The 144,179-nt window shown below is 41.7% G+C and overlaps 4 protein-coding genes across 6 annotated transcripts in view; all 4 read left to right on the forward strand.

Moving 5' to 3' along the window:
• The first annotated feature begins 280 nt into the window (after positions 1–280).
• On the forward strand, positions 281–44,066 carry LOC110983843 (uncharacterized). Of its 3 annotated transcripts, none has more exons than XM_087143028.1 (28): positions 281–301; positions 4,814–4,921; positions 5,412–5,580; positions 12,528–12,600; positions 14,172–14,255; positions 15,087–15,288; positions 15,794–15,929; positions 20,222–20,368; positions 20,508–20,642; positions 22,524–22,688; positions 24,036–24,168; positions 24,971–25,038; positions 25,758–25,878; positions 26,140–26,208; positions 27,450–27,554; positions 27,723–27,860; positions 28,250–28,374; positions 28,842–29,052; positions 29,497–29,676; positions 31,281–31,506; positions 32,847–32,938; positions 33,416–33,513; positions 33,845–33,956; positions 34,699–34,832; positions 35,282–35,474; positions 35,852–36,888; positions 39,841–39,931; positions 40,356–44,066. In XM_087143028.1, the coding sequence occupies exons 2-28, from the start codon at positions 4,867–4,869 to the stop codon at positions 40,395–40,397; spliced, it is 4,341 nt and encodes a 1,446-aa protein (XP_086999154.1). In that variant the 5' UTR covers positions 281–301; positions 4,814–4,866; the 3' UTR covers positions 40,398–44,066. The 3 variants fall into 3 exon arrangements, with proteins under 3 accessions (XP_086999154.1, XP_022099135.2, XP_086999156.1); XM_022243443.2 differs by lacking the exon at positions 281–301 and adding an exon at positions 2,303–2,455; XM_087143030.1 differs by lacking the exons at positions 281–301; positions 4,814–4,921; positions 5,412–5,580 and adding an exon at positions 9,658–9,968.
• Positions 44,067–47,472: 3,406 nt separating this feature from the next.
• Positions 47,473–79,306, forward strand: LOC110983860 (adhesion G protein-coupled receptor L4-like). The gene is made up of 22 exons (XM_087143031.1): positions 47,473–47,663; positions 49,111–49,144; positions 51,501–51,606; positions 52,128–52,371; positions 54,116–54,280; positions 54,880–55,101; positions 55,611–55,679; positions 56,490–56,601; positions 57,838–57,963; positions 58,950–59,128; positions 59,969–60,027; positions 61,152–61,317; positions 65,688–65,708; positions 66,330–66,427; positions 67,044–67,152; positions 67,754–67,907; positions 68,721–68,790; positions 69,613–69,679; positions 71,298–71,383; positions 72,269–72,389; positions 74,123–74,248; positions 75,713–79,306. Exons 1-22 carry the CDS (start codon positions 47,481–47,483, stop codon positions 75,770–75,772), a joined length of 2,577 nt encoding a protein of 858 aa, XP_086999157.1. The 5' UTR covers positions 47,473–47,480; the 3' UTR covers positions 75,773–79,306.
• A 1,167-nt stretch (positions 79,307–80,473) lies between these two features.
• Positions 80,474–86,893, forward strand: LOC110983871 (putative palmitoyltransferase ZDHHC24). Its single transcript, XM_022243500.2, has 2 exons — positions 80,474–80,557; positions 83,714–86,893. Exons 1-2 carry the CDS (start codon positions 80,549–80,551, stop codon positions 84,614–84,616), a joined length of 912 nt encoding a protein of 303 aa, XP_022099192.2. The 5' UTR covers positions 80,474–80,548; the 3' UTR covers positions 84,617–86,893.
• Positions 86,894–93,910: 7,017 nt separating this feature from the next.
• Positions 93,911–144,179, forward strand: part of LOC110983840 (uncharacterized) — a 57,043-nt gene continuing 6,774 nt past the window's right edge. Inside the window, 43 exon segments of the mRNA XM_087143134.1 lie at positions 93,911–94,095; positions 102,724–109,917; positions 110,293–110,556; positions 112,114–112,368; positions 113,101–113,364; positions 114,702–114,956; positions 115,484–115,747; positions 116,781–116,848; positions 117,074–117,163; positions 117,902–118,081; positions 119,627–119,767; positions 120,672–121,122; positions 121,906–122,079; positions 123,333–123,443; positions 124,575–124,795; positions 125,088–125,166; positions 125,273–125,437; positions 126,104–126,220; positions 126,699–126,959; positions 127,357–127,512; positions 127,909–128,090; positions 128,607–128,787; positions 129,367–129,513; positions 130,122–130,253; positions 130,639–130,758; positions 131,570–131,815; positions 132,293–132,412; positions 133,099–133,224; positions 134,411–134,539; positions 135,011–135,148; positions 135,610–135,858; positions 136,231–136,371; positions 137,623–137,748; positions 138,340–138,465; positions 138,990–139,108; positions 139,295–139,532; positions 140,207–140,320; positions 141,109–141,228; positions 141,402–141,496; positions 141,498–141,522; positions 142,182–142,277; positions 143,078–143,173; positions 143,989–144,090. Coding sequence (XP_086999260.1) covers positions 94,005–94,095; positions 102,724–109,917; positions 110,293–110,556; positions 112,114–112,368; positions 113,101–113,364; positions 114,702–114,956; positions 115,484–115,747; positions 116,781–116,848; positions 117,074–117,163; positions 117,902–118,081; positions 119,627–119,767; positions 120,672–121,122; positions 121,906–122,079; positions 123,333–123,443; positions 124,575–124,795; positions 125,088–125,166; positions 125,273–125,437; positions 126,104–126,220; positions 126,699–126,959; positions 127,357–127,512; positions 127,909–128,090; positions 128,607–128,787; positions 129,367–129,513; positions 130,122–130,253; positions 130,639–130,758; positions 131,570–131,815; positions 132,293–132,412; positions 133,099–133,224; positions 134,411–134,539; positions 135,011–135,148; positions 135,610–135,858; positions 136,231–136,371; positions 137,623–137,748; positions 138,340–138,465; positions 138,990–139,108; positions 139,295–139,532; positions 140,207–140,320; positions 141,109–141,228; positions 141,402–141,496; positions 141,498–141,522; positions 142,182–142,277; positions 143,078–143,173; positions 143,989–144,090 — 13,969 coding nt within the window. The 5' untranslated portion in view covers positions 93,911–94,004.

A 144,179-nucleotide genomic window follows, 5' to 3' on the forward strand; every position in this document is an offset into this window, starting at 1 on the left:
TAGTGTGAAAGAAGCTAAGAAATGACCTTTTGTATTGTTGAAGGTTCGCCACTTTGTAGCTGAAGGGTCTTCCTTTTGGGGGATGAGCTCGCCCCCCTTAAATTTCTGATGACACCCACAGAAAACCAGGAAGCTCCAGCTTATTTTGGGCCGTATACGAAGGAACTTCCTTTCCAGTAAATCGGGAATACAATATCTGAGGCTGAAAGAAGACATAATTGCATTGTGGCTTGTTTGAACCCCCTTCCTGAAATATCGTGCATAAAGTTAACTGTGGAGGAATGTGCGGAGAGGAGTAAAGGTAAGAGTTCGTGAAGACTTGATTAATAGACGTCATTCAGTTGAGTTCTTACTGCTGAAGTCTGCTTTCCCAGTCGCCTTAGCCCTTGTTTACTTTTGAAGAAACATCAGCCAATCAGCCGTCGTTTTCTTCCAGCATTCTGATAATTTCATACCCATATCATGCATGAATCGTTGATCATATATTCAAATTTGATCCGATTTGAAATCTGCCTAAAAACCTTATCCAGGACGTTTTTTGTAGGGAAACCCCCGGTGGTCAAGCGCCGAAAACCAGGAAATCCTTAAACTTAAGTGCAAACATGTTTCCTTATTACTGTTTTACTTAGGGTTGGGGTATAAAGAATGATAGGCTTGTTTGAATGCCATCTTTTAAATTTCAGCCAAATCCATGAGATTATTTTGGAGATTAGTGTTTACAAAGATTGCAAGTGGTTTGGATGTGCTGAGAGGGCGCTGTTTGAAGACAACGGTGCACAGATTTTATTCGCCCATACTTGAAATTGTCTCTTTTCGAAGTTTCGTCTAATTTTTAATCCCATGACGTTTAAGTTGCTTGTGCAATAATTAATCCTAAAGTGCCATCGGGACATCGAACTATGTGCAATGGAGCCAAATATTGAAGAATATCGGTTTGATCTGGACACTTAGGTCTACATTTGGGGACTGATCTTGAGGCAAATCTCAGACGGGGACGACACCTCATGTTGGTAAACTCGAGTCCTAGCTCGGCTGCAGCCTGAGCGGGCAGGGGCGCTGTTTAAATTGCCTTAATTGCGCAGCTGTGCACCAATTTTTGTCCGTATGTTGAATCATGGTTGAATGCCGTCCAAAACTTTATTGCAGAAGAGAGACCTTTGCCACATTGTCACAATTTTCCATGTCAAAACGCTGATAAGCCAGGTGGTGCACGTGGTGGTGATAACCCAGACTCATAGCAGTGTATTCGAGTCCATCACAAGTCCTTTCAAAGTCCAGTCACAAGCCTTGAGCCCCTAATTCACAAGACCAGTCATAAGTAACAGGGCGAACAATGACGAAAGAATGTTTTTGTCACAGTTCATTTGAGTAGCTTGTGACGGACTCGAATTCAACACTGCCTCACATGTACTAAGTTAGAATATATGCACCCACCTCCAATAAAACAACGCATTAATTTGTTCCTCCAAAGTACGTAATCCCACACCTCTTCTAGGCCTACTTAACTGATGAAACACGAATTTCATGTCGAAGTAACGTCACGGGTGGAAGAACAGGAGAAAGTTATAATATGCTGGTAGGACTAAATTTTGTTCAACTCCTCAGATGAGGACCATCATCAACGCGTCGCAAGATCACCTCAGACTGATTTTTTTCTATTTCATTTTTTTAAAAAACTAACCTTACCGCTTTTCCCCCAACAAAACTTAACGCTTCCGCTAGATTCACTATCAGTGAAAGAGAAACTTTCGGACTGCAGGAAACTTTGAGGTCATGATAGCTGCCCGAAGTTGCTGTGTAGAGGGGATTTCAACAGACACGAAGTGGTTCAGAAGGGAATTTCCAAATACATATATCTTGCAAGTCATCAGCTTGGAATAAAATATGCGATTAAAAATTGAGAATTCTCCAATTCCGCCTTATGTTCGTTGAAACACAAGGCTGACCAATTTCTTTTTGGGGGGCCCGATGGTTTTTTAATTTCAGTCCAACGATTGACCAAAATTAACATCATTCAGTGTATACCTACATTTATTTCCGTATTTTGATTTGTGAAAAGCACAGAACATGATGAAATTAATTCTCAATCAAATAACAGGAAACGATACTATGTCGCGAACTTACTAGCAGAACTTTCAGAACGAAAGGGAGGGGTCAGATGGAGAAGTGTCAAGTTACTTTTTGGCTCACCAGCAATCAGAAACAGCGCCACCAATTGACTTAAAAGAACAGGATGAAGCAGGTTGCCACGATGACCAATCCGTTTACCAGACTATCCCATGGTGGGCCGGCCCCGTCTAACGTTTCTTGCGTCACATTTCCGCCTCGGATACTAAACTGACCAAAGCAGAGGACTTCCTAGTCTAGAGTGTTATTGTTGTTTATCCGACGAAATCACAGTTACCTGTCTCGTTGGCTTTTGCACTTCCCTGCGTGGTCATCCTGAAATGCCAAGGTAATTACATATTCCGAGGCTCATTGTGCGATAAAAATAGTGTATATTAGTTACTGGAAGTGACACAGTTCTTGCACTTGAAAGTTTGGCTGTTTGTCATGAACACTGCCACTGCGGTCATGCTGGTCATGCGAAGTTTTTGAACAATTAATTGGAACGACCAAATTCCATTTTGTCCGCTTTCTTCACACTGACAAATTAACTCTGGCATGTAAAGTTGCAGAATTTAGGTCAGTGACTGCATTGTCAAGGAACAGCCCTCGTTAAATCCCTGACCTTCCTCATCATGATCTAACACGTTTTTTCTTTAATAAAATTAAAACATTGCATGGCTCATTCATGTCATTAGCTTTTTTGGGGTGAACTCAACCGTTCCTACAATTGCGCAGCTACATGTAGGCCTGCCGGTAGGGGTTCGGGGGTAGCCTACATGCTTTAACATGTTTAAATTTGTGGAAAAAGCATGTTAAGCTGTACCAAGTTTAGAAAACTTGGTTGCTTGATACTCAACCTTGCTGCTCCTTGTCATTGCTGTTCCTTAATTTTTGTGTTCTTAAGGAGCTCATGCATGTATGAACTTTGAAGGCCCTATGCACTTCGAAAATCAATCATTGTCCGTTGCACTAATTTCCACTTAAAAGCAGACTCTGGGTGGGCCATGGGCTGTTGCAAGCCAACTCACTATTTAAGAAAAGATCTCTTTGAATTATGCCAAGGAGTGCAATATGTGCCTGTCACTTCTCAGTAAAAGATGAAAACTCCCTCTCCATTCCAAGCTAAATTGAAACTGATCAGCTGATAGGCCTAACATGATGCTACATGTAACATGGCCGTACATGTACATGTAGATGTATTTTCGCTGTACCAAATATACCGGTATGTATTTTTGAATAAACACTTTAAGATTTTATTGACCATTATAAAAGATTTATGGGGTTTTTAAAATGTTTTAATTCATCGAAAAATTCCTGGCCAAAAGGTTTTTCCTGTCCTTCAGACAGTTTGTGCCAGATAAAACACTTCATGGTAATTGTCTCAGCATTTCCTAGTTGAGGAATCAGTTTGCATGGCTCAGAATGACAAATGAGTTATCCAGAGTTTCAACCGCGCATCTAATTATTGATCCATTTTTTTGTCAGGTCCCAAAATGTAAAAATGAATTTTTAATCTGCCTACAGCAGAAGCAACCCATCATCGGTTTAGAAGAGCCACGCTGGTGGGGAGTTTCTCAGTCTGTCGGTCGCGTTTTGACTGTTACGTGTGCGTTTCATTGTCATTTGTGAACCAGTGAAGTGCACTTTTCACCAAAGGAGCCTCTGTTGCTGGGAAAATTGCGCCCTCTCTTGGTCCCGCTCGGGGCAGATAAGGTCATCCTTGAGCCATTTTTCATCTCGAGCTACTCGTGCACTGGCTTGCGGTGGACTTGACTAAAGCAACTGTAGTGTGGGCAGTAAATAAACTGACATTCTTTACATATATTTCCTATGTGCTTCTGCCTTTTAAGTCTTGATCAGATCTGTTCTTTTCGCATTTATTGTTCACATGGGAGTAGACAACAAACTAAGACTTGTTGCTCACCAAAGAGTCGATCCCGAAGTGTGGGATGCTCACTGAATTCAGCTGGATCAGAGTTCTCTTAAACTACTGTTCATAACTACCTAAGACAGTACGGCCATTCCTATTGGTCAAGAGCGTGTAACGTGGCTGGTTCTAAACAGTTGGTAAAGTACCAGCTGGCTGTGCGCTACGTCACGCAGTGCCCGTCTCACACTCACTGGTCTCCACTTAAAGAGATTGTTTATGATTACTCTTGAGGGGAACCTAGCATAACGTGGTTAGAGGATTTTGGAAGAAAATGAAGTAAAGTTTTTGAATAAAATCGTTAGAAATTTGTAGCTTTTGAAACTTGCGTCACTTGAAAGGGAAAAAATATGTGCTTTGCTGGTCTCAGACTTAATGGCTAAAGGCATTATGAGCATGCAGTCTCTTGATCTAGTCTGAAAAGAATAAGCGCATATCTTTATTCCATTTTAATCATGGCAATCTGGATCGTATCAAATGTTCTCAATAGTCTTGGATGACCATCAGCTCCATGTATCTCTAAGACTCCATCTGGCTTTGGTGAATATTAGGGCAAAATATCAATTTGATACTCTAAAAAAAACATCTTGCGGATAGATGCAAAGATTCCTGAATCGTTCCATAATTGCATGCGCGGCCTCGCTTGCAAACATTAACACATCGAGAAGATCTTTGAAACCACATAAAAAATGGCACTGACCCAGACATCTCTAACAGTTGGAGAGTTCAATATCTCTGAGGGTTCCTGATGCTAATTTTGAATTTTTTTTGGCACAGGTTTCTTTGTTTGTGATCCTGCCGTGTAGGTGATGGTTCGATAAATAGAAGCCATGGCGGAAGAGAAGGTAGTCCACTCTGGCTACCTGCTACATCGCCCTGGAGGAGGTAGGTTTGATGGCAGCAGACTGTTCATGTGCTTCCCTCAACCACCTGTGGATGGTATAATTTTTAGCTGAAAACCTTTTTTTTGGGGGGGAAAGGCGAGATACGTTGGCCATCTTTTCGAATACAGTCAAGCTCATCAAATACAGTCTCTTGACAGTCATGTAGGATCACTTTTGTGTGTTGTTCTTGATTGCGACCTCAAAATTTGCGGAGGCCTCATCTGTATACTTTCTCGGATGTGAAGTTGACTTTTAAAGCTGTTTACATGCTTTGGGAAGGGAGGGGAGTGAATCCGTCCTAATAATAGTCCTTGTGCCCTCAAGTTGTACCCCAGGGATCCTTCCCTCATGGGGGAGGGGGGAAAAATGGCCCTGTTTGCCTACCAGAGTGAAATATCTTGATATTTTGAGCTCACTCTCAGAGGAATGGAAATGTGTCGATTTGAATGACAGGAGAATGATATGAATAGTTTTTTTCCTTTTCTCCGAAGCTCTGGGTCGGTGGAAGAAAAAAAGATACTGGTTCCAACTGGATGAGGTGTCATGTCAGTTGCGGCAATACAAATCGCAGGCCGAGCTGTGCCACACTGTGGGCATGGTGGACATACGGGATGCCTGCATATCCATCCTGCCAGATCACCAGAACCATATTCTTGTTGCGTGAGTACACATAGATAATGCAGGGGCCAGGTGTCGTTACAGTTGGGGAGCGCATTTTTGGGCAATACAGAAACTTGATATCTTATTAGAAAACATTAAACAAGGGCACTCAGGTATCAGTCACAGGAACCCATTCCAAAATTTAAACTCAAGAGATAAAGGCAGTGAGAAAATAGGCAACGTGATAGATGCATTCAAATTCATCTTTTCTCTAAATCAATCTGTGAAAAAATGATCACCAAATTTCTACTGTCTGTACCTGAATGCTCGGGTTTATAATGATGGTTTGGATTGCATGAGCTACCATTGTTAATAAGTGAAATGCAAAATTGCTTTTTTTGGTGAAATATTATTTATAGGGCTGAGTCAATTCGAGTAATTCCTTTTTCGAATATTTAACCGTCAATTTGATCCAATATCCGAATATATCTCCGCTACGATTTAGCAAGCTTTAAGAGATGAACAAGACTTCTTGCCCCGTTGAAAATTTCTGCTCCTTTTAAATTGTTTAATGAATAATTTACTTTTTAAATCATTGTAAGATTTCTGTCACTTTTTATTTGAAACTGCTTGAAACAAGCCTCCATAGTGCAATTTGTCTCATTTAATTCAATTCACAATTTTCCCTTTTCGTGAATTTTGCATCAGAATATTCAAATTTGAAAAGAATTATATTTGAATATTCGACAATCAATCTACAGTCACAAGGTAATTTTTGAAAAATGGCTACGAGTAGCTGAGCTGAACCAACATTGATGGCCTGGTTCTTATATTTCGTACCAGGTTCCAGTATCTGAAATTCAGGGCATTATGTTTACAAAAATGGAGAATTCCGATGTGCAAATTCAAAGGGAGCCTAACCCCTCGTGATTTTCACTGAGAAATTCTCCAATCCTTTTCTCAAAAAGTGTCCCTTGAAACCTTGCTTTCACTTCAGAGCATTGGAGAGTCTGACATCAAAAGAAAAGAGATTGTCTCTGGTGATCTACTGGAGCAAAAAGGTTTCCTGAAGTGAAAGAATAATTGACAACCCAAGAAATCTAAACTTTTGAAGCTTGAGGTTTAACGCAGTAACACTTCCAATATTTATTAAAAAAAAAAGGAGGTCACACTGTATTGTTATCAGAAAGTTCGCTTACCCAAATGCACTTGCTCTTCTCACAAATGCATTGATTTTCGTTCATAAAATTTTACTTTCAATATGTATTTGTACTTCTGTCTCCTGGAAATGACACGTGAAGAGTACCCAACAGTTTGGCTCCAGTTTCATTTCTCTGTCTTACTTCCTGTGTGTACCAACAGGATCTTTGTGCTTGAGTAGGGAAACGACTGGAAACAAAATAAAGGGAAGCAGCCGATCAATCATGTCACTGCATTACGTACATGTATGTATACATACATGCATATGTATAGCATGTACGTGTGTGCTCTGGACTGATGTGGAATGTGCTGATGTGTGTCATGTTTATTTTCCAAACAGTGCTGCCGTGTTTTTGTTTTAGTGTGTTTGAGGCTTGGGTTCGGCAATGTGGTCATGGTTATTTTAATTAGGGAATCCATTCAAACCGTAAACCTTGTCGGCCTTTGAGGGAAATGGAATTAAATATAAAGTTTGTTTGTAATTACGAAATGGTGAGGAAAGATACATGTTCACATGTAATTACTGGTTGCCCCCTCCCCTCCTCCTCCCTCCTCCCCCCTCCTCCCCCTTCTTCCCCCCTCCTCCCCCTTCTTCCCCACTCCTCCCCCTTCTTCCTCCCTCCTCCCCCCTCCTCCCCCTCCTCCCCCCTCCTCCCCCTTCTTCCTCCCTCCTCCTCCCTCCTCCCTCCTCCCCCCTCCTCCCCCCTCCTCCCCCCTTCTCCCCCCTCCTCCCCCTTCTTCCTCCCTCCTCCTCCCTCCTCCCTCCTCCTCCTCCCTCCTCCTCCCCCCTTCTCCCCCCTCCTCCCCCTTCTTCCTCCCTCCTCCCCCCTCCTTCCCCTATCCCTACTTCCCTCCCAAAGTTTTATGTCCAAGCTTGATACAATGTACCGATGAATGTGTAGGATACACGTCTACTTGTACTGTGCAGGTGTAGTCTTCAAACTGAATTCAGGGTACCGGCTACAACGTTATTTTACATTACCCCTGCATGGTGAATACCTGTACTTTCGAGATAAACCAGAAAGAAATGGTGAGAATGTACACGTACATTGTAAATTGTACAAACTTGTACCGGTAGCATTGCACCCAACCAAAAGTGCACATGTATACAATACGTGTACAAATGTACAGGCAGCACAAGTTTTGTAAACTTCAAATCCGTACTCTGTGGAAATGGCCGTGAGCAGGTGATAGCCAATTGGGGACATGGTCCCACAATCCAAACTAAACACGAGCTGACGTGATTAGCAATGCATCGAGTTGAAAGATCTCGCTTTCCCCTCTTTCATATTCACGTCACGTTTGGACCAAAAACGTCCACGGACATTTTCCATTCCCTAATGTGGAGCTTTTGTCAAAGCACGTCAACATTACTTATGAAGTGTAAATTGCTTTGTGTGTTCCTCCACTTTATTGTAAAAAATGCTGGCATCGGAAGCCGTCATTTTGTCTGCGATTTGAATCAGGCGAGTCAGCCTTGAGCAGAAGCACCCCCTCATTGCTTGAAAAGAGCCATGTTTGTTAGGAGCGTTCCTTTTGTCGGTAGTGACGTGACCGTGTCGCATGTATTATTTCATAGTCGTTCGTGAACCAGTGAAGTGCTTTTCCCACCAAAGGAGCCTCTGCTGTGAGGAAATTGCGCCCTCTTTTGGTCCCACTTGGAGCCCCCAGTCAAAGTGAAAATTACTACTCTACATGTAGTTGGGAATTTGGAGAACTATCTTGCAGTTGCATTGGGGAAAGAGTTCCATATACTGTACGGACATCACTCTTTTTTCCTCTGCAGTTGTTTATTAGTCATCAGAAAGAGATAACATGTACGGAAAAGTCAAAATTAGCCAGGGAACACAGCATTAACTTCGAAAACACTAAGAAATTTCCAGACCAGTCTTATAGGGTTTGTGCACAGGCCAAGGTGTTAAGTGATGTGCAGGCATGGCATACGTAGTGTGGACCTCTGCACAAAAGAAGTCCACGTAATGTAGGGTATGATGGCGTTGAGTGTGTAAACGCCTTCAATCGTGGACTCCCTATTGTTCCTCTTTTGCTCATACTTTTTTTGGAAGACCTCCCATATGTTTTGTTGACGTTTTCCAACCGTGGACCCTTCGGCAACTGTGGACCCTATTGTCCCCTATTGTTATAGATCCACGATTTGAATGTGTATACAAACTCGTGTATACATGTAATAGGCACATGTAACTGTTGCACATTTCTGTACGCGATTTCAGGGAATTTCGCCACTTGCACATGTACATGTACATTTGTACATGCACCTGTTGAGATACATGTACATGTGCCTTGTACATGTTGCTCAGCTGTTTCCAAGAAATGCTGAGATGAGGTGTTCATTTCTGCTCTGTTATGGTGACTTTCTTTGAGCAGAAAAGGTTATGTACTGGTACATGTAGCTTAAGCCTCCACTGGGGTCAGTGTTTTGGCATTTTAGGAAGCGCACGTTGCCGTGAATGATTAATGTCTATTGGTTGCATCCATACTGTACCCGTACTTCCATTGTTCCATTCCAGTGTAGGTGCTACAGCACTCATAAACGTACATGCACAATGTACGTACCGCTATATGTGTGCTGTAGCACCTACATGTACCGTATCTCGAAGCAGGTCATGAGTCATCCATAGGTCAAGTCATTGTCTGGGTTCAAGTTATGTCATAGCTTGCCCTAGTAAGGATTAAGAAAGATTTTCTCAACCCGCTGAGAAAAAAAACATGTAGACAAAGGCGATGCGATTCATTGAGTCACCAAGAGCATCGGTGCCAAAATCTTCGACTCGTCTCGATTGGTGAGTCAAGCGAAGTTGTCTCGTGAACCAGTGTCTGGCCGAATTTGTCTTGTAATAATCATAAAGGGAATCTGCACTGTTGATAAAAACTCCTCAGACATATACATACATGTACATATGTGTATTCCTGTGTATAACGGTTATCTCTGGCTTAGCCAGCACTGTTGGAGGAAATCAAACTGTGTCAAATCCTGGGGAGATTGAAATGTCAGAACCCATGGGGGATCGGGGGAGAGTAGGCCCCAACCGTACACACGTGTGCACAATGCCAGTGCTGTATGATTTGTTACGTGAAGACAGTTCCAAGTAGTTTTGTAGAGTGGGTCGGCACTGCATGTACTCTTTGGCATCTTCCCGAACAAAGTTGGACCGAGCTGTGCCTTGGAAGGACAAAGTGGCATCATGTGAACTCTCTCCTCGAAGACATCGGTCTCAACTCTCCCAGAGGTTAGTCTATTCCACTCCTTCATGTTGCGGCCTGCTGTCATCCCTCCGTGTCGGAAATTTCGATCCACCCAGTATTTCCTGAAGGTCTTCTTGTCAGCTCCATTCAAGAGCAAACGTTGCATTGAATGATCTTGAATCATTTCACCGTTACACGTAACCGGTGTGTAAGCTGAACTGGCACTGTTTGCTGAATTTGCAATGTACAGACATGTACAGTGCTTACAGACATGTAAGCAAAACGAGCTGTGCCTGTTAGAAATATGCCTGTTTTTTTGGGGAGGGATGGAGTTAGTGTCAGGTGTTTGGGAGACATGACTGTGTATGGGTAGTCAGTGTGTGCTCATTGTGCCGCTGAGTGAATAGAATTGATTCCTAGTACTGAACGAGAATCACAACTCCGTTTGGAGGCGTGAGGAAGGAAGGGGCCGTGATTCTACACGCAGTTCGTAAGGGCACTGAGAACTGCTTGTCAGAGTTGGAGTGCGTCTGAAGCCGTTTTGGCTCGGCCAGGAAATGCCTTTAAGTGGCCTAATGTACATGTATAACGTTATGAGGTGCAGTAACATGGTCGCAGGTGTGCATGTACATGTAGGTCAGTGTGTTGCTGGTGAGTGCGTAGGAAAAGGTTGGTGATTTCAACACACAGGTTCAGAGGTTGACATGAAAACGATTTGGGTGGTTTTTAATTACACTTCCTGGATGAATCAGGCAGATGATGTTGACATGGCGCTGAGAGGAAATACCAGTGCCTCATTACACACATACATGTTCATGTATCAGGCGGTGAATGCCTACCCATGGGAACACACATGTACATGTACATGAACGTAGATTAGTACCAGTATGAATGCATGCACTCGCCAACATACAAAGTATGGACATTCCTTTGTTCTCCTCTGGTTAAGGAAACTTGAGGAAAATGCTCCTTTTTCTCTTACTAGGATAACTCCTTCCAGCTGGATTTTTGATGATGATTTCCTGGACTGCTCCTCTTCATTTTCCCACGGATAACCTTGACCCCAAAATGCCTCTGAAACTGTTTTTCAGAGAGGGGGAAACGTGTGGATGTTCGCGAGTTCACACAACGCCATCGCACCCTACGGGTACATTATGTGGACTTCTTTTGTGCAGAGGTCAATACTACATGTACATGTATGGATGCCACGCCTGCACAAAATGTGCTTGTGTAGGGACTTCACAGACGTTATATAATAGTACATGTATGTATGTGTACTTTTGGAGACTCAGAACATTGCGATAACACACCAAACTCCCCACAATCTGGTCCAAAGTGTCCTTATGAGACATCTTCCCCGCAACACAGTGAGCACTGGCTAAGGTACATACATGTACATGTACATGTACTTTGCATGCACTGGTACCGTGTGCAGTGCACGATGTCATTTTGCCCACCTGCTCTTGCTGAAGGTCAAGTGATTGATTGAGTAGATAGTTTTGGTAGTGATTTGGTTGACAATATCGGCATATTCAAGGATTACTTCTACATTAGACATGTCAGAAGCTACATGTATCCACTTCAAAATTCTCAATTGACATCTGCCAACCTATATTTGTTCCAACATTCATCAACAGAAGTCCAAGTGCTTACATGTACATCAGGCCTCACGGTTCTCCTAAATTCGAAATGAAATTCCCCATGGATATCTCACCTGCCGTCCATGTTGGAAAGTATATCGTGTGAATTCACCGAGCAACATTTCCTAGAGTTGATGACTAAATGCAGTCGCATATTTACAAAGAAAAAAACAACAACATGTACATGTATACTCACAGATACATGTACGTGTATGTGCCTTTAAAACTTTTGTACATGTACTATTAGGCTGAATGATTTAGGAAGTAAGCTGTGATCTGCATGTACCATGTAAGTGCACCTGTACCTCGTTAGAACCATTCCATCTTACAGCGCACCGACAAATGTACATGTACATGAACGAGTTCAGTAGCAACAGACCTGTACAAATACATTTATCTTTGCATCTTTGCTGTCACAGAGCTACAGTGTACGTGTAGATCCTAACAATGGACTTGTGCTTCTATAAAAATGACATGAAGATCTTGCTAGGTTTTTCTTACAAATAACGAGGTATGCCCAGGTCACTCTTTTCTGTTTCTGTTGGTTTCTGTTTCTGTTTTTTTATCTCACATTTGAGGTGTGGTGTTTCGTTTCCATCGTGTGTTTTTGTGTTGATTTGTAGGTGCACATTGTTGGCACAGGTCTTGCACTGCCACCTTGATTTTTGGAATTTCCTGTGAGGGTGTGGGCAAAGCAGTAGTGGAGAGAAAAAAATCTACATGTACATGTACCTATCGGAAAAGTCCTGATGATTCCGAATCTGTCATGGCTATAAAAAGTAGATTTGTGAATTGCTCTGTTGCAACACGACTCATACAGTAATGTGGTTGCTCAGTGGCGGCCGTGAAAGTGAAACGAGCTGGCCGACTGTCTATTCCGTGAAGGCACTCTGAAACAAAAACCCCTCTAAAAAAATCTGCCAGTCATCTGAAGCTCAAGCTCCTGTTTCATTCTGTGCACAGGTGCCGAGGAAAAGAGCATATTCTGATAGCAGAGAACCACCGGTCCATGATGCAGTGGCTACAGAATCTACAGGTACGGTAGGGTCGCCCTGGTGATTTGCCTCTTGACATTGGTACATGTAGTCCTGGGGCTGTACATAGATTCTCCAGTGACACATTTACATGTGGTTCCCTAATTCTGTTTGTTGTTTGTTTTTGTTTTTTTTGGTGTGAAGAAAACAGAATATGTTGAGGAACGTTCAGAACCCTGTGTGAATAACAAATGAAAGAGCCTTTGTACAGATTTGTCCAGATTTGAATCCAGTTTCTCAAGTACCGTTCTCCACCTGAAAAGCCTGAATGTCTGAATGGGTTCATACGTGTACGTGCAGTCTGGTCCATTAGGCTTTCAGCACAAATCGCCAAATCCACTTTAACTTCCTTCCTTGAAGGCTAGTTTGGAAACTTTCCAATTTCTTTGTAACAAGTCTGTATACATGTATTCAAATGTACTCAGTATGTAGGTATTTGTCATGTGCACATCTGAGCATACATGTACACGTACATGTACATGTAATGTACTAAATTTGAAACATAATCATATCACTAATGTGTGGGTAATTCCAGAAATTATGGGTCCAAAAGTGTGACGTTTTTGTGTTGCTGTTACATCTGACCTTTGTTATTTGACATTGAATTATCACTGGAATTGATTTTAAACTATTACTATTTGTTTGGCAGGTCATTTGCTATAATTCATCACTCTTGGAAATTAAAAAATGTGTTCTGAACTTACAAAATCATATGTCAGATGTGACAGGGACACACACAAAAAAAGACCCCGAATTTCTGGAATGACACATGCACATGCAGGGTTGTATTTTGGACATTTTACCAAACCCCTAAACTTTGTCAACACATGATGGCACTTTCTTTGTAAACTCGGCCTGGGTAGCAGTAACTGTCCTCTTGGACAATTGAAAGATGAGTCTTTTTTTGAGTCATCTTTCCTGCAAAGAAGCATTTGTATTGTTGACACACCAGGTATTCGAAAGGGGTGAGTGTGAGTTTGTTTCTGCATTCAATTGGGGACCCTGAACAATAGCGTGTGTGTATACTTGTGTGTATTTGCCTGCAACTGGGGACCCCTTATTGTTCCTCTATTGTTCGTATTTTAACTTTTTTAGAAGACCACCCATATGTTTTGTACACAGTTGTCAATCGGGGACCCTCTGTCAGTCGGGGACCTTATTGTCCACTATTGTTCAGGGTCCCCAATTGAATGCAGAAACAAATTCACACTTACATGTGTGTGTGTGTGTGGAGCATACAAACTTCTTCCATGGTTGCGGGGACAAGCACCTGTTATTTCACCTATTGTGTGAGGACCGAAAATGCCATGGGGACAGAGAAACGTCCCCACAACTTGGTCCTAATTGGCTTAAAAGAATCTGTCCCCACAAAGTGGTGAAGGCTTGCCCGGAAGTGCTCACCTCACACCCGAGGCGGTAAATGACGCCCACCGATGATAACCCCATCAGTCTGCAGTTCAAATATTTCCAACACGCAAGATAACCGTGTCCCCACTCTGACAACAGTTGTCCCCCGTGGGTAGAAGACCTTGGCAACAGCTGCTTCATATTTAATATAAATTCTCATCTGTAGGAGGTGCGGGATCTCTTTTCCTGCGTGAAGAGCAACCGGAACCAAGTGAAATTGTCTCGGACGTTAACCTACAAACCGACGACTGTGAGTGTTTCTCTATGAGTCTGATAGTCAGTCACGAATCTACAGCTGTTAACCCCATAAAAAGACCATTTTTTGCTACCTTCTCGCTGCACTAGAGAAGTTAATTTCTACCCCTGTGGAATTTACGTGAGCTTGTGAAATTTGGCATGTGCTTAGACAGAAGTTAGCTAGGGTTGAATGCAGTATATTCTGTGAGGAACCTTCCCACTTTCGGTGAAAGTTGCTTGACATGCTGAGCTAAAGGAAACCTGCCGTAGATATTCAGCTGCATTTCTTTTTATGCATATTACTATGTGTTACAACCGTACAAATGAGATCTAAACCCTTTTTTTCATTGAAAGTGAAAAGGAAGTACAGGAGTGTAAGAACGTAATAGTGTAATCCTTCAAAGTCACCCATCAGCAATGTTTTAAAAAAATATTGGCCACTGCTGTGTTCAAACAAGTTAACATGAAAATCAAGTATAAAGCGGAACGTACACCAAGACAATGTACATGTAGAGACATGTGATACATACATGTACATGCACAGCATGTTGTACACAGGTCTATGGAGATACTCCTGTCCTGCCTTGAATGGCAACATGCTTTGACTCACGAGTATAGAAATCTTCGCAAGCATGAAATTTGAAATGTGGACGTTTTTCCTTTTTCCTGCTACAAAGGAGGTGGAAAGCCATCATAACATGCAAATAAAGCCGTTGTCCATGTATTTGAGTCATAAAAATCCTATTAAATGTACACGGTTATTTGAAGAAATACTAATGTTGTATTGTGATGCCAAACAGAGCTTGCATTGAGAAGCATTCATTCCCACTTTTCTCGGCTTCAGGCATCACCGTCGAAAGGCCTGGCCAGCAGCCCCGCCTCGTCTCTCAGGCGACAGCACTCTGCTCGTGGCAAGAGCAAAAACCTTGGGGATCTTCCCGCGTCGTTCTCGGCCTCGGTAGAAACGAACGACAGCTATGCGGCCTTCAAGAAAAACTTGGTGGGGTCCCTGTCGATACCCAGCAACAAGAACAGCTTCATCTACGGTAATCTTCCTCTTCAGCTTTGAGCCGTAGTGGGCTTTGTGGGTTATATTCTGCGTCATTGGCTGAGATCATCAGGGCCCATTTCAGTCGCTGCCTTTGACGTTTCATCTGGAAAATGAAATTCTGTGGCAGAAGAGGCAGAGAAAAGAGATTGATTTTTCAGTTTTTCTAGATTTGAGGATGGTTGACCTGAAAATTCTGAATGTTCAGAGGTTTAATTCTTTGAGTTTTGTTACCGGTGCTTTTGTAGCGCATAAGATAAGTTTGGTGTAATCATAGACATTTATGATATAACAGTATTTCACTGTAATTATTACAACCCCACTGCTGGATTTGTCATGGATTTTGATTGATTCTGCAGTCTCGTCCCGTGACCCTTGGATTTGTTTTCACTGAATCAAAGTTCCCTAAAGTGGGAAGTCACTGGCCCTTTTTCTGAAAGGTGGTTGTGAAAATGACACGTATCTTCGGAAATGTTCACAGAATTTTTCTTTCCTTGGGTCAGATTCCTTGGAGACCTCGCCGACCTCCATGCGGAGCTGCAACAGCATAGCGTCCCACAGTTCCACCGAGGAGCTGCCGACGTCATCAGGCTGGACCAGTCCATCAGGAGGGCAGGCCCCGACAGATGCCAGCGACCAGTAAGTCCCTACTGCAACCCCGGCACTCATCCATAATCCTAAGCCCCATCCGAAGCTTGTGCCTAAAGATTAAAAAAACCGAGGTGGGAAGGATTAATGTTTTGGTTGGGTTGGATGCTCGGAATAAAAGTATTTGGCAGTAGGGCAGGGAAATGGAAAAAAAAACACACATGGTCGAGATTTTGATGGAAAAGAAATGCTGAGATGGGAAGGATTAATATTTTTGGTGGGTTTGGTTGGTCGGACTAAAAATAATATTTACATGGTGGGGCAGGGAAAGTAATTCTCAGAGGATCCAGGTCGGGATAAAGAAATACTGAAGTGGGCAGGTTTAATATTTCGGTGGGTTGGATGCTCGAAATGAAAGGAATATTTGGAGGTGGGGCGGGTGAAAAAACCTCAGGAAAATTTACTTTGTTTACACATGACAGTCGGTCGGCTATAAGTTTTTCGTTTACTATGAAAGCTCGTCAGAGAATTTCATTAGAAATATGCTCCTGATTTTATTCCCCTGCTAAGTTCATTTCTCTCCTGTCTGAACCGTAATTAGTGGCCTATCAATTATTCCTAAGAAAATGGGTATAAAATCTTTTGGGGGGAATTTACTTGTTCTCTGGAAGTACATGTAGTAGAATAGGTCATGATATTGTATTCAAGAACCATCCCCGACCAGTACATTCCGTACATTACTCATCAATATTTGATTAAGTAGTTTTCACACAAGTGGAACGTAAAGGGTACCAGGACTGCAAACCAGTCAAGAACAAACGTAAATCAACGGCCGTTCATATAGATGTAGGAATGCTATATTAAATTTTGGGTTAAAAAAGTGGTCAAAAGAATTTTTGTCAGTGAAGTCATCACACATCAATTACCATCCAAAGGATGTAGAAACCAAAATAAATGTAGTTTGCAAGAACATGTAAATTACTGACATGCACGCGGTGCATACATTTACATGTACATTAGAGTCGAGGTATGTTTGATGTGCAGGGGCGGGGGATCAATTATTTACGCTCTTGAAGTAAAATCTTGGCAAGGGCCTTGGTAAGTTAACATTCCATCCCGCACCAATCCGCAAGGCCAGGGTTTTGCATTGCTATTGTTTCGCATTAGGGAGTGAAAAATCAAGAGGGTTTCTTCTGGGATGGATAACGTGTCAACACTTGCACACAATAGTGCTCCGTATGGAAGAGCCTATGATCAACCAGTGGACCAGTCTTCCAGTCCGGGAGCTGGTCTGGTAGGAAAAAGGTTTTTGCTACCAGACGAGCTTACGGGGGGGGGGGCCCTTTTCATACCGGATCTAAATGGTCACTGTCCCTAAAGTTAGCTGTGAAAGCCAGTTTTAGCAGCCCTACAGAATCCAACAAGATTGTCCAACAGGCTCCATTGGAAGGTGACAGTCTAATTAGCGCTGTCATACACATCCTGTGCGATTGTGTCAAATATAGGAACACTTACATGTACATGTACATGTATGCCCTGGGAATATTGTCTAGCAACCTTCCTGAATCTTCCCAAATCTGTCACACTGCAGATTCTTTGTATCACAGCTTTTATTGAACATCAGGCTACATGCAGAATAACTGGCATTGGACTAGAATTTCCTCCACATTGTTACACGACTGACACCGTGACAGAAGTGAACGAATCAACTGTTTTGTTGAACACATTACTGTCTGAAACGTTACGTCCAAGACAATTAAGCGGAACGGGTGCCGAAAAAAAACGGAAAGAGGGCAGATGTTTATGTGAACTAGTTTCTTTTATTTCACAAATATTTTGGGAAAATGCCTCGATAAATGTGCCAGAAAAAGCACTAGATAGCTGGGCTTGTGCTGGTATTTATGCTGCAAGTTCGGCCTTGAAATCTCTGGGCTTGATCCTCCGTTCTAGTAGGTATTTCAAAGACTGAATCAAGTGCTGCCTTACATTTGACTGGATCCCTCAAAATGAGTCTCAAGGATATTTTGTCCCCCAGTAATGTTGATGTAGTTTGCATTGAAAAGAGCAACCAAGCTTTTGTTTTGATGTCTCGCTCAGTTCTGGATAGATTTGGAAATGATGTGGTGGAAAAAATGTTTCAAATGCTCCAGTTAATTTACATTGCGTAAGACTCTTTTAACCCTAACTACCCCAAACCTGCCATACTCCAACAGCAGGTTTTGTGAGGTTTCGGCAGGTTTGGTACCATACCTGAGGAACTTGTTGAATTTTGTGAGACTTGGGATGAAAGGCCCAGGGAGATGGTGTTGGATTCTGTGTGAGTTGGGACACACAGGGTTCGTTGTCTGCAGTGTCTGGCTTGCTGTTGAACTATGCTTGATTTTGCCAGGCTTGGTACTGTTCAGTGCAAGTCATCCTATACTGCATAGACCAATCCATACCGTATCACTCAAACTCCAACGGGCTTATTCTGTTGGATTTTATCAGGTTTGGTACAGTGACCTGCATGTACAAGTACATAGACAGGTACGAGTACCTGTTGGATGGTATGAGGTTCAATGTGCCTTCTAGTGCAGGAGCCTAGGGGGTTAAGGTTGTGCTTTCTAGTGCAGGAGCCTAGGGGGTTAGGGTTGTGCTTCTAGTGCAGGAGCCTAGGGGGTTAGGGTTGTGCTTTCTAGTGCAGGAGCCTAGGGGGTTAGGGTTGTGCTTCTAGTGCAGGAGCCTAGGGGGTTAGGGTTGTGCTTCTAGTGCAGGAGCCTAGGGGGTTGGGGTGGTGCTTTGTAGTGCGGGGGGGTGGGGGGTTAGGGTTGTGCTTCTAGTGCAGGAGCCTAGGGGGTTAGGGTTGTGCTTCTAGTGCAGGAGCCTAGGGGGTTAGGGTTGTGCTTCTAGTGCAGGAGCCTAGGGGGTTAGGGTTGTGCTTTCTAGTGCAGGAGCTTAGGGGGTTAGGGTTGTGCTTCTAGTGCAGGAGCCTAGGGGGTTAGGGTTGTGCTTCTAGTGCAGGAGCCTAGGGGGTTAGGGTTAAAGGCAATCAACAAATGGCTCTGGTGATTTGAGAAGCTTTTTGTTGAAGTTGGGTCACATGTTGCTATTGCAGTATTTCTCACATTTCTGGCTGTTAGGCTATATAGCGGGCCGAGGACTGTGTTCAATCTGCGTTCCCCCCACAGATTTAGTTTCAGTATCCATTTCTACTGTGCAGAAGGTCGTTTCTGGTTTTGTTCAAGTGATTGTGCGTATTGCACTCATGGTATCTATTGTACCGCATGTCGATGAAAAATGAAGCTTCATATGATGATACATGCATGGACTAAATGTTTGGTATGTTCATGTGCTCTCATGGAACTCTGGGAACTTCAGGCCATATTCCATTGTCATGAACTTGAAATTGTACAGGTAGATAGAGATTTTCCTCCCAGAATGTGATATGTCCATTTGAAATGTAAAGAAGTTTTCTGCAATTTATATAATGTTAACCCTAACCCTCCTCAATCCTCCAAAATCCTTTGGGCGGTTTTGGAGGATTTTGGAGGATTGAGGGTGAATGGCAAAAGTGCATGGCTGATTATGAAGGATGCCATGCGTGAAGGCCGTGGATTAGACCTTGTATTGTTTTTGCTTAGTCAAGCACAAATTCAGCCCGATATTTCCTTTGAATCAACCGCACTGCTCAAGAATGCCCTTCGCACTGCCTCAACATAATGACAGGAAAATTGCTGGAAGATTTTGAAGGATTGAGGCAGCAGGCAGACCTCCAAAAAACATTTTCAAGAAATTTTGGAGGACTTTGGAGGATTGAGGATGGTTCCTGGTTAAAAAGGCCTAGGGGGTTAGGGTTAAAGAATAAACTCAGTATACTGGTGATACGTAATCCTAATTTTTGGTGTGGGCAGCCGCGAGATTGCAGGATTCTGAAAGGTACCATAGTGGCTCTTGTCGCATAAGCCCCTCATGTTGTCAGTGCCAAAAATGACAAAGACATCAAAGTTGTTTGGTTGGCATCATGTTTGGTTGGCAGTCAGTCTTTGTATGTTGTGCCAGAACGAAAGTGAGGCTGCCCTGGCGAATCTGACACACTTTCCAGTCGTTTCTGTGATGATTACCATTGAAGTTGGCAAAGTTGTTAAAAGCTGTGTTTCTTAGAATCCATTTCAGTAGTCCAAGCATGCAAGTCCAGCCTCACTTTCAATATACATGTATGTGTACCTGTTACTCGTTGAATATTTGTTTTATTGAAAGATGTCAGTAATTCAAGTCTTGAAGTTCTCACACCCACCTCCATTTTTTTTTTAACTCTCGACTGGCACATCCTGAAACCTTTTCGTTTTCTGTCTTTCAATATTGAGGTCGGAGCGTGGGGCCACCGAAGGGGAGTGTCCTGAGCCCAAGTTGGATGGGGCGGCACTTGAAGACAGTGGCAGCATCAAGACATGGAGGCAGCTGGACAAAGAAGCACTGATTGAGCAGCTGCAACAAATGAAACAACTCATGGAGTAAGAGCCATTCGCTCAAGACAAAGATAACGGACCTGCTGCGTTATTACTCACTCTCAGTCATACAGCCCCGCACTAGCATTAAGAAACAAATGGAAACCCTTTACCCACATGTTGGCCAATTTGTGTCCGCTTGCAGACAAAGCAAGAAGAACTTCAAGAGCCTGGAGAACCGAGAGCAGGCCTACAAGCAGATGCTGAAGAAACGGGAGCAGGACATCATGCACCTGGACGATAAGCTGGGCATCATGGAGCAGGCTCATCACTTGAGAAGGTATGGCCATCTTGGTCTAGCCCCTAGACTGCATGCTGTAGATTTCTCTACAGTACAAGTCAGACTCTTTGCTGACACGCTAACACAATAAGTGAACCTGACACGCTGTTCATTACACGCTTTGCGGTTTTTACCATGCACTGCTAGTCTAATGCATGATAAGCCTGACCTCGGACCTCATTATCTCGACAGGGCTTGTGACCACAGACCGCAAAGGTGCCCGACAACGTGTAGTGAACCACTGCACACGCAGGGCTGTCGCTCCAGCTTCCTGTATGCGTGTACATGGACTGTACATGCGTACATAAATCGAAACAAGTGTATTGTATATTCGTTTTGATACAGTGCCAACAAATGCAAAGCTACAGCCCTTTCACATCACAGACATGCATATTTATGAAGTTCACATGGGCGCTACTTTGTCCGTTGTGTGCAGCCAGTGCATGTAGTTGCTAGTGCAGACCCGACTTCCTTTAATTTCAGTGCGATCTTTGCCGTTCAGTTTGGTCCTAATTTTGTCACAATCAGAGCGATTTTTTTAGGTAGGTTGGGCAAAATCCCCACCTCGCATTGAATTTACATTCATGCGATTTTGAACGCACTGAGCTTGAGTGTGTATGCTAGGATCGCTGCTGTGGAGGCCGTCTCGGCTAAAATTTGGCTAACAGCTTGGCGAGGTCAAACCCCGTTTATATTTTGTGGATTTCTTACAAAATAGTTTTCCTCTAATTTAGGAAATGTTTTGTCATTAAAAATTGCTAGTTATGATTGTCTCGGTCAAAAAATTGATTTCACGCTTGAATATTTTCTGTGCCTGATTCAACAGTTTGGGGAACAATTCAGGCATAGACTAAAAAGTGTTGCCTGCATGTATGGACAAACAAAACGCCTTGTCTTCATCAATGATTTTGTGATGCCTGCTACATACAAGGTAAACTACTGACAACATTTCCGTGGAATTTTAAGATAACTTGAGCTGCAGTCAAACTGAATACTTTTCAGGAAACCAGGAAAATGACTGCTCTGGTCAACAAAGGCCTGGCTGTTCTGGGGTCTGCGTGTAGCGTGTGCATGTTTATACTCAGCAGATCGGATTCCAGGGTCGGCATTCTCTGTTACGCAGGGCTCAGCGTGTTTCGTGTTTGCGGTTAACTCCTTTCGTTTCTGTTTGACTTGATACACGCTGACACGCTAAGCGTGTTTGTGTGTCGGCTAAAATTCTGACTTGTACCATACTTAAAAAGCACATACATGTACCACAATCGCGATCGGGTGATTCGTGAAAAACAGAAGTAATGAAAGATACCTAGATCTAGACATGTTGCTTTTTGGTCTGGTTTCCTCGAATAAGCCACTTGCGAGTTAAATTTGAATAAAATCTGGTACACTGTGTTATCTGATTGCATAGGAACGTAACAATTTGAATTCCCCAGACTAAAGACACTGTTGCTATACCTCGTGATTCGAGGCAAGCTTTTGCATAGCGACCACCATCTCTGGAATGGACTTGTTCCTTTGTGCTGTTCTTATCCATTGAGAACAGTGTATTGTTGCAAGGCGTCTCTTATGTAACTAAGCAATCAAATCACGAGGTATAGCAACAGTGGTTTTAGAATGGAGAATTCAAGTTGTTATGTTCACGTGAATGCAAAGAACTCAGTGTACCAGATTTTATTCAAATTTAACTCGCAAATGGTTTATTGAGAACAGTTATTTAGCTTTTATCCCAAGATACATACTTCACCAGTTTGAGCTGTATGTATTTTTGCAGGCCCATTTATAGGGTTAATTAATTGTTGTGATTTGCTGGTGTTCTGTCAGTGATAAAGCATTGAACAAAACTCTTAATTAATGTCTCGAATTTCCTGGGCAAAATGACAGAGATCTGCTGTCGCCAGAGGATATGGACGCAGCCCAGCAGCGAATCTTGGATCTCCAGGACACATGCAAGGTGTACCAGGAGCAGAACGGCTTCCTGAACACGGAGGTCCGGCGCCAGGCCAGCCTGAGACGGCGCGAGCAGGTCAAGCTGGACATCCAGAATAGGTCAGTCGTTGGGCGTGTTTTTCTTTTCTCTGCATTGGGACTCTCTCCCCATCTCTGGTTTTGTCTCAGTCTCCAATGACTTCTGTGTGAACCAAAGGACAGTTCTTTGACATGTAGGCCTTGTGTTAGACAGATGGTTGCTTGTGTATCAGAAAAAACGTGCTCTGCTGAGCTGAAAGGTCTTACATGTACCTCGGTATGACAATTCACAAAATGTGATCAGATCTCGCAAAAACAAGTCTTAAGGTCATACTCTCTGTATCAGTGTTTAATTTGAGGAAAATTAGCTCTTTGATTTGATGTGACGTTTCTTTTGGAATCCTTGTGAAAATTGACACTCTGGGAGTGAAATGTGTTGAAGGTTCCTGTCGATTTAATTCTTTGCAAGGTTCTTTTGAAGGTCTTTTCCTTGAAAGAAGCTAGCTCTTGCAACTCGCTCACTTCAGTTGGGTCACAAATTTCAAGGCCAAAAGTTGCAGGTGAAGTGAACACCTGAAACCTTACCTATCAGAATTATAGTAGAGTCCACTACAGGTCCATCATGAGTCGGTACACAAGTCAATCCAACGTTAAACATAAGCCACAGGTAAGTCAAGTGCAAGTACAAGACATAATTTCAGCCCTTCAGAGTTGTGGTCTAATCCATCACAAGGTCTATCATGAGTCAGGAGTTAGCTCTGTGTTTCACTCTGTTTGGTCCCCTGGAACCCTGCCTCAACACTCTGTATTGCACGTTGAATGTGGCCTTTCACATTCCTTTTGGCATTTTAAGGGTGAAATTGGCCCTGTTGAAACTTGGTTCGGGTGTCACAGCTTCCACAAAAGTGTCCCCCGTTGCAGTGTAATTCCAAAACCAGAATTTGAATCATTACTGCGGTGGTACAACGCTCGTGGACAGGTGGCACAACGCTCGTGGACAGGTGGCACGCACTCATTACATGCCTCTTCGTCCAATAGGGTGTTGCAATTTGCTTAATGCACACACGCGTCAAGCTGAAGATTGTGCATGTGAGTGCAATGCCACCACAGCTATGGTGTCTAATCGGATTATATAGTCTATGTGCGGCCAATATCAAAGATGCATTCAGTAAATAAAGGCAGTTTATTAACCCTTCACGTTGGGATTCTTTTGGCCGTGACTGCTGGTCTGCGGTATGCCCAGTATGCAAAGCCATGTCCACCAGCTGGCCCACATTGAAACCGCAGGTGCATGGTGAATAGAATGTACGTGTGGTATGCACTTATCCTCACTCAAAGCCGCGGCTGTTGACGTCTCCCGGAGTGAAGGGCTCAAAGTAATATCTTGTTTACACAATTGCTTTATCAAGCTGTTGTTTGCAATTTCAGGTTAATAGATGGCCTGGAGGGCCGCATACTGCAGAGTCAACAAGACTACTTTCAGCTGCTGGGCCAAGTGATCAAAGTCACCTCCTTGGATCCGAAAGATGATATCCCGCTGCCGTTGAGCTGGGAGGATAAGGTGGAAAAAGCTGCTTCTCATTTTGTCTGTCATTCCCTGCAGATCGTCAAAGGGTCTTTACAGAAGTTGGTCTTTAGTTGCATTTTTCCTCATGGACAGGACTACCTTCCTGTCCCATTTGCTTTGTCTGATAGAAAAAAAACAAAGGTCCTTTCCTTGCGGGAAGCAGTAAGTGTAGCCAGGTAGTGGAGAACTGTGTTTTTTATTTTGCCTGCCATCTCTGTGTCCTGGGTTCGAATCCTACCAGGGCCGGCTTGTAGATTGATTTTTCAGTTTCTGCCAGGTTATCTTGAATGTGAATTGGAAAAAATCATGCCAAGGTTACCCAGTTTTCTCCACCATTGACTATTTCTTATATTTCTCCACTGGTTTGTTTTAGGGTTCTAAGCCTCTGGCCATTTCAGGGAATCTTTGTTTTTGTGACATGAAAGAGTTAAAATAACGGAACTCGTGTATGCAACCAGAAGAGGGCTGCCGACTGCATTTTTCTAGTTGGTCTCTATTCTGCATGCAGCATTACACCCTCACCTGAGAGTACACGAGCTGGAATACCCTCGTGCTCTGAATAGCTTACAGATTATCTCCATGTGTACTCTAAAACTGTACACAATACGGGCGATTCACAATAGTGCGCCTCCAAGAGTTTGCAACGTGTTGGCCAATCACAACGCGCGAAATTTGTCAACCCTTTCCAAACGTGCATTGGGTCGACAAATTTCGTGCATTGTGATTGGCCAATGCGTTGTAAACTCTTGGAAGGTGCACGATTGTGAGACGCCCGTATTTGAAATGATCTCTGTAGAGGCTCAAGAGGTTCCTGGAGCTGTTCCATGAGGCTCGACAGCAGGATCCGTGTCTCCCGGACCCCAGGTGAGATTAACGTTTACTTTGGCGGATGGGTCAAGGGGGGGCCAATCAATCTGCTGGTCACAGTTTGCTGCTCCGGGCAAATCATCTCTCCCCCGCTCGCCTTGGCCAGCAGAGGAGTATTGCATGGGAACTGACATTGGCTGAGAACAGCGGGCCCACGGTCCTGGAAAAATCCTGGAAAAAATGTCCAGGAGAAGTCATGGAAGATTGGGAAAACACAGGGTGTCTTGGAATCTCGTTGTTGAAGGAGACAAGAAGTCAAGGAAATCAAGATCGTGCAAGGGTTATTTCTGATGGGCCACTTTTGATGTGGTAACGGAATAATGATAAATTTACAGGCCAGTTTGTTGGTCCATCGTAGTGGCTGAGGCAGTCTCCCAGTTCATAATATCAATCAACTTTTCTCTTCAAAATGATGTTAAATGTCACAGAAATTGTTCATATTTTAGTCCTGGAAAGTTAAAGAATTTTTATTTCAGAATAATGTTGGAATCCCGTTAGGAGTATTGGACCTGTGATGGACTGTCGCCTGGTGTATTGTCAGTCATTTCTTGCTGCAGTTGGAAATAATTAATTGTGTCTAGTTTGGACTCAACTTGACTTCAGTTTACCCTGTTTAGTTTGGTCAGAATAACTTCCCCAGGTCAGTGTAAAATTTCATTCCACAGGGGTAATTTTAATGTATTTACTCAAAATGTGGTTGACGTCTTCATTTTCAGAGTGGTGATGGTGGAGGGATACACCGACATCTACGGCTTCCAGCACCCAACCAAGAACCAGCCATTGCTGCTCCACTATCTCTGCCAGATCTTGCAGGATCACCTCCTGGCTGCCTCAAGGGTAGTTTGAGCTTGACGTCCCTTGTTCTCTTCATAACCACTTGCTGCGGGGTTCAATTAAAATGGCTGGGCACAATTACGGGCGTTTATCAGGATTTTCCATTTTCAAAATTCTTCGACAATTCATTACTTCATTCACTGGATGATCTGGCAAACACACTACCGTTCAGGTTGGAATTAAAAGGGTTTGCGTTTATGAACGTGCTCTGCTGACTGAAGACCATTGCCTTGAGTAATTTTTTTGTTGTCGTCGTACATACAGAGATCGACAGAGCTGAACAAAAAGTGGGAAGAATGCGCGAGCAATGGGAACATCTCTACCCTTAAACAGGTAACAAGGTCTCTAAATGCTCCGTTTGGCTTTGCTGTGCGCTTGCCGGTGTAGACGCAGTCGGCATTATAACACCTCACCAGATTATACACATATACAGATCCTGTGTTTTGATTGGTTAAGAGCTAGACACACAGCATCCGCTGTTTTTGCTACATATATGTTGCTTTTCACAGCCAAAGGACCTATACCCATAGCAACCAAAGTATGCTTAGCATATTAGTAGCTGTGTGCTTAGCAAGTATAGAACTGTGCGCATGACCACTGGCATTCTACTGTACTTGCTTTGCACATTTGTGTGCATTCTGGGGTGCTAGCGCTTTTCACGAAGATGTTATTTGGTAAAGTCTTAAAGAATTTTTCAACAAATTTCTTATTCAAATAGATGTACCTTGTGTATGCATGTAGATCAGATTAATCAGTTATTGCATAAATTAAGCAGAATCTGTAGAAAAAGGTGTTATGAAACAAATATTGAGTAGTTCATCTCGTAGTGTAGTCCAACTCGGCCTCGGGAAAATAGCATGCCTTCATGGATTCACCTCAGGAAGCTACTGTAGTTTTACTACCCCGCTCAAATTAATCAGTATTTGTATACTATTGTATTGTAATGTTATGGCTATGGACTTTTATCATGGTCCTGATATATATGTGTTGTTCCCTGGAGATTACTTGGCTATAGTAATATAAGTTCACATACTAATTAAAGGGAACAGGCTATTTTTCCTTCCAGCCTTAGTTTGGTTACATTGGCTTGAATGGTAGAAATGCAAGATGGCTGCTCCATGATAGAGGTCTATGACCTGGAACAACATGTGCATCCATGGGTTCTACTGCCTTGTGGCTGGTGCCACTTCCCATGGATGAGTGTTTGGTATTTCTGGCCCCGGCCAATTGATGCAGACCCTGCTACCGTGTACACATGTAATCTTTGCCGGTGGCCTGATAGCATGACACTACGACTACTGTATCTCACACCTTTCAGAAATGATTTGCATGATTTTCATGCCGAATCTTCAATGTCAGAGCTGATACTGTGGCAGAAAAGACTGATCCCTGTGCAGTGTGGTCCATGGAGTTTTGTACACCACATAGGGAAAATGGCTATTTGTATCCCCCCTTGGGGTGTGTAAAATAAAGTGGGCCTCAGCACCAAAGGCCGCTGTGGGATGTGCTGGTGAAGTCATGTATTCAGTTTCTGTGAATTGAGATTTGTTTTTTTTTTTTGTGGTTGTAAACAGGAGGAGTTGAGGGAGCTGGTGTACGAGGGGATACCGACAGACTACCGCAGCGAGATCTGGTCACACCTCGTCTTACAGCGTGTCAAGCAGCTGAAAGCGGAGAAGGTCAGTTATCCCAATGTGTATAATTATGACCGAATACTTTGAATTTGTAAGTCATTCCTGGTAAGTTAAGCATATGGATGACTATCTTGATGGATTCTTCACTGAGTCCACTTGCTGTGTGTTGATTGCCCCTAGCATTAATATTCTGATTTTGTTTGTGGCCCTCAGAGTGAGGATTACTTCCAGTGGCTGTGTAATCGTACTGGCACGTCGTCCTCAGTTGACAAGTACCGGCGGCAGATAGAGCTGGATCTCTTGCGCACCATGCCGCACAACATCCACTTCAATAACAAGGATGCTGAGGGGGTAAGAAGGCTTTTACGGTGCCTAAATGTTGAGCTAGGCGCAGGATGTGTTATGTCTTCGCGTGTCCTCAGAAGTTTTCCACAGTTCCTCACAAATCAATTTCAAGTCCTCAAAAAGTCTGTCACAGGTCCTCACATATCAATCTCAAGCCCTCAAAAATCCATGACATGTCCTCACAAATCGATATGAAGCCCTCGAAAATCAATCAAATCAATTCCCAGCCATGAAGCCTGTCAACCGCAGCTCCTCATAAGGCCCTCATAAGTCCATCACATGTCCTCACAAATCAATCACAAGTCCTCAGTGTTCTGTCACAACTCCTCACTAATCAATCTCAAGTGCTATCCGTGGGTGTCCAGATCTTGACCTGTGCCCCCTTTGATCGGCAGGTGAAGCAGTTGCGGCAGATCCTGGAGGCGTTCTGTGTCCACAACCCAACAGTGGGCTACTGTCAAGGGATGAACTTCATCGCTGGAACGTGCCTGCTTTTCATGGATGTAGAAATGGCCTTTTGGTAAAAAAACAATGCTTCCTTTTTACAAGTGTTGTCATACATGCTCATGACTTCATTCGACAAAATACTTCTGAAGGGACGTTGTCATATATACATATCAGGAGCATTCTCAGCTCTTTGTTATGGGTATATGACTCAGTTTGACATCCTGTTGAATATGGACACCATGTAGGTAAGAGAACTAATTGTTCAGACAAATTTCCCTTCGTGTGATTTGCTTCAAGGTTGATAATGCTAAAGTGGTTGAGGGAAGTTCAAAGTCATCTCATTGGATCAGGACACATACAGGAATATAGTAATTCCATCTGGTGCCTGAGAGAGAGCTTCATAGATATCTTCATAGACAACACTTTTAATGGTCTTCAGCCAAAAGGGGTGTCAGGATGCCATACCATCTTATGAAAAATCAATGATGTTAAGTGAAAACGAAGCAAAATAAAATTTTGGATTTTTGCTTTCTTACAAAGGTGCATGGTGGCCGTGGTTGAGTCTTACTTTCCAGCCAACTACTTTGACAGCAGCCTGATTGGCGCCCAGGCCGACCAGAACATCCTGAAGGACATCCTGGAATTGAGACTACCCCGGCTCCATGCCCACCTGGACGATGTGGGCATTGAGATGTGTTCCTTCACGCTCAACTGGTTTCTGGCCATCTTCTTCGATGTGGTCCCCTTCACGGTATGCACAATCACATCTCCATCTTTCTGAATTTGAAAACATGCATACAAAAAGTGTGTAACATACAAATGCCAGTGCATTTTGACTCGTTGATCGGAGGGAAATCTGATGTGTCAAATCAAGAATTTTTGTAACTTTGTTATAGTTTTTTTTACAACATAAGAAAACACCGAGACAGTCTCTGGACATCTGCGTTTTTAAAATACGACAAATTCTTTCCATGAGATAACAAGTTGTCTGTGTAATTTTGTGCCACATTTTCCCGTAGTACATTTGAAGTTTATCGACATGTAACTTCTGTAACAATTGTACAACCAAGTGCCATTGAAGAGTTCAAAGGTCACAAGTTTTGGCAGCCCCCCCGGTGTGGTATTGTGGTAAGCATAGGTTGCAAAAGAATTCTGTTACCAGGTAAACTTAAAGTGTTCACTTTTCACCTTGAAGATGCTGCTGCGCATCTGGGACTGTTTCCTGTTCGACGGCCTGCGAGTTCTGTTCCAGTTCTCCATCGCTTTGCTTCAGTATCACGAAACCTCATTGCTGGAGAAGAAGGACATCTTAGCTATACTGAAAGACACCAAGTCTATGGCCAAGCTAACGCAGGACGTTCAAGCCATAGTCAATGTGAGTGTAGGCCTTCACAAAATGTCAGTGGACTTCAGTCCTCAAGCCACCAGAACCTTTCACTGTTACCCCAACTCACTGGTACACTTTGAACCACTTGCTGCCGGGTGCCTTTTGAAAATGCATTGTCGCTTGCTTGGCCATTTTTCAATATTTTCGGTTTTCAAAAATCTTCAAAAATTCGTATCTTTTTTCCTGAAAGCTTAAACCCCATTGAGTGACTGTCTGGTTGCTTCTCTTATCTGACAGACAACATCTGTTGACACGCGAGTATTTCAGCCAGGCCTGCCGCCTTGTAAAAAGAGCCCAGATTGTGCAGTGTTATGTAATTTTCTTTTGTTTCAGTAACTGGCACAGTGTGCTGCTGTTGTCTTTCAATAGGGTAAGATTAGCATGCAGCGGTATTGTATTGCTCATCACTGGAACGCTGGAGTGCTTTTGTCCCCGGTGGTAATCCGCTCGCGCTGAATGCCACAAACAGTGGTATAATCTTTCAAAACAATGACGGATTTCCTCCGCTATTGACTATTGAAAAAATGTGGGCAATTCCCAGCAGCTCAGTTGTTTGTTCCGAATACGGTCTTTTGTTACAAGGCCCAGCCCTTACGGCCGATTTTGGGCTCCCCAGCTTTCTGTATAAAGCCTATGTGCCTGAAACTGGGTACCTCGGACGAAGTGGTTAACAAACATTTGGGGCCTCTTCGTTTCACAAGGAGCTATATCTTGATCAGTGATCCCTATTAAAGCTGGTTCCCTCCATCTATTAAGAGGGATCTGGTGTCAGTGAACCAGGTCCTTCTTGTCCCTCTGAAGTTACAATCTTCTGAGTACATGTACAGAGGAAAGAAAGTGGATGAAACAAACCTGATTGGAAAAAAACTTTCCAGAAAAAGTGAGATTATCAGTGTGTTGTCTATTGTCACGCCCCTACTATAATTTTGTCTTGTGCCGGCAAAAGGTCGTAAGGGCACTTACAACCTCTTGCCGGGAAGCATGATGACAGCGGAAAAAATGTTCTCGGCAAAAGGGCAAAACACACTCTTTATTTAGTAAAACCGGGTGAAATTTACGACAAATCAACGTAGGCTGTTCAAAAAGCAACCTTTGAACAACTTATTAAAGGATTTAGGATTTTATTTGTTTACTTTTTGTAAAGAAATCTTTATATTTTATTAAAATAAAACAGTTGCGTACATACGTCATTTTGCCGGGAAAAGTTTTTTTTTAGTGATCATGCTTCCTGGCAAAAGGGCGTAAGCGCTTACATCCTTCTTTCAGGCACCCGACGATTTCTGCTTGATTTGGCAGTGATTGTGGCAGAGTGGATAGCTAAGTTGGTAGACTGTGTTTAGAGGTTTGGATTGTAAATTAATAACTGAAATAATGACCATCCCATAAAAATTGGTATCTGTGCTGTTACTTGCGAGTGTTGTACTCACGCATTGCATTTAGAGTAGAGAATTCAGAATTTATTCAATCTCTATGTCCTGGAGATGTAAGCACTCAGAAGGTGTCGAAGCTTCATGCAGGAAATGACGAGTTGACACTCTAGTCGTTTAAAACCGCTCTGTGGTTCAAACATTTAGTTTACGTTCTGCCGTCAGCTTGTCAGGGAGAGCAACGACAGTTTCCCGTCCTCGGCCTGGATCCAGCAGAAGCAGCAGCACTACATGAGCGTCCTGCGCGCCGTCTACGAGCAGCAGGAGAAGGCCAGGGAGGAGTTTGAGAAGCAGGAGGGCCTGGCGCCCGCCATGCCCGTGTTCCAGCGCGAAGGGGAGGACGCCCTGGTGAACGACCTGAAGATGGACTGCGCGGTGGAGTGCTATTCAGGTAGGACGCCGGCCCTGCTCCTGCTGAAGGCGGCCCCTGCTAGTGCTGTAGTGGAGAGCACTTGAGACCCTCACAAGACCTCCACTCTGAATAGAAGACTTCAAGACATTTGATGGCAGCTGACAAACTGGTCCTTTTCGCCAGTCGTTGGCATGCATGTGCAGTTCTGGGCATGCTCAGTAGTTGTGAGCATGGGCACAACTGTTGAGATGGAGCGGTTTTTCTGCAGCCACCAAGTGTCTCAAAGTCTGTCATTCAAGTCAAAAGCAAAAGCATTTCTTTGTCAATGTTCACCGTGTTTCTCGTGATTGGCCTTGTTACTAGTCTGGTGTGTGGTCCCGCATCTTGTCTTTGACTGGTCTTATGATGGTCTGGACTGTACTACTGGCCCCAACCCTGAGCGGGAAGCGAAGAGAAAATTCCTAGACTTTTCTTCCCCTTCAAATAATGTCAATATTTCCAAATAAAAAAATTTCTTCAACTGTTTGGTAGTAATCAAAAGGACACTTTATGTTCAATAGTTCCTCTTTATAGCTCCTCTTAATAACTATTTCTTGCTGCAAAACTTGGTAAATTCAAATGTCGATGTACACGTATAGTCCAGTAACTGACAGTTCTCAGTTTAACCTTCTGAAACAATAATACTGACAACTTCTTAAATCAATCCACTTTTGTTGAGCCCATAAAATCAGTTTTCAAACTCTTAAAACATCAGATAAGTTCAAAATTTACACTTACGGTTGTCTGGTTGACCAAACTGCGGAATTTCTTTCTTCATTGTGTTTCACAGAGCCAAAATGCTCACAAAAATCTTGATAAATCAAGCACTTATTTTGAAGTGCAGTCTTTCGATAGATCGCTGATAACAAAAGCCCGCTGTAGCTTGCTACGCCTGGTGGCTGAAATTCATGCGATCATACAGCAAACACACACGTCTCTCTTCTGTCGAGATCTGATCTGGTCTGCCCTACCTCGATTCATCCAACACCCTCACACATCCAAAGCACACATTTTACCTTCCAGTTGGCAAAACAACTCCCAATAGCAACTTTTGTACAGCACCTGAATGGCAATTCTACTCAGTGTCATCACCCTTAATTTACACAACCGCGGCTGCTGTTGGAGACAAAACAAACCACAAGGCTACCGAAAAGCAACTGACTACCAAAAGGCTGCTGGCTGCAAGGACTATTACATAATGCTCATCCCTAGTAACAAAAGACTAGTTCCAAAGCGAGGCAGGTAGTACTATTGGTGGAAACTTCTGGGCTTAACCATTTCCACAAAAGGGGATCACTGTCACACACTGCTCTTGGTTTTTTCTGTGTGCTGGCTTGCAGGTCATTTACTTGTTTGCAGAGGGGAGTTGAGGCAAGGCTGGGTCGGGCGAGTGAACATCAGCAAGTGCATCAAACAGAACTACGGAATAAGGGTACATGTACAAGTCATTGATCTTGTCCAGTTTGGAAGCATGTAGGCTTCACAAATATGCTGATCATAACTTGTGGATTAAGCAGAAAGTGCGATGTTTGTTATGTGGGTTGAAGATGAGTGTGTGGATATCAGAAAATGCATTTTGTGGATTTTCAAGATAAAGCTAATCTGAGTGTATTATGAGATCTGTAAGTACATGTACGTGTGTTGATTTGTTGAACATACCAAGCAGATTTGTGGAACTGGGCTGAGAGTAGTTGTAGGACTTGCTTATAGCTCAGTGTGTCAATGTCACTTGGTAATGAACTAGTAATAGGCTAGTGTGCCTTGTGGATATATGTTGATTGATGATAGTGTGCTTTATCAGTCCTACCGGTAACTGCCAAGTAATAATTAGTTGACCAGAATCAGTGGAGTTAGTGGATATCAGCCAATTCTAATTTTGTTGTTGATTCGTTCTTTCTTCGTCTTTCAGCTGGACAACCGCATTGTATGCCTGACAATGGCTGGCATAGACATGGCACTTTTAGGGACTGTCTCCAATTTCTTGTACGCATTCAGTATTGGGACACAGTAAGTACACCGTGTCATTGCTGCCTGTTAATTTTATTCAGGGTCCCTGTGATCATGGGCTAATGTTGGTCGGGGTAGGAGAATTTTTTTTTTGACTGAAATTTGCCGGCTGCCGAAGTTGGAAAAGTATGTAATCACCAGTTATCAGGGGATGCTGTCCAAGGTGGGCGGAATTGGACACTATCTGTTGCTAGGTAGCACTATTCTTGAGGGCCTGTTTTGCCAACAGTTGTATGATGTTGCTGATAAGGGCCAGTTTTGGGAACAGAAAATACAAGTGCTTTCATCGGCTTTCTGGTAGTAGTTGTTTTTCCATTGTTTTTGTCTTCAGGGAGGAGCTGTGGTTCGAGAGGTTAAGAGATACTCCGCTGAGTATTGTCCACGATCAGCAAACAAGGAATGTTTACATTGGATTAGCGGATGGAACAATGGCCGTCATAGAGGTTAGACCTGCATTTATTTGAATTGAACAGCCTCTGATATGCCAATGGTTTGGGCTATTAAACCCTGGCTTTGTCTACTACATTTTTGGGGCAAACAAGTTCTCCCAAGATTTTGTTTCTTGGCCAGATGTGGTCATTTTGTCTGCAGTTTCAAAAGGAATCCTCAAATTTTCGAACATTCTCTCTAAGGTACTCGAAATGTCTTGTTCTTTAAGATAAGTCCCAAATCATGGAGCCTTGGGGCGTAAAGGGCATCGTCCCTAATTCAAGGCCATAATCGTGGTTGAAAAATCTCACATTGCACTGATGAAAAATATTGTCTAATGTTGAAAAAGATAATGTTGCACTCTTGAAAAATGTGTTGCACTGTTGGTAAATGTCATGTTGCTGTGTTGAAAAAATCATGTTGCAGTGTTGAAAAATGTTGCACTGCTGAACAATATCATATTGCACTATTGAAAAAAATCATGTTGCACTGTTGAAAAATATATTGTTTTGTTGAAGAATATCATGTTGCACTGTTGAAAAAATATCATGTTGCACTGTTAAAAATATATTTCAATCAGAAACGTTGAGCAAATACTATTCAAATGACTCTTACAAATCGGCACTCATAGCATTTGACTGTGTATTAAGTGATGGCTGGGATATCCTGCCTCTGTTGAAGTTACCAGAAAAATGCGGTAAAGCTTATCCACATTTCCTTGACATTTGCCACGGTGGTGATTTTGTTGCCTTGCAGGGTGTCAGTCACGCCAGCCCTCGCGACATCTTCTATCACGGCATCGGCGCCGGCCCAGTACGCAGTGTGCTGTACCTCCCCGAGCTGGACCAGATCTGGTGCGCTTGCGGCAACGCTGTGAACATCCTCGACAAGTCAGTACACGATCGGCCTGCGAGTTTATGATGATTGGTTTGTTTAAAACCTTAACCCTCCCCTAAGCAGTACATCGCAACAGGTGTAAAGTTTTATGCAGTTTTTCTTGCAGTGGACAGTCAACAGCTGCCGAATAGACTGTAACTGCATCTGGGTGGTCTTGGGGGGTGGATCCCTGGGTAGGGTTAAATGGTGTCCTTGAGTACTACAAGGGGTTCAACAAGCACATTGAAATCAAAGTCTGTGGATGTGAATTGATACCTTAGCACATGAGTTGCTGTCCTGTGAACAATCTTATTATATCGGTCTAATTCAAAGAAAAACTTGTTATTTTTTAGAATGAGTCAGGCTTAGACCCAAGTGGTAGCCTGACTACCGCCAGTGGATTGAGTGATCAATATGTTTGTGCTGTGTCAAGTTGTGAGGATTTGCGATGGGTTGATTGCAGTTCCTTGAATGTCACTGACGGGTTTGAGATCTCCAAGTGCCCGGACATCCACATCTCGGGGCTGTACCGCAGCGACCACGGCGTGTGGGTCACAGTCCGGGGCTCGGCAATCGTCATGCTGTGGGACCCCAGACAGCTGCAGTGTCTTCTGCTTCATGACACATCCATGGACCAAACCCCAATCCATACAAAGGTACGTGCGCCGCGAAGCACAGGCTCGCTCCAACTCACATCTCAGTAGAGCTTTCAAAATCCTTTGGAGGTTGTCTCAGGATTGTGCTGGCTGAAAGGAAAGTCGAGCCTGGCCACCGTCACCTTAGGTAGGTCTTGATGGCAGTCTCAAAGTTGACCCTGCTCAGGGCAAGAAGGTGAAACACAGCTGTACAGATGAGTGGGAAGTTGCCAGACTTTATGACCCAATATGGTCTTATTTTGTGAAGGCTTCCGAGTGTAGTTTACTGACACTTTTGATATTTTTATAAGCTTTTAATAATCATTTAGCCTAGCCTCTAATCATTTTACCTATTTACATGGAAATATAGAAGCTTTTCTATACTTCTTTGTGCTCAGCCTCATGAGAACCACGCCAGGTCCAAGATCACCTCACTTCTCCCATATGAAAACACCTTATGGGTGGGCACTGCTGATGGACACTTGACCATCTACAAGATTGACAAAGCATCTATGCCTAAATCTGGTATGACTCTTGAAAATGGAGACCACAACAGTGCTGGCGAATCGGAAGGATCGGACAAAGGTTTGAAGGAAAAGAGTGAGAAGGAACAACCAGAGGCTGAGACGTTAGAGGCTGCCAGAGGAGAGGTGGACGGTGGTGGTGATGGGGATGAGGATGATGAAGAGATGAAACCCCAAGACACCTCCTCGCAGACGCTGAAAGAGTTTGTCATCGTGGAAAGTTCCGAGGGGTTGCCCGAGTCGCAGCCGGGCAGCGACACTGACACAAAGTCCAAAAATCACCTGCCTCATCTTGCCAAACTGCAGGACACAGTTGGAACAGTCACAAGCAGTGATGACGAGCACAGGTCCAAGCCCAAGCCGGGCCCCAGCAAGGCAGTCCGCAAACACCGCAAAGGGAGTCGCAAGGGGGGTTACAAGGGGGGACCCAGAGACAGCCCCCGGGCACTGCGCAAGGTGTGGCAGACCCGGCAGAAGTCGTCGGCGTCGTCCGCTGAGCGGCCGGAACCGGAGCTCCTGTCTCCCCGCACCTCCAAGACCATGGAGAAGGTCCAGTCCGTCTTCGGGAAGTTCAGCCTGGGCACCACCCCGAAGTCCAAGCAGTACCGCTACAGCCGGGAGCTGCGGGACGAGACGAGACGTGGGTCGCGGATCTGCGTGACCGATGCCACTGAGCCCAGCACCTCCGCCATGTCCCTGATGTCGCTGGTGGATGCCGAGTCCACAGTGCTGCGACCACCGTCAGTCTTGTCCAGAGACTCGCTCAGTGAAGTCTACGCGCAGTACGCATCCCGACCCAGACCGCCACTGTTCGATGCGTCCGAGATAGAGGTCCGTCCTGGATATGAACTGAATATTGAAGCCAAGAGAAAGATTTCAGATCATCAGGTCCGCTGTCTGGTACTGACAAGGTGAGTACCCAGTCCACTCAACTTAACACTCAACTTAAACAACTTAATGCTTAAGTCAGTGGTATAGTCAAGTACGATGCTTGACAAGTACTTTACCTAAATAATCACCGATAGTTCTTGTCACAGTTTAGCATGAGCTGCATCATTTGTTGAGCAGTGTCTGAGTCCAAGGCAAGTCCTTGCTCTGGTCCCTTTGCAAGTCCAGTCACAAGTCCTTTCATGAGACCAGTCATAAGTAACAGTATGGCACGGGGCTGCTTTTGTCAGAGTTCATTTGAGTAACTTGTGACTTGGTTTCAGACTGGAGGACTGGGCATCAACCGCAACCGTAAAGGCCGTGTCCGAAACGGGCTTTCAGAGCTACTGCTAGGTCTATTGTCTGGGCATCTCCATGCATTTCCAATGGAGTGAATACCAAGACCTAGCTCTAGACAAGAGATTCGGATGCAGCCTAAATCAGGCACGAATGATGCGCCCTCAAGCACTTTGTACATGTATCACGTGACCCAGCACGGAAACCCTGACTGACTGGCCCGCGCGCCGCGTCATACGGTAACAGCCCGATCACGCAAAGCAAATGAAAGAATTCTCAAGAAGTAGACAAAGGTACCGGTACATAACTTCATTGGTTTATTGTTTATTAATGTACCACATAAAAACATGTTTAATGATGATGTTTGAGGAAAACTTGCACAGTAGGGATAGCCTAAAATCCACTTCGTGTTCGACTCAGCATACAGGCCAACTGCTGTAAGCCGGTAAGGTTGCATGTGCACTGAAGCATGTAACTTTCGATAACTCAAACGTCGGATAACTCCAACTTTTTGTCCATTCCCCTGAGCTTCAACTTATCGAGATTTACTGTATATTACATCACTCCTGCCGTATTTTACATCTTTGATTCTGTTCAGTTACCCATGATGTGTGAAACAGTTGTATGTGTATCGTACACTGTGTGTGTCAGGATGGTTCATGCCAGCTTTGCATATTGATCAACAGATCCCTAACAGTCCCAACTCCTACAATTTCAACATGATTTTCAATACACCTCAGGGGGTAAGGGTTAAAAATTTATGTGTATTCTTGAAATTGCATAGGACACATACTGTACTACATTGTACATGCATGCACTGGCTGGTACATTCATTTCATTTACAAGCAGCTGAATCACATTTCCAGCTGTGTATTTTGTTATGTGTATAGATGAATTACTATAAGAAAATTCTCAAGAAAAAAATAAATAAATGAAGTTTGCATACGTGCATTACATACATGTACTGTTGGTTACTGGTCCAACCACAAATCTATAGACATGTACATGTAAATAGCCCAATCCTAGAATTCTAACTACACGCAGTATGTTGATGCACTGTCTGGCAGAGTGGTTTGTATGTTACCTGTAGCTACACCTGTACGGCACATGTAGGTTGACATTTAACGCAGTGGGCAGCAGTTTACATTACGTTACATAGTTTATTCGCCACTCATATAATATATAATACATGGTGGAAATGAAGTGGTCCTTGGTCTGCTAAAAAAACCAAAAAAAAACCCAAAAAACACAATACAACATTAAAAATGCATTTATAGCAAAATCCATTAAGAATATACATGAAACATTAAAACACCACAATACATGTAAATACAATGGGTTGTTCAGCTCCTGCACAGCACTAGGATAAAAACCACCGATCGCTCTTTTAGTTTTGGCAGCTATAGCTCTGTACCGTCTGCCACAGGGGAGCAATTGGAATAGAGTATTGCCCAGGTGCGACTTGTCTATTGCAATTGCCACGCCCCTCTTTCGTAGCCTCGTCCCTCTTTCGTAGCCTTGTCACATAGATTTCATCCACTGACGTTTTGCCCACTCAAGTTGGACCTCACAGAAATGGCAAGCAAACTTTGATAGTCCTATTGATTGTTTACATTTAACTTTGGTTGCAGATGCTCTTGGTTACAGCTTTTTTCCCAGATAGAACGCTCAACTTTTTTTTCCAGACAGAACTTTCAAAAATGAAGTCCCGGACGCAGTGAAATCCAAAAAGGCACTTCAGTGGATCACTAGAAATTAAGGATGGATAATTTTCGTGCTGTTTTTGGTTGTTGAAGTTGATGTCGCTGTAGGGTTCAGTGGCTTGCGGCTCTTCCATGTTGTTCGCAATGGTTTTACATGTACGTGTAAGTAAGATTGGAAACTAGACTGAGGGAAAGCTTGCGAGCAGACCATGTGGAATTGATCTCTTCTAGAAGTGGGGCGGTTCTGATGAGAACCGTTGAGTGGCAACTTGACCTTTTGACCGGGATGCTTTTGTCCTCCACTGAGACTCTGAACTCAAAACACTGAGTTCCCACAATGCATTGAAAGACGTACTTTTGGAAAATTGCCACTAGAAGCATGCACAAGCAATACAAGTGTACTCAAGTATACTCCTTAATGCTCTAATGGCTGGAGTACGATCCGCGGGTCGGCGAGAGTATACATGTACATAGTCGCAGCGCGGGGAGTGTACTTCCGCACCCGAGTGTAATGCGCATGCATCCTACTCTTATTAAGAGAAATAACCGCACGAATGCACCCCTTTGGTTTCGGGGGTCAACACTAGATGCCATGCTTGTGCACCCTCCAAAAAAAAACTAGGTCAGTAAATATAATCCTGATTGATGGATGTACAGTAAGGTCAAAGTTCAGCAGCTTTGTCTTTTCAGGACTTTTTTTTATCCAGTACGAGCGGCAACCTTGTACCTGTTGTTGAGCACTAATTTGTTGTGTCCGTACCTGCACTCTAAATGGCCTTTCAACCAAACCGCTCTTATGTGACCTCAGTTTGTACATATGTCTATCTACATTTTACAGTTTGTAAAAACCAGATCAAAAGTACCAGTACATGTGCTTGTATGTTCATTCCCTGGCATGCCCATGTAGACGATTATCTCTTCTCCCCTCATTACCAGTTTGGAAGACGGCAATCCCGCCATTGTCAGCTGTGCTGGTTTCTATGGCGACGACGAGTCCATGCTTCGGTGGACGTGCCACACGCGAGAGGTAGGTGCTTTATTCCATTATTGCAGGGTTGCCGTGGCAACGGCAGGTCCCGCTTTCTGCCTATGAATGCCGACGGGGGAGGTGGGTGTGTGCCCCGGAGATTTGGTGAAGGTGATTGGGAGGGGGGGATGATGAAATACTTGTCTCACCACCAGTCGTACAAGCTTGAGGCTTGTGCAACTCTGCCAGAATTGAGCAGAGTCATTGTGTTGAGAGTCTTTATTGGCATGTGGTCATGGGTTGGAGTCCAATCCAAGTAAGCTTGTTCATTTTTTGCAAAGGTCTTGGACAAACACTGAGCCAACTGTGTTGTGAATCTTGTAAACGTTGGTGGAGGGGCATAGCCTGTTATCAAAAATCAACATCTCCCAGATGCAAAGTACATCTTGAAAAAGGTGCCCAATCTTTGTTTCTTTTTTTGCAGAATGTGTGGATGCAAGTTCCCATTGAAGACACAACAACGTGAACCGTATACTTGTGTGCCCAGTCTAAAAAACTTCCAAACCCTTCAATAGTTGATTGCCCGAGCGCATTTGTTCAAAGGGATACAACCCAGAAAATAATAGAACCCTTCAATTGGCAAAAATCTGTACGGTTCGGTAGGTTAAGGAGCGTGCGTTCCACCCAACTGTTGCTGTTGCAGTTTGTGTTCGAAATTAAGAGCAACTGCCGCACCATGAGTGTGTTCGTGGCATGCTTAATTCAATTAAGTTGCAGGGCAGAGAAGACCTCCAGTTATTTTGTAATGTCCCTGACAAATGGAGTTGACAATAGGAAATTTAATAACGTACATGGGTAATTCCAGAAATTAAGGGTCCAAATGTGTGACATTTAGTGTCCCTTCCACGTCTGTCCTTTTTTTATTTGACATTGAAGCATCACTGGAATTGATTTCAAACTATTACTATTTGTTTGGCAGGTCATTTGCTCTAATTCATCACTCTTGGAAATTAGAAAATGTCTTCTGAACTTACAAAATCATGTTAGATGTAACAGGGACATGAAAAAAATGGACCCTAATTTCTGGAATTACCCACATCAGAATTAAAAAAAAAACCAGTCCACCTACATGTATGCACAACATTCATTACTTTGACTCTGCAAAAACCTAATGGACCTGTGTGCGCTGCATCTAAAAAACAGAAGGAGCATTCTAGACATGATGTCATTTTATGTTTGAATGGACGACAGCTACCTTTGGTAATATTGACTTGGCACAGAGCCAACCCATCAGCAGAGGTATCCAGGTGCCAGCACATGTTGACGGTGAAGGTCTACAGAGGAAGTAAAAGAAAAAAACAACATGATCTTCTGTGCACACTTCCCATGTTTGATTGGTGTGAGAAGTATTCCATGACTTAAGTCCACAGTCTCCATTTCACATTCTATCTTCCAAATTACCAACAAATACCAAAGTAAAACTTGAACTGTATAAATTAGCTAGCTCTTCTTCCTGAAATGAAATATTCCCATTGTAACAAGAATAGCTGTGTTAATTTCATAGAGTCATAAGATGTTTATTTTGTGTATCCACAACTAGACCTGATAGTTAAATAATTCAACTGTGGCACACGGGGGCTTAGTTTTTTTTTTTCCAATTCCACTTTTTTGTGTTGACAGAAGACAATACAATCTGCAGATGTTGTTGATATCCTGCCATTGTTATTTCATCTCAATGTCAAAGAAAATCACAATTTTATTACTTGCATAACAAGTCGTTTATTCAGCGTCTTGTTGAAGTTCATCTAACCATAAGTAATGCCTTTTGTCTCGGTTTCTAATACAGTTGACTCAGTTGGTGTAAATTTTCACAGTATATGATTTATTTGCCTCATATCGAAAGCTTGCCGTTTCATTTAACCCAACATACATGTAGTTGTCATTCATCTGTGTGCATCTTGCTACATGTGAATCCAGTCGTAACTATCCCAGATACATGTAAGTGCTGATCCAATGTACATTGAGCCACGGTGGGGCAGTATTTTTGACTCATTCGATGAATTGTAGATATGCAATGTATGTGACTCGTGACAGGAATCAAAATCCATGCCTTTCCACGCACCAAGTTACTGCAAGTACTTTATTGGGTTCAGGGGAACACGTGCCATCATTAGATACTTTTGTAAAAAGGTACCCTGCTTGAAACACATCACATTCGCATTTAATTGGATCATGTACTGTACGTGTTTGTCCCGGTACAAGCAGTACGTATATATGATAAGTGCACTTGGGCTATTCAAAAAGTGTTTTTTTTAACTTTTATTTCGGCAGAAGTAATGAAATAATCTGTGTTGCATGCTGCTTTTACACTGAAAGATGGCAGAAGCTGTAGTTTTCTTTCTGGGGTAACATTTATTAAATACCTCTTTTTGAGGGAGTAGTGTTGTTTGTTTTTTAGTCACTGGAAAGGTTGGGCTAATTGGCCACACGACTGTGTAGGCCTGCTGGCTGTTGGTGTCGTCTGTTCATCGTTAGCCCAATTGTGACACGAATCCCCTGGCGGCGAGGGTAAACACAATGCCTCATTTGATTGTGAAATTGAATGAAGTCAAGTGAAACTCAGTTGCTATGGCAACCATTGTGGAGGGTAATCAGAATCAAAAGGTTTCCGTGGAAACTCATTGCTCCTCATTTATGGATTTTTTGGAAAGATGGTTCTTCTGCATGGCTTTGAAATGGCACCGAAGGGAGACCTGACTAATTCAGTGGAATTACAATTGTTTACCGAGAGACGTGCCTGCGCATTGTGTCCTGTCAGGCCCCCAAAAATAAGACATTTGTCATTTCGAGCAGGAAAGAAGCTAGGACGGTTAACGTTGGCTTGTTTGGTGATGGTACTACTGATGGGGGCAGAGTTTTCCCTAGAGCATCCCCCACTCCCCAGAGTTCTCCATGACATTCACCACCCCTCCCCTTGCCATGTTTGTAGATTATTTTCGGGTCTCAGATTATTTTTTCTTTGACCACAATGGTCAGTTTTTGGTAAAAGCATACTCTGGCAGATGGTTGTTGTCACTTGATAAAACAGTAATATAGTCATGCTTCATGCATTGTTAAAACAGGCAGCTTGCTCTTTGCGCTACCAACTGGCATTCATGTTTGTGAATTGACATAGAGTGTTGCAGGGTTCCGGTAGCTTAAATAACCATTGTGCCACTAGAACTCTGCTGCATTGCCTGTTGCTGGTTTTCTTCCAGCCCCCCCAATCATAAGTGAGCCAGCCACCATATATATGCTTTTCCCTGGATTTGGACTGATTCATTTCTACAAGGGGTGGATCCGAGGGGTTATTTCTTTTGCCACATGTGGACACTGTCCAGACAAAAGAATTCAACTTGTTCAACAGTTTGTATAATTTTAATGTTTGTATAAAGTATTTATTATTTGGTGAACTCTACAGTAAACAACTGTGCCTTCCAAGAATATGCAAAACAATTAAACGTACCTACAAGGAATTGATGATGAATGTTGGAATTGATTGTACATGTACTGTGAGCCAGTCATAGTTCCGTACACGGACATCGCTAATTTTCCCTTCCAGTGGTTTATAAGCCATCAGAAAGTGATAACATGTTCTTAAAAGTGGAATTTTAGGAAGGCAAATAATGAAGCCTGTACTTAGAAAACATTTAGAATTTTTCTGGCCCGTCCCACAGGTTTATGCACAGGTGATGTCCGTATATGGAACTCTTTTCCTAGAAGCATTCAGGAAATCCTTGAAAAGAGGCTAAGTTTTCAAGCAGATTACGGGGTTTGGACTGAATTATTTGCAAGCCTAACGCAACATTCTCTCAAGTGCTGAAGAAATTTGCCAAATTTATTGGTGCTACTATTTAATTAAGAGATTTATACATCCAGGAGCCGTTAAGAAGATTTAGAATATGTAGAATTTTAATAGTAGATGACAATATGGCTGTTCTGAATTCTTTTTAGACTAAACGCTGATGTTACAATGAAATTACTGTATTTTATGTACATGATGAGTTATTTTTTATTACAATAGATGAAGCGTCATGTAATTTTACCACCTGTTTTACATGTATTTTATAACCAAGAGCAACAAGTGAATTTTAATTTTTACATGTAGAGTGCAGGAAAGCAAGCAATAAAGTATTGAACAGTATTTTCAAATGAAGAGCAGAGCCCAATCTTGGTCATATTTGTCGTTATAAGATTGCGTGGCCTCTCTCTGTGGTTCTGTAGGGGCATTGTTGTTTTGCAATCATTTTAATAGATTTCAAATTCGCGCACTTTTGCTTCCCATATTACGGGCAGTTCACAGTAGTGTGCCTCCAAGATTTTGCAATGCGTTGGCTGATCAAAATGCGTGAAATCTGTTGACCTTTTCCCAAAGCACATTGAGTCGACAGATTTCGTGCATTGTGATTGGCCAACTCGTTGCAAACTCTTGGAGGCGCGCTGTTGTGAAATGCGTATAATGTCATTGGTTGTCCCTTACTGTTATTCCTAATAACAGACCTACAATTTTGTTTCCCCTTCAGTCAGGTTAAGAGGGGCTTGGTTCTTCATCTGAGGTACCCTTTTACAGGTGACGGTCAGTGTAATGGTTTCTGGTAACAAGGCATTTCTCCATTGCAGGTTCAAAAGAATGGTAGAGAATTCACGTCACATCTGAGACTCAATATCAGTTCAGACTTAACTGAAATCCCCCACAAGCCACTTCTTTTGTCAGTACCCAAGGTAACCAGGAACTTGTCTCGGGTGTTTATTGATGTCTTGTTTAATTTTGTTGTCTTTATGAAAGCACTCCCTGTAGAGCCTGTTAAAAAGTGCTAAGTAAGTACTTGTTTTTTCATTGTGCTATGGTTTCATGTTGTTGACGTGAACATGTATGCTTAGCAATTTGACTCTGTTACCAATGACAGTGGCAATCAAAAACGAAACCTTTAATGAAGAAACCTTACATACACAGCTAACTACTTGTAGACGGCTTTATTTTTGGATGAACATTTGAATTTTCGCTATATACCTTGTTGTACACGTGTTTGGAGTAGCCAACTTTTGACGTACAGGCAAATACTGCAATGCAGATTCCCTGGAGTCACTTGAGTGGTATTTTTGCTAAGTGTGTGTCATTAATTTTCGAAAGAGTTCTTTTAAAGGTGCTACAAGAAACGTCAGGCGGCTGATTGACAGGCCCATTAATAAGACCAACAAATCAGTTTTGCTCTCATTTACCGATTGACTTTATTTTTATGACCTAATGACAGCTTGAAGAAATATTAGAAGTTGTCTCCACAAAATACTTCATTACCCAACATTTAACATCAACTTCTGTTTATATATGGTTCCCTATCTACAGTCACTATTTGCAGGACTTATTTTGCTATTTTGCTTATCTCATCAGCGAATTTGGGTATTGGTTTTCCTTCAACCAAATATTAAATCCAATTGAAAACAATATTCAAATACTTAAATATAAAAACTTTGTAGAAAGATATAACTGCCTTAGGTGTGAAGATGCTTCAAATGTATGTAAACTGAATAGCAAAAGTCAGGAAGAGTTGATTATGCATAGTGAAACTAAGGCATGACATCACTTCATTGTGTATTAGGTTTTGCAAATAAGGGTTCACTGAGCCTTTTGGGAGTTAAAGTCTGGAACACTGAGTTGTGCTAAAGACACTGTTGCTATACCTCATGATTTGGGGCAAGCTTTTGCATAGTGACCACCATCTCTGGAATGGACTGGTTCCTCTGTGCCCTTCTTATCCATTAAAAATAGTGTACTGGTGCAAGACATCTCTTACGTGAAACTAAGCAGGAACTTGTTCTGTTGATTGTTCTGTTCGTGTGAATTTAAAGAACTAGATTTTGTTCAAATTTAACACTCAAAAGGCTTATTACATGTTTGTGTGTTTCTGTCACACCCAACAAATGTTTGGTTGTAAAATCATGAGCAAGACTAGTGGTGCTTGCCTACACAGGTATTTGTGTTCGTCTGTTCTGCCAGAGTTGGAGACAATGCTGCCATAAGCTGTAAGAATATTTTGATTATATTTATTTAAGTTTTCTTGCCAAATGAGGGCACAATTTTTTCACAGAGATGTCAGTTGTTAAGATTATGACCTGTCACACTTGCCTGGCATTAAAGAGCACTTCAAAAGAAAGCATGTTTTCTCTGATTTCATCTGTTCAAATGAATATGTAAGCATCTAAATCGAATGCGGTGTCATTTGTCTGCAGAGCTAAACTATAACAAGCTAAAAAGGACTTTTTTTTTGTTCACGTCAAGATGCTAGTTCTGAATGTAGATTGCATCTTTTGGAGAAAAACAGAGAAAACGAGGGAATCACCCTCGCCCTGTGTTCGTAGTGGATAAACCCTTGTGCATGCCTTACAGTGTATTTATTTGGCCTGCACTGTGTTCGATTTGGATGCTTCAAAATTGATTTGAACAGAGAAAACATGTTTTCCTTAGAGGTGCTCTTTAGAAAACCTGTTGCAACATCACTATACAAGGTGCTCTTTGGACATGTATGGACATGTACACACATGTACGTACCACGTGCTATCCATTGATATGAAGAATTGTAGGATCAGGTTTTGTGTGTTTATCACCTTGCCTTTTAAAAGAAATGAAATGTACCAGGCATGGATTGGGGGGAATCGGGGGTCGAAATCCCCCCCCCCACTCTGAGAGAGAAAATGGGTTATAAATGGGGAAAGCAATGAAAAGTAACTAAACTAAGTGCAACGATTCCATTGCACATAATGTATGGCATGTAATGTTTTATCGTTTCTCCTTGTTCCCAAAACTGTGACATAAAAACATGTCCGAACTGAACACCCCCCCCCAATTCCTGGATCTGCCCCAGTGCACATGTACTGTCCCACTTCCTGACAATTACCGTCTGCCCCCGTTCAGATCTTCATCATCATAGGAGCACAGACACTGCATGAAACAGGGAGCACTATGGACACATTGAGAAATGTTCGGCACTGGAGGCTGTGGAGTCAATCAGAGCCTTCACCTTTGAGGAAAATTTCAACTGAGTATTCGGAGCAACTCGGTGCTTTCATAAATGATGCAAGTTGCCAGTGAAAGCCTCATCATCCGCATCAAGGAAGAGAAAGTTTAAAAAGCTGTAGTTAAATGGCTGAATGAGGACCGTGTTTCTCTCAAATTCCTCTTTTTTGCCCCATCTTTGACATGTACTTTGCATTGGTCCCATGTTGAATGTACTATTTCGGGCACAGTAATGCACGCTATTCCATGAAGATAATCAGTGGTGGTATTGATTTTGCTGTCAATCAATCTCCAGGTGGGCTTTGATATTGTAGCTTGGCCTTCCAAAAGGTCTTCCCATTTGCTCAATTGAGCAGTTAGACCTTCCATTGTGTTTACCATGGCAACAGTTGCCATGGGTTGAAACGAACAAAATAATAATTTAGATCATGTGTACCATGTTGCCGCGAGATTCTGTCGAAGTATAAACCTTGGTGGCGATTTGTGCAAAGGAGTGATTGCTGCATTTGTTATAAGCAGCCAATGGGAGTGGTTTATTTTTGATCACGTGATACCGCAATGGTTTCATTGCTTTTATCAGCAGCCGTGATGTGGGGAGTAAAAACTCTGGCGACATTCGGTTCTGCAACAGCTCGCTTGTTTGCTGGATGCAACGAATTTAAAGTGGGATCTTCAGTTGTGGAGGTGGCAGCTAAGCCCAGCACAATGGCATTGTGGGGAAAACTTGTGGGCCTTGTGCTGGTGAGTGAACCTACTGTTTTCAGTCAAATTTTTCAACGTTGAATACGTCACAATTTACAAAACAGGTCTTTAAATCTGTTAATTTCCGTTTGGGGGGGCGTTTGAAAATACAACTTGAATTATTCAATATGAGGATTTCCATAATGATTTTTTTTCTCAGATTGCATCAGAGTATGCTGAAAAGGTTTGTAGTTGGAAAGAAAATTGGAGATGATCAGAGTTTGGGTCTGTGTGAGTGTGTTTGAGTTTGAAGATGATCAAAATATTCTGCCGAAATCATTTAGTGTTTACCCACCAATTATTTCCCAGAGACGCCATCTACAGTAGGAGAGAGATACCTTTTCACTTTTCACTTTGTTTTCTTCTGCTACTAAATGGTTATTTTTTATCTTATAAAAAATCAGTTTGAAATGGAAGTGTGTTCATATTGTTGGCTTCTATGCCATCGTAAATATTTGTGTCATGAGGGATTTGGTTAACAGTGGCAGACAAGCCTTTGTGTTACCTTTGCCGATGGCTTCAACGATCTGTGCGGGCTGATCAAGGCATTGCAAGTCCAGATTATTTTTATGTGATGTCCATGGGTGCATCCAGCAAGGGGGTGGGGTACATGGAGACATGATGTCAACAGCATTTTAATAATTTTTATTGTTATTATTCATTTCTAATTAATGACACCGAGGATTCCTCAAAAGTGGGGCACTGTAGCTCACAAGCCCGAAGAAACCTGTAGAGAGGAGACAATGAGAAGCAGTTACAGTTTTAGAGGTGGGAGGAAAACCCCAGAGGTATATTCTGGGTAAAACCCACGGAATCAGGTAGAGACTGAAAACCCAATCCACATGTGAACCGAGCCAGGATTTGAGCCTAGACTGCAGAGGTAGAAGGCAAGGGAAGAACAACTACACTAACCTGAGTCACTGGTACCAGCACCATTCTTTTTGTTGGGTAGGGTTGTAATGAGAAATATTTTACAGATGAAGCATTTAGATGGTCATGTTTTTGAAACTTTTCCTGTTTTCCCACTTTACTGACTTAGACCCTAGATCACTGATCCAAGAACGAGTAAGTTCTATTAATCCAATATTGATTATTTTTCTCAGAGTTAAGTGAAATCAGACTCCTTCATTTTGCCTGAGTCTTAGCTTTTTTCTTTTGCTTTCCCAGTGGGTCACATTCAAACTCCTAGTATGTCATTGGTCGTGTTGAACCTCTAAAATCTCTTCCATTGGCTGTATCTCTTGTTTTGTTTGTGGTGTTTACAATCTCACACAACTGTTATAATTTGCATAGCTCCTTCTGTAGGTTATCTCCTTCCAAAAAGCAAGTAATGATATTCAGCAGTGTATACCATACCCCTAAGTCTGGCTCCAAGAAGTAGACTAATCTAACCATCATTTTTTTTTCTTCGGTTTATTTTGACACTGAATGTTCAATCTTTTACCAGGTATTTGGGGGCATGCTTTCTGTGTCTGCAAATGGTAAGTCTTTCTTTGTATCGTTTTATTTAAGCTGTTGAGTCGTTCTCATGAGATCTTGTGCAGGGGATGGTCAGGTCATGACGTGAGGTCAGTGCTATGAGTGTATCACAGTGTGACGAGAGTTCTTTTTAAAAGCTGCTTTCTGCAACCAATATTTCAGACAATGTGATGTTTTGTCGAATTAAGGGGGAGGGAGAGAACAGCAGAACCATTTCATCCCCCAAATGGCAATTATTTTGATAGGACTGTGCCAAATATCTATATATCCAGATATTTGATTGATTATCGGATGTTTGAATATTCTGTTCCAAATTTGAATATTTGAATGCAAAATTCATGAAAGGGAAGGGAGAATTTTCTTTTGGATTGCATTACTGCAAATGTTTTGTAAATGGTTTGTTCATGAACAATCTGCTGGTCGGTATGATTAAATATTTTGATATTCGATTGAATTGAAGGTCAAATATTCGAAAGTGAATTATTCAAATTGACTCAGCCCTATATTTTGATACGATGAGAAAATAACGTGAGACTTTTTCATTCTCCTTAATCCATGAAACATGTAAAAAGTCCCCAAGTTTTGCCTCGACCCTCAGAAATGCCACGGTACATAGAAATCCTGGATCCACCCATGCATGGGTGGTTTCAGTCAGAGGCATACGCATAAAACACTTTCTGAATAAGTCACTCATAAATGTAGTTGAATATAGTCCTTTGTAACTTGAAGAAAACAAAGATTTCAGTGAACTAGCGAGGCACAGGATGTGTTCTATATCCACACTTTATTCATGCACGACTGAAGAAGTGGGGAATTGAGCTTTCATCATGTGCCATTCTGAGAATCTGTCATTTTTGGACTAGTTTATTTCCATGACAGGTAAAAACCAAGAACATATCTTTCTTTTGTCTTTTTAATGGATGTTTCACTCCACTGTATTTTGGATCAAGGTAACCGGTACTTTGGCATGGCTTCTTTGTCTTTTATTGTAAACCGAATTCGGGTATTATCAGCCTTGAATAGCAGCTAATGACACATGTACTCCGAAAACGGCAATAGAGCGATGGATATGAATTAATAATAGCATTCGCCCCATGGAAACATGAATATTCAGTGCTCTGCCGTCTCAGGAGGCTTAAATGAATTATGATGAATGTTTTGGGCATTGTCCCACTGACGGAAATTTGTTTGGATTTTTTTTTACAAAGAATGGGTGGGTAGTAAAGAAATTAATCGGTAATCCTGGCACCAAATCCCTAAGACAATATCAGCAAATAAAAGCAAGGATGTCAATACCAGAAGGCTTTTGTTTTTTTCTCCACAACATCATGTTGAATGAGTGAGAAGACGCATTTACTTTTGGATTTGCCTGCCCCCCCCCATACCAAAAGCTGGATACACGGCTGGTTCCTGACACACTAGCAAGTAGGAGGTTGTGGCTTTTTTTTTGCTGCATTAAGCTTGCAAAATTGTCACAAGCTCTCAGGCAACGCTGACTTTTTAAACAAATACAGGGTCATGAAGGGAAAGGTTACCAGTGAAAAAAAGACCAATGATAATGAGGTGTACATTTTGGAAAAGAAATATTTTTCTGGAAAAATGTTGACATTCTAACTGAAAGAATGTCGTGCTATCTCACCTCATTTCCTGAGCTGTATAGCTTATGTACGTGTTGACTTCGCATGTAAGCCATAAACGAGAAAAGAAAAATCCTGAATCTACCAGTGTTGTCTGTGTTATTCATAAAAACATTTATGCCCAAAACATCCACAATTGAAAGAGGAAGTTGAAATCCATGTTCAGATTTCTGCACATTCATGGGGGCCAGTCTGTTTCATGTGAATCCCAATGGCGATCAGTGAACCATTATTGGTTCATTGACACCAAACCAGTCTAATGGATGGATCCGTATGAAATGAACAGGCCCTGTATTAACCCCCTGTGTATAGGAGTACTGCCGAGGGTGTAAACCCACCTGTCCTTTTTTCTGTCATGATCTAATGGGTGTTCAGTGTTCTTGACTCTGGCACAAATTTATTGCACTCCCTCCCAAGTTGATTATCCTAGGAATGATGGATTTTATTCATAGCCAAATTAACCCAGGGAGGTGGACAGTAAATTTGTGCAAGTTTCAAGAGTGCTGGTCGTTGCCAATTTTAATAATTATCATTGCACTGGTATACAGTCTACTCCTCACAAAGTAATGTCGGCATGCTTATAGCAAATCTTATTTCCTTGCTCAAGCTTCTCCTTCGGTCTTCACATGTTGACATAAATGCCTCAACTACTCCAATTAACAAAGAAAATTAGTCAATGTCCTGTGATTTGGACCCGCTGTCTTATAATATACTTCCTCAGATGTGGAGGAAATGGGCCAAGAGATCTATGAGGAGACTCTAGAAAGTGGATTGTACCCTGGAAATGAGTTCCGCACCAAGTTGTATCTGCACCCGGGCATCACCTGGTGAGTCACATGCATGCCCGGCTGAAATCTATGCCAACCACTGTGTTTGAGTGTTACTGTCACTGAGTCACTGAAGCAGACCTCGGGGTGGAGGGTTTGGGTGGGGGTGATCCCCCGTCCTCTCCCCTTAGCCATGCCACTGCTTGTAGCTACCAATCATATACAGTCATTTGAGGGTTCGAATCCTGATAAGGGATGACAATTGGTGTTTACCTTGGGCAAGTCCCTCATTCGCCTGGGTGCCTCTTTCCACCCATAATAAATGTGCACATGTACATGTACCTGTGATGGTATGGTGGAGGTGGTTATTGGGTTGCATCATTTGTGCCCGAAATGGCAGCATTGATCTTATGAGCTTTTTACTTTCCAGGGAGTTGAGACGGTTTCAGGAATGTTCAGATGTTGAGAGCTGGATGAGGAGGGATAGTGATTCATTGGTGCTTTTGAATGGCGTCATACTGTCAGAAACTGTGCGCCATATAAAGACTGTAATATTTTGACTGTCATCTCTATCTCTGTAGGTTTCGCATCACTTTACAAAATAAGCCAGGCAACCCCCTTATAAATGCCAGTGTAGTGGCTTTATCCATACGGGTGGATATTGACGTGTCGGCTGGCTTCAAGGGCCACATTGAGCGCAACTGGCTTGATGCAACGGGGGCCAGCCAGTTGAATCCGTCCGAGAGATCCATCATTGGGGAATTCCCTTTCTACCTTGACTACGTGTTTGAAGTCGTGCTGTACAGCGGGCTGCAGGATTTTGAGGTGAGCAATAAACAGTCAAAAACAGAACAATGGAACAAGACCCCGAAACAGAGGGATATCGAGTCAATTTAGGCTGCGAGTCTCCTTGAGGTAGCCATTTCAAATACAGCAACCACAAGTCATGCAGTTGACAAGGGATAGGTTTACGTGTGGTCACACCGTGGTACAACCCTTATTCGGGAAGGGGTGGTGGCTGTGAAATGAGCTCGTGGTTCTCGACGTGTTATCTTGACTTTTCAAAAAGTATGCCCTGTTTTTCTTCAGAGGTTCATCTAGGAAATGTTTCAAACCCTTCTCACCCTGCCCCCTCTTTTCATAGCCAACATTTCCTCCCACGGAAAATATTCCATGGTGCAGTCACAGACCGACTCCCTTGTTGACCGCCACACCACCAGCAATGGAAGGGGGACGGGGGACTTTTTGGTTTAATGAATCGGTCTGTTAAAAGCTGATATCTGATGGTCTCACTACTTGCCCTTACTCTGTGAAAACTGTTTGCTACATGCTGCACTTCACCATGCAACACTTCCAAAAAAAAAAAAGACCACAAAACCAACAACAATAACTCACTCGTTCATCCGTGCCTTAAATCATCTCACAAACTATTCACGCAGTACGTACATGTAGCAAAAGCATGCCATGTTCATGGTTCACTTGTTGTTAGCTGTTTCGTAAGTTTCTGTGAACTTACTTGTGAGTTGATATGTGATAGATTCAATTAAACTTTTTATTCGCATGATGTGGAACATGAAAATTTAATTGGTTGCACATTCTTACGGCGCTCTGTGAGTGCCATCCGACTTGTTCAGATACTGAGATAATTTATCTTCGTAAGTCGACTTATAAAGCGTATTTAGTTGATTTAACGAGATAAATGATGTAGTTAAGTTGACTTTCTAAGTATAGTAAGTCGACATCGCGAGATATTTTATGACATCAAGCCTACTTCCAGAGCTCCCTATATCGACATGGTGAGATAATTTATGTTATCGAGTCGACTTCCTAATTCAAGTAAGTCGACTTGGCGAGAAAATGTGCTGCAGGTCACGTTCACTTGTGAGTAGTCAGTTCACGGCAAGCCTACATGTTGTACACTTGATGACATGGATTATCTCGCCAAGTTGACTTACTAGAATTATGAAGTCAACGTGCATCATAATTTATATCGCCAAGTCCACACAGTGAAATTTAGAAGCAGAGTTAACTGCATAAATAATCTTGCCAAGTCGACATAGGGAATTCCGAAAGTAGACTTGATGTCATGAAATATCTCCCAAGTCGACTTACTATAATTAGGAAGTTGACTTGAATACATCATTTATCTCCTAAGATGGAAAGCTTGCGGTAAACACCATGCAATATCTCTTTTTTGAGTCTGTGTGGTTCTGATAAGAACCGGAGAGGCTCAACGTTTCAGACAGTGTGCTCTGTCCGTTGTTTATCTCATCATTTATCTCGTTAAATGGACTAAATACACTTTATAAGTCGACTTAATAAGAAAATCTCGGTATCTGAACGAGTCGGATGGCACTTCCAGAGCTCCGTATTACCTGAATCACATAAAAAGGTTGTTAATGAGACTAAAAAACAAATTTCTCTGTGTTCCATGGGCAAGTTAATGTGTCAGAATATATTTATAACCATAGTTTGACTGATATCATATTTATGTGCGGACTTGTCTTGTTGCTTTTTGTAACATCACTGAAACCACGTGAGGTGACTGTTTTGTTGTCATTTTCCACAGTTTCAAGTCAATGGCCTTGAAAAGTTTGTATTCGCGCATGGTCGGATTTTGGGTAATCTGGCAGATTTTGACGTGTTGCGCATCATGGCTAGCCCCAATACCCTTGACGTGTGCTGGGCAAAGTTCAATCTCAAACTGCTCCAAGTTCCAACTGTTTCGAGTGAGGTATATAGTACGATTTTCATTTTTATTTCAAATGAGGCTTCCACACTCACACCCCCACCCAACAGTGCACTTGTGCTTATATACATGTATGGACACATTCTGCACACACCGATGAGACTGTCCTCTATGCACTAGTGAAAGGAGAGGGGACATTGTGGGAGAGGGGTTCGATGGCTTCCCCCTTTCTGAAATTGCCCTTTTCTCACTATGTTCTAAGAAAAACAAAAAAATTGGCCCCTTTGGGGTGAGACTTTAGCCCAATTTCTCTACTCCCCTCCCTGGGGCACTGGCAGTGGAAGGGGGGGGGGTGCCAGGGGGACAGCAGCCCCCCCAACTTTTTCAACTGGGGGGCATGGTCCCCCCCCCACTTTTTGCACGGCCTACTGCCTATTAATGGCTGATGCCTGATGGTCTAACAACTGGCCCCCCCACACTTTGAAAATTGTTCCGCTGCCGCTGCCCTGTGGAACTGCCAGTACACATAGCCCCTTATAAAATGTGGTTTCTAAAGTGCCCCTTCCCTGACATTCAGGATCCTATGTACCGGTACATGTATTGTATTGCACTCCTGTGTTGACTGTACATTGCTTTGCCCTCAGGTGAGTGGCAAATGCATCCAGCAGGTTCAACGGAGTGTTTGTGACGATCTTGTTTGCCACCTGTTCTTGGAAGAGCACAATATGTACACCAGTACGGCAAACCCGGGTTCCCTGAGCATCTCTGACGGCGTTCGCACATCCTTAGAGGAAATGACAGAACAGTTTTGTTGTTTGGAAGGACTAGTCAAGGACCTGGACAAGCATGGTGATGATACCTTACAGGTAAGCAGTGGTGTGTTCCATTAACTCCCTGCTTCCAGATTTCTTTTTTATGCTTCTGCAGGCAGGTTAAGAAAATTCTGCAGATAATTTTTGCGGCCGGGATGACATCACTGAGTCTTGATATTTCTCTCTGATTCGTCAATTGGTGGCTATTCCATACTTCACACTCAAAACTTAAAGGGGAAAAATAGTTTTGCGGTCTGTGAGGAAAATCTGAATTATTGACTGAAATCTTAACCTTTACATCAAATGTGACTGAAATTTCATTGTTCATGTGCTATGAATAATCCCCTTGCTGTACGGAAGTGTCTTCAGTTATTTTTTATCATAATGCAGCCAAAAATGAGGAAAACACACAAATCCCTGTACAAAGTGAAGGCATGCCCCTTTGCCCAGACGAGAGTGCAATAAATGGAACAACCTCCGACTGTGAGAATATTTCTTATTTCATCTTCGTTAAAGACTCTGATCTTGTTGGTGGTTGATTTAAACAAGCTTTTGGTTTGCAGGTGGCAGTAGACATTGCTACAGAGCTACTGCTTTGGAATGGTAATGCAAGTTGGAACGATGTGAAAGAGGTGGGAAAAACTTTTGTAACCTTTTGATCTTGAATGTCATAGCCACTCGTATCAGCCAATGAATAAGTAAAGGCTTTCTGCCCATGGAATGACACAAATATTGAATAATGCTTGCTAGTTTAAGTGGGAAATTATTGGGAACGTGTTTGTGCTGTTAGAGTAAGAGATAAAACAAGTTTCAATTTGCTCTGTGACAACCAGTTTTACATGTTGTCACATTCAGGACCCATTTTAACACAGAAAATCAACAAGGCCAAGTAAAGCTAAAACAATATTTTCTCATCTGGGCTTTTTTGGAAGGGAAGGGAGGAGGCCCCCTCTTTTCAAGATGGCCAACTTTCCAAAATGGCTGACTTCCCAAGATGGTGGATGGTTCATTTTTCAGAGGTTCACACCATCTTCTCCATTTTACCATTTTGTTGATACTGCTATTTGTTTCAAATGTATCGAGGACACATGTCACTCAGTCTTTCTAGTGCACAATTTTTGGATTTTCGAAGGGAAAAAATCCGGGCAGCTGCAACCTAGGGTGAGGGCTGGGATGAGAAAGTAATATTGCTTTACTTGGTGTAACAGAGTTCTGCTCAATAGAAATTATCAAATACAAGCCTGTAATCAACCACTGAAATAATTATTGGACTGCCAAAATGCAGCCCTTAGTTTAGTCAGTGCTGTACTCCAGTGAAACGGGAATGGCTGGTTCATCATGCATCAGGCAGAACTTGCAAGTCTCGTCTTTGCTGTGAGTTGAACATTGCCACAAAAGAATTGGTGAGCCTGGAGCAGATTCTCTCTCGGAATTAATTGCAGCTGAGCAATAATGGACCACTGAGCCTGATGGACAGACTGGATGACATAGCTCAAGCTCTGGGACCTCGCCTCACCCTGGGGAAACGAATCCAGGCACACTCACCAGTAGTCAGTGAGTTTTGTCTTATCATGTCTCAAGCTGTCTGAGAATGTGGTGGATTTTTTACCACTGGTACTTAATGCCTAGATGTGTCGCTCAACCTTACAAAATGAGTCACAAGTCAACAGATCCACTTTTGAAATTATTATCCACCCCGAGTTGAAGTGCAACCCCAAGCGGCAAAAGATAGACGGATGGTAGTAAGTTTTCCAAGTGGGTTCTTGCATGCGTTCCGCATGTATGCAGAGACCACACGTTAAGGATTAAATTCGTTACACGTACTCAGCGTGCTCCGCATCAAATGCACCATTGATTTCTATTATAAATGCGCGCCTGTGTGGTGGGTACCAAAAAACACACCCTCTTTTGTTCCGTGGATTATGATCACTAATTGTTGTAACGTAGAAGAATGTGATAGCAACCAAAAGAACCAAACAAATGCAAGATGGCTGTGCAAGAACTTCAACTACATTTAATAATTGGACACACCCTCATATGCACACACTATCAAAACCATGCAACTATAACGAACCAATACCAAATCACCATCTCCGTTAGCCACATAGCAATTTTAGGAATTTGTCAGGTGAGTCTATACTTGCTCTGTGGTATGTACTTTCACATCACACAATACCACACTAATTATTTCTGATAATGACACTAAAGATTCCTTAAAAATGGGCACTGTACTTGTAGCGCGCGTAAGCCTGAAGAAACCTGTAGAGAAGAGATCCAGAAGCAGTTACATTTTTTTAGCAGATAAAGGTTTTTAAAGATTATTTTTAAATAAATAGGAACCCTTTTTCAACCATACACTGTCCATTGTCAACACAATGGTAACCTGAATTTTTCTTTTTCTTATGAAGCAAAAACAACCTTTCAGAATAGTATTTGCCACGATAAAGGTTAAAGTATATCACATCGTCCCACCCAAGGATGTGTGTGTGCTCGCATTTGTTCAACATTGATGGATAATTTGTTGGTTTATTCTGTCAACTGCCGATGTGATGCACTTGCCATTAATATGCTTTCCTTAAAACTATTACAAAATCTGATTACATTTGCATGCCCTCTGGTGTGAACCAGTTGAGAAAATCAACCAAAGTTTGCCATTTGACTGTTTTTTTTTCACCTAAGGTTTCACATCATCGTTGGCAATTCCACAACGATGAATGTTTAAATCACTCAAATGTGGACACAGATAGCAGCCTGATGCCAATTACTTTCACATTTCTTCTTTGACTTCAGGCTGTTCTCTGGAATCCAACTCACTTGGTACCTTCATCTTGAATAATTGGACTTACCAGCCGTTCCACACTGAGGAGGACATGATAAGCATCCAAGGAATGGACCTTGCCAACTTGGGATTTAAGGGTGAGCAGCAACAAACAAACAATATTGCTTTAGGGAGCATGCACAGTACTCCATACATTCTACATCACAATTAGCCAATCTCTTGCAACAGTTTTACTAGCTTCAGTAGGGTCTTGCTGCAATATGAATGTATTTGTGTCAAAAGTCCAGTCAAAGTTCATCAATTATTTCTCTTTGTCAATTCCATGTCATGCGTCATGCAGTGAGTCCCACCAGATGGAGGACTGTTATTGCTATGTGAAATGACAACGTCTCTTGTTCAGGCTTGGAGCAGCCAGAAGTATTTTGTGCTCAGTATTCCATATTCGCTTTTACATGACACCTGAATAAATCCCCATCGTCTGATTGGTGCAATGTTTGATCACATGACATGAGTTGTTCATCCCAATGCACCCCCACAACAGTACATTAGCCCCATGCAGGAGATCCTTTTGTCAAATGATGAATGCATGCAGTGATGGCTGCCTGATTAATTACATTGTATTGCAGCTCATCTCGCAAACTGGCAACAGCTAATGGTAAATGGGAAGCACTGTTTCCTATTTCTGAGATGAAGAAATGTCTGAATTCATATGATGCCGACACTGCTAAATACAAAAACACAATTCAAATAGTCAGTCAAATTTACTGGATATTTCCAGGACTTATAGGAAAGTTTGCTGAAGCATTAATTGGTGTGCCACTGCATTGAAAATATCTTGTCGCAATGTAATAGTGGACTGAGAGGCTAACGTGTCGAGTATTTAAGTCACCAGTCAATGACGAGGATTTATCCAGGCATTGTATAAAGAAGAATGTTTTAAATTCTTCCATGTTTTATATGCAGTGGAAAAACTTCAGTTAGTGATGGACAGAATACTTTTTTTCACCTAGCTTCACCTCATGGAAAAAAACAACACTTATTCCACCTCATACATGTACCTCATGAAATTATTCTCCCCATTGTGCCCACAAACGTTGATTGTGTATGTATTATTTCCAACCAGGTACTGAAAGGATCTCAGTGCTTGGAGCAGCCTACACCAATCTCACAGGTCTCATTAACTACAATCAGAAAGGAGCAGACAAATTTATTGTGGCTGATGTCATAACTGCCACGGTCTTTGGCCCCGATGGGCAGATATCTGTGCCGACAACCTTCAGGAGAAGGCTCAGCAATATTCAAGTGGGTGTCAAGAGCATTCAGACAAGAATCCCAGAGTTGCAGAAGGTTCTCAATAAAGTCTGCATTCTGAATTGGACCCTCATTTGGCAGTGCATCGATAGAGACTACCAGAGTCTGAAGATAAATCTCGAAAAGTCCACAAAAAACTCATCCGATCTTGAGCCAAGTCGGAAGCTATTCAAAATTAACTCTGACAAAAGCGTGCATTTATCTTTTTATTCACTATGTAAGTTACATGTATGGTTGGACTTGTGTAAAAACTTGTGAAGCGACTTTGTGACAATTCAACTGCAACACTCTAGCACTGGTAGACAGAAGCGTGCAGTTCCCTTTTGACTCGTCTTAAGTTATGCACAGTCAAGGCTTCCGTATCTGCTTGACAATAAGCAGCCCCTTGAGATGATCCTGCGATTATTTTAGCTTAAGTTTGTGTGTATATCAGGTGATTCTAAACCATAATTGATACAAATTCAGTTTCACCCTCAGGATTGAAATGTGTGATTTTACTGTGTTTTTTGAGGATTCTGTTCCCTGTATTGATTGATTTTGTTCCCCAGAGATTGGATTTCAGAAAGCACCTAAAAGTGATTCTTGAAACTTTGAATCAATCACTAGCGATCTGCATAAATTGATTGTCTTGAGGAATTCTAGTGAGTGATGAATCAATGTGCATGACGCTACATTTTTTGTTGGTGAAAATGGGAGAGAATTTAGATTGGAATTGTGATTCCTTGACAGAATAAAATTGACTTAAGAAAATCCTGAAATCATCTAATGCTGTTACGGCAGGCTCACCACTAACATGATTTTGATACACCTCTTCGGTTTTTCTTCTCTTAGGCGAGTAATTCTACACATCCAAGGATCCCTGTCTGTGCTTTTTGGGATTCTTACTTGAGGTAAGTATCACGCCTGCATTTTATTGATATGCACTTTGTAGAAATGTGAATTAGCTGCAGTGGATGTGTGGTCTAAGCTCAGTGTTGTTGTCGAGACCACTTGAAACCTTCACAAGACCACACAAGACCAGCACAAGACCAGCACAAGACCACACAAGACCAGCACAAGACCAACACAAGACCGCCAGTCTGAATTTAAGCCACAAGTTATTCAAATGACCTGCAACAACAGCATTCCTTTGTCATTATTCACCCTGTTACTTGTGACTGGTCTTGTGAATGGTTTCGACCACAACACTGGCTAAGCTATTTCCTGGATTTATTTTGGTATGGAATCAAAAGTGCAATGTTTTTAGTGTCCTGAGGCCATTTCCAAGACTGGCTATAGAAATAAAACTATTTCATGCTTGGTTTACGAGGTCTAATCTGTGTAAATGATGTGTCACATAAAACGGCAAGTTTTTAGAATACTTGGGGATAGCAAGCACCCAAGGCTTTCTCTACTGTTTGTGCCAGACGGAACATGCACACATGAGCTTCAACATGACTAATAGATCAGTGCAGATGCTACCATCAAGCTTCTCAAGCAGTTATGCATACAGCCATAGTTTTACTGCAGCATTGAGACTCACTCTATTTGCTGCAGCAGCGTCGGCAAAAGGGGAAGGCTTAGCTCAGGGGGTGCACACCCCTCCCCCCCCCAAAAAAAAACAATTGAGGCTTCCCTTTTTTGCTTTCGTTTCCCCCAGGAAAGGGCAAGTACCTTTTGTAAAGTCTAGGTACTTTCAATTCTTGGGAAAAAAATTTGCTTAGTGTGGGGGGGGGAGTTCCCCCTGTTGTCTTCCATGATTAAAGGCATGTGAAAACAAAGGAGTTTGTGACGAGTAAACAAGTATTTACATGCATAGATTTTGACATGGCAAAACTTTTTGCAACTTCAGCAAATTTTGCGACAAAAGCCTTGTGACATCAAACTTTACATTCGGGTTCATATAAATTGACCTATAGCCACTAATTTGGGATGCCAACATTTTGCATTTAACCTTCCTGGTAAAGATACATATTTTGCAGTATAATTTATTTTGAAGGTTTTTTGCTGCGTTTGTTTCTTTCCCACTCTCCAGGGGTCGTGTTGCAGGAGGCTGGTCAACCAAAGGTTGCAAGACCATCTGGGAGGATGGCCAATCATCTATGGAAGCCTCCAACGGGGATTACATCACTTGTCACTGCAACCACACCACCAACTATGCCATCTTGATGCGCATTGTTCCTTATGAGAAACCCATAGGGGTAGGTTTTCACTTCACCAACTTTCATTTATTAGTCCTACTCCAGGTGCACCTGACTATAATTCAGGGTCTATTCTCCGGAACAGGTGTAATGATGAGCAAGTGAGTTTGTATACACATTTAAATCGTGGACCTATAACAATAGGGAACAATATGGTCCACGGTTGTCGAAGAGTCCACGGTTAGAAAACGTGTACAAAACATATGGAAGGTCTTCCCAAAAAGTTTGAGTATGAACAAAATAGGAACAATAGGGAGTCCACGATTGATGGCGTTTACACACTTGTGTGTGGGGGTTGCAATTTACCTCTGTTGTATTTTCTCCGAAGTCCTCGCAGTGAATGCTCTTGTTTCCTCCAGCCTTCGTGAGTAGCTCTGCCAATGTTTTGCAATCATTTGACACCAATTCAATGAAAATCATTGATCAAATTCTCAAATGTTACATGTATGTTTGATTCTGAGACACAGCTACAATGCGCAATAGACTGGATACTCCTGCACAAAGTGACAGCAGTTTGAAATGTTATTGCATGCATAATGGCAAGAAAGCCCTTTGTCTGACTGGATTGAAACTTGTAAAAAACTGTTTAATAGCTGTGTTCATCAGCAGTACATGTATTTTGTGTACATGCATATCCAAAACATTAGTAGCTCAGTTGATATCATTGGAAGCAGCTTCAGAAGCATACCAATGTGGACCACCGAACAAAAGAAGTCCGCATAATGTACGGTAATAAGACGCACACGTCCACAGTGTTGCCTTCTCTCCAAGAACAGTCCCAGAGGAATTCAAGTGGGAGGAATTTTAGACTGTCTGTGACTGTTGCAGCACTAGTGGCCCCTATGTGTCTGTGTACTGAGGCAAATCAAGTGGCAGGAATTTTGACAGTCTGTGACTGTTGCAGCACTAGTGACCCCTATGTGTCTGTGTACAGAGGCAAATCAAGTGGCAGGAATTTTGACTGTCTGTGACTGTTGCAGCGCTAGTGACCCCTATGTGTCTGTGTACTGAGGAAAATCAAGTGGCAGGAATTTCTTACTGTCTGTGACTGTTGCAGCAAAATTAGGATTAAAGGTCAGATCAGGATTAATGCATGCTTGTAATGGCTAATCCTTAGGCAAGGGACATTAGCAGAGCATCCATTCTCCAGAGCCAGACTTGGGTGAATGTTTAAGACCAGCCAAGCACATACTGCAATTCACAAATACCTTTTGTGTCTGAAAGTCAACGCAGGTTGAAAAATTATTAATTTCCAATGATTTCATTTCACACTTTTTGGTCATTCTTTCATACATCACTTTAGCTATGGTGAGGTATTCCCCTCTCATGAGTAGTTGTAAAAATGCTGCTTATATGGAGATATCGTGAACATAAGATATGAAATAATTAATGGATATGGGTGCATGTGTGGTGTGTAGTCCTTGAAATGCATGGCACACTGCCAGTAGTTACATGTCCTTTATCATCTGTTTAAGACCGGCCATGTGACGTTGGAAATGACTAAACCATCTTAGCTTTCAGAATACTTATGACAAGTGGCATTTCTTCAGGTCCATCACATACTGTACATTGCACTGACATTTCTTTGTGCAACGATAAGCACCATGGCTATAAATAAGGGAATAAATATGTGCTTGGCCGGTGTGCGCTTCAGACTAGCCTAGGAGAACAGACGGGACTAATGCTTGAGCCACGGGCAAGGGTATTCATTCTCCTGAGATGGTCTTTAACGTTAGTGTAAGACCTACCAATCACATCTTTATTCCCAGGTCATTTTCCTGATCATCCTTGTCCATTTGATGTTGTATTTCTTGTGCATGTAGTCAAGAAGAATCTCCTTTTGTGACCTTGGCGTATGTGTGGTGAAGTTCTGCATGCTGCAGCACACACCGACTCTTGACCAATGGGAATGGATTAAATTGTTTCGTATCCAGGTGCTAGAACATGTTTACGCAGCGGGCATTATCAAATCACAGCAGACATTATTAAAGGAATAAATATGTGCTTGGCCAGCTCAAGAGAATGGACGCAACTAATGCCTGAGTCACAGGCGAGGGCATTGTCAGCGTTCAATCTCCTAAGCCGGTCTTAAACGTTAGGTTGAGACTGGCCAAGCACATATTTATTCCCATTCATAAATACCTTTCTAGTCAGAGAGTCAAAAGAAGGCAGTATCTGATGGATTTCCAACAGTTTTGTTCCAGAATTTTACTTTCATGTTCCCGAGCATCCCTGTCCATTTTATGGGACGTTCCTTGTGCAAGTTGTCCAAAAGAATTTCCTTAAATGGACTTGGTACGTACGGGGTGAGCTGCATTCACACAGACTCTGGACCAATTGGGATTGATTAAACTGTCTCATATCCAAGTGCCAGGACATGATTTACACAGTGGGCATGCCACTTTTCGGCAGGCATTATCAAATGTTAATACTGAGTCAAGTTGCAGGTTGTTGAATCGGGAGGCTGTCTGAGGTAGTTAGGAATAAATGTTAATGCAGGGTCACATGGTACGTTGTTGAATAGGGAAACTGTCTGAGGTATTTGTGAATGGATATTGATTGCACGTTTGAAATTTGTCAGTCATTCATGGGTACTAAAACTGCAGAGTGCCATGTACAAGTGATATTTCCATTGTAAGTTGTAGAAGATTCATCAGGGCCCTCTCGCATTCATTTTTTTTCTGGGGGAGGAGAAATGACATATATTCCTCATTGCCTCTTTCTTCGTGTGCAGTTGACTTCAATAACTTTAAAATAGAAATTCTCACTAAAAATATATGCCACATTGATATTTTGGCTCATGCACTTCAGTTTTGGGCACCCCTGTCATAAATTCTGGGTGCTCATTTTTGTTTGCTAATGAGCATCCATTTCTCACCATCATGCACTGCTGAAACTTTGAAAACTTCACCTGAAAATTTATTAGCTGGTAATAAGACCTTATTCACAGGGAAACCAATTTTGATCATATTCCCCGGATCTCTGATACTCAGTGCAATCTGGTAATAGGATGGTGCAAGACTATGTTGGATTTCAAACCTCACTTCATTTTTTCATAATGTGGCTTAAAACATTATGACAACTTGTCACAAATTACTGAAAATGGACAAGTGGCATTAATTTGTCATGGGCTTTTATGTCATTGCTGTTATTGTTACTCTAAGGTTCCAAAAATTAAAAGTTAACATTATTTTCAATTCAAGATGGCAGGCACATGAACGCAGTTTATCAAGCCAGCTGACAATTTTTTTTCTTCAAACACTAAAAATGGAGACAGACTTTGCTCTGCCTTTTCCTTGACCTTCGGGGGAATGGTTCACCAAAGCCCAATATTAACCTTTTGCATTTGCAAGTGTACAACAATAGCTTCTACTGTCTATTCTTTTATTCAGTGTTTAAATTGCTCACACTCTTTGGTAATTGACAAATTATAAACCACTCAAAGGTTCCTTTTTAGAAAAGAGAAGAGAAGCCACCAGCGCTGGAGGGGAGGGAGCAACTCAAATCCCTGACCCCCTTCCTTTATCCAACAACACAGTTGAACACTTAAGCTCCACGACTACAGCTCCATTGGGCAAACTTGTACATGCTTGTACCAAACTGCACTGTAGTTTAGCCTGGGCTCCATGTTTAAATGACTTGTAAACTTAATAGACGATTGGCCCTGTGATGTTTTGCGTGGCAAACAGTCAGCCTCATTTCATCTGCTTGTAACTAGGGTAAAATGTCCAAGCTTTGAGGTGCACATATTTTTTTTCGAAGGAGCACCGAAAGTAAAGGAATTGTGGCTTATACAAAGGTTGTGTACAGTTTGTAATTCCAAATGGGAATTCACGTGGAGCGGATGTGCCTTTGGCTTTAAATCATCTCCCCCAGAGCATTGCATCTGCCTCAGTTGACCAGCAAAGTCATGTCATCTTACTTTTTTACACTAATCAGTGTTTGCGGTAGTAATCACCATAACGTCTTTGCTTTATTTGCACATGTGGAAAAAGTCCACAAAACAAAAGTTTTTACAAAAACTTGCTCTTAGATATATCATCACTGTTTCCATGAAATGATCAGTACCTCACAGTATGTGCTAAATGTTGAAATCTCGTTGTGATCATGAAGGCATTTGAACATTAATAGGGTATTAAGTTTTGTGATATTTATGGCAATGGTGTTGATATGGCATCAGCGAGCTACATGTGTACATATACAGTGTATACCCAAAGGCATGATTGGTTTACAGTGTTTATTGGATCTCTTCTGAATTTATGCGATGAACTTGTGATGGAGTGGATTACACACTGCAATTAGGTATTTGTAAACTGCTATTACATATTAATATAGTTTATTGTGATGTTTTTCTCTTTCTGTGCTTGAAGGTCAGTGGCAGAGCATCAGTGGTGAGTAATCCCAAAGAGCATTTACAATTTGCTTCTTCACTCGGTGCACTTTGTGTCTGTTTGGAAATCAGAGAAAAGAGACCAGATTTAAGAAAACTGAACAGTGGAAAAATTCTCCTGTATCTTCTATTACATGTATTGTATATACACATTTTTGGCAGGAAAATGAATTTCTGAAATGGTGGTTGATGTAGGGACATTCAGGCAGGAATTTTTTTCCGGATTTATCCAGTTGAGACAAACACATATTTAGGATTTGCAGGGGAATATTTCACACTCTTAAAATTAAGTAAATTGATCTGTAGAAAGGTTGACTGTTCCATATTCTATCCTTTCCTCATTTTTCTTACCACTGCACTCATAAACTTTAATTTTGTTTCTTTGCCATTTTATGAGGTGATTTCGGATGTCACCAGTCCCTTGTCAACACAGCACTTTTTACAATACTGGCTGAAAATTTGCACTCCTGGTGCCCTCCATTGCAAAAAAATATCAGGAAATCAACATTCTTGTGAAAATTTTCTGCTCACCCTCCCAAAACTTATCCAATGATGTACTCTTGGCCTGGATCTTTGGTAGATGAAGTAAAGGTCATTAAGTCTCTTTTTTCATTGAATACAGGGTATATCTGACAGGATACTGGATATCCTAACCATGGTTGGTTGCGTTGTGTCCATATTGGCCCTACTCACAGCTTTGGCGTTTTTCGTTTTCTTCAAGTAAGTTGATTCCATCGAAAGATGGCTACAACACTTCCTCTGTTACATAGAACCTTTTGCTGGATGGAATAAATCACCATCTGAAATTTTTCCGAATCTTTAAGTGAAAACTTTAAATTCTAAATATGGATGATACCAATGGGGGAGGGGGCGCATGGGGAAGGGGGCACATTTCATGTAAATAATGCTGCTCATACAAGTCACCTTGCGCCTGCATGTTACCTCCCTGCTGAGGAGATTTTGCAGTATACTAATAGAACCTTCCATAACCACAATTTGCTGTCTCTACTCCTGGGGTCCTCAAACCAAGGGAACTCTCCAGCCTTTCCATGTAATCTGCAGGTCACAAGTTTTACTACAGTGGTGTATCCAGCGGGGAGGATGGATTTTTGAATAAGGCTTTTGATATTTTCTCTCCCCAAACATGATGCTGAATAAGTCTGAAGTTGCATTTGCTTTTAAATTCCCCCCTCCCCACCCGACACCAAAAGCTGGATACGCCGCTCTCTAGTTGGCATTAACAAAAAGGGACAGAATTACAACAGCCAACTCAAAATTGTGGATTAATAAAGTGCTCGTTTATCCGTCGATCAATTCCTTTTCCTCTACACAACAGACACAGCACGTTGGACACAGAGCGTATTCTCATTCACTGTAATCTGATGGGAACACTTCTAGTGGCCATGGTGGTCTTCATGATCAGTACTTACTTCTCCGGAGGAACGGTGAGAAACTTACTGCAAAAAACTTCTTGATCCTTAGTTTCCATGGTAGCTCAGCACCATTCTCTAAGCCTGTATAGAGGTTTTTCATGTGACGTAACATGACAGGCAAAGACACATCAGGAAACGCACCACATCTGTGGAGTCACGTGCATTTTCACATCTATGTATTTCTCTTGGCAATTTCATGTACGCCAGAATGTTGAGAGACTTCAAAGGTGCATGTTTCCCTACACATCTGTGTAAGTTGAATGCAGACAATCAAAAATCATGTGACTGAAAATCCTCTGTAATTGTGGCAAGAAATTTCGGTCATGCTCTGATGGAGATACATGCAAATGAAGGACTAGCGAAGTACTGCAAAGATTGGAGGTTATCCTGTTTCATGACTTAAAACAGTCTTTCTCATTGAAAAGTGTTGATTTCAATTTAAGTGCCAATTTAGTGATCCATTCACTGGAAGTTATTACCATTTTTAGGGAAAGTTGACACATTGTGTACATGTATTGTTAAAAGTTTCATTAATAAAATTTCCACGGAGCTTGAACTAGAAACGAAATTCACAGATGTCACCATGCAGAGTGTGGTTACTTTGTAAACCTAGATACCGTGCAAGATATTTGCGGGGCTGCTGCACTATCTTTACCTGGCCGTGTTCTGTTGGATGTTGGTGGAGAGTGTTCATCTGTATCGCCTCATTGTGACAGTTTACGGTAGCGAGAGACAAATGGCCAAACTGTACTGTGCCATAGGATGGGGTTAGCAATTTTTCTTTCTCACCTCAAGCTTGTCTTTATTGGCCTCCATACATTTACAATTGTTGGAGACCATAAAATGTTCATTTAATTTTGCCAAATTTTGAACTGCATGTATCCAGAAAAGTGCCCTTGAAAGTCTTAAATTGTCCAAGAAAATATCAGGACAATGAAATGTTCAAAAGCCTTTCATCAGTGTAGACGTGGATCTGGAGATTTCGGTGCCGGGCAGGATAAACTGTTCCGTAGGCCCTTAGCACCTGTGTGCCATATGCTCCACCCTCGGCATATATGCCTACAACCACCAATTTCACAGCTAGTGATAGCATGTGAGCCTGACATTTCATGTTGATACAAAGCTGGAGTAAGCTTTGAACTAGCTAGCTAGGGTCGTTTCAAGCTTGAAGTCAAAACGTGAGATGGGGAAAGAGAGAAGCAGTGTATCGTATAGTCATCCTCAAATCTGTGTAGGCCCCAGAACTATTCATGGGCCTTGTTGCTGTAACTGAAGGCAACATTTACATGTATATTCCACTGTTCCTTGACAAGTTTGTAGACGAGATCATTGTACAAGACTGACACATGTCAAAGACCAACCACGATTGAAATGCTTATCAGTGACTGTGAACTGGTTTTGCTTCCATTCATTTGAAAAGCGTGTGACTTCAATTCGGACTGGAGGTTACGTGTTGATCTTGTAGGGTCTTGTGATAGTCTTAAGGTGATGTGGGATTGCATTTCTGCCTTCGACTCTTCCTTTTCATTGACAAGACTGGCTATTACCCATTTATTTTAATTGATTCTGTCGTGTTGCAGGGTTGCCAATTCTGATTGTAGGTGTATCTGCAGGTATCAAGTGGACTCATTATGGATTGCCTGGCAAAGGGTAAGTTAAATACCTATCTGCAGAGAAAAAGTGAGTCTTACATTTGTGCAAGAGTGACTGTATGCTCGGTGAAGTTACAAAATCCATTTATACACATGAGACTTGAGACTGGCCTGGAGACCTGCAGTCTCAAGACCAATTTTCCCAATGTTTCCCAATTTTCCCAATGGACTTACCCTATCTGGACTCACTCTTGCAATCAGTCTCGGACAAAGTCTCAAAACAAGACATCTTTAGCTAGTTGCACTTTGCTTTGCCTTTCATATATGATCATGAATGTCAATCCATTGGCCTTTTTACTCTCAGCTTGGTTTAGAACTGCAATCTTAGAATATAAGCCTTTTTAGTGGTTTAAAACTATAATCTCAGAAAACACAAATAAGACATTGAGGTGCATACATTCTTGGCTATTTGCCAGCCATGTGTGTGTGCTTGCACAATTCTTCGCAGTTGTTTGGGTCCAAAGCAAGTGGCAAATATGTTGACATGAAAAGAGTGCTTGAAAGTAACGGCTTGCTGGCTGGAACTAAAAGGGACATGGTCTTGATCGTAGTCGTCCAGATGGACACTTGACTACAGCCCTGACGAGAATTTGGCAGATTTTTGAGATATTGCCCCCCTGGATTTTAGGCCTGAAGTCGCATGTTAAAGTGCTTCATCAGGCACTCTTTGATTAGTCTTGGACTTCAGAATCTCAACCATACCATCACACCATCTTTGTTACATCCTAATTCTGTCCCTCCTGTATATGAATCACCATGTTTGGTTGAAAACTCTAGAAATATTTTGTCAGCTATTAAATGACCGATTTTCTCCCCCCAGGTGCTGGCTGAGTACTCAAAATGGTTTCATTTGGGCATTTGTCGGCCCAGCTTGTGTGATCATGCTGGTAAGCAAAATGAATGAGGGTATTCCCCCATTCCCTACTAAAAATTGCCTATTGAAACCAATTGATTTTTGATTTGGATTTAATTGGAATGAATTGGGTCCAATTGGCCATCAATTGGTGCTCAGTTGGTTTCAGTTGATATGTTTTCTCTCCCACTTGTTTCCCCCATCAATTGGAGATTTCAAATGGGACGCAATTAGTTTCAATTGGCATTTTTTCTTTGCTATTTATTTTCCCCAATCAATTGGAATTCAAATGGGAATCAAATGGTTCCAATTGGTATGCTTTCTCTCTGTTTGTTTTCCTCGATCAATTGGAAATTTCAAGTGGGACGCAACTGGTTCCAATTGGTATTTTTTCACCTTGTTTCCCCCATCAAATGGATTTTTAAAATGGGACTCAATTGGTTCGAATTGGTATTGAAATGGTTTTAATTGGTTCTTCGATTGGTTACACTTGGATTGTGAATTGGCATTCAAATTGTGTCAATTGGTTTGAAATGGTTCAACTGAGAAAAGGTCTGAAATTATTATTCAAACCAATTGAACCCAATTGGTTCCAATTGATTTCAAGCAAAAGCAATTGGTTTTGGAAATGATTATTGAATTGGATCCAATTGGTATGTGAATTGGATCCAATGGGTAAGTGAATTAGCCTCAGGTAAATGAACTGGACATTTTCAGTAGGGTTGTCCCACTGTTTTCAGCAGTATGGTTGAAAAGCTAATTCAGTTTAGGCTTAGTTGCTCTCTGTTCAGGTTCCAGGTGAACAAAATAGAGAAAATTACAAAATGCCTGAATAATTTGGTTGGTGACATGTTGACCATTTGATATAAATATTCATCTTACAACCATGTCAAACCATGCAGTGGCTTGCTCTGGTCTGACCATAAATGCAAGGTCTATGCACAATTGCCTTGTAAGAGTTGCTGTAATGCAGCTTCTTCACACAAAGTGGTTGACATGACCAATAATCACAACTGTTTTGTGTTCCACGATGGAAAAAATTTCTGACGTTGTATGCGATGCTACTGATGTCAGTGCAAAGACACAAAACAAACATGCCATCAAATGCACAGTGGAGGAATCCTTAGCCCCAAAAGATAGGAATGCCCTTTATATGTAGCTCTAACTAATATGGAAATACATATGGACAAACTCTCATCATGAGTTTGAGTCAGAATGAGAAGGCAAACTGGCGATATGTAAGTTACCCGGAAGTCACCAGTTTTTGTGACTCAGGTTGAACCTTTTTAACAAAGTGACAGGAGTTTAGTCAAGTCATTTACCCATCAGGACACAAGTTGAGGCGAGTCACCACATACTGTGACTCAACTCTGACCTTACCAATTTGGCATTGCTTAAAGTAAACGATTAATGTTTCACATTCATACAAATTGGAAAGAATGTTTTCATGAGGTGTCATGAGAACATGTGCTTACAAACACTTTTGCTGAAAAAAAAATTGAAGAGGAGTACCTCTTTGTACTATGAGTAGATTAGATTGCACGGAAAAGATTCTTTATTAAAGAATGGTTTCAAGGTAGTTCCCTGACCAGCTTGCAATACTGTACGTTAGACCACCAGGTCATGAGATGGTTGTGTGGTTGCATTTGCAGGTGAATGCTGTTGTGTTGGCCATGGTGATCAGGACCACGGTGGCGGCCTCCAAAGGGACCAGTCGGGATACTCTGGCCAAAGTGAAGTAAGTCATTTTAAAGGGGTCAGGGTTGTACTTCACTCCTGCCCTGCCCTGCCTTGTATTGTAGTGATGGGGGTAATCGGTTGGAAGTGAAAGCCTCATGTGTTTCCTTTTTGGAATTGCCTTAATAATGTATCCATCATGGATGTACTATGTCACATGTCAATTCTCATCAGACCAGTGTGAACTTTTTTTCCAGAAATTCTTTGTCTGGTTTTGGCACAACTTGAAAAAGTTTCCCATGGGTTTTAAAGCAGTATCAGCTCCCAAACAGCTCTCGCCTGCACCACCTATCAGCTATGACCTGTGTCTTAGCCTATTTTAGGGGGATATTGTTGACTGAAACAGGTACAGCCGCACTACCAATTGGGGCTGTGCTGGTTATTTAGCTGTTTGAATGTCTGATTGAATATCGAGCATTGAAAAATTCATTTTTGGAGCTGAATAGTCCAAGGCGTGACCTCAAAGTATTATAAGCAATGTAGATTGGTGATTGCGAAGCCCAGCAACAAGGCCAACAACTTACTTCTGATGGCACCTAACAGTTGACCCTGTTTTACAGTCCAACTCTGACATATCTCAGGCCTGGATCGGGGGGGGGGGGCTGGAGTTTGGGGTCAACCCCCTCAAAAAAAGCTAAAGCAAGGGTAACAATACCATTGTCAGCAATGTATGTCATGTATATTGTTTCATCGTTTCCACTTGTCTGCAAAAATAGGACATTAAAAAAAATTTAATTCTGAAAATTGTTCACATCAGAAGCAATTGACATTCATAAAACTGAATACTAGAATATTTGATGGAATGAAAGATCCACAATTTGGCACAGTTGTAGAGCTGGTTTCTCAGTATCATCGGGATCTTTGCTTTATGCTGTGACCCCTTCAGGGCTGGATTGCGTAGCTCCCTTGTGCTGCTACCCATGCTTGGAATCACTTGGGGTGTCGGACTGATCGGTCACGTCTCCCCTGTCTTTGAGTACACATTTGTCATCTTGAACAGCTTTCAGGTAAATCACTCATCCACCCCATGAGAACTTCTCTGCACATGCTGCAAGGTCTCCACAAAAGCTCATGGAGGTTGTTGCTCTGTGACAGCAGGGTCAGAATGAGGGTCCTGTCGGCTGCCGGTACAGGCAATCTGTAGGCATTACCACCTTTTTCATAGTGCTGAAATCTCACATTTCACATTGATGCCAAGTTGTTCTGAGCTTCGACCCCTAAACAGGGCCCTACGCATACTCCTTTACCCCAGTATCGATGACATAGTATACTAAGGGCCTTGTTTAAGGGTCTATACTGTGCACTAGCTAGTTTGGAGCTTTACCGAAATTGGAAATTCAAAGATGGAATCTCAAACTTTATTGTGTGTATTTAGTGGCACATTGTGGTATTCTTGTAGATCTGAGATTGTTCTCGGGCCCTGAATTTTTCGTAGGCCCCTCAGAACAGCATATAAATATGGGCTGTTTCAAGTGGTGTAGTAAAACTAGCCCTCCCCGCGCTAACCCTATATACCTAGTGTGGACTTGTGAACAAAAGATGTCCACACGATGCAGGATAGGAAGACCCCTTTCTCTGAAAAAGAAGTTTAGAGGCATTTTAGGGTTGGGGGTCATCTGTCATAAAAAGAAGAGGAATCGTCAAGGAAACCTTGTACAAAAAGCCAGCTGAAATTGTGTTCCCAGTTCAAGAAAAACAAGTGTTTTTCACTGAGTTTTCATAACGGCACGAAGAGAAAGGAATGTCCACACTAGGTATGTACGATAAGTGTTTGTGGGGTTATCCAGGGAACATTTCATTTTCCCTAGGCAAATATATCACCTCTCCACAGATCCTGCTTGATTGAAGTGATAACTGATTAATTCGATCCAATACCTATAGAAACACATTAATTCGAATACCAAATTTGTTGAGCAATCACCAGCACTCTTTCAAACTACCACTTCACAAAATGTTTTAACCCAGTTCTGTAGTGCTAGCACTTCCGAATGCATGTGACGCGCCGATGAGTATGTATTGACGCAAAGTTTCAATGGTCATTCGTGCAGTTTTTGGTTGCTACGGTAAAGTTCTTATAGCCATGTATAACAAGATGGCTAAAATAGTGGATGCCACGTGACTAGCTCTCGGCCAATCAAAATAAAGAATCTGCGGGTGAGGTGTTATAACACCAGCTATCTATGCCTATCGGTAAATCCGACCCTGCCAATTGTACCTGCCCAGTAGTGAATCCTGAATTCTCCACCAAAATTGTGGCATATTCATGGTCATTGCTCCTGGTGCATAGACACTGATGACACCTGTTTATCTGCCCACCAGCATGGAATGGGGGGTGTATATCCCTGCTTGCTGTTGAGGCCAAGGGAGGATAGGTCATTTGATCACCCCTCCACACACTTTTCAGAGATGCAAAATATGAATTGCACATTTTGGGTCATCTATATACTGATCAACAACTAAAATTTACATGGTAATGAAATCATACTACATACAGCACAAAAACGTCTAAAGCACAGCTTTCATTTAAGGTGCGTAAGCACGCAGGTATTCAAAATGTGCGCCTGTTTCTAAAGAACAGCATCTGTCCAGATCCATTTGGCATCCAGTCCCTATACCCTGGAAACTTTCCTTGGTTATGTTACCCATTTATGATTTGGTCTCATTTTAACTCCTTATGCAGTCATGAAATACAAAGGCGTCAGGCATTACTGGTAAAATAAAACTGTTTTTCATTTTTCAGGGCTTCTGGTTGGTGATCGTGTGCTGTCTATTGAATGGGGAGGTGCGCCAAGCTTTTCACTTGACCATCAAGAAGATGGGTAAATTCTCGGGGACTGTGGATGCAATTTCCACAACAGGCAATGAGGTGAATTTAAAACCACCGGCCTTAACTGTCCGATGAGATTTGAACTTGGTCTCAGAAAATAGCAGCCAAGCACGAACATGTCACTCCTTGTCCAAGACTTTCAAAATGTTTATTGTAATTTAAAAGCCCACCAGCACCGATGCGTTATTCAACATATATCTCAGACTCTCAGATATTTCTGAATTGTGGTTCAGTAGGAAATTAAACTAGAGATTGGAGGGTTTTTTGTCGATGAGGCCACCCTATTATATTCTATGGTTCTCATCTCTGACCGACCCTATTTTTGGCTCCCGACCTCGAACAAAAGCTTTTTTTTCCTACCAACCCTGCAGATGATAGGATGTTGCTTATAAAAAAAAGTAGGTTGCGGTGACCTGTTCAAAAACACCACTGAAAATATGTATGTGCGATACAAGTTTTCCCAAACATCAATGCAGCGACAGTCAAAATGTATGGTGCAACATCACTACAAAACTGAGCAGTACCGTACCACACCCAGTGTACTAACATGTACGGAACACCACGGGAGAAACGGAAACATACATGTACATGTACCATGTACATACACACTGCACACACGAACACCGTACGAGTCTTGACACTGACTCCAATGAAGTATTGTTGTGTACCAATAAAATATTTCTTGGCATTTAGCTAGAGACAAAGCCACTCATGGTACTCAATAAAAACAAGTGACAAGTGAACATAGTGAGCTTCGCCTGGTTTATTCAGTCTTCTACAGGGTGTCCACATAAAAAGTATATACTGAGATAAAAAGTACTGTAATGGCAAATCTACTTAATCTATGGGAAAGAGAAATATATCTTTAGAAAGGCCAGAATGTGTTCTTTGCAATGGTATACAGCTTGTGATGTTGACACAGATGAGTGAAGCTAGACCGATAATAAGCATTATGACAAGTTTGATTAACAAGGCTTAACCATGCAAGGGTGCAGAATACCTAATGCCTTTGCTTTAAGAACTGTGACAAGTTGGGTATTTTGACACCATGCAATTTCTTTTTATAGGGCATTCTGCCCTATATCATTAGCGATATCATTCTCTGTCTCACATATAAAGTAGTTTTGCCATTGCAGTAATTCTTATCTTGGTATACTTTTTATGTGGACACCCTGTATGTGGCAGCAGCAAGAATTTTTTTGTAAGGAATTATAGTTTTTTCGATGGCATGACCCTCCCTCATGTAAAAAAAAAGATATGAGAACCATAGAATATAAACATGCTACCCTAATGAAGGTTATCAGGCCTGCATGGTCTAGCTATGTGAAGGACAGAGTTGGTAGTGCTCTGTAGACGTGATCTAGAAGACTCTGAGTGATACGAATACTTTAGAATTCTCAGGAACTTTTCATCTTTAAGAAGCCTGTTATTCTGTTCTCCTAAACTTCTGCTAAATAAATTGTCGAATGGTTGACACAATTTGTTTGCTCCACATCACAACAGGCCAGCAAACAGAGGGAGAAAGAGTCCAAGGGGAATACATGCCTGACAGATGTGGACTAATCTGGGACATGCAGCCGGCTTGCTGATTGTTATACCTTCTTCGGTTTTTCTTCAGTTGGTAATAACATGTACCATGTAGTGTTCACTGCAACAGACTTGCTAGACTTATTAAAGTAACAAGCTTCATGTTGGCTAGAGATGATTTCAACTGGCCTGAACACAATACAGAGAGAAATTGTAGCTGCGAAGGTCAAGCACAAGTCTGAAAAACTCTAAACTCTTTTAAATGAAAACGAGTGAAAAATGCACTCTCAAAAAGATTAAGTTCCTTATTTAAACAACTTTAAAAGAGTGAAAACCACTCTTAAAGAGTGGCATTTGTGCTCTGCCAAGGAACTATATAGACCGGGCTTGAAAAATAATTTTCCTCAACATGGCTCCCATTTTTAGAGTGTTTTTTTCTTTCAAAGTGGTTTTTATGAGGCACCTTACTCTTATTGAGAATGTTTTTCAACATTTTTGCCTTTTTGAGAGAAAGAGAAAGCAAATGAATGTACATATAAGTATGATAGTTACAATTGCGAATGTATGTTATTTCAGAAGAGTGGTGTATCCAGCAGGTGGGGCAGGGGAGCTCTGACAGAAATATTTGCAGATTTTCTTTTACAAAGAATTAGTGAGTTATCAAATATTAGCACCAAATCCTTAAGAAAACAACACCAGCAAATAAAAGCAAGGATGTCGGTACTATGAGTAAGGCTTTTGATTTTTTTCTTCACATGTTGAATGCCCCCGACACCAAGAGCTGGATAAGCCGCTGTTTCAGAATGAAATGAAGTTTTTTCCTGTATCTGAATGGAAGAGGGGTAAGGTTAATCCTCTGGCATAGACTTCATTCAGCTGAGCTAATGTATAGGTAAAACGTCAACAGGGTTCTGTGCATTTCTTGTGTTTATTTCTGATTTTATCAGGTAGATGCTTTCGTTTAAGTGACTAGATGTTAAACTTAAAACCAACAGAGTATCAGTGCATCTGGATCACTCTTGCTTACAAAGAAGGGTATAAATGCATTTCAGATACAGCAGTGTTGCACCTAGAAAATATTGTAGAATGAGAGTGGTTCATTATTAATCAGATATAAAGATTACTAGCATCATGGCATTTTTCATGCATGTAACAGTTTGTAATTTTTGTGAAGATGTGCCTTTTAAATTAGATTATCACTGTGCTTTTGCTAATTACTTTCAGCTTCCTGATTGAAAGCATGATATTTTGGGTCACTTTGAAAAGTCTGAGGAAATGACAAAAATCAAAATGATTTATTTCAGCCTGATTTTGGAATGATTCGTCAAAGATTATGAATTTATATACTCATGAGTAATGTGTAATGGATTAGTGACTCCCATTCAAGAACTAATTTGGCAACAGGCCCGTTTTAGGCTTGTTGTTTTCCAACCTGTGTCGCAGTATTTAACATATTTTACTTATATACTTATTTCATTACATAAGCTTATCAAAGTATTAGCGGATTGGTTTGCATGACATATTTAGTTGTAAAACAGTCTTTTCAGCTCCAACCACAACGACAACATTTAAGTACTCTTTTATTTCATTTTTCACGAACTCTACATGGAAATTGTAAACATGTTTTTATTTCTACAGCAGATTGAAACCAGCTGCCCAGAATCATTTTTCCACTTGAGTCACCTTTATAGAATTTTAACTTCCTGCGCATAATATGCCTGGACAAACGAATATGATGCCCATAATAGGATTTCACAACTTCAGCGTACACGAATATTCTCAAAATCGTGGGCTGTGATACAGGACGCAAATGAAATTAAATTTAGCAAGATATATTAACAACTCTGAAGTCATTAACTAAAAGCATGCCCAAGTATATATTGAAGAGATACAATTTCATAAAACACAATTGGACATGAATGCAATCCGAGGAACCACCCTTGCTACTCAGTGATGACATTACCTGCTTGTGTTTAATATACACTGTGATTTATTGCATGAAGCAAGGTTTGTGTTACACTCTTTCAAACTTTAATTTGTTATTCATATTTTTCATTTATTTACTTTTTAATTGGGTGTGGGAGGGGGGAGAGAGAGAGAGAGAGAGAGAGAGAGAGAGAGAGAGAGAGTGTCTGAAAGCAAGAAGTCTTTAGCTCTCCTTGAAGCTTAGCTTTCCCTGGGAGTCGCAAAGCAGTGCTGGTCAGCAATATTATGAAACTTGCAGAATTCAAAGCTAAAGCAGTGTTGTATGTTTTGGGAAACATGGAGAGGTACAGCAGATATGAATGCTTGTGTCTCTCTCCAACTGTAGTTCGTTTTTAAAGGAACCAGGAAATAGAAATTATTTTTTATAATCACTAAAAACTCTTGGAAGTGCATCTTTAGGTTTCAATCAACCTAATTTAAAATTTTTGTTTTGTAATTTCAACCCATATTTTGATGGTTTTTATTTTTTTGCTAATGAATTGTTGCATATTCATGAGTAGAACTATGATGTTCTCCAAGGCACTGATTTGTGCACAGACAATTTCTAGGTTTTTTAACCACTGCTATGGCATAAATCATTTTTCTTTGGCAATTTATTGCTGTGTAAGTATATGACAATAATCCAGTAAAACTCCTTTTCACAGAAATGTTCCTCGATAGCAAATTTGGGGTTCACAATTTGAACATGAAAACATGCAACCTTAACCACGTCTTCCTGGATTTACATCAAAGCAAAAGCACCCTCAGTTGTCCAGAAATGCTTGGTCAATTTTTAATGTTTGAACAAGTGCACCGTTCAGTTTACATAACGCAAAAAAGGTGTCCAACAGTCTTCATACATGGAAGAAGAGTACAGAGATACACAAAAAGTGATTCTATGAAAAATTCATTTCTTGGATTCTTCAAGGAGTTATCCCCGGTACATTGATTTTCGTTCATTTACATATCTTTGTTTCTTCAATAACTTCATTTGTGGACTACTATGGATTTTTTTCTGGAAAAAAATAGCATTTGGAGAAATAGGCTGCCTTGGCGTTCTCTTCAGGTAAATAAATGTTCCAGGCATTTTGTTATCATTCACCTACTATCGATATGTTATTCTTTGTTGCAAAGAATACTTGGATCACACAAGTATATGGCACGGCACCTTTTGATCAACACTTTAATATAATTTGTTAACATGCAAGTGTTGTTACGTACGTGATATTATTCATTGTGGTAAAGTAACCTATCCGCCTTATTGTCAACCGCATTGAAGATTTAGGTGATTGTGTTTGGACATGTAGGCCTACTGAAAAAATAGGAAGTGTTCACAACTTGAATTGATGTACATGTATTTGAAGTGATAACTGTTAGTCAAAATAGATGTAAAGAAATATTTATTCAACGAATATTTAAGTTACACAATATTTAAATATACGTAGAAATATTTACAATGAAAGAGATCTCTTTGTAATACTTACGTGGAAAAAATCGTGAATTTGAGCACGTTTTCGATATTTAATTTGCACAAATATGAATATACAATGATGTGCTTTATTTAAACTAATAAAAGTCATCTGACATGTAAGATGTTAAAAAGTACTATTTATACACAGTGTCATTCAGTCAGAGCTGTTTTTCAAGGGGCCGTGTTAAAAATCTTAAAACAAAAAAGTACATTAATATAATTATAATATAAAAAGAGAGTATATTACTACAGAACTGATAAAACCCACTAAAATTTGGAAGAAAAGATAAAGAATACAAGTTCGACTACTTAAAACAAAAACACATTCGAAAAATGGCTAAACAGAATTTTACGGCTGGAATTCTTCAACTGTCTGTAGATTGGTGGGAATTTGCCTGTAACCAGCAAGAAATGAGACTGCAGGGTACCCCTCCCCCAATGAGCAATCCCTATACACATTCCAGACTATTGTTACTTAACACATCCCCCAAGATTTCTGAAAGGAATTCCCCCGATTCCTGCGAAACAATGACCAACACAAAGCAGGGGGGGGGGTTCTCTCCAGCCTATGGTGGTCGCTTTAATCCGCTTAAAAATTTTCGCAACTTTGTGTGTCAAGACAACACGTATCCATTTTTGGGGTCCCAGTACTTTCTTTGTTTTTCTTTATTTTTGGAAGAGAAAAGAAAATTAATTTAAAATCTAAAAAACAAACAAAAAAAGAAACTCATATCTCTATCAATATTCGTCCAATACCATGGCATTCCTCCATGCTCCACGGTAAAAATCATTTTGAAGAATTTTTCAAGCTCTTTCAAGAGAGACCTACATGTAGCTGCATTTGATTAACATGGTTAAAAGTTCATTACACGTACGTAGGCCTACCTGTGAAGTGTGGAACAATAATACCCATTGTACTACTTACTTACTCCATATCAATGTCATCATGTAGGTGTGCCAGCGATTCCTCAAAGACTAATTTCTTGATGATAGGCCCACATGAAGTCGCGAAAATCGCACAATATAACCATCGAGGTAGAATCACACGGTATAACTTACGCGTGCATGGGTGGGTGCGTGTGTGCACACACGTGCCATCGAACTTGTCTGCAGGTTCGTCCAGAGACGGTACGGTCCGCAAATGGGTTTTCGATGCAGCGTGAGTGTAGCGTAGTGACGTCATGCACACTTTGACGGTTGTGTCATGCAAAGCGCCACCAAGAAAGATTCTGATCAGCAACAGTCTGGCTCTCACGGGGCGTGGAAATTACACTTCACATTACACATGGGGAGACCAGGTTTACGTCAAATACACGTGCGTTGGGGTTCGGGTATGCACGCTGCGCTGAAGAACTCAGACTGGCTCAGTGAACTCCATGGTGAAGGTAAGAATGTAAAGTTCCCTTCCTGTCCACGTGCTAGATCACAAGATTTCCTATACTGTTCCTCTTCTAAAAAGCTACACATCTAGGTTTGGCAGTGCTAAGTACATTCTGGGCCCCGTTCCTATGTGTACAAGCAGATGGCTGGGGTCTCTCGGTCATCTGCCGCGCCTCCCATGATCAGCCTGACAGTGACATTGTCAATGTCATTGCCTGATCAGCCAACTCCTGTGTCTGTAGTCTGTCTGGACCCGTAAACAAACAGCGCCTGACCTTTAATAAGTATATTCTTTTCACCGTATCAAGTCAAAATGGACCCATTGGCTACAAAGGCCGTGGCCAAAACAGGCTTCGGGAAGAGTTCCGTATACGGACGCCAGTAAGTATTCCCAACGGCAACAGTCATGATAGTGGCCTCGTATTAGCCACTAGAAGGCAAAAACATGTCCAGAAAAGCTCAATTTAGGAGGGAAAATGCCAAGTTGTTTACTGAGAAAATAGAACTTTTCAGACCATTCTCATAGGGTTTGTGCACGGGGTGTCAATTGGCCTCTGTGTATGAAACTCTTTCAGAGGCTTCCAAAGCCACGGCTAGGTCAGTTGTCTGCAAGTCACCACATATTTCTAATGGCATGAATTCTTGTGGTTGATGTGACGTCACTATGGACTTTTAACACATGGCAAAGGGGCAAATTTACCCTTCGTGCTATTCAATAATGTACAGAAGTTCCCGGATGTCCAACCGCGAGAATGGAGTGAGACCTGCCGGTAAGGTTAGACCTACTTACAGAGCTCCAAGTCTCTACTCCGTTTGACTTGCAGCCTTACAACTTTTTATAGGTTAGTAGCGCTATGGGTTTTCGAATGCAGCCCAGTTATGTCAAATGGGGGAACATGTTCGTTAATGTTTAAAAGAATTCCACTTTTCCAACAAATTCTCTCCAAAATGCCATCTGCATGTACATGTATGATGCATACATGTATCTCTTTAAATCTAATGGTGTAAGGTTTGAAGACCAGGTGACTGACTATTTCTTGAAAAAAAATTGGAGCTTTACTCACTACCTTCTTATTATCCTAATGAAAATGATCCATTCTCATAAGCCTCTGATGTGTTACATCCATCCTGTGGTTTGACACTGGCATCGAGATGCAGCTCAACCAATCACAAAATGCAGCTATCATAATACATGTACTGCAGACAGTGAAGCAAAGTGATCATCACTTTTAAATCTAAGTTGGATCTGGTGTGAGCCTCAACCAGAAGCACCCCCTCATCGGTCGACAAGAGCTGCATTGGTCGGGAGTATTCATTTTGTTGGTAGCGATGCGACTGCAACGCTTGTATTGCTTAGTCGTTCATGAACCAGCGATGCGTAGTTTGTACCAAAGGAGCCTCCATTGCTAAAGAAATAGTGCCCTCTCTTAGTCCAGCTCGAGGCCGATTGTACGTGTCCATCTGTTTGACAAGAGTGACTAGTCAGAAGTCGTTTGGCATGACTTTAGAGAATGTGTAAAAATATAGACAAGGTTTCAGATGTGTATGTGTTTTTCTCACACAGTAAAGTTAACATTCAAGGAATGCTAGATTTTTTTTACATTACATGTTTTATTCACCTCTAATGATGGGACCCACGAGTGCATTATTGAGAGCCCCTCATTTTCGGAGTGGAGTACTCCTGTATGCACAGTGAATAGTATCTGGCAGACTTGTTTCTCAAGTTCTACTGCGACGGACCGTCCGGTCGCACATTGGAAGAGTGGGAGTGGTACTCTGACGTAACAAACTAATTAACCATATAACCCCGAGATGTGTGAAAAACCGTATGAAAGTTAATGACATATCCCCACACTTAAAACAACCAGGAGGAGTTCTTGCAATTCTCAACGGTCTTTGAGATATATCGGAATTAAAAAAAAATTACCAGCTTTAAGTTTCTGCTAATTTTTGGCGACCTAGGGGATCTTCTGCTGAAGCTCGCCATCCTCCCAAAATACCCTAAAATATAAAATGCCCTATTGCCATTAATTAACAGATGTAGATGCCTCCACTTGATTTGACAAAAGAGCGCTTGGGGGATTCAGTCTGCGACTTAGATTAGGCTACCACCGGTTGTCTCCAACATGCGTTTCCGCCCAATCATCGTCCATTCTTCACTGGCGTATTGTATTGATATTTTCTTTCGTTTGTTTGGGGTGGGCGTGCTCCCTACGCCCTCTGCTGGATCTGCCCAGTTGGGCAAACCAAATTTCACAGGAATACGGGTCACTGTCCTGCTCGCAGCTTTAATCCTTCAACGGTACAGACCCTCAATTTGTTGAACCATGACTCCGCCCCCGAATAGCAAAAAGAGCTTGTGATACGGAAATTGGGACGTGGTTGGTGCAGGCCAGTTTGTTCTCGTTTACTGGTAAGAAACCGAGAACATCTGTATACAGGTTTCTGTGGATCTGTATCCTGAGACATTGGTCACCGGTATGAATGGCATAGTTAAAACTACTTCCATGGATGGACCCAATGGAAGAACAAAACCAGTAATCCTATAGCATACTTGTGCACATACTTTTTGTTGTTTGTTGCAATGCACTTATGTATACAGTCGAACACTGAAAACAGAGCATTGTTAAAACCATGTCACTTTTATAACAAGAACAGATTTAGGGCAAAAAACTTGGTTTTTCTTGGTTTCCATTACCGATGATAAAAGGTACATGTTAGGAAAGCGTAATCTTAAAAGTCCCGAGAACCTTGTCATTACAAGTGTTCCACTGTAATTAAAATTTTGTTCAAGCTAAACAACGCGCCATAATTTCATATTTTGCATTGACCTCTTGAAATACAGCAGCTGTACAAAATGTGTCTTTTTTGGGCGGGAACATTCGAAAAAAGTTATTGAAATTCAATCTGCCAAAATCGTGGCGCTGAGTGTTTATACAGGAAGAAATATACACTAGTTTATGTATTCGAAGTTGGAACGACATTCGAGCCATGATATATCCACTTACTGAGTCCGGTAAAAAAAAATTGAAAGGGCATACATCGGGGAAATCGCACACTTCCCAGTGAGATGAAATAAGTGATGTTGGCTTAGAGGCATTAAAATCTAGACTGAGGTTATACCGTGGCGGCACTTAACTGTACGTTTTGTTTAATTTCAGCATCTAATTGGCGAATCTCCATACAGACGAATCTTTAACGCAATGATCCCGTCATTCAGTTGGAGGCGCGCAGTACCTCGAACCGCTGTGGATAGATTCTCAGTGCTCGTCTCTACATGCGAAATCTTGGTGGAGGGCCTTGAACTGTCCATCGTGCTACCGCGTGTATACGCGGAAAGCGCTCTTTCCTACTGGTTTTGTGCGATTCTGGGGCTGTTCTTGTTCGTCAACCTTCTTGGCAATTTTATCATGGCCATGGGTGTGGAGAACTCTTCCCGGAGCGTGGTTTTGCCGGCCGTTCTGAAGCCTGGTTGGAGCTACTGCCACAGCTGTCAAACCAACTCCCCTCCCCGCGCCTTCCACTGCAGCGAATGTGGGAAATGCGTCCTGAAGCGCGATCACCACTGCATCTTCATGGGCTGTTGCATAGGTCACGCCAATCAGCGTTATTACCTAATGTGCATCATGTACATCGGCCTCCTGACAGTCTACGCAAGTTACATCAGCGCTGACTTGGCCGTGCAGTGCATTGGCGAGAACATGAACCTGACGACTTTGATCGCATCCTTCACGCCAGTGCTTGCCTGGATGTACGGCCTCGTCCAGCCCGTGTCCTTCTTCATCGCTTTCCAGAGCGGCACGTGCCTCTATTGCTTCTTCATTTTTACCGCGCTCTTTCTGTACCACGCGCTGATCGTGTTGCGGGGTCAGACAACGCACGAGTTTCGGCGCCTCGGCGACCGTTCGTACGACCAGGGCTGGTTGCGGAACATCCGTGGGGTACTGGGCACTCGCTGGTATTTCGTCTGGGTCTTCCCCCTGGTCACTTCGCCCCTTCCTGGCGATGGTGTTCATTTTGTGGAATCCGGGTCTCCCAGTCTGGAGGAAGTCAAGGACTTGTGATACACGCCTAAAATGCCATGCGTCGGCGAATATTACCTGAGACAGTGAAGGGAGGGTTTCAGAATAAGTTTTGCATTTTGAAAACTCTAAGTAGAACAGTACAGTATTGAACGTCGAATTGGAATGGACAGCTTTTTTCCAGTTTTGAATGGTTTCAAAAAGGGTTAAAATGATTGATATGTGACGGTGATTGACCGAGTTTCTTTGAATTGTTGAGCCACGAAAAGTTCATTTACTTCCTTTTTTACCGGAGGGCTGCTGCTGTATTGTCATTTTTTTTCAAATAGAAGTTTGAATCATTGGGTGCATGTGGAGTATTGGTACAATTCGGGTACATTCGGGGACGAAATAACAGTCGTCACCAGTTTCATGGAAGGGACAGACCTGCGGATTTCGAAGTTATATAAAAACATTTTCCATATTATCACCAGAGAAGTTTCTCATAACAGTAAAATCTACTACTTTGCAAGAACTTAATGTAGTAAGGAAACATTCACGTGATTCTACGACAGTTCGAATTTTCCGTAAACCCAGTAATTAGAATGAACACAGTGGTTCCTTAGCCAACATAAATTAGTAAAAACGCTCTTTCCTTCGTGAAAACGAAGATATACGCTTTTTACAAAGGGAGGAGGCACGCACGTTTTAATACGCACGCACCAGTGAGAATGCAGCAGAGGTACCTATACGCAACGCTTGGCGCAAGTGTTGACGCGCATATAGCAAGGCGGCTAAATACCGTTCAGGGCCGTCTATAAAGGACGTACGCACGGGGGGAGGGTGCCGTTGCGTACGCAGTGCGCACAGGGAGGTTGGTCTGAAAAGTCAGAATTTCGTGCGTACGTACATGTACGTTATGGACAGCCCCTTATCAAAATGCCTGTCCCTGACATGTAATTTAGAAATTGGTAATGTTTTGCCGATGGAAGCATGACGGAATGGTTAAGCACGATGTTTCAAAGGAAACGTGTATTAGAGGGAGACCCAAGTTCGCGTTTTGACAATAGGCGGCGCTCTTTACGGCCGCACAAGTATTCCTATCAAGTTGGCATGCACTCAAGTCGAGGGCACTTCAGAAAACCAGGGCGCTCGAGTTTAAATTTAAAAAGGGAACTTTCTTAAGGGGGGAGAACACTTGTTTACAAAATATTTGGGATTACCGAATGCTACGCTTAACAATAGCGCTGACAGTTTTTAAAAGTGTCGGGAAGTAAGAATGAAGAGCGGAATACACTAAAAACATTCCAGCAAAACGTGTCTATAAGTTATATTGCCATTTACCAAGTTTTCCAGTAACTGTACTATTGTTTACAGTTTCATTTGAAATTTGAAAAAACAAGAAAGAAGGAAATTGCGAAAATGATGAATACATTTTTCTTCTCAAACAATTTTAAATGGGTAAAACTGCATGTACACCGTCATGGCGTTATTCTCCGATAAATTACAAGAAATATTTTATGTATAGACCAAAATGTTAACGTGAAAATAAATTTACTTATTAATCATGCTGAAATGAGTGAACTGAAACTTTAAATGAAACAGAACTACAAGTAAGCAGTTAAACTGTGCCGAAACACTGAAAGCATTTATAAAAATTGTTACTTTGGAATGTAAGCACATTGGAATTTGTATTTACATGTATATGCAGCTAGGTCAGATTTATATTTTTCCGTTGGTATTTGTTAGCTCATAGTACATTATAATTTTCTACGCATTTTTACCGTTTAAATCTTTTGGTGACAGCATGGTTGCGTTGTCTAAAACAAAACTTCACATGTGACTCGAGCAGAGACTAAAGTTACCCCGGCAATTAATTTATTTTCAGCAACACACTTTGAAATTCATGTCGACGTTCATAATCATGTGAAATTCAGTAAACTGAATTACCTGCTTTTCGATTTGTTCCATCATCTTATTAAGTGTCGTTTTTGCGCACCCATGAGTCCACAAGAAGTCCAGCTCGAGGCCCATTGCACATGTCCTGCTGTTTGGCAAGAGTGACCATGCAAGAGTCTTTTGGCATGACTTTCGAGAGAATGTGTAAATATATAGATAAGGTTTCAGATGTTTCTTTTTATACAGTGGAGTTAACATTCATGGGTGTTGGACTATTTTCCATATACATTACATGTACATGTTTTATTCACCTTAACTGTTGGGACCCACACAAGTGCATTATTGAGAGCCCCTAGTTTTTCGGAGTGGACAACACCCGCATGTAACTCTTGAAAGGCCCAATAAATGAATTGAAACTTTTCTATTTCTTCCATCATCTGATTGAGTTTCGGGTTTTGGACCCATGAGTTCTTTTGGGGCATTCATGTTCGTCAAAGGAGACATGAAATATGACATTCATGACTCAGGAAAGCTTTCATGCAATGTATTTCCACCTCCTTTGAATCCGCAAAAGGAGAAACTTGACGTGAAAGATTTCCATATTCATGAATCGGAGCGTAGTTTTACGCAAGGCAGAACAGTAGTGGCTCATAGCTTTGTGTACGAATGTAATCCACACTTTTTTGCAGTTTTTAGGAGTAAGCTCTACTTGTTCATGTGAGAAAGACGAGATTATTTTCAGCCTTTTGGCTATACCTCTTGAACTACAAGATTTATCCTCACGCCGTGGTCGGGACAAACCTACACAGAAGACACTTTATGTTATTTTATATGACGCATTGGTAAGCGAACACCTTTTTTAATCTGACGAGGTTAACCCCCTTTCGGCAATGGAGTGATTATGCCATTTTCTTGGCCACTGAAAGTTGGCTGAGGTCATCCTCCCAAAAATAACTAAACCCGTCCGAACTTGGATACTTTCCGTGTCGGCTTCTAGTATTGAAAGAGTTTAGTATTTCACCATAGCCCAGAAGCCCCTAAATAATGAATAAGTCCTTAATTACAAACTCTGCGTGCGCAAATGAACTTTTGCAAAGGTCGTTTGTACGCAAAACGAATGTATGTGTCGCGAATGGGTTGCTGTTGATACGCGTGTACGACGATCGTTTAAGAAATTGCTGAAATAAGGAAGATGCTGAAGACGAAATAAGGAAGAATCAAGAACAGAAAGAACATTCTGGTAACCTACAATCCCGTAAAGTCATTTCAAAAATAATATTGAATAGTGTCCCAAAATAGTTGATAGTACATTTCTATAACATTTACGGAAAGGAAATTGGTAAGATTTTCTTATACAAATGTCACTAATTTTCCCCTGCGTCGCGATATTAGCCCTTAGAAAGCAATAATATGTCCCATAAAGTCAAATTAAGCTGTGAGAAAATCGAAGCATTTTCTTAGAAAACAGAATTTTTCAGACCAGCCTCACATAGGCCTAGTTTGTGCACAGGGTGCCAAGTGACATTTGTGTATGGAACTCACTCCAGGAAATCTTTACGGAAAAGCAGTATTTTTAAAGATATAATGAAACTTAAAATGGAAAAAAACTGAAATTTTAAATATGTACGAGTTTAAACTACATGTATCTGGTAATTTCATACAAATCAAGGCTGATGAAGTGTCGATTAATCCATGTACAGCATGTGGAATGTATTGTTGTTCCTTAAAAACTCATTCAATCGGGCCACGGTCCACAGACAAATTTGAAAAATCGTGCTCACATCCATCCGTGGTAAACAAAAATGAGCCAAAACCTGAAATTAATTCATAAAAATCGAAGCTCTAGCTGAATCGCGCACTGAACATTCAGTATACAAACGAATGTCAGAGAAGGGCGCCCGCTCAGGACGCGCGGTTGTCCTACTTTCCAGTGCAGTGCAGCGCAGCGCAGCGCACATGCGTTGATTACAATACGAAGTTGCTTTTTATAGTCTCTCGCATTATTTGGTTGAGAGAGGGCATGTCTATCGGTTCGAACAGAAATACGTTTTCAGCGCATAGAGACTTTTAATGTATTAACGCTTTATAAGAATTGTTCATCGTTACTATTCGAGGTCTATTTTGACATGTACATGTACTTAGAATCAGCATCAGTATTTTGCCATTTTTGGTCATTTATTAAGTTTGCGCCGTTTTATACCCCCAATGGAGGGAGCTTCCTCGATAAGCTGGACGTTTCAGTGGTGATATGATTGGATATTACTGGGGGCTCTGTTTTACGGCTGTGCGTCGCCAAAAGTGCCGGCAAATCTGAAGCATGGGCTTTAGCGCAAAAGGGAAATAGTTGGACCTGTCCCCATCAAAAGTTTTACTTGCACGGGTGTGGTGAAGGGGCGGTTGCCCCCTGGAAGAAAATGAAAAATGTAAAGGAAGAAAAATCGAGAGAAATAGGGAAAAAAGGAGATGAGAGGAAAAGGAAATCACATACTTCTTGGGGTGGGGAATTCTCGAAATTAACTCCCTTTCACTGTTAATGGTTTATCGGTTCGTGACTGATGAGTGCTTTGCCCCAGAAAACCCCGCAAAAAGTGCTTCTCTGGCTTAGAAAAAATCCTGGCCGCGTTCATGCTTTTTATGTAGGGCTGTGTCCGAATCACTTGTGGGCTGCGACTTCAAAATTGGCATGATTGGCTGTTGTTGCGGCTGCAGTCACATTACAATTGGGTCTGTATACTCGTGCTTGACTTGGGAGCCTCAGCCAGGTGATCCGGATGTGACCTTGTGATGGCTGACCTGACCGCCCAGGATTTACGGGGCGGCAAAACAGTGTATTGTTATTCGTAAAAATAAGCACAAGAGAGAGAATGGATGTTGGCCTCAGTCCCACAGTCCCTATGCAGTAGGAATAACTCCACTCTGTATTGACACGGAATTTAACCGTAGCTCCGGGGGCGTATCTACTGCTATGTGTGGAGATTGTGTGTGGGTTTTCCGCACTCTCACGACTTCAAGTTGAGTTTTCCGAGACAGTTTTCAGACCTTATCACTAAAAAGGCGAACGTAGCCAGGTTGGCAAGATGCGCCTGCGTTGGCAGGATACCGAGATGCTTGTCCCCCAAATGGGTCACTTTTTATGCAGTGTTTGTGTTGGTCGGTGCATTCCTCCACGTCAGTTCAGTCACCGAGGTTATAAGGGGTGTCACAAACGAAACCGAATGGCAAAACGAAACCAGAAAACCAAGCCAAAAAAGTATAATTGCTTGAAAATCGTGGTGTTTGATATCAAATTGGAGCTAAAAATATCTTTTAAAAACTGAACATTTCATTTTGGCATTGCGGATCGTAAGATAATCTCGAATGCGTGAGACAGCTGCTTTTTTCTTTCTAAATTCCAAACAAAATGTTGGAATTCCCGTTTAAAAGTATAAATATAGCTCGATTGATTTTACACTTTTAAAGGGATTTTTGGAGGATAGCTATAATGTGAATGTGACATGAAACAGTAACATGAAACAATAACATGTGACATGAAACAGTAATATATGACATGAAACAGTAACATCGACATAAAACAGTAACATGTGACATGAAACAATAACATGTGACATGAAACAATAACATGTGACATGAAACGTTAACATGTGACGAGAAATAACGTGTGACAAAAACCATGGGGACAGAATTACCTGGACGGGACAGAATAACGAGGAGGAGGACAGTTTTATCAAGTTAATTTTGTTCAGCCCGGGACAGTTTTACCGGTGGACAGATTTACCAACTCCAACCGTTCACGGCGTTTGTACTTTTTGGGCGGTTCCTGTTTTCAAGTTGACCCTGCATTGAGAGTCTAACAATCCATTTGGTCCTGAGGGGGCCTAATGCTATTTCCAGGTCCGGAAAAGTTGGTTTCATTGTCGAGGAGGAAACTTCTGCATGAAGCAGATTTGAAGACCAATATTGGATTCTTGTTAACAAAGTTTGGAACGAGAACACTGATGAACCACTGGCAAAGTGGTAGGGTTGCATTTTGCAATCAAAAGTGGTATACCAATCACGTAACTTTTGATGCAGTACCAGGTATTGTTGCGTGGGCAACGTAAAAAGTGATGATGCTGCCAAGATTTTCCTATAAAACATTTGTTTTCTCTGAGTAGCATTGTAATCCATTGAGGAACAAGATGTTTGCCTAACTATTTATAGTTTCTTGGCTTCTTCGATCGGTAGACGGGCAGATTATTGTTAAAAACCATTTATAGCATTTTTTCCCCTAGATGATAGGTTTCCTCGGGAGAAAACAAATGAAGATTTTCTCTATTTGGGATTTTTTTCAGATTAAAGATTTTTGCTTTTCTGCTACATTTTCGAACGTTTAACTTCCGTGTCAACTACGAACATTTCTTATTGTCTCATTATTTTGTTTATTTTATACAAAGTTAAAGCATGATAACGACTAGGAGTTTGAAACATGAAACGTCTTTAAAATAACATTAAAAAGTAGATGAACGATAAGAAAGTTACATTATAAAGTGCACTACAGTGTGAGTCCTATTGACAGTTGAACAAACAGCCCTGGCCTGTTTGGAACTTGAACAATGTTTTTTCCTGCTGTCAATCGACATGGGCATCACTGCTCTGGTCAGGCTAAGTGGTGGAGAATTTCCGAATTGCACTGCGTGTTTTACCAACATTTGTTTTACGACTGGCCAGAAGAGAACACAAAGATTGCACGGACAAATCGCCAAATGGTAGTTGCACGCATGAATGGGGTGTTAATGGATATCATAAATCAGTTACGTCAGTAATTTCCAGCTTCAAACCAGTTGAAAGTTAATCATTAATTCGTTTTAGTCGGTATAGGCGTATACAAAACTGCTTGTCGAAATTTTCTTTTGTTATTATAGCATAAATATTTTGTATCATTGATATTTGTGACATATTTTTATCTGCATTAAGGAATGAAACTTACTGACGTCACTTTAGGGTTTCCCCGGCTAATTCATAAATTAAAAAATTGTGCAGTTCAACGCAAAGTCCATTCACATTCGTCTTTTAATTGTTTGTTTTTTTAATTTTGCATTCGAACATTAATACGTCATTCGATTTCGTTACTTGAGCAGTCATTCGTCAAATAAACTGATTCAAATTCGAATAAGTGTTTTGATCGTTCAAATTTGTCGGAAGGAGTTAAATTTAATAAACATTGTCAGTGTGCTTACATTCAGATTCGATTGGATGATAACATGAATCCTTACTTTCTAGGAAAGAAAAATTCGAAAAAAATTCTGAATGAATCCACCGTGAAACAAAGACAATCATTCGTTTGTTTTGGCATAATAAGCTTCATTACTGGCATTGCATCAAAGTGGATTTTCTGATTAAAAAAAAGACAAAACTTACATTTAAACGAATGGACAGAACATGCGGGAAATTTAACTTACAACTGATGCCATGTAGGTGATTTGTTCGCCTAAAAAACAGAATAGAATAACGTAACATTCTTTGCACGAAAAAAGAAAATGAATGCGATAATATTGAGAAAAGAAAACCATGAAATGGAATTTGAGCGTGTTTTAAGGAAATGAACGGTTGCTTTTGTTGAAACTGACAAGGAAAACCCTATTTCACTTGCGAAATTTGTGACGTGATTGTCGCTTTAAAGCTTCCATTCATGCGTCCCAAACCAATATAGCTGCAAGTCATTGTCAATTGCTATGTTCACCGTACCGGATACAGATTTGCGCAGTTGACGCGACAACGCATGCTCGCATACCCCCAACTTTGTACGTGTGATCACTTTGGACGCCACAAACAATGCACGTTTATGGGCGTTGCTGAGTTTAACACCGTACATGCCGAACTCCATTCAACTGAATTAACAAAAACTTTCAGAGAAGTGAAAGAGAAACCATTCGACCGCAAGAAAAGGCCGATCGTTATTGCACTGTAGTATTAGTGTTCGTCACTAGAGTAGAGACCTTGCTGGAGGTTTCCGAAAAGAGATCACACATACAGGACAGAAACTAAATAAACGATGATACATGTATTTTCCGTTGAAACTTGTATATTCAGATCATTCTTGTTCCTTTCTGTCCTTTGTGGGGAAGAATCTTTTCCGTTTCAATGTTTTGGCTCTTATGTATTTGTTGAACCAGAAAGGCTGACCAGTTTTCCTCTAAGTCACTCTGACGGACCGAGTCCTGAGCAAATGTCGCCACACTGAGGCCGTGCGTGTCTTTATGAGGCCACTTAACTGAAGAGACTATTTTTGTTTTCAAGTATATAAGCATTAGAGCGATGTACAGTGCGCTATTGGCATCTTTGCAGTTTGTATTTCGTGTACCCTGTCAAATGCCCAGTTCATCGGTGTGTGGACTCGACCGCCGAAAACAGTTTTCCGCTGGATGCGACTCAACGCCCTGAAATGGCCCTTTTCCTACCGTGGGGTGTACGTGTTACATTGTAATGCGCATGGTCGATGTAGACCGCTTCTCTCTCTCAAGCTTCACCCAAACACTATGGACTTCAACAAAGCTTGTGCACACCTTCGATGTGAATGGAGGCCACCAGGCGACATTTGTAGCTTGCATAGGGTGTTTGTGGAAGTCTGGGGGAAAGAGAAATGATTCAAGCGGACTTAATAATGATAATAATGATACAGACGATTTAGTGATGCTCCGATATCCGCAAACAATGACGCTCATGGCGCAATACAAACATTAATAAAAAAATAAAAAGTAAAATTAACAACAAATAATGTAACAATCGTTGAACAAGTGGGTTTCAAGAGAAACTTCTAAGTCACGAAGACATGAAGTTGGTTTGGTTGAGAAGATAGCTTCAAATTGGAAATGGTATAGGCCTACTCCTCAACCATGTAAGCCTGCCCTTATTCCTAGTTTGCTAAGAGTTCGTTTGGTTGAATCAGAATTTGACGATATTTTCCTGCTAAGATGAGTTGTTGTTGGGATGCTGGGTTCCCTGGTATAGTTGGAGCGGCAGAGTGTATTCACATCAGAGAGTGTCAAATATCGTGGTTTTTGTAGAGAGGGTTCATTAAAAACGCCAATGCCAAACTACAAATTTTGTTTTTTTCCCCTCTGTTGAACATTGTGGTTTTGTAATGTGGATATTAGGCCTACGCGTACGTGAGGCAATGTGCGTTTTGTACACTTCCTATATACGTCATCCTTTTTCGATGAATGCGAAGTCATTTGTAAGAACGCAGATTAAAAGCAACGGGCAACACTCCCCAAAACAAAGCTAAACCAAGTGCGTGAGCGGTACACACACCCTTGTGATTCAGTTTGAAGGATAATTGCCAATGTAGACATGCTCAAAGCCATACGGAACGTACGGTCTCACTTGCGTGATTAGGGCCGGGAAGCACAAAACAACAGCAACCAAGCGTGGCGAAAGACTGGAATCGGCCAAGCCCTGAAGGCCATGGTTAGTAAGCCTTATGAAAAAAAACGCGAAATATCCATAATGCGACAGGACTGACGCCGGTGAAGCCACACATGGACCACTTTCTGTAGTTGAGCGAGTTAGCAAGATGGGGACCCATCGGGTTTTATTCGCGTTTGCAGTGGCTCTCGCCTTGCTGTGCTCCCCCATCCCTCGATTAGTAAACGGACAGACTACAGGTAACATTTTGACAACTTTTCATATTAAGTTTTGGGAAAACTTCGCGGAAAAATGTATCCGGAAGGTTCGAGAAAAATCGCTTAAGAAACGTTGGGACAGTCCACGTTAATCTAACCAGACCATTAACGATGAAATGAGGTCCGTGGCGATTTTTTTCGAAGCAAATTGATGATTTTCATTTGTTTGCTCCTTTTCCATCTTCTGTTGTCATCCATTTTATGTTTTGTTTCAATTATTTCTTCAGGGAGTAGTGCAGCCATTTTAAAATCCTCTCCTCCCAGCGTGACACCCATAAAAATATACACTGGAAAAACGACATGAATAGTCGAAGCACTTTTTTTGTGTCCATGCGCTTTTCCACATGTTTTACCCATTTAACACATTTAGTGAAATGTGTTTAGGAATGTCTTCAACGCCACACGCTTTGCCGTGGTACAAGTTTAGCTTTTCGAAATTTGCTTAGCATTTAAACACATTCCTAAACACATGACATCAATTTCGTGATTAAACACTTTAAAATCTTTATACTTCATTAAAATGGAACGGTTGCATACATACGTACTTTTGCCAGGAAATTTGTTTTGGTAGCAATTATGCTTCCCGGCAAAAAGGCTCTTGCGACCTTTTTCCGGGCACACGACGAAATGGGCACAAAACAGTGTTGAGAAATGTTTTTTAAACTCTGAGCACATTTTTAATGTAGGACATGACCCCAGCAAACCCATTTTCCCTAATTCCATTCGTGATGTGAAAACAAAATGTGGAAACGTTCAACTTTATATGAATTGATGCTTGGAATGCCATTCTTGGCTTTCATTGTGATTTAATTTGTAGAAGTCTCTTGTGTAAACCAAATTGTCACTTTCAGTGTCAGAAAAATGTTCATTTTGATTCATGATTGGCTTTCGCAAGGATCTACTTGTTGGAGACAGGAAATTTAAGCTGTGGTCCTTCGATGTTCGATTCATTCATCATTTGATATCACCCTTGAAATAATTATCGTCAAAGTCAAAGTTTTGACTGTAATTTTTGTAAAACGTCTTGATATTGGAAACGATATCGAAAATAATGAAAACAGTTGTCAAATATCTTGGGAAAATTGACAAAAATGTGCTGTGACGTATGCGGTTTTGAAGGAGGCCGTGTCTCTACTATGCCTCATTTGCGTTACCTTTGCTTGTGTTGCCCATCGAATTCCGACAAACAGCATGTTAAGGTCCGCAGCACAGCATGCCAACCACACGTGCAATGGGTTTAGGCGCTACATAAGACCCCTCTACAACGGAGTTTGACTTGTGGTCCGTGGGATGTCGACGAAACCCTATGCCGTATAGGGTCCAACCAATATAATGCAGGATTTTCTCGTCCTTAGAGCCTTGTATGTTACGTATGTTAGTCGATACCAATTGAATGGTCCAAAGTTTTAGTTGTCCAAAGGTTTAATATCCTAAAGTTTCGTTAGCACGACTAGCCCATTATAGTCTCGATTTCAAGATGCAGATGTCCGAAGGTTCGTCAGTCCCATTGCAAGTTCAGAAGTTCGCCATTGTAGTAATAGTCTGAAAATTCATCAGACCTAAAGGTCACAGGTCAGGAAACACGGTTAAATGGTCTTAAGGTTTCGATGTCCGAATTGATTGTTATGTTTAGTATTCCAGATTGACAATAAGATTCAATAGGTCGAAAAGACAAGATAGAAGGTTAATAGAAAATGAATGTTAAGCTTGAACTGTACTGAACCTTGGATGCTTTTACGATCATTGAACCTTATAGGAACTAGGACTGCCCAACCTTGAGTTCATTTCAAGACCTTCAACTCAGACCACTTCACCGTGAGTAAAGGTGCCCAAAATAAACCTTCAGCCTATCGGACTTTCAGGCAATCGCATCAACTTATCTGATTTACTAACTACATTTTTATTTCAGAAAAACGAACTTTCGGCTCTAGGAAATGTATGTCTTCAAACTACCGAACCTTCGGACGTCCAAGCGAACCACCCAATCAATGCCTTTAGATTTTATCAAATTAAATAGTGCAATTGGTACAAAAGGACCAGAGATGAAGCCAGTGTAAGCAAGAATAATGCTAACCTGCACATGTTTTCCAACACGTGTCTAAGGGTATACATCGCTTCCAGGCATTCATTTACCATGACAAGTGCCTTAAGATACCTACTTTAGAATGCTTGTGCGAATACATGCCAGAATATGGATGAAAGGTGTATTTTTGATTATGATAAATAACAATTTGCATATGACCTGTGATTCGTGAAACAGTATAGTGACACCGTAAAAAATGACCACGATGCAATTGTTGATCTTGGCAAATTGGCCTAGAAACTGGTAGGTTTAACAAATACCTGCTGACATAAAAGTTGCATTTCTGACAATGGCGGCTGATGATTTGCATTTTTCGCATAAACTGCAAACATCACATTGAAATTAAAATTTCACTGAATCTTATACCCTCCAAAGGAAAAAAAACCAAAAACCAAATTGGTAACAACACCTCGATTGCTAAGCCTGAACGAGAATGTGCAGATGTATGAAAAACGTGTTTGGTGGTAATGGCCTCCACTTATTTGCAGAAAGTAATGATGCTCAAGAATGACAGTGACACCCGTCAAAATGTTGAACTGCAAGATTGAAAGGACAAGAAAATGCTGATCCTTTTTGTGCAGACCATGTGCAGGGTCCACCTCCAAATAATGGTTAGACACCCAGACTACTACTTAATGTTCTCGGACGTAACTTGACATTGACTCTAATAGTCCTCAGACCTTCCTCCGTTGGATGATTGAGGACTTTTACGAATAAGAATGGAACCTACATTCAGTGTAGTGGTTTCTGACTTCAGATGCGTTGCAGATGTGTGGGACTTAAAATACTGGTCTCATCATTAAAAGCGATACATCCAAACTTTGTTGAGGATTTGATGTTGTCACGTCGAGTGTAATACGTGGCGATCGCGTCTTTTTTCCAATCGCGTCTTTGTTGATAAATTCCCCATCTCGGTAAAGAGAGTGAAATTAAGTCATGTTCTGGCCTGCGTTTTGTCAGATAAATATATCACATGTCACTAAAAGAGCTACAAACTAAAAAAAAGCAGAAGTAAATTAACGTGCGTAAAAATCAGGTTTGATCCCTGGCAATACCGGAGGAATGTAGGATAGGCACAATGTGAAGTGTCAGGGTCATTTCTATGAATGCAGTTTATAGAAAATAAATGAGTTGTGAAGACAGACAATCCTCGTGAGGCTGGCTATGCTGGATTCACTTTCCCATGGAAAGAAAGTTTTTTTTATTATGCCAAACATCTTTTTTGAAGATTCAAAATCACTCTTGTACAGTTTGTAAGCCAGAGTCTCAGATTGTATAAAGTAGAGAGGTTCTTGAAACTCTCTTTAAGTTATTACCAATCACAGTGCATACGACGTGGTGCCATTCCAAGTATACATGGGGTGGTCAGGACTAAATATCATCTGCCAACGGGGTTTTCCTTGACCGTTGATCTTTTGACTCGATCTTTTCAGCTCAGAAACTTATTACCTTAAAAAAATTCTTTATATAAGAATACATGCACCCTTAATCGCCAGAGCATGAGCCACAAAGGAAAATGAAAATCGCTCATAAACGGAGACAGAATTTTCTAATTTAAGTGTCAACAATACTGTCTGTACCGATTCATAACGTGGTGTTGACACCTCTTTAAGTCAACGATGCCACCGAGTTGCTGCAGCAAACCTGTAATCTGGCTCCAAACAATTTCAGCACAGAAAAGACTTGCACATATGTGACGATATAATTTCCAATTCTACAGACCTCTTGCGTGGGCCTATTTGTGACGCGACATTTTGTAAACGTGTGCGCTGTCCTGTAATGGCGTCCATGAGCACCACCCACAAAAAGAATCCCCGCAGGCGGGCCGAGCGAGGGTTCTGGAAGCTCGCCGTGTGACCTCTTACTTTCAGCCTGTTTTTCATACATTTATAACTCCCCCACTTGCGCGATATTATTCGATCCCGTTATGACAAGACCCGTACACAAGTACATCGTGCAAATCCTATCTTTAATAAAGAGGGAAAAGTTTGCTGTATGTATGCCCTTTTACTGAAAAGTTTGCTTTTCCTCTCATTTCGTCTCTTGAAATAGCGTCAACGCTGAGCACAATACCATTTGGGCGTCGTCGCAAAAACGTTTGAACTGAACTGAACTTTTAACAAATAGGAAGGCCGTTGACAAAGAGCAGTCATTGTGCCCTTTTCTAGCAGTACCGGTAGTGAAACTGGGACCACTCTGCATTGTTGTTCGTCCGACTGTCAAATGAATCAACCTGAATTTTGAATTTCTGTGGTAACAAATTACATTGATCTGTACATCTTGGTTGAGCTGGCGTGATCGTGCAAGCTCAGAAAGCACAAACCAAGCGTGGCGAAAGACTCAAAGCGACCAAAACACCAAAACTGGCCATGGCACCGTGAAAGGCGTAATGTAGTAAATGCGATAATAGCGACCTGCATTTTACTGTGACACCGTTCCTGTAAATCGAGCGAGTTGAAGATGAAGAGCCGTTGGCTCGTCTTGCTCTGCCCCCCCTCTTTCGATCAGACCATGGAAGACCATGGAATCTCTTGCTACGTTTCGCACTAGATTTCGGGGAACTGTTAGAGGAACTGTCAGAGAGATTCGAGAACACGTAAGGACAATTCAGGTATAGATGTCATGAAAGCAATATTAACGCAGGAAGGGGGTCAGTCTCAATGTAAATCAGGCAAACTGGCGATTTTTACCTCTTCGCTCTTTTCTTTTTTCACTTTTTCTACCCTCCTCATTAGCTTTTTTTTTCAGTATTCCCACGTTCTTCCCATGCCCCCTCCCTCGCGATGCCGTAGCAATTAAGAGGGCAGGACCCTAGCATATACATTTTCCCAGAACAGGAGGAAACGAAAGGGCCAGGTGCTAAATTGTATTAATTGATGAATATAAGGCCCCAAAAGTTCGAATACATGCCTTTCAATAATACGCGCTTTGTCTTTGGACTTTTTTGGCGCAGATTGAATGAGGTATGAAAATTGAATGAGAGTTTCAGTCTCGACTTTTCCATTTGCCCAACGATAGCTATCAAAAATGCCGTCAAATGTGTTAAAACGTTCCTTAATTATTGTGAAAACCTTTACGAACCACCGTTTTTAAACAGGAATGGATAATCCAGGTTGTCTCCACTGTTAGTTACGCGATTATTTGATATCACAATGAACTCAGTTTTGCTGATATCACATTCTCATACATATGGAAAAACTCCACATTGGGAATGGTATTGAAACAAGGAACACAATCGCTAAATGTGGTTGGCAAATGTTTGACCGCTAAACGGCACATTTTACCGTGCTATGTTCAAAGAAAAGGGTGCTTTTCTGTTGTTCCAATACAGAAACCCTTGACAATCGGACTTTTACAAGATCAATATTCCGACGAGTGCCACTTTTTTACCATTGAAAAAAATTCAGCGCTTTGTCAATATGCAAATGAGCAATCAGTGTTGCAGGTTGAGATGTAATTTTATTAATTATTATTTTTTAATCTCACAATTTTTGCGCGACTACAAACTCATGCGAAGCCTTCCATATAAACACTGCCAAAACGGTGGTGTTATGAATGGTACTGTTTTGGTGTTATCGGATAACCGCACCAAAAATTTGTTATTTCAACACCACAGTTTTTACTTTACACACCAACATGTGTTACAGTGCACTGGAGGTATTAAAAGTAACACCATCAGTGTTGAAATAACAACAAAACTTTTAATATAAGTGTTGATATAGTCTTCGGCAAACACCGATGTTACACCCTGGTTTTGCAGTAAATTTATAAAAGAGCTTTACGCTATGTAACTTGGAATATTCGTGTAAACTCACGTGAAACCAAGGAATATAAATTGCAGAATTGCCTCGGGGAGCACTTTGTTTAGGAGATCGAGAATTTTGGGGTGGCGTCCCTGATGCACTTTTTTATTGGAATAAAACAGCTGCTCAGATGCAGTTTCCCGAGCAAAATGGTTCCGGCCATACAAGCATCCATTTAAGACACTCAATATCTTGACACTGATTGATAAATGAAATCCTCATTGGTGTTTTTTAGAGGGGGTTGGCCCCTCGAATCTGCTCTTACCATTTGAAGCAAGTCGAAAACATGTTCCGATGTTACGAGATTTTATCAGATTATATGCGGTTGAGACTATCGCCCCAACATTTAGCAAAATCAATCAGAATATAACGGAACTACCATCAGTTAATTCGGTCCGAGGTCGAAATTAGATCACGAAGTATTCATCCAGACCTCCCAATTGAAGTGTCCACGCTCATATTTCTAACGATTTCATTAAAGCAATTTTTATAATTCGCCATAATCAGAAATTATCACGTCATAATATCGGTTACAAAGGAGGTGTCCAAGTAGATTTTTTTCGGTAGGGGTCAGTGTTTTAATTCAAGCCACAGGCTTATGGTATACATGTGAATAATCAAGGTATATCAACACGTGCAGATGAAACATTACTTTTTAAATTAAGAAACTTCCAACATCCCGAACTTTTCCGTCCAATGTTATGCGCTTTAGGCATGTGAACTTTTTTCAGTGGTCTGAAGGAATCTGTTTCCTCTAGCCGGTTATTTAGTCCGATAGTACGTTGTGGGTTGTTCTGCGGTTCGATAATCTGAAGGCTCATTTTGCGCTGCTTTGTGCAGATTGCAGGTTCTCAAAGCCAGAAAAGGATTCAACTACGTTTAGTGCTTAACAGCAGAAGGCCTCTTCAGAGGTACTCCGCGGAATTGATTGAGGATGGCGCTGAGTCGTTTTTTTCAGGTCTTTTAGTTATTTTCCACAGTTTTCTAAAACGTCTTACCCCAAAGGTGACCATACAATGTTTTTCCTTATCTTGTAACTGATATAAAATGGCGTCCCTGTTGAGCACAATACATTTTGGGGCGTCGCCGCTGAAATTTTGAACTCTACTGAAACTTTAACAAAGAGCCGGGCTGTTGACAAGGCGCCATCATAAGGCCCCAGGCAAACGTAAAAAACCTTGGCGATTCAGCAGTCTTGTTCGACTGACTGGGCACCGAATTGAATGGGTTTACCAAAGGGTTAAGGCCGGTTCATGCTTCACGCGAAAGCGAGTACAAATGCGAATTGGGGAGATCCAATATTTGGGAATTCGCAAAAGTTGCATACACATTTCAACTCGAGCGAAATTTGCTGCAAATCTTTCGAGGCTTCAAATTTGCTTTGCTTTCACATTTGCCTGTAGCATAAGCCGGTCCTTAGCGAGGTGCCGGCACACTGCCGGTGCCAAGACTGCAGACTTGATCTGACACTACACCCTCGGAGTTTCCTTAATCGTATTGGTTCCCTGTTGTCGTGTTTGTGAAGTCCTCAAATGAGCATTCACGCCGACTGTGAAGCTAATTTGTTTGCTCTGCAAACTTAATCACAATATCAACAAAAATATAATAATGACGAAACCCGATTTTGTTATCGCATTCTAATGTATTTAGGAGCTATACTGCTTTGAGTGGATAAACTTCAATGTTTAGTCTAAACACAATGGGACACAAGGCGTAGGACATATATGCTGTATAAATTCCCTTGCAAAAAACTTGAATTTTGATCCCATGACGTCGTTTAACTTAGTTGATAATTTCATTTATCATCAATAAGGGTATTGTGTGAGGGTTGGCCAATGACTATTGGTTGTCACGATATTTCCCTTCAGCACAGTATTGTATAGCTTCATGTTTCAAACTTACTCTTTTATAGTCTAATATCCGATCCTCTTGTTTTTTACTTACTTGTAGCTTTTTATAGCTCGATTACACAATTAACGGGGTCTGTTGGCTGCACAAAAGACCCAGCCATAATTGCATATTCCAGAGGAAATAATATCCAAGAGTGTAAATAATTGTTCCCTTCTGAATATCTGTATTCATACATTGTAGGTACATTACAAATATACCGTATGGCATTACGAAAGGAAGTAAGACCATATTGTGCCTTAAATGGTTTTTACACAGCAGAAACGTTTCTTACAGTTTATACACATATCTTAATTGTTGTACCCATGTTTTAAACACGTTTCAGCAATGACATGTATGGACATTTGCATTGAAATGCGTTTAAAAATGTCCAAAATGCTAAGTGAACTTCACAAAGCTAAATGTGCACCGTGGAAAACGTTTATCATTTACACATTCCTAAACGCATATAAATGAAGTGTCTTAGGTTGAACATGCTTTAAAAAGTGGGTTAAATCGACTGAAATGCTGATTCTAGTTCTCGCCAATAAACAACGGCGAACTATTTTCACTACTCACTAAATAGTACTTGAGATTTACCTGCAAGATGCGACGATGCTGAAATTTTTATTGTCAAGCAGCTTTTACCAGTCTTCCAGAATATTGCTAAAATTTGCTTGTGTAAACCGATGCAAAGTTTAGATATAATTCTGCTAGATTCAGCAATGTTGCAAGACTTAAGAAGGCATTAAATGATAGATTATTTATCTGGGTAGCAAAATTTTCTGACTGTTTATGACTTATTTTTCAAACTTCCATTTTAACACATCATCCCAGATGCTACCACCACATCAAGCCAAGACCCAACCACTACATCAAGTACTGATGCCAGCACCACATCAAGCCAAGACCCCACCACCACATCGAGCCAAGACCCCACCACCACATCAAGCACAGATGCCTCCCCGACATCAAGCACAGATGCCTCCACCACATCAAGCACAGATGCCTCCACCACATCAAGCACAGATGCTACCACCACATCAAGCCAAGACCCAACCACTACATCAAGTACTGATGCCACCACCACATCAAGCCTAGACCCCACCACCACATCGACCCAAGACCCCACCACCACATCAAGCACAAATGGCTCCCCGACATCAAGCACAGATGCCTCCACCACATCAAGCACAGATGCCTCCACCACATCAAGCACAGATGCTACCACCACATCAAGCCAGGACCCCACCACCACATCAAGCCAAGACCCAACCACTACATCAAGTACTGATGCCAGCACCACATCAAGCCTAGACCCCACCACCACATCAAGTACAAATGCCTCGACTACATCAAGCACTGATGCTTCAACCACATCAACCCAAGACCCCAACACCACATCAAGCACAGAGGCGCCCACAACATCAAACACAGATGGCTACACCACATCAAGCACACATGCCTCCACTAAATCAAGCACAGATGCTACCACCACTTCAAGCCAAGACCCCACCACCATATCAAGCCAAGACCTTACCACCACATCAAGCCTAGACCCCACCACCACATCAACCCAAGACACCACCACCACATCAAGCACAGATGCTATCACCACATTAACCCAAGACCCCATGACCACATCAAGCACAGATGCCTCCACAACATCCAGCACAGATGCCTCCACAACATCCAGCACAGATGCCTCCACCACATCAAGCACAGATGCCTCCACCGCATCAAGCACAGATGCCTCCACTACATCAAGCACAGATGCTACCACCACATCAAACCAGGACCCCACCACCACATCAAGCCAAGACCAAACCACTACATCAAGTACTGATGCCACCACCACACCAAGCCAAGACCCCACCACCACATCAAGCACAGATGCCTCCACAACATCAAGCACAGATGCCTCCCCCACATCAAGCACAGATGCCTCCACCACATCAAGCACAGATGCTACCACCACATCTACCCCTGATGCCACAACCACATCAGGCCTAGATGTCACCACTACATCAGGCACAGATGTCACAACCACATCTAGTCCTGATGCCACAACCACATCTAGCCCAGACACTACAACCACATCTAGCCCTGATGCCACCACAACATCAGGCCCAGACACCACCACATCTAGCCCTGATGCCACAACCACATCAAGCCCAGATGTCGCCACTACATCAGGCACAGATGCTACCACCACATCAGGGCCAGATGCCACAACCGCATCTAGCCCTGATGCCACAACCACATTGGGCCCAGACACCACCACATCAAATCCAGATGCCACAACCACATCAGGGCCAGATGCCACAACCACATCAGGGCCAGACACCACATCTAGCCCTGAGGCCACAACCACATCAGGCCCAGATATCACCACTACATCAGGCACAGATGCCACAACCACATCAGGGCCAGATGCTACAACCACATCTAGCCCAGACACCACAACCACATCTGACCCTGATGCCACAACCACATCAGGCCCAGATGTCACCACTGCATCAGGGCAAGATGCTACAACCACATCTAGCCCTGATGCCACAACAACATCAGTGCCAGATGCCACAACCGCATCTAGCCCTGATGCCACAAACACATCTAGCCCTGATGCCACAACAACATCAGGCCCAGACACCACCACATCAAGTCCAGATGCCACAACCACATCAGGGCCAGATGCCACAACCACATCAGGGCCAGATGCCACAACAACATCAGTGCCAGATGCCACAACCGCATCTAGCCCTGATGCCACAACCGCATCTAGCCCTGATGCCACCACCACATTGGGCCCAGACACCACCACATCTAGCCCTGAGGCCACAACCACATCAGGCCCAGATGTCACCACTACATCAGGCACAGATGCCACAACCGCCTCTAGCCCTGATGCCACAACCACATTGGGCCCAGGCACCACCACATCAAGTCCTGATGCCACAACCACATCAGGGCCAGATGCCACAACAACATCAGGGCCAGACACCACAACAACATCTAGCCCTGATGCCACAACCACATCAGGGCCAGATGCCACAACCACATCTAGCCCAGACACCACAACCACATCTAGCCCAGATGCCACAACCACATCTAGCCCAGACACCACCACATCAAGTCCAGATGCCACAACTACATCAGGGCCAGATGCCACAACCACATCTAACCCAGACACCACAACCACATCTAGCCCTGATGCCACCACAACATCAGGCCCAGACACCACCACATCTACCCCTGATGCCACAACCACATCAAGCCCAGATGTCACCACTACATCAGGCACAGATCCCACAACCACATCAGGGCCAGATGCTACAACCACATCTAGCCCTGATGCCTCAACCACATCAGGGCCAGATGCCACAACCACATCTAGCCCAGACACCACAACCACATCTAGCCCTGATGCCACCACAGCATCAGGCCCAGACACCACCACATCTAGCCCTGAGGCCACAACCACATCAGGGCCAGATGCCACAACCACATCAAGCCCTGATGCCACAACCACATCAGGGCCAGATGCCACAACAACATCAGGGCCAGACTCCACAACAACATCTAGCCCTGATGCCACAACCACATCAGGGCCAGATGCCACAACCGCATCTAGCCCAGACACCACAACCACATCTAGCCCTGATGCCACAACCACATCAGGGCCAGATACCACAACCACATCTAGCCCAGACACCACAACCGCATCTAGCCCAGATGCAACCACCACATCTAGCCCAGACACCACCACATCAAGTCCAGATGCCATAACCACATCAGGGCCAGATGCCACCACAACATCAGGGCCAGATACCACCACATCTACCCCTGATGCCACAACCACATCAAGCCCAGATGTCACCACTACATCAGGCACAGATCCCACAACCACATCAGGGCCAGATGTTACAACCACATCTAGCCCTGATGCCACAACCACATCTAGCCCAGACACCACAACCACATCTAGCCCTGATGCCACCACAACATCAGGCCCAGACACCACCACATCTAGCCCTGAGGCCGCAACCACATCAGGGCTAGATGCCACAACCACATCAGGCCCAGATGTCGCCACTACATCTGGCACAGATGCCACAACCACATCAGGACCAGATGCTACAACCACATCTAGCCCAGGCACCACAACCACATCTAGCCCTGATGCCACCACAACATCAGGCCCAGACACCACCACATCTAGCCCTGAGGCCACAACCACATCAGGGCCAGATGCCACAACCTCATCAGGGCCAGATGCCACAACCACATCTAGCCCAGACACCACAACCACATCTAGCCCTGATGCCGCCACAACATCAGGCCCAGACACCACCACATCTAGCCCTGAGGCCACAACCACATCAGGCCCAGATGTCACCACTACATCAGGCACAGATGCCACAACCGCATCTAGCCCTGATGCCACCACCACATTGGGCCCAGACACCACCACATCAAGTCCAGATGCCACAACCACATCAGGGCCAGATGCCACAACCACATCAGGGCCAGATGCCACAACCACATCTAGCCCTGATGCCACAACCACATCAGGGCCAGATGCCACAACCACATCTAGCCCAGACACCACCACATCTAGCCCTGAGGCCACAACCACAACAGGCCCAGATGTCACCACTACATCAGGCACAGATACCACAACCGCATCTAGCCCTGATGCCACCACCACATTGGGCCCAGGCACCACCACATCAAGTCCAGATGCCACAACCACATCAGGGCCAGATGCCACAACCACATCAGGGCCAGACACCACAACAACATCTAGCCCTGATGCCACAACCACATCAGGGCCAGATGGCACAACCACATCTAGCCCAGACACCACAACCACATCTAGCCCAGATGCCACAACCACATCTAGCCCAGACACCACCACATCAAGTCCAGATGCCACAACTACATCAGGGCCAGATGCCACAACCACATCTAACCCAGACACCACAACCACATCTAGCCCTGATGCCACCACAACATCAGGCCCAGACACCACCACATCTACCCCTGATGCCACAACCACATCAAGCCCAGATGTCACCACTACATCAGGCACAGATCCCACAACCACATCAGGGCCAGATGCTACAACCACATCTAGCCCTGATGCCACAACCACATCAGGGCCAGATGCCACAACCACATCTAGCCCGACCACCACAACCACATCTAGCCCTGATGCCACAACCACATCAGGCCCAGACACCACCACATCTAGCCCTGAGGCCACAACCACATCAGGGCCAGATGCCACAACCACATCAAGCCCTGATGCCACAACCACATCAAGCCCAGATGTCACCACTACATCAGGCACAGATGCCACAACCACATCTAGCCCTGAGGCCACAACCACATCAGGGCCAGATGCCACAACCACATCAAGCCCTGATGCCACAACCACATCAAGCCCAGATGTCACCACTACATCAGGCACAGATGCTACCACCACCCCAGGGCCAGATGCCACAACCACATCAGGGCCAGATGCCACAACCGCATCTAGCCCAGACACCACAACCACATCTAGCCCTGATGCCACAACCACATCAGGGCCAGATACCACAACCACATCAAGCCCAGACACCACAACCGCATCTAGCCCAGATGCAACCACCACATCTAGCCCAGACACCACCACATCAAGTCCAGATGCCACCACAACATCAGGGCCAGATACCACCACATCTACCCCTGATGCCACAACCACATCAAGCCCAGATGTCACCACTACATCAGGCACAGATCCCACAACCACATCAGGGCCAGATGCTACAACCACATCTAGCCCTGATGCCACAACCACATCTAGCCCAGACACCACAACCACATCTAGCCCTGATGCCACCACAACATCAGGCCCAGACACCACCACATCTAGCCCTGAGGCCACAACCACATCAGGGCTAGATGCCACAACCACATCAGGCCCAGATGTCACCACTACATCTGGCACAGATGCCACAACCACATCAGGACCAGATGCTACAACCACATCTAGCCCAGACACCACAACCACATCTAGCCCTGATGCCACCACAACATCAGGCCCAGACACCACCACATCTAGCCCTGAGGCCACAACCACATCAGGGCCAGATGCCACAACCTCATCAGGGCCAGATGCCACAACCACATCTAGCCCAGACACCACAACCACATCTAGCCCTGATGCTGCCACAACATCAGGCCCAGACACCACCACATCTAGCCCTGAGGCCACAACCACATCAGGCCCAGATGTCACCACTACATCAGGCACAGATGCCACAACCGCATCTAGCCCTGATGCCACCACCACATTGGGCCCAGACACCACCACATCAAGTCCAGATGCCACAACCACATCAGGGCCAGATGCCACAACCACATCAGGGCCAGATGCCACAACCACATCTAGCCCTGATGCCACAACCACATCAGGGCCAGATGCCACAACCACATCTAGCCCAGACACCACAACCACATCTAGCCCTGATGCCACCACAACATCAGGCCCAGACACCACCACATCTAGCCCTGAGGCCACAACCACATCAGGCCCAGATGTCACCACTACATCAGGCACAGATGCCACAACCGCATCTAGCCCTGATGCCACCACCACATTGGGCCCAGGCACCACCACATCAAGTCCAGATGCCACAACCACATCAGGGCCAGATGCCAGAACCACATCAGGGCCAGACACCACAACAACATCTAGCCCTGATGCCACAACCACATCAGGGCCAGATGCCACAACCACATCTAACCCAGACACCACAACCACATCTAGCCCAGATGCCACAACCACATCTAGCCCAGACACCACCACATCAAGTCCAGATGCCACAACTACATCAGGGCCAGATGCCACAACCACATCTAACCCAGTCACCACAACCACATCTAGCCCTGATGCCACCACAACATCAGGCCCAGACACCACCACATCTACCCCTGATACCACAACCACATCAAGCCCAGATGTCACCACTACATCAGGCACAGATCCCACAACCACATCAGGGCCAGATGCTACAACCACATCTAGCCCTGATGCCACAACCACATCAGGGCCAGATGCCACAACCACATCTAGCCCAGACACCACAACCACATCTAGCCCTGATGCCACAACCACATCAGGCCCAGACACCACCACATCTAGCCCTGAGGCCACAACCACATCAGGGCCAGATGCCACAACCACATCAAGCCCTGATGCCACAACCACATCAAGCCCAGATGTCACCACTACATCAGGCACAGATGCCACAACCACATCAGGGCCAGATGCCACAACCGCATCTAGCCCAGACACCACAACCACATCTAGCCCTGATGCCACAACCACATCAGGGCCAGATGCCACAACCACATCAGGGCCAGATGCCACAACCACATCAGGGCCAGATGCCACAACCACATCAGGGCCAGATGTTACAACCACATCTAGCCCTGATGCCACAACCACATCAGGGCCAGATGCCACAACCACATCTAGCCCAAACACCACAACCGCATCTAGCCCAGATGCCACCACAACATCAGGACCAGACACCACCACATCAAGTCCAGATGCCACAACCACATCTAGCCCTGATGCCACAACCACATCAGGGCCAGATGCCACAACCACATTTAGCCCAGACACCACAACCGCATCTAGGCCAGATGCCACCACCACATCAGGGCCAGACACCACCACATCAAGTCCAGATGTCACAACCACATCAGGGCCAGATGCCACAACCACATCTAGCCCAGACACAACAACCACATTAAGCCCTGATGCCACCACTACATCAGGCCCAGTTGCTACCACTACATCAGAGCCAAATGCCACAACCACATCAGGACCAGATGCCACAACAACATCTAGCCCTGATACCACCACCACATCGGGCCCATACACCACCACATCAAGTTCAGATGCCACAACCACATTAGGCCTTGACTTTACCACCACACCAGAGCCACCCGCCACCACCTCATCAGTACCACCAGGTAATGAATGCTACTCTGAACATTTGTGTTTTCTGTGACCAGTATGACATACATATATGGATTAATTTTCAGTTTTATTTATTTTTGAACATCGCAGTGTTCAGGAGCTGTAAAACCTTGATAGTAAAGCAAAGAGCAGCCTACGTTTGGACAGTTATTGCACTTTAGAAGTTTAACAGTTTTTCGGTACACATGTATTTGCGCAGGTAAGATAGGTGAATGTCAAGACCTTTTTCATGTAAGGATGGTCCGAGCTGGGTTTGCCTATTGCAACAAAAATAAGTATTTTGTTATTCATGCTGTCAGGGCCTTTGTTGGAAATTGTGTTCCATAGATTGCTCATCCCTCTGTTTTAATTCTTTGTGAATGCCTTAGATACTGTAGGTCCAGCAGTTACTTGCCCAGCAATGAGTTTTGAGGATTGCACTGCGGGTAATGATGCAGTGGTTGACTGGCTTACACAACCTTCAGCAGTGGACGATGTTGATGGTCCTATTAGTGCTATCACATGTCGAGATCAAGACAACAACGCAGTGACTTCAGGCGGAGTGTACCCTATAGGCGTGACAACTGTTACCTGTACAGCACAGGATTCTTCGGAAAACTCAGGAATGTGTACATTTACTATCACGATCTCAGGTATTAATTTGGTAATATCAGCATCTTTTTACTTGTAGATAACCTTCTGTTGCAATGATTTATGCTGTTTTAATTTCCTTTTTCCTAGTGTTTCATCACTGAAAATGTACGTTGCATGGGAAAGGCAACTATAACAATTGCCGTATGATACATTTGAAAAAGTTTATAGGTGATTGCTGTTGGTCTTTTTAAAATTATTAACGTCTTCCACAGTGGAAACTTTCCATTGCTGGACTGATGATGTTACCTGTCACAAGTTATATTTGATTTTCACTATAAGCTCAGACACAACACGTAAAATATGAAAAAAACATTTGAAGGCCTCCTACTTGGTTCCTGTCACTGTTAATTCCCATGTTTTTTGCGAATTGTCTCCCGGAGGACTGGATTAATTTTTTTCACCAGTAAAGCACTTTTCCAGATGTACGTTTTTGAAGCACATTTCATACACAATGCATTCTTGCGTTTCACTTTCTCAGACACAAACATTGCCTCCATGCATTAACATAACACACAAGTGCGTTGTGTTCGGCCATCAAAGTTGCCCCGGAAGTGATTTTGACGGATATGCAACGCTTGGCGCAAGTGTTGACGTGCATATGGAAAGGTGCCTTTAAGCAGCATACGTTGTCCAGTAATGTTGGAAGATACATGTATCTGAAACACTTGTATTTATGTGCATTTGTAGCTCATACACAATATAGGATTTCCAATTATTTTAACACCAGCATTTCATACAGACTCCCGAGAAAAAATATTTAGTTTGGCCACCAGCAATGTTTATCTTAATTCCTACTTTCAATTTCCCCAAAAGCCACCAGTAGATTGCATTTGTTGCATTTTAATTATCCTCATTGCTATTATATAATCTAGAAATTGACACTGCATTGAAAATGTGAAAGGTTCATACTTCGCACTTAATTTGGGCAATTTGGCCATTGTATTCTGTTTATGATAAACTTGATCATTCTTTTGGCAAATGTGTCACATCCTTTAGACTTCTTTTGAATATAACTCGTATTTTTTTGACTTACAACATTTGTCTAATTTTTATGAATCATCTTTGCAAAATTAACACAAAAATCAGGAATAGACTTGTGTTGGTAGCTTATGATAAATTTTGTCACCTTAAATATCCATGTCTGGGTTAAAGGGATGAAATTTCCAAAATGATTGACAAAAGAGCAATTTGGTTTTTCAGTACAATGCTTGTGCTTTGTGGGATGATTTTTTGAAAATTAGGATGAATTAGAATACTGTGAGAAATTTGTTTGATTCTGTACCTTAAAAGAAATCCTTTGGTGGCATTTTGAAATCAGAATTATAGGAATTACGCTCCACAACTTTTGGGGATATAATTGAAGTACCGTTCTGGTGAATTTGTGTGACATGGATGTGAAGAATGACTGGGAAAACCTATTTTAGAATTGTTCTTTTGTTACGCACACACATCGGTGAATCTGTGGAAGTTAAAACGTTTCAATGTGCTTGGATAAAATATTCTGTGATAATTTTTTAGAGTTTGTTATGTTTGCTTTGTTCTTTTTTTCCTTGTAGCATCCCCATCACTATCTGTACCTGCTGTCGGCGATCAAAACACTGATGAGGGCCTGCCAACTGCTACTATAACCTGGCCTGCAGTCACAGCAATCAACTCTGACAGTCGGCCCATCATTTGTACAGACTCCCCATCAGGAGCTGCAGTCAGGCTTACAGGAGGTGCATTTGGAGTTGGATCTCATACTGTCACCTGTCAAGTCACAAATGCTGCTGACTGCCCAGCCTCATCCTCCTTCAACTTTACGGTGCTAGGTATGGTATATATATATAGGTACATATGTTTCATCAGCGGATGCACATATACACACAGTAATTATTTTGAAATGTTAAAGGTAGTCAAGTTAGAGGTTGTGAGAGATATCAAAACGTATCTTGTGTAGCATCATTTGGCTTGAAATATTGTCATTTGCAAGCAAACCCTATAGGCTTTCTGTAGCACAGATGATTGTTTTCAGTGTGTCGGCAGCGGCATAACTAATAAGGAGGGGACATATGGACATTAGCCACTCCTACTTGAGGTTTGTGGACCCCCTTGTGCCTTCTTAGAAATTAGAGAAGGAAAAATTCTGATGAAAGTCAGGCTTCGTTATTGTTTGAACCGTGACCAAACCCATTGAGTGGCCCCCTCCAGAAAATTAGGGCCCCCAGTGTACCCTGCGAACTGTATCCCAGTTATACTACTGTTTGTAGATAATGCTTTTACTTCTCTTTGTCTCATTTCTTTGTGGCTGTACGTCAGATAACCTTCCATGTAAACCAGTTCCTACACAAAGTCTGTGCCAGGGAATTTGGGAACACCTTTGTGTTCTCATCGGTGGTTAGGGAAATTTAAGATTTAAAAATACACACTGAATTTCAACAGATGTTTAGAACTTCAAACATTTAGATATTGTTCTCTAAAATATCTCTGATTCAGAAAGCTTGTTTGACCTGGAGAAAGACTTGAAGTTTTGTTAAATGATCAAATTTGACTTCTGTTATCAGATGCTGAAGGTCCAACAGTTACTTGTCCAGCAGTAAGCATTGAGGATTGCACGGCAGGCAACAGCGCTGTAGTCGACTGGCTTATACAGCCATCGGCAGTGGATGCTGTTGAAGGCCCCATTAATACCATTACATGCAGAGATCAGGACAACACTGCAGTAATGTCAGGCGGAATGTACCCCGTAGGCACGACAACTGTGACCTGTACAGCACAGGACTCATTGGCAAACTCAGGAATGTGTACATTTACTATCACAATATCTGGTAAGCCATCTGTTTATAGACAGATCTTTATCTTTATCTTTATATCTTTAACTAGTAATATCAGTGTTCTTTTTATTAGTTTATAAAAAAAAAAATCATTGATACATAGTAGTAGCTAATGGTAACAATTGTGACTGGTGATTTGAACAGCAAGCCATTGGTATTTACAAGTGAACAAATGGGTGTCTGTATGGTTTCATATGGTGACTGAATATGGTGCTTAACGGTGATCCAGTAATGCAACTGTTGACCAATAGTGAAATCAATGGTGCTATTAATCAACGTCAATGATACTCATATGGCTTGGCATGGAAACGTATTGTGCCAAATGTGAATCAAGTAGTACCTCATGTGGTAGTTTAAAGGTTATGTGTGTGGTGTAGATTGTAACCAACAGTTGTAAAAATATAATGAAAAGTTACCACTGGTAACAGCAATGGTGTCCAGTGGTTGGGGCCATTTTGAATGGTACTTACATGGTGTCCAGTTGTAAACAAGTTGATACTCACAAATGGTAAGTGTTAATGTCAGTATATCTGCCATCAGCTGGTTGTAAACAATAACAAAGTAATATTAAACACATTGGCACATGTCATTGAGTGGGACCAATGGTGCAATCACTGGTATACCATTGGGTGTAACCATTGGTGTAGTGAATGATGATGTACCATTGTGTGTCATTGGTACAATGAACGGTATACCATTGCTTCTAGCAATGGTATATCATTTAATATCGTAACATTTGGTGCAAGTATTGGTGTACCATTGAGTGAATTAACCGTGGTGCATTTCTTTGGTACACCACTGATTGCTTAACTCAATGGTGCATCAGTGGTAGCATTCCAACACACCATTGCAGTGGTAACCATTGGTACGTTCAATGGGTAGTTTGTATGTGGAATGGTGTTATTTTTAAGTGGTACACCAGTGATTTTTTGTAAGGGAGGGAATAACCTGATTTTGCAAAATGGTTGACAAAAAGAATTACTTTTTCAGTAGAGTGCTGTTGTTTAATAAGATGATTTTTGCGCTCTTGGGATGAATTAGAACTGTGAAAAATTGGGTCAATTCTGCACCCTACAGGGAAAACTATTGGTGGCACGTTGAAATCATGATTAAAAAGTGAGCTCAACGACAACCAGGTAAGGAAACCATACTACTGTTTGTGCAGTGTGGGTGTGAAAAATCAATTGGAAAACCTATTTTAGAACGATCCTTTGTTATGCACATACATTTGTGAATCTGTTGCAGTTGAAACCAGTAAACGTATTTTGACAAAATACTCAGTGATAATCTTTTAGGAGTTTTGTTTACTTTTGTTTTGTCCCCCCACGCAGCATTCCCATCACTGACTGTACCTACCGTCAGCGATCAAAACACGGATAAGGGCCTGCCAACTGCTACTGTGACCTGGCCTGCAGTCACAGCAACTAACTCCGACAATCAGCCCATCATTTGTACAGACTCCCTGACATCAGCTGCAGTCAGGCTCAGTGGGGGGACGTTTGGAGTTGGATTTCATGTAGTCACTTGTGAAGTCACTAATGCTGGTGACTGCCCAGCCTCAGCCTCCTTCAACTTTACTGTGATAGGTACGGCATGCCTTCATTTGTTTAATCAATGGATGTGTAAATACAGTATAGCCATTTCTTGAAAGGTTGAAGGTAGTCAAGTTAAATGTTGTAAAAGAAAGCAAAAAGTAGCTCTTGTGGCATAGTCTGGTTTAGATATGGTTATATGCACATATATCATGTATGCTTTCTGCTGCACAGAATCAACAATCTTTTCGGCGTGCACTGCTGCAGCTGCTGCAAAATGTGTATGCCACTCCTTGTAGGTAACACTCTCACTCCACTGTCTTCTCCTTTGCTCTGTGGCCGTACCCCAGATTACCTTCCATGTAGGCCAGTTGCCATAAAGGATGTGCCAGGGAATTTGTAAATGTATTGGTGGTTATGTAAGCCAATTTCAAATTTCAAAAACTACACACTGATCAGTGGCGACAAATGACTAGAACTTTTATCCACTGTTCTCTGATAACTCTAATTGAGAAAGCCTGATTGACGAGTAGAAATACTTAAAATGTTGTTGAAAGATGGAATTTGTCTTCTGTGTTCAGATGCTGAAGGCCCAACAGTTACTTGCCCAGCAGTAGGCATCGAGGATTGCACGACGGGCAACAATGCAATGGTCGACTGGCTTATACAACCTTCGGCAGTTGACGCTGTCGATGGTCCCATTAATACCATCATGTGCAGAGATCAGGATAACACTTTAGTGACCTCAGGCGGAATGTACCCCGTTGGCACGACAATCATTACCTGTACAGCACAGGACTCCGCTTCCAATGATGGAATGTGCTCATTCGTCATCACTGTATACAGTATGTAGTCCAGTGTGGGACTTTACTTTGGAATCGTCTGGATGATCTTTCAAAATTCTCACCTTTACTGAAAAAGAAAACCTGTATTCTAGGAATGATGTTCAGTTCAGTTATAGTGATTTGTCATCAAATTGTGTTCGAGTTTGTCTTTTTTGTTTATGGCTTTTGTTGTTTCGATGTTTGTCTGTCCATCTTTAGCCAAAGGATTTTGGCTTTACGTTTTTCCTAAATATTGCCAACTGTTTAATTTTTACAATAATGCTACTCAAAACATACATGCAGCTTCTTATATTGTTTTGTAAATTAGTGGCAGCATTGCAATAAGTACTCATGAATGTATGAAAGGTTGTCATTTTTACCTTGTAACACACGTCACTATAGGCACATGAAGTTGCATGGAATGAATTGGTACCAAAGGTACATTTCTGTGTGTTATATGAAAGTTAATGAGAGACAGCTGATTACTTGGGGACATTTAAATTTCCTTTTCTTATTCCAAAGTATGTAACCTAGCCTTACCCTTCAGAAAGGCCACAAAAGGTAATGCTATTAAGGCAGTGCCAAATTTTTTTAAGCCAAAATATCCCCCCCAAAATATATGTTTTAGGTCTACCCTAGATCACTTGCATGTCCTGCAAGTTATTGGCTGCTGCCTTTGCATAAACCTCATCCTGCCTCCGGATCCCCGGTCACTAGAAAAGAGATGTGTGACCTGGGTTAATTACTGAACAGCCACTACTGATAGTTCCTCTAGAGTTTTTTGCCAAGAATACTCCTCAAGTTGTCTGAACTTAGAAAAAGAAATCAACTAATAAGAAATAACTGGTTTTTATAAGTTGCTATTATACCTCCTGAAATTGTGCTTGGAACTCATCTGAAAAATATCTTCACCTCCTGGCCATAAATCCTTCTTGCCTAAGGATGAACATTTCTGTTTGGACCACTCGAGGAAGTTTGACCTGTTTACTGGCTATTCGTTTATAATTGTGACATGCTAGATTAATCAGACTTTTGTTTTCTTTCATTGGAACAGTGTCAAATCTTCTTCCATTTGGAGTTGCTGTCGGAGATAGCCTGCTCTCTGATTTTGCTGATCAACCAGTGAGTTCAAAGTGATGGCTCTTAGCGAATGAAAAAGCTGAATCCTGATTCCAAACAAAACGTGAACACGATAACATGAACTAAAGTGACACCATACAATGCTTTCTGTTGTTTTGTTTCATTTGCCCTTAAACGTGTTTGCGGCATATGATGCAGAAATGCTTTAAAATTTAACATCTAGTTTCATACATTCTTCAATCTGCTTTATAAATCTTACCTTTGCAGAATTTTATACCCGCTGAAGACTTGGTATCTCCAACATTTCGGCCTCTGTATTTCTTCCCTTACTGTGATGACCTTTATGAGTTTTTATATGTAAGTATCAATACCTCTGTGTACAGTCAAGGGATGAAAGTGTTGTTGGGCAGAGTTTAAATTCTGGTAGGGCCAAGCGACAATAATTGAGCTTAAGGAAGGAAGTAAAGTTTGAAATTGTGCTATGGGACCCCATCCATCTCATGAATATGGATTAATAATAGCAATGTAAGCATGTAACCTGATGAAGATTCATTGAAGTTAAACGTTTTGCTGTGCCGGCAAAGAAGCAAAAGCAAGTCTGTATCAGTTCACGGTCAAATATTCACTTCCTTAGACTTCAAAGTCAAAAGTACATGTTTTTGTCAAGATTAAACCCATTGACGGGTTCTGGAAATACAATTGAAAATTGTGTTTGGTATTCCTGAATACGTGGTTACTTGAATATTTATTACACCAACTAAAATAAAGGAGTGCTGTTACACTCTATAAATCTTGATGGAATTTGATGTTTTAATTGTGTGACATTCAAACAAAACATACAGCCCCCAATCCTAATTTAGGACCATTTTTACCAAACAAAACTTGGACATTATCCTCGCACATTTTTGTGACTTTTTGTGAATTAGCTAATTTCCTCATTATTTTGCGTTGTGTTTTTTCTTCATTCCCTGTTGCAAGAAATTATCAACTTTCTGAGATACTTTCTGGTATCGAAAATTTGTTGGTAGCTCTTTTGATTTCTTGAAGATTTGAAACTGAATTAACGTTTCTGTGGTTTCCTCCATGTTTTTGCAGTTCACCGATAATGGCGTCATTATTCTTTCAAATTTCCGACGACTACGGTACACTGCCAATGCCAAATATGCCTATCCCAATCCCAGTAGATCCTTCTCTGGTGGTACAAATATAATAGCTGCCTTCTGGGAAGACGTTGATGCCAGCCGGTTTGATTCATCACACAATGTATTCTATCAGGTGAGCAGCAAAGACTACATTCGAATCTGTCGTCTAGAGCTAGTTCTAGGCCTTCACTCCATTGGAAATGTGTGGAGACATGCAGACAATAGAACTAGCCATAGCTCTGTAAGCCTGTTTTGGACACGGCCATATGCTGTCAATGCTGGCAAATAGATGCTGGTATTCAGTGGACATTTATGAGGACATACTAGAGGGAAACATCGCATTATAGAACCAATCTGGATGTTTACCCACTGTTGACTTTTTGTTTAGTTAATGCAGGGCTTCTTTCAGCAGCAAATCTGTCTATCAAATTTTCATTCGTGCAGTGTAATTGCAGTCGAGTCCATTACAAGTCATTCTGTCTGATGCTGATTCACAAGCTATTCAAATGAACTGTAGAAAAAACATTCTTTTGTCATATTTCACCCTGTTACTTATGACTGGCCTTGTGAAGGGACTTGAGAAAGGACTTGTGGTGGACTAAAATACAGCACTGCATTCATGCTGTAAAGCAAAAAATAAGCTGCATAACAACTGCTAGCCCAAGCAAAATTCTCTTCTAACCAATTATCACTGATTATGGACCAGACATAAGGAAGTATATTATACATTATTTGATGTAGGTGCCATGCCAGTAAACAAGTTGATCACACATTGAAGTGATCATTTTTTCCTTGAATACTTCTATCCTCTTAGGATTGAAATTAGAGACATAATCCATACTACATTATTACTTTCTCTTACCCACCCCACCAAAAGTTAGCTCTTCCTGCCTCCAGAGTTGTTGTAGCTCAAGTCAGTGACTCAGGTTTTGGTGACTCGAGTCCTGTCTGGTAAATGAATTCTCTCGACTCAAGTCAATGTGAGCAAATGACATGACTTGACTTGAGCCATGCATCAGAAAACCTAATTCGAGTGAAAATTAATAAGACTCGAGTGCCAACACTAAAAGCAAACGTCTGTGCGAGAAAAATATTTGCAGGGCACTGCAAATAGTGGCTTACAGTATTATATTTTGCTTGTTATATATTATTATTGCCATCAAGATTGTCCATGGGGTGTGCCCAAATTTAGTAACCCAGGGGTAAATTTAAAAATGCCTTTCCTTCTTGGTTTATTTATCGCACTGTGTTCAAATATTTGTGATTCAAAGTGAATCGATCTAGATACCTGCCTTAACTCAACTCTATATGTTTTGTCTGATGACTTGACTGGAGTCGATTCACTACGTTACAGTAACTTGACTCGACTCAAGTCCAAAAATTAGTGACTCATTACAACTCTTCCTGCTTATTTCCTTAAACGATTCTGTCCTTCTGACCTTATACGATACTTCTGAAGCTGCTATATGTAATTCAGGTATGTTTAATAACGTGTATCGAACTGGCAAGCTATATACAGTGGCATTTTGCTGTAAAAGCCTTGTATATTAACTGTGGCATGTTGGAACAGGGATTTAAGCACATTATAGCAAAATGCCTGCTAGAAAAAAAGTGTGATAGTGTGTGACCAACTGCCACACTCTATTATGTAATAATTATTTGCACCGTTTTTTACCAGGTTTATGATGAATCCTCGAATGGCGCATTTTTGGCTACTGTGAGTAATATTGTGTCAGCACAGTATGGCAGCTTTTCTGCAAGATGGGCCCTTGCCATCACATGGAGTAACGTCCATACTGTCTTTGAGGATGATTTTTTTGTAAGTGTGAGGTCAATAATTTTCGATGCAGCCAGTAGTATCTGTGTTACATTTGTATAGGCCTGAATTAAAAACGACTCAATTCATACAGCGAAACATTAAGAAATCTGTGACAAAATAGAATAGGCTGGAACATTTTGCCTTTTTTGCCAGTTGTGATGATAGAAAAACCAACATAGTGGCAATGCTTTATGACAATTTTCTCCATATTACAGCATGTTGCAATTAAAAGGCTTTGTAAGGTTGAATTTATGAAACTTTATCAATTTTAACACAAATTGTTTTGCCATGTGTCTAGTTATTTTGGCAATGTTAGATTGAGATATTTATTTGAAACTTGGCATTTCATTTAAACTTGAAGCGGTTTAATCTTGACATTGTATTCCTCATGCTAATTTGGCCCATGAAACCTCCTCTGAACTTTTTACCATCCTGATAGGGTAGTGTGTAGCTCCATACTGCATTTAATTTTGGTGCAAAATGCTATCGCACAATTGCCATGTTTGCCCTAATCTGCAATTCGTCTCATTCACAAGTCAGCCATATGGAATTGAAAGCGAGGCTGACTTTTTTTATTTTGGCACCTGTAGACAAAAATAAAAGCACTATAACAAAACTTCAGTACAAATGAATACTATTTATGCTGAGGAAGAATTTAAAATTTGTGATTGATTACATGTTTCAAGCCACGTTAGAAAATAGTCTGGCACTGATTTCATACTTAAGTTTAAATAAGATAGATGTATGAAGCTCAATAAAAAATGGCTTCCCAGTGAGGGGCGCACATGTGAGCTCCGCTGGCAGGAATGGAACCGATACCGTCTGCAGAATTGTATCCACCTATGAAGAGATTCAGAAGATGGGATCTGACTCATATTTATATTTCAATCTCCACTCTTCACAGGCGACCAGTACCTTTCAAGCGATTGTGCTGACCGATGCAGCACATAGCTATGTCATCCTTAACTATGATCCTTGCGGTATGAATTGGAACCCGGAACTCTCACCCGCCGAAAACATCATCATGGGTTACTCTTGTGGGTCCGTCGGGCGCCGTGTGTTTGTGGACTTACCACCAGGGGCCTCCACATACCGACCGGGCAATGTCGTCGGAAATGCTGGGGTAGGGCGCTGGATCTACCAGATCGATGCACTCGGATCTGACTTTGTCAATCCTCGTCTGTCCTGCTTTGATTGGTACAACCGTCAAACAGATAACTTGTTAACATACTTTTCAGCTCGTCGACGAAGAAACACTTGCCCACCCAACATCATTTTTGCATTATTTTTTGACTGGAGGTGGTGGTTAGTGAGAGATAGTTATCTTCTGCCAAGAAGATTTCCAGCAAACAGTTGTAAGTATGACTTGAATCCCATAGCTCTGTGAGATTTTAGAGCATTTATAGTTATTAGAGCATAAAATCCAATTTCAAGATGTAGTTTTGCTGCCTTTGTGTCTCATTTGAATGATGGAAAGAGCTGACACCAATTAATATTAGAAGTGTGTTTCTCTTCAGATGAGTATTTAACAAAGGACAACATGTACAGCTTCTCAAATTTATCAAACTCAAGAGTTGCTTTTAATGTAGATCATTCAGATTTTCCTCTATCTATTTTCAATTAGCTACTTAAACACGCAGTCAAAGCATTCATACCATGGACACTTCCTAACCATGACTTGGAAGGCCATTCATAATCTTTTCAAGATTTCTTTTCTGGCATTCAGAAACTCTATGCATGCTCGATAACTACTTCATGGTTGTCATAAAAGGCACTCATTTGTCAACAGGACACAATGGAATTTTAATGCAATTTACCATTAAACAAAGAAAACACCCATTAACAGTGCAAGTGTGCAAAGTACTGAAAGCAGTTAACTGAAAAACAGTGCCTACCGTACCGTTTGTTACAATTTTGGCAGTTATTTTCAAAGTGCTTGGGAAAATGTTAAATTCATGCTGAAAAACCAGATAAACATAAATACTTGAACCCCATGAACACAGCATTTGCTTCATCATGTAATCCCATAGAAAGATTTGACGAGCTATATTTTGTGCCGTTTCCCTGCCTTAATGTGTACATTACTGTACACACAGATAACTGATTGCGGTTGCCTACATTTTGTTCATTACATCTAGTTCTTTGCTTTGCGCATCGGTTTCAACGTATTGGCTTTCCTGGCCCATTGTGTTGCTATAGCACACGATGGTGGGGCCTTGTTTCAGGAGTCTGGAGTGGACGTGTGGCCTCAGTTATGGAGAGGTACCCTCCTCTTCGCATCAATAGTCCTGTTTATGATCAGCTCCGATTTCGTAAGCACCCATGGATTGATTTCATTAGTTTTATCTAGCAGGGTTGTTATTGTTATTTTTAATTATAATGTATAGGTTTAGCTGTGATTCGTAATTTTAATATCACCGTGTCTAGTATAATTACTTTTCTTTTAGCGTACGTGGGGTTTGAGGGATCAAAATATCACTGATGCCAGCAGGGTAGGTCTCGGTAAAAGTATTTTCCCTGCTGGCGGGACAGACATATCCCCATACTGCGGTTTGGGTACTAGCGCATTGTCAGTCAGTCGGTCGGTTGGTCGGTCGGTCGGTCGGTCGGTCGGTCGGTCGGTCGGTCGGTCGGTCGGTCAGTCAGTCAGTCAGTCAGTCAGTCAGTCAGTCAGTCAGTCAGTCTTGTACTACACAGTTGATCATTTTTTTGAAAACGGCGTATTATAGATTTTCAATTATTATTGTTAATATTATACACGTGTCTCCAAATATGCACTTTGCATTGGGAAGAGGTTAATAAGGGAATAAATATGCTTGGCCGGTCTTAAATGTGTGAATGGAAGTGACTAATGCCCCTAAGCCGGTTAATTAGTTAAAGAAGTCAATACATGATAGGTTTCCAATGCTTTTGTGATTTCATTCATTTCATTTTCCCGAATACCTCCGTCCGTTTTACGGTACATGTATATCCCTTGTGCAAATTGTCCAGAAGAATCTCCACATACAGAGACTTGCCGCGTGTGATGTGGCACATTCCCTGTGCTACCTCCCATGCAGACTCTTAACCAATAAGTATTGAGTATTAGTAAACTGTCTTGTATCCAGGTGCCAGAGCTTTTTATTTTAGGCAGCGGGCAATATCACATCTCAGGAGGCATTATCAAATGTTAATACATGTTCAAGTTGCAAGCTGTTTATGAATTTTTCATTACATGTCTTGTCCTTACATCGTCGTATATTTTTAACACTGTATGCTCATCAGTGTTTGTCTGAGAGTGCTTAAATGTGAAAAACTCATAAGTATAAAGTTAAACTTGTTACAACAGTTTGTTAATCATCTTTTTGGAATCTTCACTTCTGATTTTTGCCATAATGCTGTGTACCGAATTAATGTTTCAATAATGTATCAAGTTTTTAAGTTTAGTTTGGTCTATACACTTAGCTTTTATCTGACAAACTTTACTAAGTTTGAGCTATTCTAATAAACAATGTTTTGACCATAAGAGATATAGTGCACCTGGCAGATCTCTAGTGACTTGTTTGTGTTTGGTCTTGATTTACAGAGGAAGACGTACTGCCCCGCTATTATTGCTGTGAGCAATCGACATTGTGTAATCTGTATGTGGCAAAGAGACCACGTCAGAACTGGTCAAGGTATCGACCACCATGGAGGAGTAAGTTGTTTATAATAGGTCTACTGTTGTCTTTTGTCCTGTTGTGTTGAGTTGGAGTGCTAGTGACTGTTTTGTAGCAATACCTCGATAATTACTGCTGATAGGTCCTTATTAAAAAATTGTACTAAGAAGTCATTATTCAAACGATTGTTTGAAACATGAATTCGGGTAAGAAATTTGGTTGAAATTGAAATATGTTGGCCCTAAAAATAATTTGATAAATAAAAGTAAAAAGGTAGAGTATTTCATTTCCTTTCATACCCAGAGTGAGGCCCTAGGAGGTTTTTCAAATATTACATTTGTGCCATAATGACCTTTTAGCACTGAGCTAAATAAAATTATGGTGCCGAAATGTAACTTAATCTGCCTGCATGAATCAGCTCAAAGTGTCATTGCTGGTGAAACTCAAATTTTATCCCTTTTCAAGTGAAACTTTTTTGACATTTGTAATGCATCATCGGATCGGATGACAAACGTAAAACAATGCCTGTTTGTACAGAACCTTATTAAAATGCTCAAGCTGCCCTCATTTCATTGAAGATTCGGAGTAAAGTATATCCATAACTGCTAAAGATAGTTTAGCCATTCCTATTGGCAGAGAACCGATCACATGGCCTGTCTTGAGCCATTCTTCATGTAAGGAGATTGTCTACGACTGCCTGCAAGAGGGACATACCATAGCATGGCTAGAGAAAATGAAATAGACTTGTTGAACAAAATGATTAGAAAATTTGTAATTTTCAATTTGTTTTGACTTTCTGACTTGAGGTATTTATGGATAAGAATAAATATGATGCAGTGAAAATGTGGAAAACTTGATCCAGATCAGAACTTTAACTACGGACACCTGATAATTTGATAATGTCATGTCCGCATGTTCAATCCAGTCTGTTCAGCTGATTTGAGTAAGATCTGCTGGAGAAAAATGTTGATGGAGTCTTCGGATGAAGGAAAAAGTAGATGAAGTATGAAATGTGTGGATGAGAGACATCCCCCTCAAAAATAACCCCTATACATCCAAAAGCCCTTGTGTGAAGCACCTTCTGTACTACCTAATTTTCAAGCCTGATGAACAGCTCAGCAACAGTCAGCGGTGAAAACATTTTTATTTTGCCTTTGTCGACCCACCAGCATGGTTCTTTGGAGATCCCCATTTGCGGACGCTGGACGGCATGGAGTACACCTTCAATGGCCTGGGTGAATACACTGTGGCTCTGTTTGAAAATGATGCTGGCCAAAGATACTTTGAGCTGCAAGGCAGGACACAGCGAGCATTCAACTCCCAAACCCAGCAGCTATCCCTGGCTACATTCTTTGCCGCGTTTGCTGCTGAAGCTGACGGTGATGCAAGGGTTAGTGGCTACTTTTTGTCAAGACTCTTGTAGTCATAGAAAACATAGGGTGTTCTCATTCTGGCTAATGATTGCAGGAGGGGTTTTGGAGGTGGTAAATCATTGAATTTTGCCTCAAACTCGATGTAACTTTTTAAAAAGCATTCATGTTTTAACTCGATGAGAATATATCTGTCAGCCTTTAGGAATAAAAATGAAACAGACATTAATGTGCATTGCTATTTTCGTTCACGTTCATGGACAAAAGAGAACTATTACCATGAATTAAATGATCATTTTTATTTGCTTGCAGATTGAGGTAAAGGTGAACAGTGAAGGGACGGATTTAGAAACAAAGGTGAACGGCAACACTGTTTCACCTACTGCAGAAGGTGAGGCAAGCTTGCAGTATCAAGTCACTGTTTTGATTATTTCCCTCTTCTGGCCTTAGTTTTCATGAAATGACAAATTTAAAAAAGAATGAAACATTCTTTTCAGGTTTGGAGTTTGGGAATTTCACTGTGCAGAGAATGGAAGATCCAATCCAAATAATTGCCATCTATCCAGAGGATATTCGATTCACTGTCAGCATCCGCAATGGCTTCGCTGATATCTCCCTACAGCCTGGTCAAGACTACATGGGGAGATCAAAGGGATTGTTAGGTAGGGCACAGCATGTGAAAATGCAGTTAAATTGCAGTCTAATTCTACCAGGCTCTTACTTTGTGATAAACTTTGGGCTCAACCCAGCAGGAAAAGAAATAGAGTGAGAAATTTTGAGAAACAAGTTTGTTGTGGTTGTACAGAAACAACTGAATGTGGCCTTTGTTCCCCACTATATTCATCTGCACGCACTTAAAATATGCATTATACCCTTTCAAATATTGCAGGAATCAAGACTGTATCACAAGACCAGCTACAAAAATCGAGTCACACATTTAACAGTGAACAATGAGAAACAAAGAGTTTTGTTTTCAAAACTTGTGAGTTTAATTCATACAGGAGGCCTTGGTCTTTCAGGGTCTTTTGTTAGTTTCGAGGGGTCAATAATAATAGACAACATTCCATTGAAGTTTGCATCCCTAAGTTTGCATGTGCCCTTCCCCCACTAAAAAACAGATGAATGGATATTGAACAACACAAACAAAAACTTGCCCCCAAAACCACACCACTGAAAGCTGGTGCCCCCATAAGATGCTGGTGCCCCCACTAGTTTAATCCTAGTCACGCCACTGTAACTCTCCCTCATTAAGCAATAAGTTGCTATTGTTAAGAAATCAGTGGCTGCTGTCTTTTAAATGAGAATCTTTGAACGATTATTTTCTACAGGCCTTTGGGATGGTGATCAAATGAATGATCTACAGAGGCGGAACGGTAACTTGCAAGAAGCTACTGGCCCAAATGGAAACTATTCTGATCAAGATGTCTTCAATTTTGCTGAAACTTGTACGTTTTTACATGGTTTCATTTTAAAGCAAGAATGATTTTGAATGTGAATTTCAGCACTATGTGCTTAAATCCTTATATTTAATCAGGTTCAAGGCCTGGATTAACTCTTTGCAATAAATAATGTTATATGTTGTGAGTAAAATTGTGATTTTCCCTTGTTAATACCTGCTTTGGTAGTGCTGGTGCAAACAGCAATGTTATCTGTTTCAGTCATTAAACAGTAAAGAACCAAAGCAACAGTTACAAAAAGAGCCAAAAGATTCTTGTCACATCCCTCTGTTTGTTGTTTGAATAATTTGTCACTTGTGTCTATTAAACATTCTGTCTTACTGCAGGATACACAGGTTGAACTCAAAACACTTTAGTGATTATGCAAGGAGTGTTTGCAGCACCAATACACTGACAATTTTGCAAATCTGGCTGACTTGTGGTATGAATTGAACTTGTGTATAACCTTTTGACTTCTTATGTACAGGGCGTACAACAGAGAGTGATTCTCTCTTCTATTATGTTTCTCCTGATGAGAGCTGGGCAGAGCTGAATGATTTGACTTTCGTACCAAAGTTCCTGGACGATCTCATTAATGAAGCTGATACAGTCTCGCTCCAGACTGCTCGAGATACGTGCGGACAAAACAAAGTGTGCTTGTACGATACCTTGGCAACGGGAAATGAAGCGGTCGGCATGGCATCCATGGAAATCAACGATCAGAATACTGCTGATTTCATGACTGCAAGTATGCAGGGTTTAAACATCTGGCGATCCAACCGCGTGCATGAACGTCCAACAGCCATTGAATATGAATATATCAGGGGCCCCTCTAGGTTTTACCTGAAGAGGGAGGGGGTTAGATTATCAGGAAAGGGGCTCAACTGGCAACAATAGTCATGCCATCTTCTCCATTTTCACTTTCCACTTGAGCCTTAGAGATGAGGTTTAACCCACCTTTCCCCTTTAGTACATCTGCGTTTTATCGAACATTCAGATGCATTTACAAGATCAGTTGCTTGATAAAAAAATTGTCTCGTTATTTTTTCTGACAGGGTTTTTAATGATCCAGATGCGATAAAAACCATGCTTCTTCTGTGAATTGTCCTCACTGTAAACACTAACAAATCTACTTTTTCCCCTAGCCAATTCCCCTCCCAACTTTACGCTGATCATTGAGGAAATTGAGGTGGTCGTTGGGCAGCCTTTTACACTGCAACTAGAAGCTGTCGATCCTGATGGGGACCAAATTTCATTTGAGTTGCTGGAAATGATTCCAGGTGCATCTCTCACCTCTCCAGGTCAGTAAAAAGTGGCAAACTAAAGGTTTCCTTGAACTCCGAAAGTTGCGTACATTCCAGAATTCAGTCCATTGAAAATGACATCATAGAACACTGGAAGTTAATTTGCAAGGACTTCTAACATCAATTCAGTCTTCATTGGAGCCAAAATAAAATGTCTACACTTACCATCACTTATCGTTGTAGGTATTCCCACTTGCTTTTGTTAAAATTTATTATTTAGTTACTTTTTGATGTCCAGTGGGTGAAAGTTTACAAACAGAATTTCTTCATATACACCGAGTTAAGGCAAGCTTTGTGTCACATAAAAATGCAAGAGCAGCATATACTAAAATAGTGCAATACCAGAGCAGAGCTTTTATTCACTCAACTCCAAAACTGTGTACTTTTTTGTAGGAGGGCTGTTCACTTGGACACCGGTTGACAGGTCAGCGGTCAGCCTGGGTTTCTTAGCAAGTGACGGGAGTGCCAATGCTACACTAGAACTAGTTGTGAAACTTTGCGGTTGCATGAACAATGCCACCTGTCTGTATGATCAGTTTGTGTCTGGAACCAACGTTATGGCAGACCGCTTTGGTGTAAGTGTCTGTCATTTTGGATAACCACTGTCATTTTTATAGTCTTGGCCTTAGCCAATATACCAAGTATCCCAAATAACAAATCAGTCCTACACTTAACAGCCTATTTTTTACATTGTAAGCGTTTACGTGAACTTAAAAATCATTTAGGCAACTGTCAATTAGCATTTCATTATGGCAAAAGAAATGCCCCTTTGGTAAACTAAGTAAAATATGGCTTGCACAATAATTGCAATATATTTCCACCATTTGCTACCTTCACGGTGAAAAGCTTCAAAGTTTATATTTCCATTATCCAAATTGGTCAGGTGGCCTTTAATACAAATCTACTCCAAAAACATCTTTTTTGAAAGGAATGCTCAAAGTTACATGAATTTTCATGTATATACAATAGATGCCAGAATCATGGGGTCTATGATGAGTTATGGAATTTACCTGCCAGGGGATGGCTATCTGACCTTTGCCCAGTTGTTATACTGGACATTATGGAAACTTAGCATTCTGTTTTAAATCAAGGTGGTGTTGTGTAACTGTACGCCCGGCTGGTCAGGGGAATTCTGCGAGGTAAACTTTGACGCCTGTGGAGACAACCCGTGCTATCCAGGAGTGGCTTGTTTTGATGACGACCCACCATCCCTGAATTTCACCTGTGGATCTTGTCCAGCAGGATTGGAGGGAGATGGCAGGATATGCATTGGTGTGTGGCAACTTTGCAGGCTGTGGACCATTTCTCCAGATAGTTAAATTTTTAAGAGACATTGAGAAACAGTTGGTCAATTATCTTCAATTTCTTGATTTGGAAGTTCATTTCCAAGCTTGGGACTCTCTTGCTGTGTGTGCATATTTCCAAAAGTTTAATATCAGCACATGCAATCCAAGTCTGAAGCATGAGACAACTAGTCCTGTTTTCAGACACTGAAACAGTTAGTCAACTTCCTTTGTCTTTTTAAAAAGGTGAAAAAATCGAGCCGAACAAAGAATCTTTAACCACAACTGCTTATTTTTATCACTTGAGTTTTCATTCAGGTGTAAATAGGTCCTTTTCAACATCTACGCAATACTAGTATATATATTTATTTCATTGTGATTTAAAATCCCAGTGAGGAATGTCTTACGTAAAGGAAAATGTGGGAGTACTTGTCCAATTGTTGACCCGTCTCAGTGAGACAGTATTATAAGACAGAGTCTCCTGGGCCAGCTATGAATGTGATTTTAGATTTAAGGAGTGCCAGTAGGAGAAACAGCGACCAATAATTTCATTGAATTTCTTTGGCAGACATTGATGAGTGTGTTTTGTACCGAGATGAGCCTGCCAGTAGTAACGGACGAGGTTGTGACCAGAATTGCTTCAATAGCCTCGCCAGCTTCAACTGCAGCTGCAACTCCGGATATCTCTTGTTTGTAGATGGGAAACGTTGTATTGGTATGATATTTGTTTTCATTTTTTTATCTTCATAAGATATTGCCAACTAGCTATGTCAGGCTTGCTGTGATGGTGAACTATGAGTGTTCTGTCGTATCACATACAGGATGCTGCCTTTTAATTTGTTTAAAGCAGTCTTCGTTTCAATCTACAAAATGATTCTTTTCTGCCTCATATATAGATAACCTCATTTTAATTATGGGAGCTACAGTGGAATGTAGGATGTAGTAGATGGTATATGTGCGATCCCCTGGCTTTACTCTGAAATTTCTCTATCTTATCTTTGGCCAGGAACTGTGTTGGTGGCAATGAAAAGGATGCACTATCGTCATTCAGTAAATTTTGATTGCAATGTTAGTTACAGTCTTAACTCCATTCTTTGACACAGAACATATGCGTTTCACTTCTGAGTAGCATCTATGAGATGCTTTGTCAGAGTCACCCCCACCTTTAAGGTTGTTTAAATGAAACGTTAGACAGCTCCTGTCGAAGTCTGTGATTTCTGGACACTTGTATGGCAAAACTTTGAAACTAAATATCTTGTGGATATTGCTATATTCAGTCTCTTTTTCACAAGTTTTTATCAAGTGGTTTGTATCTTTTCCCAGATATTGATGAATGTGACCTTCGGATAGACAACTGTGCTGATGATGCCATGTGCAACAACACCGTGGGTAGCTTTGAGTGCATCTGTAATGAAGGCTTCATGGATGTCACTGGTGATGGCACATTCTGTCAAGGTTTGTAATTACATTTCGGGAATAGAAGAAACAGTATTGAGAGTTTATTGAGGGTGCAGTTGTAACAGCCAGAAATGATTTCAATTCTAGTTTAACATCATGCACTTGCAGGGTAGATTGCACAAACCGGTACCATCATTAATTTGTGTCAAATTTTGTCCAGGTGTGACTTGAGTCAAAATACCATGATTCCTGCAGAGAATTTATAATTTGATAATTCTCTTTGTAAGAGCGTTTCGAATTTCCTTTGTTGCTTTTAATCCATTTCATATTCTTACATGTAGATTCTGTGAGTTTCTTGGAAGGCATGGTGCTCGTAGGAAATTGTTGCACTTCATTTTGCTGCTTTACGTCAGACATCTTTGTTCATTATGGTGATTTTTAGATATCAACGAATGCACTGGAGTAAATGGCTGTGACAGCAATGCTACCTGTGGTAACACCATTGGTTCTTATCGCTGTACATGCAATGAAGGCTACGAAGGCAGTGGATTCACTTGTGCAGGTATGACTCGAGTAATATTACTAAACTTCTGATCCCTGATAGACAAGTAGATTTTGCTTCTTGAGGGTAATTTTATTTTATGCCATTTGGAAGACAAATGACTAAGGCATTCTATTGTGAGTGAACTTGGCATGTCAGAGAAGCAGACTTAGTATTTTTTGAGCGACGGGGTGGGTAGAAATTGCATACAAAGACAAAGCTCTCCAGCAGTGGAGCACAATTTGTAGTATTGCTGTTTCAGCAACACAACATTTGGACCCTGTGTTCCTTTGCTTAAGAATCAATGACTAAAACCCCTTGTAAGTAAGATGAAGGTATACCTGCTAATTCTGCACAGTGGCGCAATAGGGCTAAATGTTGGGGGTGCACCAAGGGGTGCACAGAGGGGTCCCCCCATCTCTTACAGTTACACCACTGATTCTGCACACATGTTCAGTCCTGAGGAATTATTCTGCTGGTTTAGACCAGTGTTGCCATGCTCTTGACTGTAAATATTTTTTGTACTGGTTGTCCATACTGAACAAATAAATTCTTCACTTACCGACTCGCCAGTCTTTTTTGACCCATAATGCAGGTCTGACAAGTAACACCAATGAAAGGCCATCAGTGAAAGATAAGGAAAATGCCTGCTGTATGAATTTCTCGTGAAAGTTGCAAAATGTGTACAAACCAATGTGTGAGCCTTTGTCACCCTTGATTGTTTCTGTATTTTGATTTTTGGGATCATTTATTGGCAGTTTATTCCTGCAATGACCCTCAGGTTAATGTACCATGAAATATTACTTGTAGAATTCATTTGAATTTGTCGTAGATATTGACGAGTGTAGTAGAAGTCTTGATGACTGCCACACCCAAGCAAACTGTACCAACACTAATGGGTCATACAACTGCACCTGTAATGATGGCTGGGCTGGCAATGGACGTACGTGTACTAACGAGAACGAATGCCAGAGGTCGCAACCAGTCTGCAACGTAAATGCGACCTGCACTGATACCATTGGCAGCTTCAGCTGCCAATGTAATGTTGGCTTCACAGGGGATGGTCTGGATTGCCAAGGTGAGTTATCATATGATATGTCGTACCTCTGTCCCCATGATGATGGGAGGACAAGAATAGTGTAAATAAAAGAGACATCAAGGTGCCCCAGCCTCCAAAAAAATTCTAAAAATGGGAGAAAAGCAATTTTTGGCCCTTTTTCAGTTCTCTTCCTTTCCAAAGCATGTAAAAAGCCCCATAATGTAGCCTTATGGCCCAGAAAAATGATAACAGGTTACAGAAGTAACTTGCCCCCTAAAGAAAACATTTTTACCCCCAACTCTTTTTTTCTTACAGTTCCCTGCCTGAACTCAAAATTTTAAAGAGGAACAATACTATGGATTCCTGGGCATGAGTCCAAGGGCTATGAATATTACAAGGGATGGGCATGGACAGATTCCTTGTGTAGTGGGCCAAGTAGCTCAGATTGATGATAGGTGTGCCACGGCACCACTCGTACAGAATTCAGTTACTCTAGATGCCATTCGTTTGTTGCAGATATTGATGAATGTGCACTAGATATTGACGGCTGCCAGCAGGAATGTGTCAACAACATAGGTTCATTTAAGTGCACGTGCAATGAAGCATTCACTCAACAACCAGATGGAAGTTGTGTGGGTAAGCGAAGCTTGTTTTGCATTTTTCATATCATTCCGGGTTGAAGTTAATGGATGCTGAATTTCTTATTGGCATCACATTCATATTTCCTTCCAAGATTTCCTTCCGGGAAGTCTTCCCAATTCAGTGCAGTAGATATACATTTTTTTTCACCAAGAGAAAGATATTATATGCAACAGGGTAATTCAGTTACATATTCGCTCGCAGGATATTCGTCTGTTTAGCAAAGTCAGATTTTCTAATCTCTGTGACTGAATTGAGGGAACAGATAATTTATTTTGCAATGTGTTTCAAATTTAGTTGGAGCAAAGCTAAATAAGAACCAGTGTTGTTGTTCAAGTCCATCACATAAGTCCCTTCAAAAATCCCATCGCAGCCCAAGTCCTTAATGAGAAAGTTCTTTATGAGTAACCGGGTCAGCAGTGAACCCTTTTGTAACAGTTCATTTGAATAGCTTATGACTTGGCTTAAGACTGAATGACTTGTGATGAACTTGCAGGACTTGTATTGTGATAGACTCGAGTGGTGGACATTTAATTTACCTTTCGTTGGTGAACCAGCGAAGTTCATGAGTTCTGACCAAGGAGCCTCTGTTGCTGAAAAATAGTGCCCTCTCTTGGTTCAGCTCGATGCCCATTATCCTGTGTCTGGGGGTGAACTGTCGTGTACTGTTTTTTACCTTCTAGCTCAGAACAACTGCTCTGCATCTGCCATGTGCATCAACGGTGACTGTTATTTGAATGGATCTAATGTTGAGACTTGTCTGTGCTACAGTGGTTATGAAATAGCTACTGACCCCATGGTGTGTGAAGGTAAGAACAGCACGTTTACATGCATTCTGCTGTTTATTTGTGTATTTTGTTATCATACATGTAGGTGTTGCCAAGGGGCAAGGGGGATGCTAATTACTGCCAGAAAAAAATTGAAAAATAAAACATGAGGTAAAAAGGGGGGTGGAAATGTAACAGAAATGGAAAAATAAAGGGATTAAAATATTACCCATTAAAGAACCTTCAAACGTGACCCTCTTCAGCCATGAATTAAGTGCCCATCATATTTAGCTGATGAGTGTCCTCCCTCCCCAGAAAAAGGGTGTTTTTCCCGTGGAAAACATCCTGGTGATGCCCATGGTTGGTAGTGTAACAAGCCTTGTCATGGAGTTACAGATAGAGCTACATACAGAGATTTTTGCCATAATCCTGTGCAGCAGCCAAGTTAGGGTCGGTTTTGTGTTCATTGCAAAACCATATAGCACAGATGTCAACATAAAAACAAACAAACATACATTGATAGAATTTGCAACTTTTGAAGATATGTCAACGTCCTTTAATTATTAAGTCAAATTCACAATCAGGTTCACTTTTATGCAGAGAGGGTATAATCTGAGCTTTCCTTTGTGATAATTACCACTCAAAATGGGTTCAAGACCAGTATGTCATCCTAAAGATTACAGGTACAGCTGAAGATGGCAAGAAAGAAAGGAAAGGTTTTTAGTTTGTGTTCGAAAAAAATTAGCCAAGAACTCTTCCAATTTTTGTATGTGCTAAAAACTGATGAAAAAAACAGTTGGATTTGAGGGAAAACCAAAGGGTTACATTTTGTTCGTGTAATAAAACTGTTGTGAAGGAATAATTCTGAAGGTGATTAATTTGCATTTAAAGTAAAGATATCACTAAATTGTAATTGAGGGGTTAGTTTATCAAATCAGCAAAATTGATTGTCAAGAAGGTAACATGAACAATTGATAAACCAGAGACCACAACATAATGTTTGAGTGTTGATTGTGTTTGTTTTGCATATGTGATGTAGATATTGGACACCAACAGTCCTTCAAACTCATCAAGAGTGCACCGTCTATATGCTGAACTTAGAAATGTAATCCTTGGCCAAAATGTTGGAAGGTTATGTTTCTATCCTTAGCATCTGTTGCTTTTCTGTAACAAAGGTTAAGCCATTCCTTGTGATTTTGTCTCACTTTCAAATGTACTGTTGTTTCAGATATTGACGAATGTGCGACAGGTACCGATAACTGTGCTGCAATGGTACAATGTAACAACACTGTAGGTGGATACGATTGCCTTTGTCGAGCTGGGTTTGAACTGAACAATGATCAACGAAGCTGCTCAGGTGTGTTACAGTAAATGCCTACTGTCTGCAAATTCCAAAATGAGGGGCCACCTTGCAGTGTTAGCTTGGTACTACAGTAGAACACTGGTCCTTGGGGCTTTAACGGTAACAAGTACCCTGTACTATCAGCAATAGAAAAGAAAGAAAAACATAGATTTGGGAACTAATATTTTCCTTTTCATAAACATGGCTTTGTGTTATCAGTGCGCTTGTTATTCGTGTTTGACTGTGTACTTGTGGGATAAAATTGTTCGAGTAGTGATGACCTAAGTTCATTTTACTTTTAGCAAGGAGCTTTGAAGAGAAATTCTTCTGGACACTGCAGTGAATTTCAGACTAGCATGAGATTGAGTAATTAACTCCAACAATTTAAAAAAAAAGGTTTACTTTTTCAAGCTGCCAAGCAATCAAGTTTCAAATTATGTCAATTTTAAATTGGGTGTTTCAATTGCATTTTCCATTTATTGCCAGATATTGATGAATGTACGCTGCCAATAAATGATCCTTTGTTTGCCGGCTGCGATCAGAATGCGTTGTGCGCCAACCGTGCGGGTTCGTTTCTGTGCACTTGTGACAGTGGATATGAAGGCAATGGTACAGTCTGTTCAAGTAAGTTGGACTGAGTGAGCAGTTGTGTCTTGAAAAAAATGCATGCTGTTTAATAGCAGATTTACAGAACTGGCCATGACACCTGGTGCTTTATTCATTTGGTTCAAAGACAACCCTTAAATCAACCATAAACTGTAGTTTGGGTAGTGCTTTTATACTCCAATACACCGTAAAACCTACAAACTTCAAGCAGCATGCAGAGTCCACATCTTAAAATTTTCATTACTTAATACATTGAAACCTGAGTAGAGCAGTTTTCTTCCATGCCAAGTGAAACTCCGTATATATTTGGCAATATTCCAATGTTGTGCTTCTGCAATCGTTTTCCGATGTTGTGCTTCTGGAATCGTTTTCTAATTTCGTACTCATAATTTCTTTTGAGAGTTATTCTTTGAGGATGCCACCATAGGGTCTTTCCCAACATCAAATGGGTGCAAAAAGAACTTGGTTTTTCCCCTCAGATATTGACGAGTGTAGTTCAGCAATGAGCCCTTGTCTGGCAAATGCGACATGCACGGACACTGATGGGAGCTACCTCTGTGTGTGTGATGACGGTTTCCGTGGCGACGGTCGTGTCTTGTGCGTGAAGATCAATGAATGTGAGGAGAATCCCAACATTTGCCACTCATTGGCAATGTGCACCGATTCTTTGGGGAGCTACCAGTGTGACTGTAACCAAGGATACCAAGGCAATGGCACATTTTGCGAAGGTATGGCTGCTGTCACTTCTAGTGGTGCCCTATACCCAATTTGCCAAAGATCTTATAGTTATCACACAGGAAATCAAATGACCCCCCCATTAAGTTAAGCCACACTTTATTTCAGGAAAGTTTTGCCATCTTTAATTGAAGTTATTGTTTGTGCAGATAAAATTATAATAAGGAGGTATACTCTCACTTATGGATGTACTCTAACATTTAATAAGCAGATGGACTACAAAATGAAACAGTGTTTATCAATAATTGCCCCACTCTTGAAGCCAAATTGCGTACAGTTCATTCCATCAACATACATAAAACCCCAATGGTATATATCAATGTTAAAATGTTCCTTTCCTTCATCTTTGTGGATCCACTTCTTAGATATTAATGAATGTACAAGCAATAGTCATGAGTGTGCTGCAGGCAGGGCTGACTGCCTTAACAACGATGGTAGTTTCACCTGCACCTGCATGGATGGCTACGTATCAACCCCAGGAATGATTTCCGGCCGGCAGTGTGATGGTAAACTGGTCATAACATTAAATAGTTAAATCATGCTATAGTTTTTATTGAGAGTGTTGTACACCAGACCATCACAAGACCAGACGCAAGACTGGACACAAAACCAGTCACAAGACCAGTCACAAGACTAGACACAAGACAATACACAGGACCAGTCACAAGACGGGACACAAGACCAGGTACAAGACCAGACACAAGACCAAATATAAGACCAGACACAAGACCAGACACAAGACCAGTCACAAGATCAGACACAAGAACAGTCACAAGACCGGACACAAGACTAGATACAAGACCGGTCACAAGACAAGACCAGGCGCAAGACTAGACACAAGAACATTCACAAGTAGCAGCTGCAGTTTTTTTGACAGTGTTGTGGTCCAGATCAGACACAAGACCAGTCACAAGATCAATCACAAGACATGTCACAAGACCAGATGCAAGACACAAGACCAAACACAAGACCAGCTGCAAGACCAGACACAAGACAAGACCATCACAAGACCAGTCACAAGTCACAGGGTGAACACTGACAAATGACTGCTTTTGTTGCAGTTCATTAGAATAGCATGAGACTTGAATTCAGAAGTCTCTTGGTTTCAGAAGTTTGTTGGTATTGTGATGATCTTTTTGGGTTCTTTCAATGGTCTTCATCAAGGGGTCTTGACTACAGCACTATAGTTATTGACAACAGTTGTGTTCAAGTTGACCACAAGTCCTTTTATGAAAGTCCGTCAGAAGTTGTCCAGTATCAGTCAGTCTCAAGTGGACTCTGAATGTATGCCTTAGAGCCATATTGGTAAGGAGTGTTCCACGGCATGCACATCCAGGTCTTTGCTCCTTTGGAAATACAGGGAGACATGATGACAGTCAGTGCAGCTGTATTTAGCTGTGGAAGCTGATTTCAGATACGGCCAAGTAAAATCCCTTCATCATGCCTTTTTTTCTGCCAAATTATATATAAATAGAACGACATGAAAGGAATGACCTATGATCATCTTCTGGTACAATGTGTGAATTAAATGAAAAGTGTATGGTCATTAACCAGTGAAATACAGTACCAACCAAAAGAGAAAATGTTGCTAAGAAAAATACACCCTATCTTGATGCTGCCCTGGGCAAGTAAGGCTTTTCATTGTCGTCATATGTCATGTAGACTATTCGGGCCTTCTTGTGACGAGACCGCAAGACTGCAACTATGCACTTTTCCTGCATTGCTTTAGCTTTATTGCTTGATGATTGCCTTTGTAGATATTGACGAGTGTGCGTTGGAATTGGATACATGCACTGTATCAGTCTCTGTATGTAACAACATCAACGGAAGCTATACGTGTGAATGCTTAACTGGATATGAGAAGAATATGAATCAGTGTGTAGGTAAGTTGAGTGATAATTCTAATCTCATGCCCGAGAACAGCTTGTTATAAAGAGATATTTAATTTGTAACCGAAACCATCAACTGATACTCAGTTCAACACGAGGTGAGCTCATTTGTACGAATTTTAGAAAAGTGAGTTATTTTCGTTTTCACGAAATAACACTCGGTACAGTGCGGCACTTCCAGCACGCACTCCGTGCATTTTAATTCTAATGAACTAATACTGGTCATAATTTCACCAGTTAAAACGACTTTTCATTGAATTTTTGTGCAATCCAAAAAGTATACAGATGGATTAAATTCATGTTAGACTTTCAAAGTATTTTTCCTTGAGTTGTGCTGTCTTTTTGAGCTTGGGTTTTAGTCTGAAAAGTCGAAAATCAGGCTATTTCGCGTCAGTTCCAGTGCACGTGTGTGCCCACTACCGGGTGTCAGTTTGTGAAACCAAATTTGTTGATGAGTAACGCAGTTTTTACTTACTGACTCCCACTTGGGGGTGAGTGTCAGCTCGTGGTGTTGGGTGACAAATTGGCCTACTTCAAATCTTCAGTCGTGCAGTTGCAAGTAATGAGACATTGGTTTCTCTGCAGATGTGAATGAATGTAATCAGGGAACTCCATGTGCCTCACAAGACAACTCAGAGTGCGTCAATTTACCGGCAAGCTTTGATTGTCAGTGTATCATGGGATATTATCTTGAAAACACAACGTGTCAAGGTATGCCCTGACTTTTTGTGATACTATTCATGAATATCTTGATATAGTTGGTAAGCACAGGTTTTTAATCCTAGTGCACTGTAGTGTGGGATTCGTTTGTCTATAAAGCACATGTAATTGAAGTAATGCATTTGTGGCAATTGTCTTCGCAAAGATATTTGGTAACGGCACAGTTTGTGATGTATGATATACTGTTACTAATAAAAATAGGCTTCTGTTTAGAGGGTTAGAATTGGTTGGATTAAATTTTTGGCGTAAACTGATATGGTATCATTTGATTGGGTTTATGTGTCTGCACTTAACATTCTGAACTTAAAGTTAATCTTGAAACAAAATCAGAATTTAGTTTTTGGATGTCCAAGTGCCAAGGGTCATCAATTCCAAGATTCATGTCCAATATAGCGACATGCATATCCGTCCGAGCGTTTTGCTCTTCCCCTCAGTAAGACTGCGTAATTGCACTTGCATATGCATGGAGTGCATACAGTTGAGGAATACTTTCCCTTTTTCATTTGACCTTGTAGCTGGTGTCTCGTACAATGCGTCTGCAATCTTTGAAATCGTCAGTGGCCTTCTTGTTGGGAGCCCTTCCTTCGACCTTGAGACTGGCTATGTAACTTACCGATCTGACTTGAAACAGTCCGTAAGTTTTGGTTTCTTTCGCAGCCACTTTTGGTTTCCCTTAACCACTCCCCGTAAAATTGCACCGCCTGCAAGTAATGATCTTGCGTGCTCTCTAATATGAATTCAACTTTTGAAAAAAGATGCTTGGCAGATATAAATTCTTCAGCCCTTGTTATTTTTTGTTGAATTTCTCATTGTTCTTCAGATTGAAACAGCCTTCCGGGGCTCAACCCTTTCCAGTAACTTTGGGGATGTCACCGTCTCTGATATTTCATTGGCGTCTGAATTATCAGTGCTCGTGAGATTTGTTATCAATCTTCAAAGTGCCCAGCCGGAAGAGACAATCATCATGGCTTTCCTGAGCCAGCTTACTGGAGCCACTGGGGGTCAGTTGGCCCCAGATCACCGCCTGATCAGATCCACATTCATTATTGGAGATCCTAGTGAGTGCATGTACCATTTCCTCTCACACACCAGAGAACTAAATCAATAGTACACGATAGCTGAAAGAGAAGTACATAAGTACAGTGTACTTGAGATGTGCACTACTGATGCCAACATTTCTACTTGTTGGGTTATGAACCCACCATGCAGGTTTAGAAAAAAAGAAAAAATTGACACTCATTGCTTTCTAACAGTGTTTTATGTTTTTGAAAAATAATTGACTTAATTCTTTTTTCCCCTTCAACCCGTGACTACTTAATTAAAAAATGAACATTCAGAGTTTTATTTCTAACAATATTTTCCATCCTCTGACCCAGCAAAATTTCAGCAAAATTTGCTATGTTCATCATCCAATAAATAGAAACATGGTGGCCTGAGGCTGATCTATCTTGTGTGTGCTGTTCTATGGGTTATGTTCTATAAGCCTAAGAACTGTACACGCATATAATATAAATATTGACTGCTTTGGTGTGATCTGCAAAGCCGTTTACTTGGGCAACAAATTGAATGGATTACTGCCTGGCATAAGCTTCCCTCAAGCAAGAGTGATGTATTCGGTAATTTTTTGTCATGCGTTAGTAGTTTCGGAGATAGTTCTCATGTCAGTTTGATACAAGAAAGGGATTACAGTTGCACAGCAAACATCTTCTACTATTTGTTGATTTTGTATCAGATTGTAATGCAGCTCCGTGTGCCAATGGTGGAACGTGTGCAGAAGACAACTCGTTACCTGCAGGATATGTGTGCAGCTGCCTGTTGGGCTTTAGTGGACAAAACTGTGAAATTGGTAAGAATGATTGTCCATATTTTATGCCTGGGCATTTTGATTTTACAGTTTGCCAGTTTGTTTGATTCTGAAATATGTAGAGGCATGGACTTCGGTGGCAGGACCCGAATCGGACCATTTTCCCAGCAATTTTGTGGTCTTGGGTATTCCTATTTTCCCGTGTTGAAGATAATCTAACAAAGGTTTTTTTAAACAGTTTTAATTTGCACCCATTTGTGCTCGTATGTTGATCAAGTCAAATTGATTGGATGTTCCTTGCCCAATATGAGGCCAAAGCCAAGGTTCTTATTGGCGGAATTGATCAGTCCTGATCTCGATGAAAATGCATTCCTGTTCACCCAAGGAAATGAAAAATTTTCCCAATGTCGAACAATCCTAAACGCCCCAGGATCACAAAATCACAACAGTCCTTATGACTTTTATTGACTTCTAGAACAAAACTCAACCCCTAATAACCTGAAAAACCAGAAATTAAACCAAGACTAAACATTTTCCCACCCATATAAATTGACACAAATATGTTAGTCTATAAGAGAGAGCATCACTAAATGGGCTTGAGCCACCATTTATCTTATCCTTACCCACTTGGCCAGGACTGTGACCATGAAACATGCACACCAAATTTGGTCTCTCCTTGGAGGTTGGCATACGTTGGTGAAAGATTGTACCACGTACTCCAATTTGGGTTTGATACTATTTGGGGAATGCATTGAGCTTCAACCTTGGGCCATTGTTTTGTCTTCCGCTCCTATGTGAAAACGTTATCTTTCTGATTTTTTTGATAACAGGACCATGTGGCAACAGTCCTTGTATGAATGGTGCAACCTGCAGTGTTAATTCAACAACAAGCACAGGATACCTGTGTTTATGTGCTCGAGGGTACACTGGACTGCAGTGTCAAACAACAGGTGAGGTATTTCTCATATATTTTATGCCAGAATGCTAGGGCATGCATTGCCACAGATAAAATTCATCAATTAATTATTTACCCACTAGTTGGTCTGACAACCCTATTTGATATTTCCTACATATCTGATAGTGCATTTTAGATATATTGCTTATTTCTTTCCTTTTCATAAAGTGCCCTGCGATCTTGGTAATGAGTGCACAAATGGAGCTACTTGTGTTAACATGCCAAACAGCATCCGTGGATACACATGCGCATGCCCTGATGGATTTTCGGGGCGAAAACTGTGAAACTGGTAAGGGAATATTAAAGCCATTATAATGCCGTATAGATGCAACTAATGTCCGAGCCACAGGCGAAGGCATTATCAGCGTTCATTTTTGTGATTGGCCAAGCAGATATTTATTCCTTTATTTAATATTGGAATTTCCAAGCATATGAACCCCACGACCTCCTGCTTACAACTGTGGTCGCTTTAGCCTTTTAACCACCTAACAATTCGCCCTTAAGTCAAGTCCCTGACCTCAAGTAGCACGCTATGATTTCAAGGACCAAAGAAACAAGCTAATGTATTGTCTATCATTGATTGTTTTCAGTGATCAGTTTGAAACAGGTCAAATGTTCCGAACTGCAGTTGCAGTCGGGCATTAACTGATTACAGTGACACACCCCGTGGCATTGAAGGGGGCTGGCTAACACAACTTAATTAATGTCCCACGATGCCTACTTTCCGCAGGGCAAAAACAGTATTGCATTTTGCTATGGCCATCCTGTCAAAGATGTCATCAGTGCTTATATAGCCCACAGGATTTTGTCCAAAAATGTGCTTAAAAATTGAAAAGCTCTCAAGTCCCTCCCCCGCCCTCCTTGGGTGCACCTCTGTTACAGCACTTCATTATGAGGCAGTAAAATATGTGGAAGCTTTCACGCTCAACTTGGTTAATCGTTTTCTAGCATGCCAACTTAATAACTGCATGAATGGTGGCACCAGAGATAATGCTACTTGCCAGTGTGTATGCAGTCAACCATGGACAGGAAGCACATGCTCAGGTAGGTAGATTCTAAGTCCTCCAACATCTCAGCGGTCAAAACAGTCATAGTATTTAGAGGCGTGATCTAATCATAACGACATCACTTTGAAAATGAATGATTTAGATATTTTAGGAAATGGAGGTTATTTTGTGAAAAATACATACAGTTTGCAGAATACTATTACCAACAGGAACATTGAGCTGTGACTGTTGTCAGATTGCTTGAGATTGGAGTATTGCTTTTATTAAATATTTTGATGTTTTGTTTGATAATGTTATTTACACACTTTAATATGTTTTGGTTTTTATGATCCATTCGTTCCTTAAGAAGCTTTTAAAATAACGGAATAAGTTGTAGGAAAGGACGAATCAATCATGATCCATTCGTTCCTTAAGAAGCTTTTAAAATAACGGAATAAGTTGTAGGAAAGGACGAATCAATCATAATACAGTTAGTGACTTCTTTTGGCCCTGCTGAGCTCTCAGGACTTGGAGGACATCCAGTGAGTTGTTGTCAAGTCCTCACGAGTCAGTCACCAGCCACCCTGTCTAAAGTCCTGTCACAAGCTTCTCAAATACGTTTACTAGACGGAGGCATTTTTGTCAGTTCTTTGTCAGGCTGAATCACTTGTGAACTGCCTCTGAACCTAACCGGAGACTTCGAAAATCTGGGCATGCGCGGTGGTTCTGGGCACGTGCACAACTGTGGAAAAGGACCAGTTTGTCTGCTGCTATCTTGTCGAAGTCTTCCACCAGTCCACTGCATGTTTACATGTTTGATTACACTAATTTATGACATGGCTTTCTCCCCATTGTCAGAATGCTCCCTGACGTGTACAAATGGTGGAACTCTGAACAGTGTGACCTGTGAGTGTTCATGTCCTGGTGACAACTGGACTGGACGAGATTGCTCAGGTAAATGGCACATATGCTAATCTGTTTCAGTTGCTTTGCCATCTGAGGGCCTGTAAACTTGAGGCTTGTGCCCAATCCGCCACCTCCGAGTACAAACATCTCACTACACCTACAACCACATCACTTAAATGCTGGCATCTGTGACTGTTGGCGTCCGTGACTGGTTTGATTCCCTTATACACTCAGCCATTCTTTTGGCTGAAGCTTGCAGAGAATAGATGTACACAGTTGTACAAAAGACACCCTCACCAATATCACATGTATAGGACAGGAAAGACGTGCCATCACTATTGGTGTTGTGTGTGTAGTGTTGACACGGACAAACATGTATGATAATTTGGGATAATGTTTATGGATGAGTTCTTCACACTCCACCTTTCCTCGAACAAGCAAACATGCTATTGTGCTATTTCAACATGTTCAAGGGCATTTAATTTGTTCCTTTCCTGTTCGTGTGCCCAGTGCATAGGGCATTAGGAATCTTCTCAGTTAAGGGCAAAATTCTGCGGTACATTCCTTAAATCTTCATCTCAATATTTGTCATACACTATCATGAGCTCATTATTGATAAAAACCCTGGTATATACCTGGCCCATCTCACCCAGTTCCAAATGACTTCCTTGGTATATCCTGGTCATTACCCACACTTTGCATTTTCAGTTGCCCAAAATGAAATGTCAGCTTCAGCATGAAGCTGCAAAAAACATGTTTGTCCTTGCTTAGCCTATAATGGGACATTCAATTTATTTATTTACTTAATTTATAGGAGTATTTCTTCATCCCAATTATGTGTTTTCCCTATCTGTGTGCTCTAGAGTGTCCATTGACGGAGTCAAGCTGCATGAACGGTGGCCTTTTTGATGCAGAGCATTGCGAGTGCGTCTGTCCTCTTACACATAATGGAACAACTTGCGAAAGTAAGAATAATAATGACCAGTAACTTTTAACAAGAACGTCCCACTTATCCCTCTATCCCTTCATTATCCCTAGTAATTATGCCCTGAAT

The sequence above is a fragment of the Acanthaster planci genome, linkage group LG11 (assembly GCF_054643075.1).
Source record: "Acanthaster planci isolate LZ-2023a linkage group LG11, COTS_SCS, whole genome shotgun sequence".
NCBI lineage: Eukaryota > Metazoa > Echinodermata > Asteroidea > Valvatida > Acanthasteridae > Acanthaster > Acanthaster planci.

Excerpts from the sequence above, each read along its gene's own strand:
- LOC110983843 (XM_087143028.1), top strand. The coding sequence starts at position 4,867 with ATGGCGGAAGAGAAGGTAGTCCACTCTGGCTACCTGCTACATCGCCCT. Across the intron at positions 14,256-15,086 it reads TAACCTACAAACCGACGACT|GCATCACCGTCGAAAGGCCT; the intron begins GTGAGTGTTTCT and ends TCTCGGCTTCAG. Across the intron at positions 27,555-27,722 it reads AGCAGCTGAAAGCGGAGAAG|AGTGAGGATTACTTCCAGTG; the intron begins GTCAGTTATCCC and ends TGTGGCCCTCAG.
- LOC110983860 (XM_087143031.1), top strand. The coding sequence starts at position 47,481 with ATGGTTTCATTGCTTTTATCAGCAGCCGTGATGTGGGGAGTAAAAACT. Across the intron at positions 47,664-49,110 it reads AACTTGTGGGCCTTGTGCTG|GTATTTGGGGGCATGCTTTC; the intron begins GTGAGTGAACCT and ends ATCTTTTACCAG. Across the intron at positions 60,028-61,151 it reads TTTTGGGATTCTTACTTGAG|GGGTCGTGTTGCAGGAGGCT; the intron begins GTAAGTATCACG and ends CCCACTCTCCAG.